This window comes from Kryptolebias marmoratus, linkage group LG21 (assembly GCF_001649575.2).
Source record: "Kryptolebias marmoratus isolate JLee-2015 linkage group LG21, ASM164957v2, whole genome shotgun sequence".
Taxonomy (NCBI): Eukaryota; Metazoa; Chordata; class Actinopteri; order Cyprinodontiformes; family Rivulidae; genus Kryptolebias; species Kryptolebias marmoratus.
In genome coordinates, this window is record NC_051450.1 from 20,461,752 (window position 1) to 20,605,930 (window position 144,179).

Sequence of the window (144,179 nt, forward strand, 5' to 3'; positions counted from 1 at the left end):
CAGAATCTCTCAGAGCTTCGTTTTCTTTTTTTTTCCGTGTTATGAATGAGTGCTTGGCTGGTAAAAAAAAAGAAAAAAATGTTTAAAGAGCATTAAAGTTAATCTTATTGAAAGGAACTAACAGAGTGATACATTCCTCTGAACAGGCCAAGTGACGGTGGATTTCAAACAGCTGATTGATGGGGTGTGACCTTCCTTCATTTGTATTTACAACAAAAATAGGAGACATTTTGATGAATTATTTTATTAGTTAAATATTGGCACAATAGTTTGTTATCATAAATTTGGCCCTCCAACTCTGACAGCAGCTGTGTTTAACTGAGGTGACTTCAGGACTCAGTGGGAACTGTGGAGCTCAAGTAACACTGAATAATGCAATAAATGAGAAAAATGTTAGCTTGTATCATTTTGTTTATGATCACTTTTATCATGAATGGTGGAGAACGAGATGAACCCAGAACACAGACTCAATATAAAACGAAAATTTCTTTTAAAAAATAAGAGAAACGAAAACAAAAGCTGATGTGGCAGCAAAAATACAAATAATAACAGAAATTCAGAGTCTGGTAATAAAAGGCAAGCAAGGAAATAAGCAGTGGGCATGAGCGACAAGCAACAATGAACCAGAGTGAGGAGAAAGTGAGCAGGTTTTAAAGCTGAGGGTAATTAGGGGAAGTGGACACAGGTGAGTGATTACAATTAGGAACAGGTGAAGATGCACGTAGTAGGAAGACGAGATAAACAGAGGAGAAGTGAATGATGACAAGAAACAAAGACACAAGGACCAAAATAAATAAATAACAAAATAAAATGAAACTCAAACAAAAACAAGAAAGCATAACCTTTGAAAACAGAAAACCAAAGAACCAAAGCCAAAACCAAACTCAAAAATATTTGAATTCATGACAACTTTCTCTCAGTTAGTTGACACACTGATAGTGAATGATGTATATTAGAGACATAAAGCTAAATTATTATGAAATTATTATCAAAATAATGCTCCTACTTCAATGCCGTATTAACCGCCTGCTGTCAAAAGGGTATGTTTGTTTGACTGTTCATTAGCAAAATATCTAATCAACCACTGGAGAGATTTTAATAAAACTTTCATAAAGAAATCTTTAGATGTACAGCTACAACAAGAGAAAGTTAGGCTTATATTTTAATGCTCTTAAAAAAAAATCCTATTTACTGTAATGATTCAAATAATCAGCCCAAGTGCATTAGTTCATTATAATTTTATAATTTTTTTATCTCTTTAGTGACATCTATGAGGTATTAAACTGGACATTTCTCAACAGAAGGTAACTCAGTTTCTGCTGCTCTCACTGATGCATGCAGTGTGTAGTCTGCTGCTGACATAATTTGAAAAAGAAATAAATGTACATAGACATAAACGTTGGAATATTCAACACCCACAGAATCCATTATGATGAAAACATTCATAAATACAGTTTCACCTCGTTAAACTTTTTTAATCTAAATGTGCCCTTGCTTTGCCTGTGTGTTAATCAGTGCATTGGCACAGTAGTAAACTGAGTGTTGAATCATTAACTGTAGGAAATAGATCATTAAAAGTTCAAAAGAGATCTAGGTTAAACTCACAGAGTGAACATTATACCCTTTAAAAACTTAAAAGGCAAGAAGCAGAGGACACAGAGTCTATGAATAGTCCAATGAGTTTGCTGCTGCCTTCAGGCTCGGTGTTGCATGTCCACCGAAGACAAGCTGAATGGAGTTGGTCAATGGACATTTACATTTCAAACATTCCCCAAGACATTTAAACTAAAGTATTGGTTAGCTAGTGACCTCAGAGATCAACAATCAGCTGCTGGTAAAACCAGGACTTTTTCCTGGTATGTTTACCCCGACAGGATTTATACTTGAAAGCCAACGTTTTAGCTACATTTATCTCTTTAATTATCTTTGCAAAGGTTTTTTAACTTAACTTCTTACTTTTTTCCCAATTACACAGAAACTTTAAATTTATTTTGTTACCAATCTATGACATTTGTTGAGACTTTGTTTACTAACTTTGTTTTTTTAGAAAAATAAACTCTTCCTATGTTTTTTATGCAAATTTCTGATTGCAGATAAAGTTTAGGTTTTTGATGTTGAGAACTCTACAACATGCAGGATATATTAATCCAATTCAGCAAAGATCTTTTGAAATATCTGCAGGTTTGACAAAACGTCATTTTTGGGAAGTCTCTGACTTTGCAGCTCAATAAAATATTTCTTGATTAATCAATTGTTGGTGTTTATTTGGCAGAAAACGTCAGTGAGCAAAGCTAAGAGAGAATTAAGCTGATCGGCAACTAAATTCAGTTGACTTTGTCACGTTGTCAAAGTTTTTTTTCAGACTCAAATACAAATGTGTGCACCTTATAAAACTTTAAACACCGTAAAAATCTGTCATACTGTTCTATATTTCTTCATCTAGTGTGTCATCACAGTGATCTTCCAGTTAACCCACTCTGTCCAGACTATAATCTGTATCATTAGATGTTCATACCTGACCTTTGAGCCACTGACACAGCGCTGCCTGTGGCCTCTTGCTCTTTAAAGCAGATCAGAAGACCTTCATTGCACAATGACATCACTGCGTCTCAGAATAAATGGCAAAGAAAGTAAATGTGTTCATAGCATAAAGTTTAATTCCAACAATTGTCTAATTTCCTGAAGCGTTTCATGCCTGAACTTTTAATCAGCGTGCTCATCGAGACGGACTCACTGTCTGTCAGAAAGCACGTAATAAAGCCTTGTCATGGGGAGGCAGTGGCATGTGAGACGTCTCTTGTTGGTCAGGAAGACGTTTCTCAAACACTTCTTCCTTTCTCTCAGTTTCTCTGAAATCATGTCCTAATGATGACCCTAGGCCCACTTTTAATCACTCTTTGCTTTGCCCTTTTTAACAATCATTCCACTTCTCTGCACAATTTTAACTGTAGAAGCACGAGATCCTTTGATGAGCTCCTTTCTGAACACAATCGTTTGGCGTGAGGACAGTTTCACTCCTCAAGATGTGACATTACTGAAAGGAACGTTGTGCAGAACGGTGATGTGCCGATCCACATCTTTTCTAAACTTTGAGATGAAAGAGAAAGTAAGACAAACAAACTCTAAAAACTGTATACATATAACACATACTCATTTTTGTGTTGGCTAAGGTCGATTACCTGTGGCGTCCATCTTAAATTAGATTGACTCCAAATGGTGTTAATGATTACTTTCTGAGAGTTTCACTGAATTCCATCCAACGGTTCATGAGAACGTTTGCTGACAGACAGTGTGGATTTTGACAGGTAATGTCAAAGTTTTAGGCAAAGATGTATGTGTGGCGCTAAGATTATGTGTCTGGGATGACTTCCAGCTACTACCACACCAAACATGACCTCAATATCTGTAAAATTGGCTGAGTTGCAGCTTTTTTTGTGTGTTTCATAAAATTACTTATTTTGAATTGTGTTGTGCCAACAGTCTATTTGCTGTGCATGTCAGGATTTGGGTTTTTGTTCTTAGTTTGTTGTCTTCATGTTTCAGTTGGAGTTTATTGTTTATTCTATTCAGTTATCTTGTTAGTTTGGTTCTTGTGCTTTCTGTCTTTGTCTCTCGTGTCTGTGTTTGTTCTCATCTACCTCTCCTCAGTTTTGTCATCTGTTTACCTGCCACGCCCATCTCCACCTGCCAGTAATTATGATCATTCACCTGCGCCCACTTACCCCATTATCCTCTGTGTTTAAAACCCGGTCTATTTTCCCACTACTCCGTTGGATCATTGTTCTTTTGTCCTCGTTCCGTGTTTCCTGATTTGTGTTTCTGGAGTCTTGTTTCGTCCGCTCCCTCCGTATATTTGGATTTAGTATATGTTTTGTTTTGCTGCCTCGTCAGCTTTTGTTTTTTGGATTAATAAAAATTTGGTTTCCTTTTAGTATTCGTTATGAGTCTGCTTTCTGGATTCGCCTCCGTCACCACCGACCTTGGCATTGCAAGATGTACACAAAACTGAAAATTTGACCTATCCTGTTTAAAAAAAAGATTTTCAAAATTTTAGCACAAACTAACAGAGTGAAACTGATAATGTGAGACTTCAGAGCTTACATCCAAGAAATAGGTTTCCAGTGCCATGGTGGAGCCATAGTGATGTTTGACTAATCTACATGTGAATAATAAAGTAGCCTTCAAGGCTTATGTATTCTTTCCTTTATGGGCGATGTTATTAATAGCCTCATCTTTCTTTTTGCCTTTAAATACAGGATGAAATATTTTGACAAGTCCATAAAAGAGAGGGAAGGAGGTCCAAGCCAAATAAACATTTGTTTTAATCAATCATTTGATAGTTAAATAAAAGTAGCTTTTCACCCTTTTAGACTGTCTGTAGCTTTGATATCAATCACTATGACTCAAAAAATGTGCATTTTCTGCTGTAAGTCACATCTATATCTATTTAGGGAAAATCTTTACAGTGATAAATTATGTTTGAGCAATGAAGAAAAAAATCTCTTGTGTTTTCTTTGACCTTGTGAGCAAACAACAAACAGCAGAGCAATCGATTGCTGCAGTCTGAAGAAGCCACAGTATTATATTTTGAAATGAGCAATGAAAAAAATAAAAAAGAAGTCAAGCCAGATGAACAGCTGTATTGAGATAAACTGTCACCCCATATGCTGAGGGAAAACAATCTGAGCACATTATGGAAGCTGAAGATGAAAAAAAATGCTTAATCGACTAACATTGATATTACTTCTGGCAATTAGGAGCATGCTGGTAATGATATGAGTTTTCAGCTGTAAATAATTATGCTGCCTGCGGGCCATGCTTTAATTCTCGGCTGTATCTATAAACAATAATCAAACCAACAGCAGCAGGCTAAAAGTTGCAGATTTGTGCTTTGTGGAGCAGAGGTTGAGGAGCAGCTTATTGGAGCCCTGTGGTGATGCCAGTAGTCAGGGTCACCTTTAGGTGCTCTCCCTCCCTTTTTCTTTCTGTCTCTCATCTGTATACTGGTACTCTACAGTTCTACTGATCAACATAGATGTGTCAAAACTGCAAGCATGTTGAATTTGGACTAACATAATAAAGCTTATAGCCTTTCTTCACATAGTCCGATCACTGAACTCTGCACACACACAAATCAAACTGCAGCAAGCCTCACAACAAGCAAATGTCAAATTTAAGAGGCACTTTTTTTTTATACAACCCCCAAATTTGTACTTTGTACTAAATTGAAGAAATTTCAAGTCTGTTTCATGAGTAACAGTCGTCAAATTTTATTGGAGAACAAATAGCCTTTTAAATATTATATAACAAATAAACAATGATAAGCATAAACATAAACAATATTAATGTTAGATGTTAGGTTGCCTCAAATGTTAGCCTAAGCTCAGTTTATGCTTGTCACTCTTAGGCTTTTGAATCTAGTTGGAGGCCCTTAATTACACATGAATTACCTCCAAGGACAACATTACTTTATGTGTTTTTTTTTTATGTTATCGCAAATCAGCATGATAGTCAGAATAACTAGAAAATCCCAGAAGAAACTCCAAAGGGCACCAACAAAGACACTGCACAAAACACCAAACACAACCAAGACCAAAAGAAATGCCAAAGCTGCCATCAGTGGCCCACCGTGGAAACCACACACCACACCCTGACCGCCAAGCCAACGAGAGGCAGATAAAAACGCAGACTGAAAGACAAGCCCCAAACATGCTGTGTGATTAAAAACTACAAGCCAGACCCCCAAAAAACCCAAACCACAAGTGGCAGATAGCCCCGACAATTACTCATGTGAATCTCTATAACTCCATATGCTACATATAGGAGACGTGACAAGCTAAAAAGATCCCCTCATCCCCAGTCCCAAAGACAACACACCACAACAAAACACAACCAATGTCCGCTGCAGACTGGTTGCACCACCTTCGAACCCTGGGGTTACCCGAGAGAAAACCTCAAACCCCATAGCAGTGAGAGATACACCAGGAGAAGAAAGACAAAAACACAACTCACATCAAAAAGAGCTGCGGGAGAAAGAAGAGTCTGCTCGAAAAAGATCTAAGAACTCCAGACGGCCCAAAGGTCAGAGTGCGGGACATCATCAACCTCCAGCCAAAAAATCCACAATGCTCAAACCAAATAGCTTGTTATTTTCTTAAAAACAAAGTAAAATAAATCAAAGCCAAATAGGGATGGCTCATGCATTTGCACATTTGCTATTATTTTGCAAGTTTTAAAGTGATCAGCTTTGTGGCAATTTACAGTCAAGCCATCTTGGTTTATCTTAAAAAAAATAAACAAAGGCACGATACTTGACAGCTAACTCCACGACAAAGTCAAACAGGAAGTACCAACTTGCTGATGTGTAGGGTCTATGATGAAGTGCATAATTAAAGAAATGTATGAAAGCCAGCACTGGGCCTGAGATTAATTAGGTGCATGTCAATACTCTCATCAATATCCGATTAACCAATGATGCATTGCCCAATGAAGGCTATTGATCTCCTTCAAGTATACAATGTTAATAGGTTGAAGCCAGCACTCAATCAGACAGCTGGTGAAAAAGTGTGAGGATCATTTCTCAGTGTGCAGGGGTCCTTTAGACATCAGAATGTCATCCCCAGTCATATACAGCTAAATCACATTTATGTAGCATGGAGTCATGGGAATCCAGTTATTGCTGTGACCACAACTGAACTTCCTCAGCTTTCGTAAATTCACATCTTTTTAGTGATAATTAAAAATGACCCCAAAGGATCCCTCTCCCCCAAAAAGAAAGGAAAAAAAAAAGATTCAATCTAGATTAATGGTGGTGGAATGGCCAACATCATAAGTTAGCTCCTTTATGATAATGATTATAATGATAATAATGAACACTTGGATGAAGGATGAACAATCCCCTGTCCTGGAGTTGAATCCCTATACAGGTTAATTAGGTAAGATAACATCATTAGCCACTCTCATGCCTGCACTGAAAATTAATTGGATAAGATGGAGATTTAGGTCTCTGTTTAATCGCATAAATGATCAACGACAGCTTTGGCAGAAAATGGGAGGTCTGAATCAGTGAAAATCTTATTTAGATTACATTTAACCAGCTTAATGAGAAAAAAATAGATCTCAGTGGTTTGTATTATAGGTGCTGTAAGGACCCATGGTTGCACTGAACAGATTAAAATGTGTAATAATGATGAATTGTTGTGGTTTATTAAATCTTGATTGTTTTCAGCTTTGTTTGATAATCTAAGAGAGATTGCAACAGTGAGGTCACCTGAATGCGAATAGTGGCTGTTCAAATTTTTAGATTGAATTTGTAATTCATTTATTAGTGTGAAATCATATACAGTGTTAAAAGGTCCATATTGCTATTTAAAAATACAAAAAAACACAACAAGACATAAACAAAATGTAAAATAATGTAGGCCCAAGAACAGACCCTTGAGGGACTTCACTACATGTTCTGTTTCCAAATACTAAGACATTTTTTCATTTAACAATTATTTTACCAACAATCCTGTTTCTTTAGTTTATATATTTAGCTGGTAAGAGGCACAGAATCAAATTAAAATAAAATATTATATTCCAGAGTCCCAAAATATTAGCACTATTCATCGCTGGTACGTATGAGCTATCTCTCTTACTCAGCTGAAAAGGCCACCAATGGCCTAATGGCTTTGCAGTCATAAATAAAGCAGTCTGGTTGGTTGTTGTGAAGGAACCATTAGCTTTAGCTCAAGAATTGTTTCAAGGGGATATTAGTGGTAATATGTGTTATGCCAAACATGAATGGGCAGACTGGCCCATTCTTCACAGCAGCTGTAAAGCTTGTTTGGCCGTGTTCAGCTGAGAAATAGGTTTGTTTGCAGCTTCCCATAAATTATGCATGTGGGTACTTTGGTTGGACGTGTCATATACCGTATAACAGATGTTAACAAAGCACCGTGAGTGGTTTACCTTCAGTTTGGGGAAGTTAATTGTAATCAAGACTGGAAGATGACAATGCAGTCAGTTCTCCCGGTAGCTGAAAAAAAATGGTAGCAGAACAGACACAGACACTTCAAGTGTCTGCTTTAGCTCAAGAATTGTTTCAAGGGGATATTAGTGGTAATATGTGTTATGCTTCAAGTGTCTGTTCTGGTGAAACTGTAAGTAAACATCTCACTTTGCAACAATCCCCATTGACAATTCACTGTCAATAAATAGGTAAAAACACAAACACTAAAATAGTAACACCATCTGGTAGACGAAATTATCATAAGTATGAGCCAAGTGAGCTGGTTCGCAGAAAAGAGCCATAAGTCCCAGCACTACATGATTCACTTTTTTATTTTATTATTAGCTGCTATAACAACTTTTTTTAAAAATTTTTTTTATAGACATAGCTTCCAAAGAGCTAGACTTTCTTATAATTGTTTAAAGTGGTCTCAGTCCAGCTTTGTGAAGGTTTTGCTAAGTTTTTCTTTAGTTTTGCTGCCTTACTACTTGCTTTCAGTCCATTACTTGTACTTGACCATGACAATGACATGTGCTTAAAAAATGTGCAAACAAACTGACAAGTGTCGGACCTCAATTAAGCCATTTCTAGCAGATAGACAATCTGAAAGTTGTGTTTTTAAAAAAACAGGACAAAATTTCCAAAGATCTGACAGGACCTGAGGAATGCATCATCCATCAAATCATCGTTTACCACATGCCAAAGTGTGTAGTGTTGTCATTTATATATTTAATAAAGTCTACTAAAGGAATTGGAACAAATAGTGCTTTTTGGGACAGGCTGTCAGTAAAAATGTTCCTGAAAATCCAATATAAATTTTGAGCTTTTTGCTAAACTTGTTGGTTAAATCTGTCTGTTTTGTCTAGATACAACAGTGTTGTACAGTGTGGACCCAAGGTTACAGGCAACAGGCAGCTGCAGGTAGGTAGGCTGCTCATGACCATTCTAAAAGTTTACAAAAACGTCTGGTTTCTTGGAAGCAATGTGGCTAGAAATAAGGGATGACTAAAGACTTTTGCACAGTACTGTACTTGTGTTTCAGCACAGTGAAAGTGAACATGAGGAGGTCACCTGACACCATCTGTGGAGTGTGTTGTAGGAGCCATGTCACTGTCACCCTGACGACTGAAGAGAAGCTGACCACGGAAAGGGAACTATCAGAAATTCACAAGGTAACATTCCTTTAAATCTTAAGAACTAGCAACATGTATAGTTATACAGGCACCAATTTAATGTGCTGATTTTTACTATAGATTGCAATAATAATGTAATGAATCCTGATGGTGAAAAACAGTCAGAGAAAGGCTTAACATTTTCCTGAGCAAGACTGCAATTTTTTTATAAAGTAAATGCAACAAACTTGAAAACTTAGCACAGTTACTGCATGTTACTCACTTTACTTTACACAGAAGAGAAGAGAAGATAAGAGTCTACTTAAAGCAAATATACATGTAAAATTCCTTAACTAGAAGGAAACTATACCCTTTTTCTATACAAGGTCGGATGTGAGAACTCTCCTTTCTGTGGAGAACTGGTTGTTGTCAAACAATAAGAAAAGGCCTCTGTCCGTCGTGCAGCAGAGAATATTTGCTGCACGATGCCCTGTCCCTCTGTGACTATTGAGTTACATCCCTGATCCGTGTGCATGTAAAAGAAAAAGAATGTCAGGTCGCACTATGCCATATAAAAGGGGAAGTGCCGTGTGTGGTGAACCACAGATCAAACTGTCAGTCTGGATTAAGGCTTGATTGAGTTCAGCTCATGAGATGACAGAAGAGATGGTCATTCTCAGGACAAAACAGTGAGATGGATCAAAAAACTACATGTGAAACTTTTTTTTATCTTTCTGTAGTTTTCTACATAAGCAACATTTCCTTTGTTTACTTTTAGCAGCCTTTAAATAAAAAAAATCTTCATGTGAACAATCATGTATACGGTGCAAAGTATGTCTTTTCAATGATAGAAAAGATTAAGAGTTTGTGGGTTAGGTTAGACAAATACAATAAAATAAATAAATAAATAAAGGCCAAGCATTCCTTTAGCAAATGTATATCAACTTCTGCCTTTCGTGCTAGAGATTTAAACTAAATCTCGTAGTTGTTTTAGTTAAAACTTGAAGATAACAATATGTGCCATCTCATTTGATTTTGCTAAATGTCACCAACAGACTGTAAATTGTGACAGCTACTATCAATTTTAGCACAATATCTGCAAAACTGACTGAATTACAGCCACCTTTGTATTTTCTAAGGTCAGTTGGCTGTAGCCATCTTGAGTTGCACTGACTCCAAAAGTTGATAAGTTGAAGATGCACATATAATGTTTGGTTTCTGAAAGTTTCATTTAAATCCCTCCAGTGATTCATGACATATTTTGCTAACAGACAGACAAAAACTTTGCATAATGAGTAGCATTTATCTGTAAAAACTGACTTAATTAAAACCATTTTTTGCGTTTTCAGTCAGTTAGCCATGTTCAGTTGTGTTGGACCTAAAAGTTAATCATTTGTAGAGGTACATCCAATGATTATTTTCTGAAGGTTTCAAAAAATATGTTGGGTTTCGGTATAATTCTACTACCACACCAAACTGTCGATCCATATTAGTGAAATTAACTGGATTTTATTGTGTTTTTTTCATGTCAGTTGGCTGTGGCAGCCATCTTTGATTGGGTTAACTCCAAAGGTTAATGCATTATAGTTGTACATTCAGTGATTATTTTATACACGTTTCATTAAAGATCGTCCAGTGCTTAATGAGGTACTTTGATAACAGTCACACAAAGACATAAGCAAAACCATTGCTGTCCAGCTTTGCCTTTTGGTGTCTAGAGATCATAGTTTGTGTAGACCAAATCAACCGGAGGTTGCTTTAAAAGCAGAAACATTTTAGCTCCAAAATTCAGAACAGCAGCAACTGAACAGTGCAGTCTTCTTAATATCTTGTCTCTGACATGTTGCCTTCATGTGAATTTTGTTTATTTTTTTTCATTCTGGTTGCTGTATCTGTTTGCATATGTGTTTTGTTCAAAAGCCACATTAAATTCTTCCACTCAGCGGTGAACTTGTGCATGTTTGTCTCATCCAATTGGGACTAACTCAAATCCAGTAAGCGCATTGCATTCTGATGGACTTCAGGGGGTTTTCTATCCGCATATGGCTTTTGACAGGAAGCACGAACCTCAAGCAGAAAAGGCAATCAGTCATTTATGCGGTTCACAATAGTTTTGGCAACCTTGCTGTTTAGTGAGTCCGTATTTGGCAGGAGGCGTGCAGCTTTAACAACTAATAGACTTCTCACAGCATCAGGATTTTACAACATGTGTAAAACACTCACACACACGCAAAGGCACACACACATTTCTTTAAGCAATAAAGAAAAATAGTTAGGCAAATTAAAAACAGGGATGTTAGGGCGTCTAATTTAATAAAACACACATGTAAAGAAAATGCTATAAAGTACCTCTAAAAGTATTATCCTTCCTCTGCTGATAAGTACCATTGGACACAAACAATGACAGCTGGAAGTAAAGAGTTTTAGTCTCCACAGTTGTTTACATATCACCTTTTTTTTTTTTGGAGTCCATGATAAGGTGCACGGATATCCTGTGGTCTTTGCCTGGTTAATGTAAACGGACCGCACACCGGCTCTGCTTTCACTGAGTTATTACGTCGGGTGTAATTTGAAACAATTACAAAAACACTGGCCCACTTGTTACAACACTCATTTTCCCTCACATATACAAAGCACAGATTCAATAGCTTTACATGTTTTTCAATCACACCCAGCGGAGCAGTGTTCAGTGTGAAAAAGTGTGGCATTTCACCCGAGCTCGCATGGTACGGGATAATCTTTCACATTTTGCCCGGGGTTTGTTTTGCTATTTCAGCAGAAACTTGTGCAAGCCATGTGAATTACCACAGGAAAAAGATGATAAAAAAACTACCAAATGATGCTGTATCAGATGAAAATGAATAAACTGTTTGAATAATCAGGGCAAATAATTTGTTATCTCTGAAAATAAATGTCGTTTGTTGTGGTTTATTATCTACGATGCATTGCAGAGATAACAATTTTTAAACATACAAGCAGGAAAGAAAAGAAGAAAATATAGCGAAATACTTGGAAACATTGCTGTGCAGCACTGTAAGTCATAATATTGCCTGCAAACTTGGATTTAGCAGTTTTTGATAATGTCAGTCAGTTTAGACAGAAGCATTGATTTGTATTATTTCTTTAGAAACATTATATTTTTTCCTATTTTTTTTTTCAGATTTTGCTGTTGCTGGAGGATCAGGCTCAGCTGATGATCTTTTATGAAGATGGACACATTCGGCAGTGTGAGTGCAGTTTCACTTCTGGTCCTCATAACAATGTAGCTGAAATCAAGGAGGACAAAAGTTGCACCTCAGTCTCTCCATCTCTCCAAAGGTGCTGGTACAGGATGACCGTTGACATTTAGCATTCCTCCACGCTGCCTCTGGGTTCTCAATAGGGGATTGCAGGGTGCAGAGGCCAGTGCCTGGTTCTCAAGGGTACAAACAAAAAGGCTCTTGAAAATCCCAAGGAATTCCCATGATCCCAGGAAAGACCTTGATCCGACCTGTGTTAGATTTCCATTCCATGGATTAGGACACACAAAAACTACATATTTGCCTGATTTACATTGTCTGTTTTTTACAGCCTTTACTCTGAAAAAGTTGGTACGTAAAATGTAAATAAAAACAGAATACAATTATTTGCAAACCTCATATTTTCCACACAATGGAATATAGTAAACATATCAAAAGTTTCATCTGAAAAATTATAGAATTTCTAAGAAAGAATAAAGTAATTTTGAACAAGACAGCAACGACAAATCTCAAAAAAGTTTGGACAGGGCAACAAAATGCTGTAAAAGTAAGTGATACAAATAAGAAACAGCTGGTGCAGCATTTTGCAACAAATTTGGTTAATTGGCAACAGGTCAGTAGGTGAACTGGGTGAAAAAAAGAGCATTTTGAAAAGGAATCTCTCAGAAGTAAAGACTGGCAGAGGTTCACCTAAAATTATTGGATCAATTGCACAATAATGTTCCACAATGGGAAACTGGGGAGACTTTGAATCTCCCATCATCTACAGTTAATATCATCAAATGATTTGAAGATTCTGGAGAAATCTCTGGACTGAAAGTCAATATTGGATGGTTTTGATCTTCGGGCCTTCAGGGCCACTGCATTAGAGACAGGACTGATTATATTCTGGACATCACTGCATGGACTCAGGAACACTTTAACAGATCATTGTCTGTAAACACAGTTCACCGTGCCTTCCACAAATGCTGCTTAAAGCTCTATCAGGCAAAGAAGAAGCCAGATGTGAACACCATCCAGAAACGCTGCCGTCTTCTCTGGACCAAAGAGGAGAACTGTTCTGAGGTCAGATGAATTGATATTTGAAATTGTTTTTGGAAACCACAGACATGTCCTCCATACTGATGTGTTGAAGGACCAACCAGTGTGTTATGGTAGAAGAGTCTGGGTGCTGAACTGGTCCGCCTGCAGTCTAGATCGTTCACCAACTGAAAACATTTGATGCACTGTGAAACAAAAAATCCAGCAAAGAAGGGACTGCTGAACAGCTAGTCCTCCATCAGACCAAAATGGGACAACACTTCTCTCCAAAAACCTCAGCAGCTGCTCTCCTCAGTTCCTACATGTTTACTGACTGATGTTCAAAGAAGAGGGGCCTGTAATGGCCCTGTCCCAACTTTTTAAAGATGGGTTGCTGCATATAGAAAACAAAACCAACTTGCTTTTGTTCCCCTAAAAATAATACAGTTACTTAGTTTCAGCATTTGATGTTTACTATGTTTCATTGTGAAAATAAATGGTTTTATAAAATTTGCAATTCATCGCATTTAGTTTTTATTTATATTTTACACAACGTCCCAACTTTTTCAGAATCGGGGTTGTATTTTAAGCACTGAAATGTCAATGTATTACTGACTGGAATTACAATATGTGGCATGGTGATTTTGTTAAAAAAAAAATCACAGGGGCTTTATATGCCCATAAAGCTGTCACGGCCTTCACTGAAACAAAGCCACAGCAAAAAGCTTGTAGTGACATTTTATGGTAGAAAGTTTTCAAAGTCATTTTTCAAGGATTTTTCCAGCAACATACATAATCTGTTAGCATCAAAGGAGCACACATGCATAAATAATTGACTCATTGACTTAAAGGGGGCCAGCATAGATTAATTAAGCTTGAATACTAATTATGTTTTCTGTCTGCACCCACTGACGCAGTTGTTGTTTGGAAGAAACTGTTTGGTGGCTTACAATTACCGTGCATATATAAGACTGCTCTATAAATTAAGAAGCTTTCACGTTTTAATGCTAGAACAGCCTTTGTAGGTCTTTGAAACTAAATGCTAACCTTATCTTTGGTCATTTAAATGAAGATGCTTTGAAGATGTCTTCATTATTATTATTATGACATTTCATTGATATAGCCACTTTTGTTATGTTATTTAATATCAGACTTCTTTAACTTTCAAATATAATTGCCTTTCATGAATTTATTATCACCCAGCTTTAATGGTGAACGAGGTAATTGTCTTTGTCTGTTAGCAAAATATCTCATGAACTACTGAAGGATTTTAATGGATCTTTTAGTAAGTAATCACTGAATGCAAATCTACAACTGAATAATTTTCTGTAGGTGACCCAATTCAAGATGGGTACCACAGCCAACTTATCTTAGTAAACATAAAGAAGGCTATAACTTTGTTATTTTACAAACAATGAGCCAACGGTTGGTGTGGTAGTAGCCGGGAGAACTTCTCAACACATACTCCAAGTGCGAACTGATTGCACAAGATCTGTTTTTGAAACAGATCATTAACTATTGGACTCTTCTAAGTCTGTCTGTTTGCAAAATATCTCATGAAATACTGGGCAAATCTTAATGAAACTCTCAGAACGTAACTGGGCGAACATCTAGGACTTTTGAAGTTAATCCAATTCAAGATGGCCATCACATCAAACTGACCTAAGGAAATTTAAAATGTCTTTAACACAACAAATTTTATTGATATTGAGCTAAAAGTTGTTGTGGTTGTTGTTGACAGTCATTTCCATCACATGTTTCAAGTGCAAACAAATCACACAACAATTTTATTGAAAACTTTGTCATGCAAGATAGTGACTGATATGCATTCCTTCAAGTAATGCTACTTTCAGTTTGCATAGTATTTAGTCTAATCTTCTTTTATGTTTTTGCATTATTTCATCTGTACAAACATAAATAAGAATTTTACATATGCTATGCATTTACATATATTTATATTTTGATACAAATATATATTTTTTTAACAATAGTTTAATGTTCAAGCTGTGCCGATTTTGATAGGAAACTTCAGCAAAGAACAAACACAAGCCAAAGACCAGACTTGTGCAGGGACATCTGTGTCAAGCCTGAGAAAACTTTTTGTCACTTCCAGAAAAACTCTCACCCCGTGCACCGGGTGCTTGTCTGGAAATGGTAGCTCAGAGTGTCTTGGTGAGGACGGGTTTCTGCTGTCTGCTCTCCCCTGGCAGGCGGCTCACACTGGGACAGAGGAAGACGGCTCTGAGCCGGGGCCTTGTTTACAGCTGTGTGGGGAGGAAAACAGGCAGACGTAAATGAGGGTTGACGGTTTCATGAAGCACAATTGGTTGATGGCAGATTCAATGTGACTGGGCTGAACTGGGCGATGATCCGTACAGTATGCAAAATTCACTTTCTAGCTGGTCTGTGCCCACCAGCCCCTAGCAGCAAGCGGTCTTCCCCAAGCCCTTCTAGCTATGCCTTTGAATGTAACAAGAACTGAACAAGGCATTGTGCTCTATTCCTTTTGACAACAATCACATTTAAAAGGAAAGAAAAGAAAATAAGTCATGAATTTCTTTTGGCACCACTTATAAATTGTTTCTTTTTCTCATATTGTCTGTAAAATACACATTGTGAGAAATGGGGAGTGCATTTAACATGTGTAGATGTCTTCAAATGACAGATGATCTCAGGGACTGATGTGTTACATCTCATGTCTTGTAAATTTTATATTAGACCCAAATATCTTGGCAACATGGTTATAACTCAGCGCCATGAATTCAGTATATTTCTGTATGGTATTATGGTAATACATAGGAAAATTTAAACTGCTCTGGGGAAAGTTACACTGCAGTCATCACAACTGTTGTGTTTGAGGAGTCATTTCTGCCTCCGAACATCCAGTTGATTTCACAAACCTTCGTGACACTTTTTTTCCTCAGGATTAAATCCTCGTTATCATTTTAGAAGTGCAACATCTGCATGTTCCATCCACTTATGGCATCTCAGGAAAAGGTCTTCACATGAACTGAGGATGTTGTCAATATCAGCGAGGGTCTGGAGAGCAAAATGAGAACCATATATTTTCTCTTAATGCTCAAGACAAAGAGGTTTACTTGGTGGTGTTTAGAGTCGATCTTTAGTGACAGTAACCAGAGGCATCAAGCCTGAGGTGTATGGACTGTACTTCTTATCAATTCTTTTCCTCTTATGGAAAATGTTCTTTCTTTCATTCTTTCTTTCTATTTTTTATTTTTACAAAACCTTTCAAACTTTAAAGTCCAGTTTGTCTCTGGGAGAACAATGCTAACTTGATGAATAAAAAAGGTATTTTAAATTTAAATAAATGCATACATGCATATAAATATACATACATGTACTTTTTTATTTTTATTGTTTTGGTCGATAGTGAATAACTTGCTTAGTTTACTAGAAAAATCTCTTTATGAGGAGGAAATGTGGCTTTTCTGAACTTGTGAGTTTTTCAGTTTAATGAAAATTGTTGAATTCACTATTTTAGTTTGCAATATTAGACTGTTTAAATGGTTCAATACTATTAATAGCAAACAGTAAATGTATTTATCTATTTTCAGATTATTAAACTGCATCTTTATTTTCCCATATTCTTGCAGAGAGTTTCCTAATTGGCATAAGGACACAAAGAATATTGGATTTTTGCTCAAAGTTGTGATCATCGGGAGAATTTTAAAAAAATGGAAAAAGACAGAGAAACACTCGCCACAAATGACAAATTTGTCTCTCATCTTTGGTACAACATTGCATGTACAAGTCACAGAAAATGATTGGTACCCAGTCGAAACGAAAATGGTTTTTAAATAAGTTACAATTAGATAAGCATTAATCTCAGTGGTATAAATGAATGTCTTGCTGTAGGGCTTGTTGAATGTAAAAACAGATTTACAAAAACCCTCTCACCAGATTGGTCTGGAAGGAGTCTTCTGCTATTTTAATTGCTCTGTCATTTAAAACAGAAATAAGCCCCCCCGCCCTGCCAAACATTCTGCCCCTTGATTTTGCCTTTGAAATTAAATATTGTATACAAATACATGCTGTTCATGGGCATGAGCACAGTTCATCACTGAAATCTGCATAAAATAATGCTTAAAAGGCTCCATACGCTTTGAGCAACAGAACTCTTTTATACAGCGCATTCATATGTAAACATATCAGTAACAATAAAAACAACTTCTTATGTTTTTTACGTCAGATTTTTTGTTGCATTGTTCTGCTCAGCTGCAGAAATTAGAGAAATGTGGGAACGCAGTTTGTTTCACATATTCCTCATTTCAAAGAAACTGATCTCTTATGTTCCTTCCTTCTTTTCTATTCATTTTCTGTCAGCAAAGACCACCTACAATGCCCCAAAAAATTAAAGCAAATTGCATTTATCATGCATGTGGATGTAATGAGTGAAGCAAAAGTTTTAGTCAATATGGTGTAAATAAAACAGAATCCTCATCTCTCCTTTAAGGGTTTTTTAAATTCATGTAAATGGATCACTTTTAAAAAGGTTGCTGTAAACTTTACAGTAACTTACTGGCAGCAGGATGCAAGCAGGGTACAGTGCCATACTTTCATTTACACTATCAGCGCCATATTTATCTTTATTTTTCATTATTTATTAACCTTTATTCAACCAGGCACCACTGAGATAACAGATCTCTTTTTCAAGGGTGGCCTGGACTATTTACAGCACTATTACTGTGTTTTATTTTACAGTACCCTTACTGTATTTTCATTTATTGTATTATGACTATATTTTGATTTATAGTGACATTACTGTATTGTTAACTCGTATCTACATGAAACTATGATAGAAACGTTGCTCAGTTTTGTAGGTAGTGGATAAATTTGTTCTTTTTTTACCACCTCTTTAGGAAAAAGAAAGAAAAGAAATCTTTCTTGCCATTGGCCAGTTTTTCACCGTCATCTTTGTTTTTGTGGACTGATTTACAAAAGAGAACGTACATTTTCCCACAATCCATTGTAGTTTCCAGTAATATACTATATACACATTTTACAGTAGCCTCGCTTCCTGCATTACAGTAAAATACTGTTCAGAACGCAAAAACAATCATTTATAGTGAAGTACTGAGAAGAACGCTCCAAGTCTGTCGTCTCGCACAATATGTGCAAAAATGCACATTATTCCAGGAGAAAGTGTTGTTGCCCATTCATTTTAGGAACACAGAGGAAGTATTTTAATATGACCTTCATTACACATTCACGTCAACTTTTCTTATCTATTTATGATTAAATTCTTTTCCACTCCTGTTGTTCAATTAGTGCTTGACCCCTTTAGCAGCGATGTAAATTAAATGACATTTCAGTGTCGTCCCATATTTAAAATACTGCGTTAGTTGCGGATCATAAATGATGATCTTCATTCTGCAGCTAATTTATTCATTTAACAATTTCCCTCCAGAAGTTACAGCAGAAGGCTCTGCAGCAACCTAAGCAGAAGAAATCCAAGTCGGCTGAATTTCTGATGGGTGAGTCCTGCTTGATGAGTTATTGCTCATAATTTGTGTAAGGATTAATTAACTAATTACAGACAAATGGCTTTGGGCTAAATTTTGCTCTTGCTTGTCAGGGCGCAATTTGTAATTATTTTAATCATTTCTTCTTCTCCTCTTTTTTTATCCTCCTCCTGCAAGATTCTGATTTAATTTTAACCTAATTGTATTTTAGTATCATTTGAGGAGGATGTGCTTGAACATTCAGAAGCAGGAGGAATCATCAGCAGAATTTTGTTGTTAATAAATATGGTTGTTTTTTATGACCTAGCTGTTTGTATTGGCCTACATGTCACTGTTTTTTTTCCCATTTATGTTTCTGCTTATTTTATCAGGAGGAGAAGAGGGAGCGACTGTAGTGGGCATAGAAAATCCAGCTTTCAGTGGAGGAGGAGGAAGCACTGAGCTTTCCGTTTCTCCGAGTTGGCTGGGGAGAAAAATGCGAGGTGACAGGCCAGATAGCACCCTTGCAGCTCACCAAAAAAAATTGGAGCTGCAAGCCCCTGCCAAGGAAAGAGGTGAAGCTTCATTCTTCATTAGGCTCAAATCTGTTGACAGTAGATGTGTTCCTGATCTAACCTTTCTCTCGCTTCCTCTTGCTTTCTCGTGTGCTCTCTCACCATCTGAGGAGCCCTTGGTCCTGGCATTCCAAAGCAAGTGTGTCCAAACGAGCAGCCCTCGAATAACTTCTTCCTCTTCCGCCGGAGAACGCTTACAGTAGTGGGTGTTCTATCTCTATCTAGAAGTACCCTCGACACAATCAGCCTTGACTCCCACTCTCGGCTACATGCCTTGTGGTGGGCTGGAGTCATAGGAGAGTGCATTTACATATGCTACTGCGTTACGGAGCCGATCCGCTGTCTGTGTGGTGTACTCACTCACAACACCCCCGAAACACGGCTCAAGGCCAATCAGGCATACGAATATGCCCCCTTATAATTCAGTATGTCAGGGAGAACTCTTGAGGAATGGGATGGTAAATTAGGATGCGTTCAAGGTTGCGAGCGTGCCAGTTTTCTCAGGAATGAGTCACATTTTAGATTCCTGATTTAATGTGGCTTAGTTTGCTTTAGCTCCTAATGGCTAGTAATTATTAACATTATTGTCAATGTAATTGTATGCACAGGAGAAATGAAATGAAATGAAAAATCTATAAAGATGTGTTGTCAATTAGTATTTTTTGTATTAGTACAAACAATAAGACTAAACTTATTACAAATATAAACATTTTCTTAGCAGGTTTGTTGGATATTTAATTGTGCCTTGATACGTTTCCTCTTATTACAGGAGAGAGTTTTTTTTACTTAAACTTTTATTTAAGTTTTTTAGTCAGTTGCTTTAAATTCTTTCCATATTTTTTCTATTGTTTTCCTATCATGGCTATAAAATTAAATATTATTCAGTCCCATGTTAGCTTTGATCAAATCAACAAGGAACTGCTGCAGAGGGACCAACTGTGGCTCCAGAGCCTCAGGTTGCAGACCCCAGGTCTATAAAATGTGCAAACATTTAATTTTCAATTTCATTTTATTCAATATGCACACTAAACATGAAATAATAAGAAAAACAAGGCAGATATTTCAATGATTTAATTCCTTTATTTAACATACAAAAAAGTGTTTATCAGCTTAACAAAACCTGTGTACTTAAACTGCTGTTTTTTTATCTTTTTATTGTGTTGTTGAAATGTCCAACAAGTCAAAATGTTAAAGAAATCATATGACATAAGAGGTAATAAGCAACATTAATAAAAGCACGTGTTTTATTTTATATGGTCACACAGTGGGATGTGTTTTCAGATGTGTAGACTTTTAGGGAAGCGTGTTTGTTTTAAAAGCATTACAGCAATATTCAATCCAATTTCTGTGAAAGATTAATATGTATAAATTAAAAAAAATATCTTGCACTTACATTTAAAACACCCATAGTATTTTTAATATAAGCTTTATTATCAGTTTTGTTATTTTTGAAGCAACATTGACACATCCCAAAGCTGCTCAGGTTGTTCCTCTTTTCTTTTTTTTTTTTTTGTAAAACTGACATTTCCAAGAATGTGTCATTATCTTTGAGTCTCAGTTAACTGTATCTCCGGCTGGCAAGAAATACTGATATTGTGCATGTAAGAACATATAATTGAAATTTTCATTAGAGGGATGAATTAGAGGGCAGCCAGACTATTTAGGTAAATCACAGCTATGACTCAAAAGGCGATTCACGAAGCTGCTACCATTATGCAAATTTGTATTTGAAAAAAGGGTTTCATAACCTCAGAGCTATTTGTGGAGAAATTGTTCAAACTCGCTGCTAACAGTGTAGAAGGATTTAACATGTGAATTTCACAGTCAATTTATGGTGCCATTGAAGAGTCATACGGCTGCCTCTCAGTTAATAACTATTTCAGCCAGAGTGTTTAACTTTCAGTGTGAACAGGGTGTGAAAACCTCGTGCAGATATTTCATATTTCATTTAAAAAAATAAATCCCGGTGAACTTTTTTGGGCAGCGGTGCTCCTATCCAAACACACTTTCTCAGATTTTCAAACATCCGAGCCCCGACACCCTCAGACTCGTATAAAGGCAGCCCTTGTGTGGAATATATAACATGATTTAATGCACCGTGCATTTTTTTAGCCTCACATCCTGAGAAATGCAAGTAAAGCAATTTAGATCGGAGTGAAATATTCAAGGCTTGTAATGAGAATGATTTGGGGTTAAGAAAGCTGCTTGGTGGTGTGTACTCTTAATAGAAAGGGCCCTGAAGTAATTTGATTCCCATAAACTGTGTGGAGCAGACTTGATACCCATAGGTCAGTGATTGCTAATAAGAAGTCAATGAGACATGAGCTAAGGGGTTATTTTTCCTTTGGATCTGCTCCTCCAAACTTGCCTGGTCCTTTAGGCTGCTGACCTCAGAGTATTTAGAAAGTATTGTCTTTGAAATTCCAGGTACTTCCAGGCTTGTAGACTTTCTCATTAGTTCCTTTTGAACATTGCAAACATATGGCAGTCGTATTTAAGAGATTGCCTGCCTTGACCTTTTGCGGCATGCTAATTAGGCCCCAGAGCACTGCAGGCCATAGAGAGGTGCTCTAAGAAGCCCAGCAGTCTTTTTTTTCCCCACTTCTCTCTCTCTCTTTCTGTCTCTGAACTCCTGTCTCATCTTGCCTTATCTGGTACCTGCCTCTGCCACTGCCCTTCGACAGTGTGAGTTTCAAAATTAAAATTGTGCTTCATGTGCTTCTAATAACCACTAACCTAAACCTGTACAATTCCCTCCTTCCCTTCCCAAACCCACCTCCTCCTCTCCATCACTCAACCCTTCGTTTTTTTCCCCCAATCACCCCCCTCTCTCACTTTCCAAAGGAAATGAACGTGCCCAAAATTACTTTGACCCATTGTCGGCAGAGCAGACAGACCCAAGGCAATGCGGGATGGCTGGGGTCAGCGCTGAAGATGAGCTGGAATTAAGTACGCCATTCTCTGTCATAATGGTTCTCCTCGGTTCATTAAAGAGGGGTGAGAGAGATCACCAGTAGCAGGCTGCCATTTGTGATGGCGGGACATTCTATGTAAATACACCAAGCGATGGCACTCCTAGATTGGCTACCCAACTCGTTGTCATTGATGAAGGTCATGTATCGTTGGTCAGTTTTCATTTTGCCGTAACATTTCCTCTCCCCAGTCAGAAGACACACTCAGAGCCATATCAATAGTTTGCAGACCCCTCCTAAAGTAGGCCCATTAAAAGCGAGCTCTTGGGAGCCAAGTAATATACATGTTATAATGAAACCTGGCTATTAATGGAGTAGCCATTTTCACCTGTATCTTTTGGATATCACTGCCTTGTAATATCAAAGGATTCACCAAATCAAATCTCATCACATGATGACAGGCCAGCTAACAGGCATGGTAATGCTTCTATTTCATTACTCCGTCTGCATCCACTCCATTTTCACCCTCCTCTGCTATAGCTATTATCTCAGGTTTGCATGCTAAGATGTGCTTCATATTGACTTGTCTGATAAGTTGAAAGTAATTTTAAAGTTCAGAAATGTTTAACTGTATGAGAGTTTCTAGCTCTGTTGAAAATATATAAAAAGTTAATTTGTTTACTTTTATTTCCAGGAATATTAAATGCAGATGAGAACAGACTTTTTGAAAAAATGGCTGCATTGCTGGATGAAGATGATACATTTGTAAACATACCTGGTATGTACTATTATTTTACTATTCAGTTATTAAAAAGCCAAGTCACTCTGCTCAGTTTTTTTGATTTTGATTGAAATATTTTGTTTTCTTGTTCATTCAAATAATTTCAAACTTCACTATATGCTGGTATATGTAGAAAAAATACAAAACATGAAAATTTCATTAAAATTCATCCACTGGTCCATGATATATCAAACAACTGACCGCTTTATAACCAAATCTTTTGCCAGCTGGTTGTGATGGTTATCTTGAATTGTTATTAACACAATTTAAACAAATCTGTTAGTACTCCTAATATGTTTCTGAGATCAGTCTCAACTACTATTTTAGCTCAATATCTGTAAAATTCACTGAATTATAGCTCTTTCAGTGTTTTTAAATTTAGATGGCTGTAGCAGCCATCTTAAATCAAGCTGACTCCGAATGTAAATCAGTTGTAGATGTACATCCAATGCTTACTTTCAAGTTTCATTCAAATTTGTCCAGTGGTTCATGAGATATTTTGGTAACAGACAGACACATGAACACACACAGGCACGGATAAAAATATATATATTTATATATATATATTGCCCGCCTTTGCTTTCAGCTGCAGGCTATAAATATGCTAAAACTAAACAAATTTGATACTACACTTAAAGTCAGACAAAGATGAGATGCTACACTGAAAGCAGTGCTGTCGTGGAACAAAGAATAAACTAGAAATGGACCCTCACTGGCGTTTTTCAAGCACAGCCATTGTCTGGCAGTAGGCGTGCCTTTTCTCATTAGCTCAGTTTCATTTCAACACATGGAGGCAACACTGGGATGGATAAAGCTCAGCATTGTTCTCGGTGAAGACAGTTGTACCAGATCCTGTTGACATGATGCACACCTCCGTTGTAATTCCGGAGCACAAGTGATGAGTTTAGGCCCGCTTCAACATGCTAGAACTGAGCAGGCTTGCATTATTCGCTATTGTTTTGGATTTAGCTGTACCACCGAGATTAGTGGCCCTATTCATTGTCTTGGAATGTTCATAAAATCCCACAGAGAATGTAAAGAGGATCTTGGATTAAAAATTCCACGCAATAGGCTGAGAGACAGTGAAGGCAAGTGTGACAGGAAAAGAGAGGGAGAGCGCCTGTACCCTCGTGCTGGAGTGCAACTGCCAGTTAGCACTTCACTAAGCTACAATAGACTTCAAAACAATTACCTTATGTAGTTGTACGGTTGCCTCCCATAGGTACAAGCTGCAAGTGTTCTTTACTGTGGCAGAGCAGGATTTCTGTTTGTCAGAGCTGATCCTGATGTTTAGCAACTGCTTCTCAGGCTTTGTTTTTTTATTCTACAGCCCACTGCAAAGATTCATATATTTCACAACCAGGAGGACAAATAAGATAAAGTTAAATTGAAAAGGACAATGACCAGTTCTGTAGATGTTTCTTTGTTTTGTTTTGTGTTTTTCTAGACAAAGAGTTTGGAGAAATCCCCTCTGTCTAAGATTATCAGCTGCTGATTTAATTTGCATAGACTCAGGGAACACAAAACTGGCACTATTTATTCAAGTTTTCTGCAAGGCGCTAGGCCTTGATATGAACTTCTACACAAAAAGCATTAAGCGGCGACAACAATTTTGGCTTTAAAGCATCCTGGACTGCACGTGTTGAATCCACACACTAAAAGAATACTTTCTACTAAAAAGGCAACACTAATACTTTAAAAAGGCAGCAAGCAGGATAGAGAAAATTCACAAGCTTTTTCTAGAGACATTTTATGGAAGGGGTGTAACAAGATCTCGTGGTATGAAATCTTGCAAGATTAAAACGTCACAGGAATTATCATCATGAACCAAGAGAAAAAAAATGACACTTAACATGTTCCCAGCACTTTAAATTGTTTGTGTGGCAGCAATTCAAACAAAGGACCTTGTTGTGGAAGCTGCTTCCCCCATTGTAGTCATGTAGCCTCTGCAGCTATGTGCTGAGAGGAAGAGTCTGTGTTGCACATTTATTTAAAACAGAACCCTTAGTGCTGAGTTCCCATGTTGACTTGTGTGCTTTGAAGCTAGAAAAATAAGGTTTGAACCCCTCGTTAATCTGTTTAATTCAAACTTTGATGTAAAGTATTGACGAAATCTGATCGTAGTGTTCACGTCAGCTGACCACGCAAGCCGTTTAATTATGTGTTCATCGGTGTGAGCAACATTTCTCTGTGGTGAAAGTATTATTAATAAATAAGAAAACACACAATTGAGTTTTACTTTAATGTTAACTTCAGTCACCCCGGAAAGTTACCACAACTCAGACTTTCAGACAAATTTATCAGAATTTATTTTTTCATATTATCTTTTTTTCTTAAAAATAATGTTAAACGTATCTCATCTCGTCTTGTTTAGTGAGATAAGACTTTTTACATCCCTATTCTATATAAAAACAAACACATTTTCTGTAATAGGCTTTCACTGCATCAAAAACAAACAAAAACACAAAGAAGTTTCACTCTAATGTCCTCTTTAGTCAGACCTGATTGTTTCTGTCACTCAGATTTAATTTTCCATTATTTGCTCTAAATTTTAGAGCTTATTCTATTGTCATACTAAAATATAAAATTCATGTTTGTGTAATTATAAACTTTTTATAACATTTTTTTGTTTGTTTTTTAAGAACTCCAGTTCTGCCTCGCTTAGGTTCATGAAAATGCCTTTTTGAATTTACCTTGTCTGTTTTTCTCAGTTGCTGTTTTAGTATATCTGTCTGTACAGAAATACACATCTCTGTGCATTTCTTTTAAGTATGCTCATCCATCAGCATGTGAATGCATGTGCTGATGTTTGTGAATGCACATTCATCTGTGTGTGTTTATAGGTTGGTGTGTGTGTGTGCACATACTCACTGATGCGTATCTTTCCAGGTACACTGCAAGCCTCCCGGGATGAGGAGGTGTTGGAGGTGAAGGCGGGTGATCTGGTGCTTCAGCGGCGACTGCTGCTCCACAGTGGTGGTGATGCCTCAGGCTCAGGGCCCTCCCAGACCCAAACCCTCGCCAAAACCCAGGCTGAGGGGAGTGTTTGCCTGGGAAGAGAGGCTGGACTCCAAGCAGGGAGGATGGTAATGGGCAGAGAGAACACTGTAAAAAGTAATTCTATCCTTTTATTTGGTTCATCGATTGATTTCTTGTGCAGGCATGCAGCCATTGCGTTAGTCTAGTTTTACCATTTAAATCTTTTTTATGTACAATAACATGTGCTGTGTTTATGATATAAAGTGTGTGCAATATTGTTTGCTATGTGATAACAATATTAGAGCTTTTATTGGGGGATATTTTTGCTTCACAAAGCTAATTTGACTCCACATCCTTTTTTTATCTAAAAGATCAAATAATGAATACACAATGTTATAGTAATATTTAAATTTAGTTAAATGTTACAAGGTTTTTGCTGCCATGAGCTATTTTTTGCAGCGGGGACAGCTGAGGAAGTGATCCCCTGCTACGCCCAGCAGCTGAGGGAGCGTGTGCGGCCTGACATGATCACGCTTGGCAGCCTTTCACTGCAGCAGGTCAGGGCTACAAAGAGGAATATCTGTGTCATCATCCCATATTCACCAGCACATCAGCCATGTCCATTATGCTGTGTATCAGTTCTCTGGCTAATGGACACAGAGTGTGTGCATGTACATTTGTCTGTTTTTGTCTGTTCAGATGTCGGCTTGTGTGACATACTTTTGTTCTTTCTTTTATTTCATGTTGGGCTTCAGTTCTCTCTCGTTCTATAAGCTCTAAAAAATGTTTGCACTCATTTACATGGAAGATGGTATAAATCTCAGCTGTGAAATTTCTTTTTGTTTAACACGGATTCAAGGTATTTCAGAGGTTAGATTACTCATTCATCCTCGGTTTAAAATTGGTGCATGGATTTCAACTCTCTTCTGTGCCACATTCAATATTCTCACACAATTAATTTATCTGCAGAGACTGCTTTATTCTGCCTTTTAACTTTGTTGTGTATTATTATGCATATTTGTCTCTGACAGAAGCTGAATTTCCTTGGTTCTTTACCACTCTTATGGTCTTTTCAGAGAAAAATAGAGCATGACAACATATTATTTTTTCAGCAGGGGAATAAGAATTTAGCAAACTAGCTTTAAGATGCTTTGCTGAAAGAAAAAGAAGTGTTTTATGTTTGTATTCTCCCAGTCTGAAGAGGAATGGGAGTGGATTGGAAACATTGAGTTGCCATTGTCTTGGGAAATCTAGATAGCAAGGAATCACAGACATTAATGCATATGTGAACAAGAAGCATTCACTGTATTTTTAGCTATAATCTGATTTGAAAAGACATGAATTACATGAATAGAAAGCACATGTAATTTGGAAAAAAATGCACAACAGTGTTTCAATGTTACTTGGAAGTCACTGCAACAGTTGACTCATCTTCTCAAAACTGGATAATCAGTAGAATCTACTTGGCTGTGCTGGGATCAGTGTTATGGTATTCTAATAGAATATATATGTGTTGTCTTTCCACACCCACCTCTGAATGAAAGTACATTATCCACCAGAGATTTCCCATCTATTTTAAAAATTATAGCTGTTTTTCTTCTTTCTCTATTCTGCCATACAAAGGCAGGAACACACTGTCACTTAGCAGCATCAATGCATCTGAATGGGGAAAGAAAATGTGCTGACTGAATGTAAAACTGGCAGGAATACCCATCAAACGCTACATGTCTTTAGGGTCTGGCTTGGTATCGATTGCCTGGAGATTGCATTACAGTTACTCCTCATGCCTAATTCTGCTATTATGGTTCACTGTACTGTCTCATGAAGTGGCATCCATAGAAAGTGTGCATTTGTATTTGCATGTATTTTTAGCAACTTGCTCAGAAGGGAACCCAGAAAAGGAGAGAGTGGGCAAGCAGGAAGGGAAGACTAATGGCCTTCTTCAGAGGCAACAGTGAGGTAAGGCCCAGCGTATTGTATTGATTTAAAGTTATTTAAATGGAAAAAAATATAAACATTTTACCATTGCAGGTTTATTTACATAGATTTCTATGGTATTTGGAAGTGCAAATAGCAGCGTCACCTACCTGTAACACTTCTGTACCTGTAACATTTGTTATGTCTACTTCCTACAAGCAACTCTGGGCAAGTTTTTCTGTAAATTTACTTTAAAATATTGATAGTCATGGGTTGCAGTTTTCTGGGCTTGTTTGGAAAGTTGCAAAAATATTGCAAACTAAATTGATTGCCCAATGGGTGAATGAATCAGTTTTGCCAGATCTAAAGAAGAAAATGTAAATTAAAAGTAGTCCCTAAAATGATTTGCATGACATACTAAACACATTAATTGATATGTATAAATTAGGGGGCCTCCTAATTTCAATTTTAAAATCCTCAATCTCTCTGTAAGAAAGATTCTGCAATAAGCAATAAGACAACAACCGAGGCTGAACACACTGTTTCAGGGGTAAATACAGCTCCTTTTCTATTTCTTTCCATTTGTAAAATTGATGTCACATGACTGTAATTATTAATTGTGTGAAAAACCATTTGTATTCCCACTGACATTCGAGATTCATATGTCCTCTGCAAAGGCTTCTCCTGTTGGCAGGCATTGCATTGTGGGTAATATGGCTCCAGGGCACATAAATCTGTCCGTGTCATTGAGCTCGGAGGTGCATCAATTCTTGCTCCATCCACTTTAGTCAGACATCACATCTTGTGGCGAGAACCCTGCGGGCAATCAGCTTAGCATGTTTAAGTTTTTAGTAATTATGGACTACCACGCTGGCTGATATGATAAAATCAAGAAACTACTGTATACATCAGCATTTTGTGTTGAGCCGGGCTGCGTTGTGGGTGGGTGGGAGTCGGACACCAGCCCTGTCAGATGAATGTGGTTTGGAGTTTAGCGAGATGACCTCCTCTGACAGCCTTGAACCCTGTAAATTCTTTCTGATATCAATAGTGGGTGGCTATTAGACATGGGAGACTTTCTTTGCATCACCCAGGGCTACATCTGCCTGAAATTGAATGAGAAATGATTTCACTTTTTGCTCCCCATGCCTATGAACAAAAAAATTTTAAAAAAATAAAAGAACAGACACAGAGCTGACTTGTAGTTTTGGTAACAAATGTGTAATTCATTTGTTTCCACTGTTTCTGATTTAATGGGGTTTGAGTAATTGCATTAGGAAGCACATTGTGCCTTGTTGTGAACTGATGAAGGCACGTGTAATACTTTTGATAGGCAAACAGAGAGGAGGGAGAGAAAAGAAAGAAAGATCCAGTGGCTGTCTTTGATGCGGTGCATTTATTTGCTGAATTATCCTTCCTTTAACAAGCATCTTATCCCCAGACCCAGGCAGGCCAGGGCCCCTGTGATATTGCTTTATTTTGAGGAATTAAGAGAGGTGGCGAGGAGACAGAGCGAAGCAACCGCTTATTACATTACCACTGATAAGATTGAAAGGCAGGAAGAGAAAGACACAGAGGAAAGGCACAGGGAGACACACTGAGAGAGAGAGAGAGAGAGAGAGAGAGAGAGAGAGACCCAGTGGAAAGTGTTTTGTTGTGGTGTTATTAGATTGAGCTGCTGTTGGCTACAGAGTGGAACAACAGAGGGTCCAAAATGCAGGTGGCAGTTAACAGAGTTAGCCTCTCACACTTGTGTGTGTGTCATATAAGTGTTTTGTATGGCAAGCCATTTGTGTATTTAATCCTCATCCTTGTTATAAACCATCATTTTCACCCACGACTTCGCTACTAGATTGCACTAGCTGGAAATTTGGTTTCACTAGTTCAACACTTTGGTGAACCAGTTCCACAAACAACCTTACCAGTTACATTTTGTTGCCAACTGGTAGCACTTTTGTATGACTGAAGTCAGCCATTTAGTCTCACTAGTAGCCCAAAAGTCCCAACTACTTGGCTTTTTAATGCACTCGTTGGTGACTGCACCAAACTAGTTTACATCATATAAGTTAACTTCTTCTTCTAGTAAGCACAGTTTATGCCTACTAGTCAATTAGTGACTGTCAAAGATGGGCACCAGTTGACTAGTGCAACTTAAAAGTTTAACGAGTCAACTACTAAACTCTAAAATGCTCACTATTCGATATGTTTGTCCTCATCAGTTAACTAGTGCAGCTACAAAATGTCAACTAGTTGACTGGTGCACCTAAAATGTTGATTAGTTAACTAGTAAGGACAAAACACTCACAAAATTTCAATATTTTTGCTGCACTAGATGACTAGTTGACATTTTGTAGCTGCACTAGTTATAGTACCTGATGAGGTCAAAAAGGTGTCGACTAGTGAGCATTTTAGTTTACTATTCAACTAGTTAAGTTTTTAGGTAGCACTAGTTGACTTGTGCCCATATTTGTCAATCACTAGTTAAATAGTAAGCATAATTTGTGTTGACTAATTAACATATAAGGATTTTTATGCTTACTGATTAACTTGTGTGACACAGTTGTTGACTAGTTTGGTACAGTGGTCTACTAGTGCATGAAAAAAATCAACTAGTGAGGACTCTTGTTCTGCTAATGCAAAAAAGGAGTCGCAAAAATAATATTTGATATCAAAGGAACTGCTTAAATATACAAACAGCTTGCCATACCTGTGTGCATTGCAGCAAAACCATGTAAAACCAGTCACTCAGAGTGTTTGGGGAAGGTCAACAGGAAGCAATGGCCAAATTAGGCCAGGTAACAGAGCTCCCAGAATGCTCCACTTCCGCATTATGGCCCTTAAACTGCAGTGACGGTATACTGAGAAACAAGGACAGAAAAAAGGAAATGTATAAACAGAATGTGACATGCTCTCTAAGAGTGTGGTTTCATGGGAGAAGATATTGATGCTGAGTTGTTTACAAATCATTAAAAAAGACAAGTTTTATTTTCTAAAAATATACAGCCAAATGATGTAATTAAGTGAAATCCTGTATTGAATGGGACTTGAGAGAGAATGGAAAATTAAAAGCTGCTATTTTCTTGTTTTTTAATTCATTTCTGTGTACGCATGTCTTCACAGAGGCACACGCTGGCACTAATAATTTCAAAGGCTTGAGTATACTAACTATGCAGCCACATTGTTTTCCTTTAGCGTGCAAAAATATGCTTTCCGACTGTGTATGAGGGGTGTCTTCAGCTGAAGGAGTATAAGTAGGTGGAAAATGAAGCCTTAAAAGATGGAAACAAGGCAAAAGAGAAAAAAGAACCAAGTGAGGAAAGCAGAAGTGCAGTTTTAGCAGTAGCATCACCAGCTGTGGGAGGAGTGTGCTGTTGTGCTGCATCTGGGGATGAGCCTGCCATGCCACCGTGCTGGCTTAAAGATGTAATGAATCTTCAGTCGGGGGCTTTCCTTCCAGGGTGACAACTGGCTTTGAGGAAGGTTGTAAATGCAGGGGAGATTGTGGTATAATTCCTCAGACTGGCGTTTGTGCCCCCCAGTCACCATTCGATTATCTCCCAAATTGCTGTGTTTCACTGAGATAAAGATTTTTTATGGCTTGCTGACTTGAAACAACTAGCACAGGCAGAATAGGGGGCAAAGCAGGGAGAGGGAAAAAGAAAAAGATAGAAAGAGAGAAGCAATGGCCAAACCTACCACGCATAGTAATTTCTTTTGGTAAATGACAAAATCTTTGTTTATATGACATTTCCTGAAAATTACTGCAGCGAGATGAATCTGAAATATAAAATGTCACATTTGGCATGCAAAACTATGAAAATATATTTCTGTGCAAAATTCATGGAGGCATTTAATTTAGAACGTGTTTAATAACTAAGGCAGCCTGCATCAGTAATCCTGCCCGGAGGTCCCAAAAAGATTGTCATATTTATTCTCTCCTTTCTTCACCCCCTCCTTCGTTCTGAAGCCAAAAAATTTTAAGGGTAAATGTTCATTGTTAATTAAGATTTACTAATTAAAATGAAAATAATTAACACGAAAGCTTAATCTCTGAATATTAGCCCGTACTTAGAAAGAAAGGAAGTTTTTGTATGTGGCATTTCCTGTCTCTATTAAGAGTGCATTTTGTGTGATCAGTCAATGTGTGGAAAGCCCTGAAAAGATGTTTCAGTGAAAGGACGGCCGCTTGCCAGCAAAACCACGGAGGATCCCTCACTGGAGTCTTTGATCTCATCTGTAGGAGTGCTGTAATGTTATGGCACTTTAGGCACAACTCAGGCTTGGGGCAAACAAACCACCTCTGATATGGAAAATTGGCTCACTTCACCTTTTACCTTTGCCTTGCTGTCTTCACTGTCTCTTATGATGCCTGTGCAGTCATATGGGCCAGATAATAACAATACTTCTTAAAGATATACACACTGCAAATTAGACACCGGTGAAATGTTTTTAATTCTTTGCTTCTTTGTTCTCCTTTCAACTCCTCCTCTTCTTTTCCAGTCTGCATGCAAGCATCTTTTTTCCAGTGTGGGAGCTTGGAGGCCTTCCTCACCTCCTCCTGAACGTGAGACATGTGGGCTAAACCGCTTTGCCACCAATTATACTAATTTCACTTCTACCTATAGTGTTTCAGTTGTTTCTGGTATCCAAAAGTGTTCACAGTAGGGAGGCTGAGGGGTGTTGCTGCAGGGTGCAGCACATCCCTCTTCACAGCCTTTGCAAGATGAATGTGTGTGTTGTGCATCTGTGTAACGGGTATGAATAGTCACAGGTGAAGACAATATTGGGCAATTCTAAAATGCATTGAAAAAAGTGTGTGCATGTGTGTGTAGTCACTGTGTTCTGTCACTGACTGAGACTGAGCGCTTTGAGGCCCCCTTCACACTGGATGACAACTCTGCAACATAAAAAATCAGCCAGAATGTGGATGGTCTCAGCAGGGTCTTGGTGAGGTCTTAAGATGTGTATTAGGAATGCAGTGGGCTCCCCATTATGTATAATAGAGCATGACAGGTCCATGATAGTTTTGAGTATACACATAACTTCCATAACAAATGCCGTGGTGGTTTATCATTGTAGAAACAGCATATCAGGTCCTGGGTAGAGAGTGAGTGAGCGATGTAGCAACAGTGACAACGCTTCATAAGAAAGATAAATCTTCAATCAGAGTTTACAGCTGTGTGATTATACAACTAATATTTCATTAGTAAATTGCAGCTAACACAAAAACAGGCGCAACATTTGTTCAGTACAGTATTATAAAATAACAGGCTGGGAATTTTATTGAATTCCTAATAAATGTACACACTTGACTGTAATTAAATTAGTGCCCAAGCCATTTAACTGCATGTATTTTCATGAAATTAGAAAAAAAGGAATATACTCTTAGAAAATGCAGGATTTTTAGCCTCTATGGAAATGACAAACAGGACTGATAACACACCAAACCTTCAATGCATTTTGTGTTTCACAGGAGAACCAGAAGAACCTCCCCCAGCCTGCAGAGGTGTGTGTATGCTGCCTGAGAGCCACAAGAGACAAACTTCCCAAGGGTCTCTATTCTGTCAGTGTGGCCCTTCACAGCCATCTGGGGGGTCCGGCTCTGGCCTGGTACAGTAAGAAAGAGCAGCAAACCTGGGTGGTGTCCACTGAGCCAGCGGAGCATCGAGGCCGCTTCTACGACAACGACCTGCACATTAACCAGAGCCTGTTCATGGTGCACAATGTTTCACTTTGACCTAATCATTTTTAGGGTTGTATATATTAAATGATGAAGCAGGAAAGTGAAGTACAATATTTTCTATGACATTTCTGCTTTTATTTATCCAGTCTAATCATGAAAAAATATTTTTATTTTAAAACAATGAACACATACCAGCATAAGTTTGATATTTCAAAACTTCCCCTCTAGTTATCCTCCGCCGCTGAAGGCAAAGGTGGATAATAATAGAAATAATAATTTTACCCATACCTGCGTGTGTTTGTGTATTTGTTTGTCTGAACTATTAGCGAAATGTCTAATGAACCACCAGATGGATTTTATTTAATCAAACTCTCAGAAACGAGTAAGTGCTTAAAGAGAGCCCTCTTGACATTGGGTCCATTTGACCCAAAGGCCACAGGAGGGTTAACTATCGAAGTCAACACAGGTCTAATTAACTTAGCTGCTTATCAGTCAGTGAATTTTACAGATATTGAGCTAAAATTTGGTGGTCATAGCTGACAATCATTTACAATGCTGGAGATACATGTACTCCTGTAAAACACCCTGTCAAACTCAACTTTCAAGCCAAGCATGTAAATTCAACCATATATCAGCTGTTGCTTTGAAAACCAAAGTGACTTACTTATTTATTTATTTTTGCACATTTTTAAATTAAGAGAAACATTATTTTTTTGCACTTTTCAGTTTCTGAGCTGAATAAAGTGGGGTAAAAGCAAAAGTAAAAAAGTTGCACCACATCACAAACTCTATATCTGAGGAGCGTTAAAACATCTCATCCTCCATTTTCTTTGCATAATAGAAGAATAAATACATTTTCCTGTTTTGGTTCTTTTTAAAGAAACAACCCAACGGATTATATTAGATAAAATCTGTCCACATTTCACAACAACAGTCCCTAAACCTCTCGATATGAAGGAAGCCATCCTCTGTATATAAGCAGCACTAATCTTAAACAACCCACAGATTTATTCTGGATGGTCCACATTGACCGGTGGATTAGGACTCTTTGGTTCTGTTTATTCACTGAATTCATGTATGCAGGACAAAAGATTCAAACCTTAAAAACAAGCCTCTAAATTCAGTGTCCTTCCTGATCCTATATAGGATGGCCTATCTGCAGCGTTTTGCACATGTGGACACTGTCGGCACGCTGGTGGGTGTATTCACTGAGCTCAAGCTTTCTCATAATATTGTCTCCAGCTTCTATCTAACAAAAAAAGGATGGGGGTAAAAGCTGGCTTGAACTGAATGCAGACCTGGGATCTGATTCTGAAAAAGGTTTAAGTAAGGAATAGTAAATGCCTCATGTCACTCTTCTTCCCTCCTCTCCTCCCTAAACTCTGAGCTGTGCTTTATAAACAAACCAGCTGTTGTTATTCTCATTGACAGCAGTGGAAAGGCTGATCAGATTTGTTTGAGACTACTTGTTTAGCTGTTTTCTCTCTCTCTCTCTCCTCTTGCCCACACTATAGCGTGCGATTTTAGAAGTACTTGCAGTTCCTTCTCAGAGGAAATGAGGAATTAGTGATGGTAGGAGGAGGCCAGGAGCTTATTTTCCTTTCCTTCCTCTCTATCTCTCTCCGCCACTTTTTTTCATTCACCATTCGCTTTGTCTGTCTGGGATGGATTAAGACAGAAACAGTGGAGTGTCTTACATGTGCAGGTTGGTGGGAACCCCTTAGAAGAGTTCAGGGACTGAATGACTGAATTTAACTATTAGACTGAAGTAAAAATGTGTGTGGTTTAATTAAAGACAGTTAGATCTTTTGAAGTCAACTTCTGAACAGTTTATATCTTACCTGGTGAAGGTAGCTCTTTGAACAATCTATAGATACTAGTCTGAGCAGAGCCAAGATTGCTGTTGTCTTAAAACACCTTCAACCTCAAAAGTTTCATAGAGGTGTATTTGAATTCTGGTTCATAAATCTTTACAGTGTTGTCACACATTACACAGTTATTCTGGCAGAAAATGTAATAGGCTCCACCCAGAACCCAGCCAGGCACAGGAAGTGCTACATCTGGCTGCTGGATATAAATATAAAATTATATGTCAATATCTACATAATACAAAATTAACAGGAATGTAAAAGGTGTTTTTTTTTTTTTAATAAAGCAGCTACAAGAGCCATTGTAAAAGGTTGGATTGTTTTAAATGTGACAAGGTTTGATTTTGATCTTTACATTGTTGCCTCTCATGACCACTGGATTGATTTTAATGAATGCATCTCTACAAGTGATTAATCTTTGAAGCCAACCCAGTTCAAGATGGCCTCCACAGCCAAATGCCTATATGACAGTCAATGTTTATACATATTGTGCTATTGCATGGTAGTAGCTGAGGGTCATCTTGCAATAATGCATCACTTTGCAGATAATGTTATTTGTAAGGTTTGACAAAAACAGTTACAGCTCTGTCTTTTCTCAACATACCATGATGTTAGTCTAAAACTCTGAAAGGCATGAAAGGTGACGGGCGATATGCATTCTTTCAAAGAATGCTAGTCATTTATTTTGTTCCTTGGTTTCATCTGTTGGAAGTTTAACTAACAATTTTGAGAAAAGACAGTGAACTGCTAGTTCATTCAAGGGTTGTTCTTGTTATTTCTCTCAAATATGTTCTCAGTTAATACCACAGCTGGTTTAAGAAAATCCTTAGTAAACAGAGGAAGTGAGAGAAAGCACATCATCCATTCTCACAAACCTGACAGTAACACGAGCCGTCCAACTCAAACATGAGCACATGTTCGCACTGAAGGCTCACACAGAAATCGTTATTTATGCAGGTCATATTTTCACCAGTAAATGAATTATACAAATATCTTCAATATCTGTAATCTGTGATATTATTCCATATATTTATGTCTTGAGTCACACACGACTAACCATCGTTTCACAGGTGCATGCAGGATATGCAGGGGGGAGGGTGGCTGTGAACGGGATACACATGATTTATGCATTAAAACAAGTCCTCTGCATTTTCCATTACAACTAATAAAGGGATAAAATATTTCCACCCAGTGATGGATGAACTGGTGCACACCTCACTGTCAGTTCATTTTTTAAGCAAACCCACTGTTCTCCGGGTAAATAAGGACGCATGTGTTCGCCATTGACTGCTAACCACCTACACTCTTTCTTTTTTTTTCTTCTCCACGCAAGACAATCGTAATATTATCAGTTTGATTTATGGTGGCCTTGCAAACAGCAGAATTCAGTATCTGTCAGTTCATACAACAACAGCAATCTGAAGCTCTCCTTCAGTATTTTTCGGTTTAATACAGCCTGTTTGGCAATTTGCAGAGTTAGATAAGTGAAATTTGTAGGTAAAATGAATGGCTTAGCATTCCTTTAAGGAATGCACCATATTTTATGTTAGAGTTTTAAACTAAGACCAATTTGTAAAGAGAAGGGCAGAGTTTTAGACATTTTGGTCAGACCTCGTTAATGACATTATGCACAATTCAGTGGTGGGAATGACTCTCAGCTACTAGCACACCGGACTTTAGCTCAAAATCTGTAAATTTGACTGATTTATAGCCAGTTCTGTGTTTTCTGAAATCATTTGGCTGTGGTGGTAATCTAGAATTTGATTGACTCCAGAAGTTAATCAGTTGTAGATGTACATCCAGGGGTTACTTCCTGAAAATTTCATTAAAATCCATTCATTGGTTCATGAGATATTTTGCTCAAAGACAGATAAATACACACACATACAGACACAGGTGAAAAGAAAGTCTCTGAGTAGTTTGTACAATAAGAGTCAAAGTCTATCTAAGGCATTGCCGTTCGCTTGAACTGTGGGATACTTTGTGTGTGTTTTTATGTCTAGAGCTTACCTGCTGCCTGCGACATCACCCCCTCTATGGTCTTAGTATTCCAGCTCATCAGCCAGCACAGCAGCCACATTAACTCTGCTCTAGCCTGGGGAGTATTTCCTTTGTGTGGGCCGAGCCTCAGCCCAGTGCAGGGCAGGTTAGTTTGTTAAATACCTTCAATGCAACGTTTTTTTTTTTTTTTTACTAAAATGGAAAAAAAGGAGACAAAGGCAAGGCAAAAGACTATACATTATCTTGACTTGTGACGTTACATCAAAACAACTGTTTCCAACAAACTGAGAGGGGAAAAAAAAGCTTTATTTACATTAACATGTACTTCAACCATCAAGTGTGTGGATGCACAGTGATCACTACCAGTCTGTCTCATCGACCCAGGTTCAGAACTCCGCTGCTCAGGGGGGAGCCCAGCACACGACTGGACCAGTTCAAAAAAATCGAAGCTCTCATCTCCTCCGATCTGGACCACTGGCTCTGCAACCTGTATTTTCAGGTGCGTGCTTCGTTATCGCTCCGAAAGTGAAGGAGCGATAATGTTTCTGTCCATGTCTGTGTATTTGTTTGTTTGTTTTTTTTAGGGAAAACATCTCATGAACCACTGACTTTATTTTAACAAATCTTTCAGTAAGAAATCATTAGGTTACTATCATGACTAAAGTCAATCCAATTTAGGATGGCTGCCACAGCAAAGCAATCTAAGCAAACACCAAAATGGTGGTAACTCTGTCAGTTTTACAGATATTAAATTTGATATGCCAGTAGCTGAGAGTCATTCACAACCCATACTCTAAGTGAGAGATCTTAAGAAAAAGGAGATGGCCAAAACGAATTCACCAAAATGGTTACAACTCCATCTTTTCTCAACATAAGAGGATTTTAGTCCAAAATTCCTGCATGAAAGCAGCCGGTGATATTTAGTGTTTCAATAAATGCTAGGCATTTAATTCTGCAACTAGGCAACATTTGTGTGTGTATGCTAATTTAGATTTACCTCCTGTTTATTTCTTCTAGAGTCTTTATTAATTCCAGATAGCTGTACATTTCTGTTATACACAAATTTATTTAGATGAAGTTGAAATAAATGCACAGCAGCATTTTTCCCCCTCTGTCTTTCTCACTCTTAATATTTAGGATGTTTGAAAGGCAGGATGAGGTTAGATATTTGGGTTTTCTCTGATAAAAAGCATTTACAGAGAAATTGAAAATTGTCCCCAGAGAGAAAACAAAAACCACATCTTTACCCAATAATTCCAGATGCTTCTGAGCTGATGCATTGATTAGATTAGTAAACATCTTAATTGAATTAAAATTCAGAACAATGCTCTCTGTCTTTTTCCTTTTGCCTCTCTGTCCCTCTGACTGGAACATGTTGTTTGCATTACGCTATCATTACAGTTGTCAGCAGTTGCTTTGATACTCAATTTTTTGTTTTGTTTTTGTCTTTGCTAACGCGCAGAACAATCTATGCAATGTACGTTCTTGTATAGATATGTATAGATTTATATGCATTTTATATGCTGTCTCTGAATTTTGATAACATATCTCTAAGTTAATTACACTCACATGTTGTTTTCTATCACAGTCCAGAGGTACGTCAATATAAACAAAAATACTAATCTCATTTGCTGTAGAAAAAACATGTTTATGTTTACTGGATTCATGCATAATTTTAAGAGGCAAATCTCCCTCTCCTCCCTGTGGTTCCTCGTGGTTTGTTGTGTTTCAGGTAAAACTGCTCCCACCTGGAACATCTTCAGGGCCAGAGCTCTTTGCTGCACCATCTGTATCCTCCTCTAACCCTCCTGTCATGACCAAACCTGAGGTTGCCCAGACGCCATCCCAGCCCTGGCTTCCATCCCTGCCTCAGCTCTGTCCTCGGCCTGTTCAGCTTCTGCACGCAGGCCCCGGCTGCAGAGCAGGAGAACCCGCCGCGGTGCACTCTCACCAGGGTTCGCCTGTTCACCTGTCAGCTGATTCCGCCTGCTCCTCTTCTTCTCTGCCAGGTAGGAGTTCAGCGTTTAAAACCTCCAGCTATGCCACAGTGGGGAGGAAATGTCACCCTAATGTCAGCAGCTGTGAGGAAAGAAGAACGACGGCCGTCTCTTACAGCTACGTGAGAATGAAAGCGCTCGAGGGTAAATTTAAATAAAGACAGAAAGGAAAGCTTGCCAGAGGAAACATTACATTAACAAAGAATGTTTTTTTTATTAGATTATGTGCCAACATCCAACAGGATTACTGTACAGTTAGTTTAAGCAATAAGACCAGCACTGTCAATGATAGCTCTGATGCATTCACATATAAACGGCCATGAGCTAAAGAAAACGTTTTAAATCAACCTAGCATACATATAAAACAATAAGCAAATAATTCCAATTCATAAAAGTTGTAAAAACAAGAACAAACATATCAGTTGGCATGTTTTTATTGTCATCTGTTTGTTTGGCTGATTTGCTCAACTGTTTTTTTCCAAACGAAAATGAAATTTTCTAGTAAAAATAGCCTTTAATCAAGGTATTTTGCTTGGAACCAGTTTATTATAGATATTGGCAGTGAAACCAAGTGTTAGTCCTGTGATGGGCAAATGTGCTTTTAATAGTGTGTGTGTGCTGTGATGAACTATAGACCACTCTGCAATGATGTGACATCCTGTGTGCGATTGGGCTAATCGCCATATTGGAAGACCAGTTCTTATAGAGAGAACGCAAAAACTTTTTAGCTGCTCACAGACATAAACTGCTCACAGTTTTAGAAATAATACTTCAGAATTTCTCCAGTCGTGACAAACCAAAAAGAGCAAACTGAAAATATTGTGTTATATGAGGTGAAAAAGATGAAAAAAGCTCAATTTATCTGGAGACAACCTGTTAATACAACATTTACACTGGATGTTATTATGTGGTAATCATTATTCACTACGATGTAAAAATAACAACTATTTTTAGTTTTCAGCTAATTTTCTAACTCAATTACCTTTGTCACAGAAATCAAATATGAGCTTAATTGGTATTCATATAAGACAAATATTACTGGCTAGTATCGTTGTTATTAATACTCTCCGTTTCCCCTTTTTCTTTCTTTCTTTCTTGCACAGCTCATCTTTATTTAACAGTTCTGAAAAGTTTCTGGGGTGCTCTGCTTTAAACATCACAAAGGCTTTTTAATTACAAATGAGTTGTGACAGGTCTGCTGGGTAGCACCCTGGCCCATTTTAAACGTGATGCCGGCTGACAGCTTGGCAGTGTTCTCCCAGCACTGAAACATGTGGAAGAAATTGGTCTTTTACATTTCACAGCTTGTCGCTTCCTCCGCTAGCTGACCTGTGACCCCCCACAGAGATCCTAACGCCCACAAGGGAAGTGTCCCCAACGAACCGACTGCCTTTCCAAAGACAGAGAAGGAGTGCAGGAGAGGGAGAAACACACTTTCTATGGGGGATTTATGCTCTACCTCATGAGGCGAAACGCACAAGCTCTCACACATGCACAAGCATGGATGAAAATGAACAACCAGGTGAGGAGGTTGCTTAGGAAGTGAACCTGATCCCTGAGTGAAATAACGGATCAAAAGGTGTCCAGAACAACACCTCATCTGCGCCATTCTCTAAGCCAACCTGACGTCTGCGCCTCATTTGCATACAGATCAGTTCATGTTGCATTACCTCTGGAGTGAATTATAGCATTCAGATGGAGCGATACGTCAAGGCTGAAGGGAGTGATTGGAAGGACAACTTTAACTTAGCCAAAAATGGAAATCCAATTCAGTAAAAAAAAAAAGAGGAACGAATTATCCTCCCTTCCTCAGTTCTTAGTCAAATCGTTGAGTTCTCAGACATTTCCTTCCTTTTTCATGTTCCCCTGTTTCTGATATGTGCTGTGTGCAGAGCACTTTCTCTGTAGATTTTACTCATTTGTCTCAGAGTCAGTATACGGAGACCTCCTGTCACTGATACTGCATACAAAGCAGAGTTTTGACAGTGAGACAGGAAGTTAGCATTCCTGAGGGCCTAAATTAATTAATCCTCGTTAGAAAAAAGTTTTACAGAACAATCAAAGATAATACCTCTGACAAGCTGTATTCAGAGATTTAAAGGATGACTGTAAATTATGTTGTGTAAATTTAAAAATCTGTGTTTAAGATAAATTATGATAATAATCTGATTTACCTCAGATGACTTGTCTAAGCATAATGAAGTGTATTTGGCTTCTGATTAGCTCGAGGCGCTGTGGGTTTAGTGACCTTTCACATTAACTGAATGATCCAGTTACACTGGGTTTGTTTGAACCCAAATGACTAATTAGATCAGTGTCTTGTTTCTTGATCGCCCGTAGTGGATGACTATGAGGGCGCAGATGAAATTGTATCACTATTTCATTATTTATTTATATATATTTTTTTGTTTTTCTTTTAACAAACTTATCTTTGCATTTATATCCTTAAGCACAAAAGAAAATGTCTTCTTTGGAGCGCTGCCCTGCACTTTCAGGATTTTCTCCCCTCAAGGAAGCACCCAATTATCTGAGATTCCAACTACAATGTTGCATCATACCTTCTCTATCACGTGTTTGACACAGACACAGGGAAAAGGAAAGGTAGAAATTAGAAAAGATATTTAATTTTAAATATTTTAAATTTTAAAAGCAATATTAGACTACATGAGGACTGTAAATGCTAGAAGTGAAATTATGGCATTGGGTCACAGAGTTGCAAAGCAAACCAAAAGTTTGCACCCCCACTTGCGAAAATGCAAAAAGGATTCTCTAATTTTGTTTCATAAGACAAATATAATCGCAAGCATATTAAAACAGTAACAAATAAGCACATATTATAAATCCGTGCATGTCTGTTACTGCCATTAAAATGCATCAGATTAAAAGAAAATGCTCTCTTGAGTGAAGCAACACTGAATCCTTACAGTATCATAGCAACCTTATGGACTCAGGGGCAATATGCGAGTTGCTAACCGTCAAATCTTCTGCAAATTTCGACCAGTCATTGGGCAATTAGGGGGCTAGGTGTGCAAGAACTGGCATCTCGCTCCAGTTCCATCACACTGCTAACGTGGTGATAGGAGCTCTGCAGAGGTGCCGCCTGTGGGCTTTTTTTCTTTACCCAACCTGACTTTGTTTGTAAGCAGCACACTCTCACATTTCTACCCTTGAAATTATTTGTGCATATATGCAAGTGTCCGCATTGATATCTTTGCCTTTTGGTGTGTGGGTGCATCGACGCAGCGCTGGATGAGCATGTGCGCTGATCTTAACATAGCTCAGAGCACATGGGGGATAACAAGGAGTTCGTTGTTGGCCTTGGGTGCCCGGAGAGGCTGGAGTTGTGGCAGCTCCAGCGGTCTGAGTTCACGGACGTAGCCCTTAGCTGTCAGAGCTGTCGATGCTGCCTCCGCACTGATTTTGGTTCCACAGCATCTGACCACCAGCAAGTGGGGCCTGCTGTAACGAGTGTGTGCATTCGGTGGTATGAAAGCATTTGAATTCATGGGGGGATCCGAGTCCATGCGTTTGGACAGTTGTTTTTGCTAATAGAGGCTGAGAGGTTTGTGTGTAGGTAGCAGTGTGTGTGTGTATGTGTGCATGTGTGTAAAAGATGGCAATGAGTTGCATTGCTCCATCTCAGGTTATCTGCACAAGGACACACACGTTGTTGTCTTTAATTGAGTATTTACTCAAAAGTAAACACAGAATTCTCTAATTACAATCAAGGAACTTTCTCACGGCATTGCTTCTGAAAGTCAGTTTACTAATTTAAAACTTCTAAAAGTGCAAAATTTCTATATCACACTAAAATCACACTAAAATATGTTTACACTGTGCACAGAGACATTTGATTGATGTCAAAGCTGACACATAATTGGAATTGCACTTATGTAACGCCAAGAATATTTTAGAGTAAACATTTTTATCCTAAGAATAGAGCAAATATAACTTTATTACCTTGCTACTGTGAAAGCTCTAAATGTTTACTAGCAAAGTGATGATAAATAAAAGCACCATTTGTGTGAAATCTGATTTTAGAGTCACTTTAAAACAGGGATGAGCCGACTCCTCTCCCCATTTGCATGTATGCATGTACTACACTTTAGCTGTCAGAAAGATGTTTTATATGCGGCCTATATTTAAGTTATTACTACTGATATATTTAATCCCGTGGCAAGAAAAAAATTTATATCTTTCCTGAGTTTTCCGTATGTATTATATAGATGTGATTGGTTCCATCGGGGGAAAAGTTTCACATAGTGAGATTTTTACACGTACCAAGCTAAGGTTTACTTAATTACAACCTCCAGGCAAAGCAGGAGCCCCTTTTTTTAAATTCTGTGAATGTTAATATGCTAAATAATGCAGATCCTCAACACTTCAAGCATGAGCCACACATCTGGCAGCTTACCATTTAAATTACAGCAAAAAAAAAGTGAGACAGATAGAGAGAAAAAGGGGGGAGAATGGAGGATGGAAAACACTTTAAATGTAATTTTTACAAAGAATGGGAGAAAGGGGAGATGTATTGCCACCCAACTTCATTTCTGTTTTGATTTTTCATAATATTCAATTGCATACACTAGAGTGTCAAAACACTCTAATGTATGGTTCAGCTCTGGAGGAGACGGAAATAACTGTGTAGTGACAGTTAATAATTGTTCCTCTCTGTACACAAAACAAAATAAAACTTCTATTGAAGTTTTGTTCTATTTGCATATTTCCTGGTAGCACTCAGGCTATCTTGATACTTTTGTTTGAATAGGAAAACAGGGCTAGATAATAAATGTTGGTCTAAAAACCCAAAGACAAATAAGTACAGATTTGTGCAACATAATTATTCCATTAAATCAACAACCTTTTTAAAATTTATGCTTTTTTGCACAACATTTGGTAAATTATTGTGGTATTTTCTTTTGCTTTAAGTAAATTTTAAGGCTCTTTTTTTAAATTTGTTAACTGATTGAATATATTTTGTACTTTTAATGACTTGTAACCAGCAATCTTTGAGCTTTGTTGCATAAACTTCACTGATTATAGAGTGGTTAATCTTCTATGAGAACCGTTTTTTTTTTTTTTTTGCATGGTTACTGCACATGACTTTTTTTTTTTTTTTTTCAGGAAAGCATTACTTCCAAGAAGCCTGTTCTGAAAACACTGGAGAGAAGAGCAATCCATGTGGGGAGAAAACAGAGGAGGCCGTTCACTTCAAGGTAATGCTGACTTTTACCGGGACGTGTTTTGACCCCTAAGAAGCACACTCTCTGCTTTCCTGTTTCCTTTCCTTCCTGCCCCTCTCTTTCTACACCCTACACACACACACACACATCCCCAGCTTATTATCTGAGATTTGTCAAAATACATTTCACACTAACAGGTAGTTTTCAGCCTTCAAAGCCAGTTTTGATCTGCTTGACAAGCCAAAGCAGCTCAGATTCTGTGAAATCAGCAATGCCAGTTAGGCCTCTTTTTTTTTTTTTTTTCTTCCAAACCATCTGAAACCTGCCTCTTCCTGTGCCACAGAAGACTTAAGCTAAATTAATCAAAGCTTGCATGTTACCTGCCACACTTTGAAGTGGTAATTGTAAAATGACTCTGTGTGCTGATCTGGCATTGCTGCCTCCCGGTCTGTCCCTGCCGCTGTGCCTCCGCCGAGGCCTTTTGTTGTTTTGATGTTATTGTTGAGGTAGTTGGAAGCCGGTGAACAACATCAAGCCAGCCTTTGTCTCACATTCTCCTCTTCTGCCTTCCTCCTCCATCCCAACAAGTTTTTCTTCCTTCTAACCTCCTTTTGTTGATGTACCAGAGGCTCTTCAGAGCACCATTAATCAGCAATGACCTGCTAAATAAATGAGTTTGTTGATATGAGGTTTTATTTCTCCGAAACCTCCACAGACCGTGTTTTCTCTTCCTCTTTCTGTCCCGTCTTTAAAACCTGTCAAACGTTGTGGTGTTGATCCCAGTTGTCTAATGATTAAGTGGAGTGATCTCCAACCTGCCCCAGCCTGGGAGCACAAGGGATCAGATTTCAGCCCTTCAACCTGCAGTGCAGGCCTAATTAAAATGAATTTTCTCCCGGCAACCACTTCGCCCACGGGGCAGGAATCCAACTATATACTGAATCCTCCTCTTAAGGTATTGCATTAAATTTATTGTGTGGAGACACCAGAGAACATTGTGGTTTATATATCTCCTGCATTTTTTTTCACTCTGCTTTCCTTCTTGCTTCTTTCTACCTTTTTATTGTGATCATCACTCTGGAATCCAAGCTTGCTTTGGCATAGATTGCCCTATGAAAACGGATAGAGCTTTTATGGGACTCTGCCCTTTTACAACTTCCTGGGCCCAGTTTATCTCGGAAGAAGAGACAAAAAGTGGAAGATGGAGGGCAGGAAAGGATGAGTAAAAAAAAAAAATTGGAACTGAGAAAGGTAGAATGAGGGAGGGTTATAAGAAAGAGAGAGGTGGCTTATTCCAACTGTGGATCTCATTAACATACATCAGTGTGTATGTCACAACTTCAAGCAGAAAGGCACTAAGCCCACCCAAGGGCAACACAGACGGGGCTGACAGGGCCAGGGAAAGCAAGCCGTTAACATGTTGGCGGCTTAACAAATACTATCTGCTCCCAAGTACCTTGGTGAAAAAATTTAAATCCCACTTCCTAACTCAGTTTGTGTTTATGACGATGACAGTAAACGACTTGTGTGAAAGAAAAAAAAAGCAGTGCCAGCTGCTCCGATATCACATATTTAACGCCACCGTCACTGTACACATGTTTCCCCAAATGAACTCAACTTGAAGGATGCCGTGCCGTATGCGATTTTGCCGTCATTCTTGTCTCGTGTCAATTGAGCCGAGGGTGAGATATAGGCGAAGCCCTGAAAATGCCACACACACTGTCGGTGTCGCTGCGTGCATCCCCCAAGATAAATTCAAAGGCCCCCGTTTCCTGCTTTGATTACAAATGACATCCGTATGTGTTCTCCCCAATTTCTGTTCCTCACAGAAGAAGCCAATCAAGAAGACAAATAGCTGCGGCCCCAGCATGAGCGGCAGAAGTGCACCGCCTCTGCAGGCAGACAAACAGAAGATGCGGGCTTCAGTGGAAAACCTCTCCATGGAGGAGATGCAGGGGTACACTTTTTTTTTACAGTAAGTCGATCTTTCCTGCATGCAAAAAAACAAAAAAAACAATGAAAATGGCAGCAACCAGACAGAAAATTATGACAAAATGTGCCCTGAACACTTTGTGAAGTAGTCAGATATATATATATATATTAAATTAAATAAATCCTATCTAAATCCCATTAAACTTGGTTCTTATTAAACATAAAATAATGATGAGAAGTAAATCCAGAGCTTCTTGGCTTCATCCTGTCTGATAATAAAGTTCACTATGAGAATTTAGATCTTGGCTTTTCTGATTTAATGTGGACTGAATTGTATTTTTCTGTTTAAAGTTATATGTGAGTGGGATTTGTAACAATTTTGCATATTGAGGCAAACATGGTATTGCTTTAATCATAGTGCCACTTTGCTGTTTCTCCTCTCTTGTGCATTACAAAAAATGTGTTTTCCTCCTCCTTTAGCATTACATTTTAATTTAAAAAACAGAATCATGAAAACACAAAGACAGCAAGAGGGGGAGAATTTCAAACCCAAACGATTAATTTGTCTAAAGCAACAAGGTGCCATCCTGTATGAAGCATCAAAACAGCATAAATAAAAAAATGAAACTGCTTATTTCAAGTGAAAAAGTCGCAGGTATTTGTTTTCATTTGAACGCCAACTAAATTAAGGGGAGGAGAATACCAGACGCACAGTTACACTTGAGGGTGAGAGAATTAGAGAGTTTTTGTATGTGCAACAGAAACATAAAGCAAATTCTCCCTGGAGATTTAAAAGTACCCTTGTTTCCTCATTTCTGGGAGTTTGTAATTTGTAGCTGCTGGTCACATATTAAACAAGATCAGAGACTACTCCCTGACATCTTCTGAACATACTTGGGGAATTCAAATGATTACCAGAGCATCCTGCCAACAAATGACGACACAGGGACTATCTTGGGGGGTGGGGGTTGGACACAAAAAGAACACAAAACAGACTGCTCACAAAGGGACACAATTAACTGGTTTTCACGATTATTCAGAGTGCAGCTTTTTACCTCTGAGCAGTAGCCGTTTCGGTTAGATGAGACGTTTCTGTCAGTTATAGGTACGAATTGTATTGAGCTGGAACTTCGGCTTTTCCCCGATGCCCTGTGAAGGTGCTGCTGCTATTGATTTCATCTTTACAAGCTCACACATTACAGTATCTCTGAGCTGAAGGCGTCTCTTCTGCCCTCTTCTCATCAGACTATTAGAAAGATACAGTGCCAGTGTTGACTTTGACAACAAAGGCAGAGAGACGGCAGTCTCCAACTCATACCCTCACCCATCTCTCCCACTGTGGTGTTTGAATTGCTCAGGGCCTCTCTACATCACCTGAAAACTCACAGAGATCAAGACAAAAGGGATTTCTTATGGATTTATCTTTTAATTTTATTTGCCATCGTGATTTTATCCCATCTCTTCTGGCCTTTTCAGAGCTCAGCATTTTCTCTCCCTGACTATATGTGCATTTGTGTTTATGTTTTAGAGTGTGCACACGCATATGTCTGCATATTCATGTGTTTTAAGTGCGAAGGGGATTCATACTGCAGTGATTGAGGGATATTACTGCCATCTATTGAGCCGCAAGAGGCTTCGCTCGTTGGGATTTTTATGGGGCATCCTGACACGAATGTGCAAATCAGAGGCTGATGCATAATTAAGCAAACACACAGAAACAGGGAGATTCAGTTCGGATAATAATGACACAAATACTGAAACACAATGCATTCAGATAAACGTCACAATAAAGGACATTTCATTCAGCTTGTAGGATAAATGCACAGGGGTGAAGTGGGTTAATATTTTACAAAGTTCTCCAATATGTACAATGCCTATAAATGACTGTAAATGTACATTCAATAGCAGCCTTGTTTGAAGTGTGTAAACAAATATACCAGAAGTACAAATAAGAACTTTAGGTTTACATGAACACAATAACTTGTAAAGATGTTATATGTAAAAATACACATAATTCACTTATTGAACATAATGCGTTTTTTACCCTCAGCAATGATTTATTTATAGCAGAAACATATTAAGGTAACATGTTTTATTTCTATGACTTTAATTTATATTTTTCTTGACCTTATCTGACATCATTTTTTTAGTAATAATTTGCTGTTGTTTACAGTTAACTTTTTGAATTTTTAGTTCCAGGTTTGCTCCTTTAAAAGTGCAACCATCAGCCTAAAAAGAGGTAGAGGAAGCCTGACACAAGGAACCATAAAACCCATAAATCACTGGTTACAGCTTTAGAGAAAACACAATGTACTTTTATTGCAGGTATTGACAGTTTGGAGTCAATTCTGGAAGATGAAAAGGAGTATGAAGATGAGCTACAAATGATCCTTCTTTTTTAGTGTTGCTGATATCAGTTTAAACATGCATGACTTTTGCAGGCCTTCCTATTTTCAATGTAGTGTGAATAGTTAAAACACTTTATTCAGCACAGCTGCTGTAAGTCAGTTCTGAGTGAATCTAAACATACTAAACTTCATTTTGCAAGTGGAGATTTTGGCAGAATCATAAAATGTCGTTTGTAGATAAAAAACAAAACAGAAATCTGTCCCTGCTACAGGCCTAATCTTTATGCATCAGTAGTTATTGTCAATTAGCTTTGTATTGTATCTCACCAATGTCACCCAACTACTTTTTTCTTCTCTCATTTGAGGAGAGAAACCTGTTTTAATCAAAGTCATTCTCACATAGCAATTAGATCTAATTAGTCCAATTATCAAGATTCTAATTACATTAAAATATACCCCCTAAATCTCATATCAATTATAGTATGTGTGACGTGTCCTGATCTGGAGACAGGAAAAGAGAATGAGTGAAGACAAAGCTCGGTGGAAGGTGCAAAAAGAGGAGCATCTTCACCCTCCAGAGGACAAATGACAGCAGACTCCATTAGTCCCAGAAGTGTGTATTATAAGACTGGAAGGCCAAATGGGGATAAATGTCACCTAACCTTTATTCAATTGTTTCATATTCCGAAGGATTTTGTCACTGATTATGATGCTATGATTAGTTACAACCTTGTTTTCTGTCTCAGTTGGATTAGTGGTGAATCACGAGTTTATCTGCATTTATCAAACATTAAGGCCTCAGAAGTTATTGTGTTGAAAGCAACTTTTATTAAAGTTTGGAAACATAATCATGTCTATGCTAAAAGATGGGAAACAGCGTGCACAAAAACACACACTCACACAATCAGACCTACAGGATCTGTTGCTATAGTGGTGCAGTATGACACTATAATGTAGGTGCACAAGCAACACACACACAATCACACACAGCTTGTTCTTGCTGTGGAGTCACAAGGAACACACTGACCTAATTTCCCCCTAGTTAGCTCGCCTCGTTGGGGACCAGCGTTCCTCTCCACCCGTTTCCCCCAACTGAGCCTATCAGAGCCCTCCCTCAGTCTGTGTCTCTGGGTCTGTGTCAGTCTGTGCCCTCCATCTGTTTGAGTCTATGCTCAAATAAAAGATTAGCAGGAAAGTGAGCAGTTATTCTGCTCAAAGTGTCTCATCTTCTCTATGTGTTGCTAATCACAAAGTAACGCATTAATTAGGGGAAAACACGAGAAAAGATTCTAAGCTCAATAGACGAGATGACATTTTAACAATGTTTTTTAAGAAAAAAAGCTTTTGCCTTGAACTCAACTGACTGGCATCTCTCCTGTCTGATTCTTCATTAGTCGTTTCAAACCTTAGAAGGAGGTCAAATTAATTTTCACAAGGAGCCAAAATTAAAAAACCTAATTAAGGGCCAATCGTTTAGTCATATTCTGAAAAATTGCCATCTTTTTTAAAATATGAAATTTACTTTTCTCAATATATCTTATTTGTCTTATTTGAAAATTGTTTGAAATTTAATTGTTTATTTATTTGTCTTTTATCACTGTTTTTGACTAATTAAATAGTAAATTACTAGTTAAATAGCTTGTGTGGAGAGCAGGGGGAGTGGACTCAGTAAAAGTTAAAGTTCAAATAAATTTTTACCTCATGGTTTAATTGACTTTTTTCCTCTTAACTCAAATGGATTATCGAGAGCTTCAAACTTTATTTTCTTAGCTTCAAAGTTGACACATCACCATTTGAACTTAACGTTAGGTCTGTGTTCTGTTCTGAACAAATGTACAACAAAGACTCTTCCTCTCATCACATAGCTGCAGAGGAAGCTGTCTCCACAACACAGCTTGAGGGATGTGCAGCATGGTCCTAGAGCCTGACATGTTTGTTTTTTTACCAGACAAGATCATGAGAGATGGTTTTTTTGTGTGTTTTATTATTATTATTATTTTTTTTTGTTTGTTTCACAACAAAAATCTGGTGACATGGTCGTGTCATGAGCTCTCATTAGCATTACCCATAAAAATAAAATGCACTCTGTAGTGCCATTCCTTTTTTTAAGTAGAACCAAGATCAGCCTGCAGTGAAATACAAAGAAGAGGAGAAATCCACCTGCACGTGCTTCTCTGAATCACAACTCTGTGCAAGGGTCAATCGATTCTGATATAACTCTGGGAGAAGATGGTCACCTCTGAGTCCCCCCTCTCCTTCCCAAGTCCAAGTCTGCTTTCCAAGCAGTGAAGCATCTGCCTGTGTGCATGCACGGCTATGCATGTGTGTGTGTGTGTGTGTGAAAGCAAGGCCCCTGGCTACCTTGGCTTGGGTGCATGTCAGTTTTTTTTTTTGTGTGGCCAGACTGGCCCTGGGTCACTTCAGGTCTCACAGACACATAAAATCAACATGCTATTTCCTTAAAGGGAAGTAAGGTTGTCAGCACCCTGACAGGCTCATGCTGCAATCTGATTGGTTAATCTGTTGTGACTCCGGTCCCATTTGTGGTGAAAATGAATGTGTTTTCCACTGACATGTAAAGACCATGAAGTGTCACATAGATAGAAGTGGCAGCAACTGTAAGAACAAATGAAGGATTGTATTTGTGTACGAGAGTTTGAGTGAAAAGAAAGTGAGCAAAACCCTGAGCTGACACATCTTTCCCACTCCATTTTTTATCTGTAATCAATGGTTCTCCAGTCTGATATAAACATTTCAAAGCAAAATGGCAAAAGTCAACAAATTAGATCCCAAGAATTCACAAAAATAGTTAATGTACTGTAGTAAAAACATGCACTAATGCATTCTGTCTTGTGCAAATAAACATGAACCTTTAGGAAAACATTTCTGACAGGCAGTGTTGAAGATGTAACTGACAGGTTTTAGATGTTTATGTGTTCAAAACTTGATGCACATTGAAACAATTGTGTAGATATGAACATGAGGTCATCGGCAACCATTTTAGCTCTTTAGCGTCTTTTGGATACAACTGACATGTATTGGAATGCTCCCACAACTTGCAAACTAACCTGTTGACCATTTTTCCCAGCCTTGTTAAAAAAAATCATGTTTCCATTAATTCCTCCTTCCATTCGAGCACACCAGTTTGTCTAACTCCAATAATTATCTCCTTTTCCCCTCTCACTCCCTCATGTTAATTCTGTCTTTATCTCACTTTCTCTGCCTCTAATTTTCTCCATCTTTCTCTCTCCGTCTTGTCTCTATCTCTCTGGTGACAATGTCCTGCAGTTATGAGGCAAGGTCAGAGGAATGAAATCCATTTAAATACTGATGCAACTCTCAGGAGGCCCATACTCAGCCTCTGCTGCACCTCTCCCTGTACGCCTCACCCAAATTGATGAATGGATGGATTTCTGTAGCACATTTGATATTTGTCCTGTATTAATCACTTATTGTAATACATACTCAAGTATATTGGCATTTATTTGTTTTATCTGTTCACCTCCAGAGGTTTATAGAAAAAAAACAAGACACTGTTCTTCATTTTTGACTGTGGTAGCTCATCATATAGTGAGTGATAGGTAGTGGCAACGCGTTTGTTGATCCCAGATGCATCTGCATTTGAAATGTTTCCACCCTTATTTATAGCACACCAAGGGACCTGCCATTTCCATGGTTTAATACCCTCTCATACTTGGTGAGGAGAGGCTCAATAAAAACACCACATGTTGCTTCATTGGACAGGTTCATTGTAAAGGTGTAAAAGAAAGTTAAAAAATGTGTCCCAAGAGTCACAAGTCTTACCGTTCATTCATCTAGACTATTTTATATTTCATACATAGTGACAATAAAGGAAAGATAAAAAAATGGACTGATAGGAGAACAATTACAGCATTTTCCCATGTCCCTTCTCTGAAAGAAAGAAGCTCCTTCACATTGGTAGTTTAAAAAAAAACTATATTTGATTAATTTTTTCATGCCTTTACTAAAGAGTCAGGTTGGAATGGAAAATAATGTCAATAAATTAACTAATAATTATCATTTATTGCCATTTCTTGGAGTAGTTTCTCTTTTATTTTCCCTACATTACACTTTCATTACTTCCTGTGTAATTGCTCTACCTCTACAAGTCCTGCCTGTTTGCCAACAATTGTCTGGAAACACGCTCTCGATGTCAAACATGTGTTTATTATTGCAGTGCATCTCTGTTTTCAGATTGTTTGGGGCGGTGTGAGGACTGCAAATAGAAATCAGTATTTCTAACTCTTTGAGGCAGAGGTACTATTTAGCCGTATTAATCCTCTGCTGCTCCATCTAGGTTTTCTATTCCATTTTAATAACAACGTATTCAGTGCTTTAGGTTTAGCGCTGCTATCGTTTGCAAACATAGATCATAGATCTGAAAATAAAAGACTAAAAGTGGGGAAGATTTACAATAAAAAAGGGCAACGAGATGAGCTTCCAGAATCACATTTATTAGGTATTAGTTACTAGAAGGGGGATACGCAAAAATGACTTGAGATCACCACTTAACCCTCCTGTGGCCTTCAGGTCAAATTGACCTGAAGTTACAAGTGCTTCTTTGCCTCTCTTTGTCTCTTTTTTTGAGGGCTTCAGGGTTAATTGCTTTGCAGTCTTGTTTAGATGGCTTTGCATAGAGAAACCACACATAAGAGCATGAGAACTGATTTCCATTCCTTGTCAGAAAACCAGCATGTTCTGGAGATTTAGGAGCACTCCTAATCCAAGTAAAAGGACTGAGCAACAAAAACTATTCAGTAGTAGTGAATGCTACTTTTTCCCCATACTTATGGCTTACTTCTTTGAATTAAACAAAAAAAATCAGTTAGTACCTAAGAATGTAATTAGTGTTGATTATTAAAAAGTCCTGCCTTAATTAAAGCTGTTCGTTTTATATTTGTTCTTTTCAGTTGTCACATTTTATTCATAAAACCTGAAACCTGAAGTAGTAAATATGGTAAAAATATTTTTTTGTATGGCATTAGTTTCTATATTTCTCTACCACCCTGAAAGTCTGAGTGATGCTTCAGAAAAGGAGCTGATTGTGTAACCACCACAGGACAGATCACAGATAAGCGAACAAACTCAATATCAGCCTGTTCAAAAAGTGAAATGTAAATAAAGATGTGGCTTTTTCATTCTTATCTGTTGACGATGGAGATAACTACAGTTCTGTAATCACCACAACACGTGCACCTGGGCTAATATGAAAACAATAACCCTTATCTGTCAATCTCTTAAGTCTGTTTTACACAGTTTCATTTTTGGTTTCTCAGTTTCCTGAACTGCAATAAATACTTCAGTTGGAGAGAAAAGATGATATCAACACGGCATTATGTCTACAAAACTGCTGTTCACTTGATAGTTTCTCTTTTTCAGACCATTTTCTGTAAACCCTAATCATGGTTATGTGTCAAGATCCGAGTAGATTTGCAGTTTCTAAAATACTTGGACCAACCTGTCTGGCACCTTCAAAGTCACTTAAACCTCGTTTCAAACTTCAGAAAATCATCTTCACCATGACCAGATGCCTAAGTGCATTGAGTTGCTGCCATGTGATTGGCTGATTAGCTATTTGTGGGTTTAAATGTTTAATACTTGTCAATTCTTGCCTTTCACTTTGGGCTATTTTTAAAAGCACAATTCTGCTTTGTTGTTGTATCAGTCAACATTAAGGAACTGAGAAAACCAGTTCAGGAGAGGCTTCTTTATTAGCTGACAGATATATACAAGTTAAATCTGACTGACAGGCCTTCGCAGATTCTGGGAAGCTCTGGAAAAGATGATAGGTCCTTTTGCGATGTGCTTTGATGACATGGGAATGGAGCGCAAACATAAAAAAAATAAGAAAATAAGAGAACAGCTTCTGGCCTCAATTTCACAGAAGCAACTACAATTAAAATATAGCATTATGCGCCACTATATGCTTGTTGAAGTGGTTGGTTCCATTCCTGGATCGTAATGCCACGTATCGTTCAAGGGACAAGCTGTTACATTGGAATGAAATAAAAACCCTATACCTCCAGCATCCATTCCTTTTTTTCTGTGTAGTACGTTTGCAATTGGAGCCATCATAATGAAGCAAATTCAGCGAAGATAACAGATTTCCCTTCATGTTATCAGCTTCCTTTGGAAGATGCCACCACACAAAGGTGTCTAAAAATATCGCTCTTTCATGCATCATCAATATCTTCATTATGAAAGACAGGCATCGGGTTGTATTTGCTGTTTTTGTTTAATGCCACTTGACAGGGCAGCATCTTGCCTGTGTCTGAGACGCACTGCTTTTTTGTCTGATCTGTAATTCCACTTTTGCAGATGTGCGGAGCAGTTTCACACCATGCATGGGGTATAGCAACCTGTGATGATGGTTGGAATAGAGCTGTCCTTGTTGAAATCATTATAAAGGGAATACACATTTAATCATGCATTATGTCCGTTCTCTCTGTGTTTAATGATTACATTTTTTCCAGTACATACAGAGAAAAACTTCTTGTTGCATCAAAGATATGTGCGCATTTATTAAAAAAAAACCTTGAACTGAAACAAAAATAAATGCAATCCTTGAAGGAGAGCATATAACCCCCTTTCATACCATAGTTTTAAACTTAGATCATATGTTAGGTGCAATCTTATGTAACTTTGTGAGATGTCAGGTTTAAAGTATGTGCTGTGAATGAATCTCAGGTATTACTTATTTGTAAAAGTGACAGAGTTTTATTCATTTTTTCTGCTGGCCAAGTTTGATTAGCTCTGGCAACCATCTTGAATTTGGATAACCCATAATGTAAATCAGTTATAGATGTATATTCAGTGATTACTTTCTGCACATTTCATTAAAATTTTGTACAGTGGTTCGTGAGATGCTTTAGTAACAAACACATGCAAAACCCAAACTTTCCACTTTCACATTTTAGCAGCAGGTGATAAAGATCAGTGTTGTGTTTACAATGTCATGCCATGAGAAAAGGAAAAAAAATGTTTATACTCCCAATTGAGCTGTGCCATAACAACCTTTATGAGACATCTTCATCGTCTCTGCTTTAGTTGACGTCAGCTCAGATCTGAATATTTATCAGCCCAAACTGTTGACTAAGCACTCTGTGAACAAATGTCGACTTTTCCCTCATGGACTGCGTGTTATGCTGCTGATCGCGTGAGCATGCTTGAAGGAACTTCAACTTCAAGTAATTTAACACTTCAGAAAGTATAGACACCTCACCGAAGAGCTGTTCTTTTAAAAAATAACCGAGCGAGCACTGAAGCAGTGATATGAGCAGGAAGTAAAATGCAACGCCTCATTTTGATAAAAGTCTAGCCTAATTATTTGGCAAAGCGGGTGTGGGAGCAACACAATTGATTCTGTTTTTCGTCTTCAGGCGGTGCATCATTTTCCCCAGACACACATACTACAAAGTGAATTCCAACTGTGCTCTGGGAGACAGTGGTGAGACACAGGGATGTCCACAGGCAAAAGGCCTGAAGTCACATTCTGCAATGCTAACCATATAGCTGCACTGTAAACAACCTTTTCTCGCCTTCTTCTAATTATTGTCAGCCAGATGATCGAGGAGTCATAGATATCTGGTTGACATGATCAATCTCTGTACAAACTGTGGCTCTACATGCTAATTTAATGTACACATTTTCTTTCCTTTCCTTTCCTTTTCTTGCTTCATTCTGCTCCATCTGTGCCCTCAGTATGAAAGGGAATAGTTGAGCAGGCCTAACAAAGGGCGGCACAGAGGAGGCAGAGGTGCTGAGGAAAGCTGAGCACTGCTGGAAGGGATTCCTATCTGATTGTGCGTGTGTTAGGTTTGTGTGTGTGTTTGTGCAAGTGTGTATAACAGGGAAAGAGTAACCTATTGTGCTATTGTGTACATGCATAAATGTGTGTCGATTTGAATATTATATTTCCCTACTTATAACACATCTCCCTAGTATTTGATGTATTGTAATGCAATAAAACAATGATGTGTTTGCGCTATTATTCAAAAATTCACGTCATTGAAACCAGCTGGGAACTTGATGAGATAAAAATGTAACATCTCAAACGCTAAATATCTGAAATAAACATGCATTTATACCAAGAAAAAAACCCCACAAAGAAGCAAAATCTGCAGTTTTTTTTTTCACATTAATAGTTAACATGTCCTTAAATTAAATTTGGTGAACAGCTACCAACTACTACGTGTGCTTGTTTCCCTACAAAAACAGCCGAAGTGACTAAAAATAGGTCGACAATTGTGACACTTATGAAAGAGTTGTTAGGGATGAAGAAGTCTGATAATTCTAATGCATTGGTACATATCATGGAGTAGAGATAAACTAAGATTTGAGTTATAAACATTCAGAGAGTTAGACTAGAGGTGCCAAAACAATGAAACGTTAAACTTACTGATCTACTAGAGGTTTTGCCAAAGACGCATGTTTGAGTTCTGTCTTTCTGGCACTCCACCACTCTGTGTGATCCCTGATATTTATTCTTGACAGCTGTCTTACTCATTCTTTTTCCTTTTTTTCATGTTTAGCATCAGATTCCCTCTTATTTATCTACTGAAACAACTTCTCCAAGATTCTGCACTTGTCAAATTCCAATATATTTGTTTACCTACACAGATTACGGCCAGATTAATGAAGGTCAGTCATGTGACTCAAGCTTCCACTTGCTTTTTGGCAGATTCAGCCGAGAGCTTTGTTTATATTAAGCGCATGCACACATTTCAGAATTGCACATCAATATATCTGGAAAACTGTTAGAGTAAACTCTTTCAAGCTGCAGCTCAAAATTACTTTTTTATGTTTGATTTTATAATTTTTAGGTTATCTTTTAAAGATACACTATTGTTTTGTTTCACACCACATCCAGAAATGAAGGTGTGAATAACTCTCAATCAATCAATCAATCAAATTTTATTTGTATAGCACATTTCAGCAGCAAGGCATTTCAAGGTGCTTTACATAATTAAAAAACAAAATNACCCTAATTTAGCCATAAGCAACTCTAAACAGGTGGGTTTTAAGTTGAGATTTAAAGGCACCCAGTGTTTCAGCTGTTTTACAGTTTTCTGGAAGTTTGTTCCAAATTTGTGGTGCATAGAAACTGAAAGCTGCTTCTCCTCGTTTGGTTATGGTTCTGGGGATGCAGAGCAGTCCAGAAGCAGAAGATCTGAGGGGTCTAGACGGTTGGTACAGCAATAACAGATCTTTAATGTATACTCTCCTCTGTTTGGAAACAGATCAAGTGAACCTGGTTCCTGTTCTCCACGACTATCTGATCGAGTCCGCCTGGCCCTCTACATGCTGCCGTCTGAGCTGGGCTTGCCGTTGCTGCGGCAACAGCAACAACTTCCTGGTAGCTGGCATGACTCCGTTCAGCGGCTCGGGCTCATTATGCTGCTACTTGCTTTGATGTGGTTTGTGAGGCTATACCTGCATTACTGCAGCCAGTGGCTCTACCTCCAGGCCATTGCAGTTCCTGTCAACAAGTGAGTTTCCTTCTTTTGATATGACCCTGTGCTACACGTGCATCCACACAAACACACACATGTGGAAAGAGAGTGCTTGGATGCAAATACAAACTCAAACTGAAATAATTTTGAGCCCTAGAATGTATATTATCTGCCACTTTTAATCACAGAGTTTTAAAACTAAGGTAATCTTATGTGGAGAAATGATGATGTAATCATTTTGATCAAACCTTGAATAAAACATTATGTACAATCTTAAACGATATTGAAATATGCCTCACTTGAAATATGTATATGTAAATATGTACACCTCAAACTTTGCCTCAATATGTGTAAAATTGAAACTTTAATGAGTTATACCTCTTTTTGTGTTGGCTAATTTTAAATAACTGTGGCAGCCAGCCAACTTAAACTGGTTTCACTTCAGTAAATATTCTATTCTAGATGTACTTTCAATGACCATTTCAAGGGGGTTTTGTGAAAATCCACTTTGTAGTTTATGAGATATTTTGTTAACAGAAAAACAGGGTTGACTTTAAATATAATGTTAATGATTTAAGTAAAAATCTTGCATAATAGATTGTGATTGAGATATGCATTGTGAATAACTTTCAGGTATAATCACACCATATTTTACAATAATATCTTTAAAACTGACTGAAATATAGCCATTTTGTGTTTTATAAGTCAGTTGGCTGTAATGGCCATCTTGAATTGGGTTGGCTTGGGTTGTAAATATACACCAAATGATTATTTCCTGAAAATTTCATTAAAATTTGTCCAATGGTTCATGAAATGTTTTGCTAACAAACTTAGTTTACTCCAACTAGTTCATGGCAACAATTTAAATGGAGATCCATGCAATCTGTTAGCACTCAGAATATGTGTCGGGGATCAATCTCAGCCACTACCACACCAAATTTTAGGGTCTATGTCTGTAAACATTTACTGAGCTTGTGTTTGTTAAGGTCAGCTGGCTGTGGCAGCCATCTTGAATCAGGTTGACTCCAAAGGTTAATCAGTTGTAGGTGTATCTAATGTATTTAATGATAACTTTCTGCAAATTTTATTCAAATTTGCAGTTTATGAGATATTTTGGTAACAGACACACACCCGAACATAGGCACTGACAAAAACAGTGACAAAGGGTGATGATTACAAAATGGAGGTGAGATACAGTACATACAGTCAGTTACTGTAGCATGTTGGCCAACTGGCACACAATCACACTTCGTATGGAAAAACAAAACAAACAAACAAACACAATAGAAAAACATGAATGGTAAAACAGGAGAGGATAACAAGCGGTGGAGAGAAGAAAATGTGTGAGTCTGAGGCTGTGTGTGTGTGTGTTGGCAAACATGCAGCTGAATACACCCAAATCATCTGTTTGGAATCCCCCCATTAACATTTTAACAAGACTCCCTCAATATTAACAAACCATTGCTGGGGGAGTTTGCTCAGTACTCAGCTTTAAGTCCCAAAAGGCATTATTTGGAAGGAATTTATTGTTATTATTTGGTACACAGCATTGATAATAAACAGCAATAAGACAGCGCAGAAGTTTAAATCACATTGCAATAGCATATGGTGCTGATTTAATTCATCACAATAAAAAAAAGGCTGGCTGCAAACAGGATTACAAGAAGGTTTTTATTACAATAACATGTTAGTGGAAACATCAAGTGTTAAATCATGGAAAGCGACTGTGTAAGCAGAGGGAGAGGAGAAAAAAAAATAGACTGAAGTGAAAGATAGGAGGTGAAAAAAAAGTGAAAACAGAGGGGGTCAACGCTGGTTGACAACTTCCACATGTCTGGATCTGTTGTTGCCCCTCCGAGCACATTTCTCTCCATGCAGTGTCCAGAGCTAGTGGTGCTCATTGCGAGGGAGAGAGGCCAAGTGACAGTCAGCATGGTTAGCATGATGACAGGCGCCCTCCCTTCACCCTTTTATCACACACTCAGTTTTTTGCTTATAACTCTGTCTTTAACTTAGCTTCCTCCACCAACACGTCCATGGACATCCCTTGGAACAGCATAGAGTCCCTTGCTGCAAGATTTTCTGTAGTCCCCCACTTTTTTTATCTTTTAGAATTTAACAAAAGTACAAATGAACAAGAAACACCTTTGATTATTAGGTATTCAAATGTTGCATTCTTGTGATTGGAACAGAAAGTTCCCATAGCCTTTTCCAAGGGTCTGTAAAAGTAGTCTCCACTGCTGGCAACTAGCTGAGGAAATGCGTTGGTGAAGGAGTTTCCGGAATGTCTCGCAACGTTTGTCGGTGTTCTCAATTTCCTCACTTGAGTTGCAAAGGCTTGCAGTCTGGTGGCTTGAATTTTGAACATTTTGAGAATGGGAGACTCAGACCAAAACATAAAGGACATCTTTAAGATTCTCTATGCTGCTTAGGTTTGAATTTGGTACCAGTTTTAATATTTAAATTTGATGGATTCTGATGTTTTCCACTAAAGTGATTTGTTTCTTTAAATAAAATATCCATCTTACAAATGTCACTCAGGATTAAATAAGATATTGCCATTCAAACGAATATTAAGCACAGTACTTTTCCAAAATAAAAGCTTTGATAAATTCTGGTGGTGGCTGTCCAAATCTGTATAAAGGTGCAGGAAAACAAATGAGTGTACATACCATAAATGCAAAATGTTCAAGCAAATAATCAGTACATTGGACTAAAGCAAGTTTATTCCATTAATATTGCAAACAAAATTACTTAAAAGTACTGAATTTTTTCACGTTATCTTTCTTCTGTCAGTGGTGCTAACAGAATAAATATAATTTTAAATATTAAATATCATTTTGATTCTGATATGTATTAAGATGTAAAGTTTTAAATCAAAATGATTACATCAAAATGAAACGTTTTTCTTGTGCTTCAGTTTATCTGGACAACAAAATGCTGGTCATCCTGTGAAGTATTCTCTGGCTCTAAAATGACTTTTTAAAATTTAAATCTGTCAGAGGATTTGCTTCAAGTAAAGCACCAATGGACCTTTGCAGTCAGATTAATGAACAGAATCTGAGAGATGCTTGACTCTTGGAGCAAATCAGATGGAAATTAATGAGAAAAACTCGACCTGTCCTCGGCCACCACTGCTCTGCCTCCTCCTGACTGATGGGAAGATTAAGAAACTCATGAGGCTTGCTGTAAATGGGGAGTCTGAGATACAACAAGGGAGTATGGAAAGCTCTTTTTTTTGTCACAGATGTGTCTGTAAAAGTCAGTTGTGAATAGGAAGTCCCTGGAAAGACAAACAGCAGCTAATTTTGATTCCAGTTGTTGGCTAATTAAATATGACTGAATGAACCACGAATGTTTAAACAGTGTGTGAATTGCCAGAACCAGCTGCTCCAGAGCTGCAAAGAATCGCAAACACAGTCATGATCCACTCATTTATTGACCCTTTTTCGTCTCCAGATTCCAGTTCCATGCACACACTGTGGACCTCGTCTACCAGAGCTCGTTGCTCCACACCAGAGAGGAGCTGGCAATGGTGGTGGTGGGTCCCCTGACCTTGAACGCAGTAACGTTCCTGCTGGTTCTGATCAGATGGGGCTGTCAACTGATATTTGGCTCACTCCCTTCCTTCATGTCAAATTTTATCACGGCTCAGGGAGTGTGGACAGTCCTCGACCCCCTGGCAGTCTTTGCTGTGGATGCCGTCCTCGGGGTAAGTCACTTAAAAATAACTTGGACACTTGTGCACTTTAAATAGGAGTTCACTTTATCTTGGCAAAGTGACTTTAAATTACAAAAAAAAGGGAGGGGTGGGAGTGGGTAGGGGTTGTGCTAGGTTAGAGGGGTGTCTTTTTTTGGCAGATGGCTGAATTTTCCCAGTTACTGCTATTTTTTTTTCTTTTTTTTCTTAGTAATATTTACAACAAATCATAAACAGTGTATATACAAATGACTCCCTATAATTTGCACTTATCACAAAGAAGAGTCTCAGCTTACACATAGGTTTTCTGGCTTTTAAGATGTACAATCTATGAAATATATCTGTGATCTCTTTTCTATATCCATATTGTTGATGTCCAGTCTAACCCTATGGATCTAAAGCTGCTTTAGGGTACAGATTTGTCCGTTTGGTCTCCTCAGCGTCTCGCCTACTCCCCCGACACACCAGTGGGTGACGCAGCCAAGCTTTACTGGCACTTCTATCGAGCCGACCAATCAGGTGCAGCAGGAGTCATCATCACTCTCTTCCTCTATGCGGTCCACTTCCTGCTTTCTGTTACTATACTGGCTGTCTACCTGCTCAGGTGAGACACAAAGCTGTTTTAAAATATTTAATGCTTGTTTTCACGTTGCTGACTATTTAAAATAAGCATTTGAGAAAATGATGTATTGAGTTTCCGAGGTCACCCTATTATTTTTGTCACAGTATTATGTGTTTGTGGAACTGCAGAGCAACTGACTCCAAGGCAGGCAAGATCCAAACCAAAGTCCTTCAGTCTGTTCCCGGGAAGTGATGCTGAGTAAACAGAAGCCCAACCTAAAGAAATCCAAATGATCCTGCTGGTAAAACTAACAAGGACAAGGCACTGGCTGTAAACTAGCAGGGAACAAAATAAATGAGGTAGAATTTATAATGGTGATACTAACAATGAACAGCTGAGTGAATGTTTGCCAAAATAAACCAGGTGTGTTGGAACAAAACCGAACAAAAGGATGTGATCTAACAAAATGAAATAGGAAGTAAAGCTGACAAAAAAGAGAACCATAAAACCAGGTCACACATGTACAGTCACAAAACAAAGAGAGATCAAACATAATGACCAAAACCCCAACTGTAGAAATAACAACTGCATGAGGCCCAAATCAAAACCCTACAGTCCACAAAAGTTTTTACATTTGATAACACTTTCATATAACCAAGTCACCAGAAACACATGTCTCAGCCATGGACAGTGTCTTATAAACACAAACACCTATTGTCTCTCCTAGTTGTCACATAGTAACATGTCAGCATCTGCAGGTTAAAAGTTGTTGCATTTTATTTTAATGCAGATGCTTTTGCCCCTCCCCCTCTGATGTGTGAGAACAAAAGCAGCGATTCTTCCTGTACAGTCACTGCAGTTCAGGGACTTTCTGTGGTGGTAAGAGCTGCTGCTTCACACTTTCTTCTGCTGACCTATATGTTGTTTTCCACCCACTTGTTGATGTTATGGATACCTTCAAACACAGTTAATACTAATTTCAACAGGAAAAAAAAAACAAATCAAAAAGGAGTCTGATCTGCCAGTCTGGGCATGCTGTATCAAGGACAAAGCAATCTCTATATCATTATTTTTGTATCACATCCTGCTCCTTTACCCTATAGACAGATATTGTTTTGCTCTCCTTTTATTTTTGACCTTGTGAGTGCATCTGCAGCAGAAAGCCTCCCTCTGTGAAGTATATACATGAATACCAACACCTGGAAAAGCCCAGACCAAGTCCACGCCTGAACATTTCCAGTATTCAAGAGTGAAATTGGTTATAAAGTGGTGTTTATCCCTGGCTCCTATTGTGTCCTGACTTTCAGCTTTGTTTATCACCTTTTGTGTGCTTACAGAATACCACATCAGAGCTCAATCTGTTATAGCAGCAAGTTTTCATTTTGGTTTATTTGAGGTAATGCAAACTGTTGCTGTAGGCTATGTTAAAGGATGACCCTTTTCAAAACACTCTGATCTCCACCGGCCTGCTGGTTTAGAAGTCTATTTGCCTTGTGCCAAATTTAAACCACCTCATTCATCTTTCATTTTCTTTCTCTGCACACAGACACACACAGACAACAGAAAATCTTAACAAATATTGATCTAATACATTTTAATTTTACTAGACCATACCATGCATCAACTTTATGCATCAAAACACACTCCTATAATGCACGGTTGTCTTCTTTAACACATCATCCACTGCAATTGGTTGGAAAATTTACCATTTCAAAACTCAGATGTGTTTTGGTAAAGCGTGAACATATAACCCCCTTACATTATGCGATTAGACTGAAAATTTTGCATGGTTGGGTTCACTGCACATTTCATACATACAGAAATTGACTGCACATATGGTAATGAGCATGCATACTCTAAATAAATACACTGTGTGCTCCTGATGTCTTGTAGATTGAGGTCAGCCACACTGAAGCATTTACTTGCAAGCTTTGCATTATGGTTGTGGCACCTCAGAATAAAAGGAAAATCTACTACATTTGTATGAAGTTTTGAGAGGACGAAGAAAGAGAACAAAAAAAGAACAAACAACAATAAATGTAGGAGTCTTGCTCTTCAAACACCTGACATAGGAAATATATCTGGAATTGTTGTAAATCCCATTAGTTTTATTTGGCACAAAGGACCTAAACAGTCTCTCACTAATCATGGACTTGACTGATCACTGATTGTTGGACTTAAAAGAAACTGAATAGAACTTCTGTAAAATAGAATTAGCAAAGAAAATGGACAGGTCATAAGATACTTGATAACATAATTTAGTATTTAACTGAAGTGTGTTCTCCTACAGTAAATCATATAAGATAAAACTCCAACTTAGACTGTAATGACATCATTATAGAATAAATCAGTTTGTAATTTTCTACTAAGGACTCACCTAATTACAGGAGGCAGGAACCTTATTGGGATCCAGCTAAATTAGCGGTCTGCAACTTTTACAATCAAAAGAGCCATTTCTCCCCCTTCTCTCCCTAAATATAACTAACCAGAGCTACAAAACATGTCTGGAGCCTTAAACACAAGTTATTAGGTGTTTTAAATGTACTACATAGTCAAACACTAAGCTATCCAAGCTCCTGTGAGTGATAGCTATATATTTGTTGAAAATTCATAATATAAACTTTAAATAACCACATGTTTGCATCCTAATTATCTGAATGAACAAAAACATTTGGCCAATTTGTTGGATATTTATTTGTGACAATTTCTTGTAATAAAGGCAGACCTTCAATTACTTCAACTTTTATGAAAAAGTCAGCCTTTCTTTCTTAATCCTTGTTAGCAAAATTATATATTTTTATATATTTTTTGTAGAACTAGTGATTGTGTGCAAAACTGCACTTTCTGTTATTTCCCCGCAGCAACATGCCTGAAATTAAAAATGTTTAAATTTCTGCTGAAATTTGCAGAGAAATCACTTTGTGTTGCTAGAAGCTGGATTTAATAAAGAGGCTAACAGATTAATGTGAGAACTGATCAATAGTTTTTTTTTTTTTTTTTTGTATTGTTAGCATCATTTTGTCACAAACATTTTATTCACATATTTGCATAAAATTTTGTTGAGAATGCAAAAGACAATGGAGCTGATAATTTTGGTTTCACAAAGAGTTTCTTATTGGTTCTAAAAAAACATGGATTTCTGACATGGAAACAAATAGCCTCAGGTGTATAGATAGAATAGACTTTTGGTTTTTACTTTTTTATTACATTTAAGGCAGCATCTATACGTGTCTTTCAATTAACACATGGTGCAATCTGTAAAGCTTCACAAACACCAGGATAAGTGATGCCAATACGCTGACATAAGTACAAAACTGTAGTTTATAACTTTTAGTGTCAAATGTATGGTATTTTCAAGAATTAATGTTTAAGTTTTGAAGGATAAGATCCATCCATTCCACCACAAAGTCTTCAAAAGACAGATATATTAAATATTACATCAAGATCATTTTATAGCAGATATCAATGAATGAAAATGTGTTTTATGTGGTGCTATTTTATTCCATTTGCATTCTCTTTCTTCCATTGTGACAGTGAAATGTATTCCATATGTTAACATATGGTGACCCCTACACTGGAAAAAGTACTGATATGAGCTTTATCATCCAGGTCAGACCCCACATATAAGAACAGGTTCGGGGCTCCTTCACAGCCACAGAATTAGTTTGTTTTGATGCGCAAAGATGCAAAGACTGTGAATTCCTCCAAGAGAAAGGCTGCATAAATGAATGGGAAGCAAAATTCAAGTGTAGGATGAAAATGATTGCATGCTATTCCTGTGTCTGAGGTCAAGATTCTACAAACATTCCTATCCCAAGAGCGATGGGGAATAATGCAGAGTTCAAAGCTCCGTAGCTGCTCCTTGTGTAAATCCTTGTCTTCTTGATGTTGTTTTTATTTGAGAGCTGATTACCCTCTGACTGACTAGAATCTCTGTGGAAGGGCACAAGGTCTGCTGGTTTTGATGGTCAGCCAAAGTATTTGTTTACAGACATGGTGTTTCTTTTTAGGGGTTGGCTGCATGCAACCCGTGTGTGGCAAAACAAAAATAACGCTTTGCTTATGTGCACTCATCTGGAGGTAGGAATCAATACGCCTTCTGCTCTGCAGAACACTTTCTTGTGACTCAAACCAAGCTCTCCAGACAGATGTGTGTTTGTTGCATCTTCAGTCTTTAAAGCTCGGCATTAACACTGAAGAACATCCCAGGATCTGACGCCCACACATGAGCAGATGGAAAACCACACAGACACCCAGCCAAACATGGACACTGCTACAGTCAGCCTGTGTTAACAAAAGTCCCTCCCACTCAAAGGCCAATTTGTTTGATTCCGTTTGCTATTTTATTTGATGTAATAGACTTTAAAGAGCATCACCCAGCAAATATGGGCTGTTCAATCAATAAAAGTTTGATTTTTCCAGCAAAAACCAAGCCAGTCAGTCTGTATTGCAAAGAGGAAGCTGCAGAAACTTATGTACAGCTATTACATTTGACACAAGGACTGCTATAATATTGACCGTCACTTATAGCATGTGATGTCTGAAGGATGCAGTCAATATTTTACTCGTTTTCCAGATTCCACAATGATGGTCGCATGTTGGACATCTTTCAGCGACTCACAGCCAAGGAGGGTGTGTACTTCCTGCCTCATGACCTGGAGCTGTCAAATCAGGAACTAAGCTACGTCGTCAAGAAAGCTGAGCAGTGGAGAGGTTTCAATGGGGAAAGGCGAAAGGTAAACTGTCACATTAGTCCCTCCTTTTTGCTCTTCTACTACAGCCCTTGCACATAAAAAACAGAATGATTTATAATTTCATTATTAATAGTCTGACTGATTAGTTTTGAGTTGTCTGTCACTTGGGATGGTATGGGCTTTTTGTGCAGAGCTGCTAGGACATGAGGGACTGTATTGGTCACTTTGCAAAACATTCAGTCCAGTAGGATGTATAGCATGGGCTCATTTTATATTATTATATTTTCATTAGTTACATGTGAGAAAGCTGAGAATTCATCTCAGAGGTCTTTAGCTTTGTTCTAATTAGTACAAGATAATTACCAAAAACAGAGAGTAGACTAGCAGGCTGCCTGATTAGTTTGTGAAAACTGATTTCTGAAGATTTTTCCATTAAGGAGAGACTGCTCAATCAACACACACAGAAAACTGCTACAACGGACATTTTCTTCATGTGGACATGACCTTATTAGAAAAAGGTTGGCTCGTGTTTAACATGCCAGCAGAGGTCAATGGGGATGTCATAGAAGAAGGCAGTGTGTGAACAACTGCCTTCAAACTAAAACAGGTATTAAACTGCAGCATCATGCAAGATCTCAGGAGTTGTGTTAGCCATCCCCAACAAATACTATAAACGTTAACAGATTGCACACAGTATTTGCGTTAAATTTTCATATGAACGGCTGGAGTCAACCCTGTCTGCTAGTTAGCAAAATATCCTATAACCCACTAGACAGATTTGTGATTAGCTTTTGCAGTTAATCCAGTTCAGGTTGGCCGCCACAGCTAGTTGACATAACCCAACACAAAAATGGCTGAAACTTAGTTTTACAGATATTGAAACAAAAGCTAAAAACATTATTATTCACCTTCAGCTCTTGGCAGTGGGTGATAATGATCATCAAGCCTCATTTTCAGTGGCAAATATGTTCTTCCAAAATGCTTTTATTTAAACCAATAAGCATTTTCCCTCTTAAATTCCTTGTATATCTCCCTCTGGTTCTAACAGGTGACTACAGTTTTGAAAACTGGATGGGGATTGACCTGTTTCCTCAAATCAAGTTGAATCTGTTAATATTTTAGTACACTAAAACAAACAAGGAAAAAAAAGAGTAAATGTGGGGGCTAATAAAATGCCCCATGTAGCAGCTGAAGGCCTCTTGCTGCAGTTCACTTCTTTATCATCCTTGCATTGCTGCAGATATCCCTCCAAAGCAACAATTACAGCATCCTTCATATTGGACCTAATTTGGTGTTATTACACTGATAAAATGCTAACACATTCCGTGGCATGATGAAAATTTAGGGTTATTGCGTTTTAACATTTTTACATTATTCAATGAGACAATTTTTCATCAAAATAAGATGGGCCTTGCCATTATTTCATAATTATTGTAACAGTTTCTTCTACGAAAAGGGTCACTTTCCTAACTCAGCAAAGACATATCCCTATTAGACTAATTTGCCTACATGCAAATTTTTGTCATTTTTTCCTCATTAACTATTTATCATAGACAGGGGAAGAAAATATTCATGAAGGCGAGGAAAGGAGCAGCCCGACAGAGCTGAAACTAATATTTTGCAACTCTAATGATTTTTTGCATTCTTAATTAGATAGAATAAGGTTGATATGATTAGGTCAGGATGTAGTGTTTTTCATTAAAAATACATTTCAGAAACTGTATTCCAAATGTGCCCTTGCAATTAAATAATGAATCCGATGCATTCCTTATTATGGAGCCAATTAATATCAGAGGCAAGTGCGTAATTTTAATAACAGTGGGCTACGAGGCCTTCATTAGCTGAGGGAGAGAAAGGAGGGATGAGGGGAAGGAAAACAAGGTATTCAGAGGAACAGCTGCAGATTTTTTTAACAAGTTATTGAGTGCTACAAAGAGCCTGCAATTGTCAACCAAAATAAAAACAATTCTGTTTGTTTGTTTTAGAATAACTTGATGTCAGCTGGAGATTAAAATAGAAATTAATCCAGTGAATAATTTTGGAACTCTTAAGGTTAATTTTTTAATATTTAAATATTCCTCCACACTGCCCTACAGATGTAATAAAGCTGCATTGATCATTAGGTACAATTTGTTGCTTCATCTGTCAGAAAATCTTCATTAGAAGTAAATTACAAACCCGTCTGCCTGATTGTTTTGTGCTTTCACAAGTTTTCCGCCTCTATTGTGCAATTACACCCAAACATAGTCCTCAGGTCAGGCTTTTTTATCTCTACTGCATTCTTATAAAGTCCCATGAGTACATTCTGAGCTGTGACATAATGTCAAAAATCTGTCATCTGCAAAGCATGCATAAAATCAAAACTGTTTCTGTAGTTATTCACGTTACAGACGACCTCTGCAGGGGGCTGTCTGGCCATAACAAGACTCACAGTAAAACAAATCCACAAGGTGAATAAAAGGCCTAGCATTCCTTGAAACAATGCATACTGACTGCTGCCTTTCATGTCAGAATTTTAAATTAAATTAAGAGTTAACAGTAAGTAAGTATGAGATGTAGCAGCAACAGATTCTGTGTTGTGAATGACTGTCAGCTACGACCACACCAGCTCAATATCTGTAAAACTGATTGAGATATAACCTTGCACGTGTTTGCTCAGGTTGCTTAGCTGTGGTTGCCATCTTGAAAGGGGTCAAGTCCGAAAGTTAATCAGTTGAAGATGAAAATCTAATTGTTACTTTCTGAAAGCTCCACTCATTTAGTGGTTCATGAGATGTTTGCTAATGTCACAAACAAACAAACAGACACGTGCAAAAATGTGATCGCCGTTTCTCTTCTGACGGAACAGGAAAACAGTTAAACTATTGAGCAACCTGTTGGGACTAATCTTACTTGTTTTTCTAAGATAGATGAGCACAATGCCACTCAACATAAATAGTTTGGGGGAAAAGTTTGGGCATTAACATGTCTCTAAATGACACAATATTATGTTAAAAGTAATACTGAACTGGCTTGCATGCAACACGTAGAATGGATGGCAGAGAGCTGATAACCCCACAGTGTCAGGAAAGAACTGCAAAAACTGTATGAAAAAGAACATAATCTAAAAGAAAACTTGTTATATGTGCATGTTACTTAGAAAACTGCAAGAATTACACCAACTACCAACTACTACAACACAGAGAAACATATATCTAGATAAAAACTACATAAACCACACAATAATCTATTTATAATGTGCATAACTTCATATGTTTGTCATATCACTTGTGTCACATCTAAATCTTTGCAACTGATAGCTCATAATTACACAAAATAAAACTGCCCAAGTGGTGATTGGAATCCGATTAAAACTAACTTCTTGGATGTGCTGCATTATAACTAAGAACTCAGCAGATCCTCTCTGATGCTGTTATCTCCCTCCAGCTCTGAAAGAATAAAAAGAAAAGAATCCACGTTCAATAATCAACCAACAAATGGGCAGTTATTATCAAACTTGTAATTTTCACAAGGCGATCATAAAACAGAATCTAATTTTTTTTTTCTTACCAATTAACTTTATGTCAGAGATTTCTCCACACCATATGATCCTCCGGGTTGCTTCGAGGTTCAGACATTACAGACGGGGTTAGATGTCGGCTTCGAAGCTTACTGACTGAGTAAACAGGAGGAATAAGTTAAGGACCTATCTACCTCTGAGCTTTTTGATAGGGTTTTAGAGAAGTCACAAAAAACGCTTTCAATATGTGGAAAAATAAGCTTTTTTCCACCTTATATAATTAAAAAACTTAAGAATTACCACGTCTTATTTAATATTAATGTTTGTATTTCTGATGACATCTTATTGATTTGGTTTCCTGGTATTGTTGTGAAAAAAAAATCATGATACCAGTTTCATTTTAGGCCAATCTGCCCTATAAGTGATTTGGGCTCCCAGTTACAATGAGGCTGGTGGCCTTATCTGTTTCTTACTCAGACACTTTGTTCAAATAGCCACAATTATTCTGCTGCTTGGATCTGTCTCAACCCTGGCATAGTTCGCTTGACATTTCTTTGTAATAGATTGTCTTCCTTATCATTTTGCCATGACAATTTGGTGGATTTCTTGTGCATTTCTTGCACTTGAACTGAGGTAAAAGTGTATGACCTTAGCATAGACATAGTGTAGATTCTCAGTCATCCAGGACATACATGGTAAATCCAAACTCCTCGGATGAGAAGCGAAACATATTCAACTACAGAATAGAAGTCCAGTTGATTTGTTTTTAACCCCTTTTTGGATTTATGGCCATAGCTTACATAAAATGGATGGAAGAATTTTGGTAATTTTTTATCGGTACCTTTCTTTCCTTCTCTGATCTTATTTTATAAACAAAGTTAACACGGTTTAGAAGTTTAACAGAACGAGACGAAGCTCTCCTAAGCGAGGGAGGAATGCCAGACCTCCCTAGAAGCGAATTTATTATAATATTAATAGTAATAATATGCAGCAAAATGTTTAAATCTCAGAAATTTCATAACAGTTCATGCAAACGCCTATGTATAAACTTTTACATTGCATGCAGTTTTGCAAAAAATTAGAATTTCAGCCAAAAATTTGTTACCTGTCAGTTTGGCAGTCTATTCAGATTTAAACCTGAATTCTTCAGAAGAATACAAACAACAGGTAAGACATAGAACTTCACTTCAAAATGACCTGATTATCCCTTTAAACACAGAGTAAGATTATCAAAAGTTTACAGATGTGACCTAAGTCAATATGGAGTTAAGTCAAGTTTTCAAAAACTGAAAAAGTAAAACAAAAATCGTCCCTTTCCCGGGGTTTTCCACTCATACACTGTCTCCTTGCTTGTAAATGGCTCAGTTCAGTAATGAGCCCCATTAATTATGTAAAGGCAGTGATGCAGATGGACCTAATTAATTGTCTCCCGTCACCCCGCTGATTACTCCACCTGAAGAGAGGTGTTCATTTTTGTAATATTTAAGCAGGTATGCAAACTGTTTTGACTGAGCCACCATGGTGACAATGACAGAGAGCGTACTGCAGATCTTTCTACCATCACCATAAGTTTCCCAGTGGTGGTGGTGGTACTGTTACAACGGAGGGAGGCAGACATTAAAAGAAGTGAGGAAGAAGGGAGAGAGGAGAGAGGTTGAGGGGCTGTATGGTAGCCCTGGAGATGTTTTCTCAACCTGATTGCATCAACATTTTGAGCACTTTTGCACCGTTTGTCACCGTATGTCTAGGTAATGGGGTACCAGCGGGCAAGTTTGGGAACACCCAAGGTGATTTGCGACTGCAGCGTGGTTGGTGGGGAGCGAACCTGTTGAGAGTCAAACAACACATGTTGGAGTGGTAATGATGAATTTGTGTTCGGTGAGGGTGGCTGTTAATCATATGGGATGTTTTCTAATCTAATCAGCGACTAATTGCTGCAAATGTGAAAGTTTCTTCAAATTTGACCCATTTTACTTTTATTCAAGATGGCCACCACAGCCAAATGAACTTAAAAAAAACAACACAAAATGGCTATAAATCAAAATGACTATAACTATTTTTAACCAAATAAACTACATTTGGCTAAAATTTGGTGATATTGATTCACAACACGTACTTCAAGTGCTACTCATAGATATAGACATATCTTTGGTTAATTTTGGCATTAACTGCTGAACCTGTTTGGCTGTTAACCAAATATTTCATGAACCACAAGATAGATTTTAATGAAACTCAGAAAATTATCAATGGTTTTATATCTATAACTGATTACTTTTAAAGCCATCTTAATACAAATTGGCTGCTGCAGCTCACCAACATCAGGAAATACAAAAATGACTCTAATTTTGCAGATGTTAAGCTAAAATTTGATGTATTAGTAGCTGAGGATATTTCACAACAGGGATAAAAGAGTGCTGTGGAATATCTTTTCTTATAAAGTTGGAATTAACTGTTGTCGACAACCTTGTTTGTCAGAAAAATAGCTTATGAATTATTATTTGGATTTAAATGAAACTCTCAGAAATTAACAATATTGCATGAAATTGTAAATAACATTTACAAGATTTGACTAGAATGGCTATAACGTCATCCCTTCTAAATATAAGATGATCTTAGTTTAATACTCCGGCACAAAAAGCAATATACTAATATTATACTATATATACACAGAAAGCACCTTAGTTGATCAGTCTTGTGCTGTCTAAATACAGTAGTACAGTTTACTGAATGGAAGTCACCTGAGAAGCAGAGCTAAACTGACGAAGCGAGATGTGAATGGTTTAAGAAACTTTTGGAAAATAAGGGAGACAGAGGAATTAGTTAGCCGTGACAGGACACACAGGAACCGCTGTCACATAACAAAAGAACCTTCAGCTCCTGAGCAGGAACCCATAACAGCAACACAGGAACACAGAGAGAAGAGAGGAGGAGATGAGTTTTCCAGAGTCAGAGGGCAACTAGGTCTATGGTCATTGTGTGTGTGTGTGTGTGCGGGGGTGTACGTCCGATTGTGGGGGGACTGCGTTAAAGCATGGGGGCAAGGGGGGAGCAGAGTCTTCCCAGCCCCCCTGGTAACCTCTACCAAAGACCAATGTTGTCAGGATGAATGTGTGTGCGTACATTTTTGTGCTTGGCTGCATGTGCACAGATGCAAACCTGTTCATGCACACATGGTGTGCGTTCACTCAGGCTGCCTGTGCACGTGTGTGTAGTCTACATGCACATTTGTATATGTGAGTATGAAAATGCAAACCTTTCTGCTTGAGTTGCTTCTTCAATTACAGTAAAGTTTTTTTTTTTTATCTTATTTTTCTTGCAGTGGACACTGCTGAGGGCCCCAACGGCCTGGGGCGATAGCAAGCAGGCAGGCAGGGACAGGAGCGACACAGCGGCGAGCACAGCAGCCACACTCAGAGCATTAGGGAGCTCAATATGAGATATGACTGCAAAGACTACATGCCTCTGTTCCTGAAAAGGTCATGGACTTTGCCAGGCAGTAATGTGTGAAAGTGGTGCACAGTGGTTAAAAAAGATGAGAGGGGAAAAAAACAGATAAAGATCAAACCCATTCACCTTAATTTTAATTCACACTGAAGATTCAGTAGACACAAATACGTCTGCAATGTATTGTGACTGCAAGAATTTAAACAGAATTATGGGAAACTAGAGAATAATTACTTTCTGCACAGTTGCTTTAGCTTTAGACTTATCTAAATGTTAAAGCAACACGATAAAAAGCAATAAAGTAAGTAGAAGACACATTGTCTGGGCTTCTATAGTCCTCTTTAACCTGAGTTAAGTTACAAAAAAAAGTAATTTCACTTCAAACAGTTAAGTTTAGTTAAGTTTCTTACTGTGAGGACCATGACACATAAAGGCTTATAAAGGATCAAACCAATATATTTCTCATTGAGTTTTAGTGTTAGGTGGTAGAAATTCACTAATGAGAGAACTTTGCCCTGAGCTGTAGCTGAGACTGACTCCTCCATGAGACTTTCTAGGAATGCTTTGATGGCTATCTACTACATGTAAGATACTGACTGCTCATCAGGATTTCATACAACAACGGATTAAAAATAACAACACAATAATAAACTGTTCTGAATCTTCAAACAGACCTACATTTAAAAACAGGACAGAGACAATGTTTTCATATGAACTCATAATGCGAATGGCCTAATTATTGGAAGCTTGATTGCTTAATTCATCCCTTACTATTAAACTAGATATCATTAGCTACCGATGCCTGGGACTGATAAAGCTTTTCTGTCAAAGGACATGACTGAGAAAATGGAAAAAGTTAGTTAGTTTAATGAAGGAATTGTGTTTGTTTGGCTGTCATTAAGAAACTTAAGCTCTGCGTCACAGAAAAGGATCCAGTTAAGGTGTGTGCTGTTGGGAAACTCCAAGTTTTGACTATTTTGAATGCTTATAAGTTCATTAGTGAAAAGGAGATTTTTTTTTACTTAAAATATAAAGCTTCGCCCCTCACCTGTAAAAACATTTGCAGCTGGACGAGGTAAACTGACACTAGGTTTTGGCCACTTTTTGTTACATTTCCAACCCTCTTTTTCTCATTTCTCCCATTCCATAATATGACACAGAATGAAACAAATTGAACTGCTGAATGATTTAGAAAAACTGCAAAACTGAAATAAAATAAGGGCGATGATTCTTAAATCATTTTCAGAGTTTTAACAACCAAATCACTTGGATCAGATTAGAGTTATCCAGTGTAAAATGAACATTCAAACAAATATTTTACTTATTTGGAGGGTGAAAAAAAAGTGTTGATTTTATCTGATGAAGAGCTGTTTCTGTGCATGCACAACACAAGTTTTTATACACTGCATACACACGGAGACGGTGCATGTTTGTAATGCACACACCAACGTACAAGTGACATGCATCCACAGCCTCTGGCCCCAAAGAGGTTTTATTGTTGAATTCAACAGATCTGATTCTTTGTGACCATTCGTTGTTAGTCAGTTCAGTTTTGCTCATTCCCCCTTTTTTTTTGTAAGAGTTTGACCTTGGCTGCTTCCTGTGGCCCCGAGGGGATGAAGAAGTCCTGGTGATTGTGACAGGTGTCGCGTCTTAACAGCCCCACATGACATCCCGAGTACAGATTTTTTTTTACACCAAAGGAGTTCTGCTTATAAACCTTAAAGAGGCAACCTAGGGTGTGTGTATGCACATGCACAAGTGATGCATCTGTGTAAGAAAGCACACCCACCCCTTACTCCCAGCCCTCATTCTGGTTATTGGCTGGGATACTTATCACCTCCAGCCTTCGAGGCTTGATTAGGTTGAAGCTGCTCCAAAGTCAAATTCTGGATATCAAAGGCAATACTCAACTTTGGCATCTGTCTGCAGCATCTTAATATGAAGCCTGGCCTTATAGCAGTTTGAGAATTGAACATGACATCTTGAGATTTGTGGTCCATGCAGTTAGAGTGAGAGAAATATGTTGCACCTCCAAAGGATTACCTAAATACTGGATGCCACAAATATTGAATTAGTTTAACAGTAAAAAATACTGGTAATGTGAATGCTTGCTAAACATTAGTTCCACAAATAAACGTGGTTCAATGCTCTTGTACACATGTTGTGCTTGTGTTAAACTGGTTTGCTGCACAAGCTTGCTGTGGCAGGTTTAAAGTTACAAATTTGCATTTGGATCGTGCTCAATATTCAAATCATCCCTCTGTCATTATTATTTTATTTTTTTTTTAACTATAAAAAAATGTGAAGCATTTACTGTAAATGCTGAAATGGCTCTTTTTCCTTTGGTTGTCAAAGTTGCCAGTAAACTTCAGTGTGCCCCGAAACAAACCTGGAAAAGTGATCTCCTCAGGGCCTATTGTGAGTCAGAAATGGCATGGAGGGAAAAGCTGAGCTGCTATCTGAGTTGTTTACTGTAGGTTGGGAGCAGGCTTTCTGCAAAGGAGATTAGTAACAGTGAATTATGCATATCTTATTTTCTGGATTATCTCAGGCACTGGGAGATGCTATCTCAATCTATAATCTCTTTAAAGTCGTCCAAAGTCTAAAGTCGTCTGGTCTATTCTGACTGTAAATAGTTATTTTTACTTGTTTATCTTTTCTCAAAGTCCAGTTTGCTGTGTGCTACTTTAGGATAAAGTTTATTATTGCATCTTAACTATGACAATTCAAGCTGAAATATTTATAGACAGAGATTGTCGCTTTAGAGGCGCAGCAGCGAGAAGAGGGTCAGGGGAAAGCTACTGTAGCATACTATCGTTTTCATCACTGTGTGTGTGTGTGTGTGCATGCATATACATGTGGTGTCCCCCCATGCAGATATGAATGGGTAGCCTGTCTTGTCCAGTGGTGCATTTTACCAGACACAGACCTTTGCTTCAGCCAAATCAGGCCCAACACAGACAGTGTGCATCCATGCCATTTTCAAGCTGCTCCAATTATATCTGCCGACCGGCCACATATTGGCCAATTTTACAATAATAGCATATCTATTTCTGTTCTAATGGCTGACATTGCTTGGCTTATCCATGCATGTATGTCAGCAGTCATTTATGCATTTGGGTTTGTTCTGTTTCGAGCCATGTGCAATGTGCTGTAGCACATCTTGGCTTTGCATGTGTATGTATTACGTAGAGTCAGTGTGTAACTATGTACAGTGGAAGGCAGTAGTGCATTAATTCATGTTATCCCAGTGTGTTCTTTCTGTAACAGGCAGTGAACAATATAGTTTATTTTTTATCAAAAAGGACATTACACTGGCAAAATTCAGTCCTTACTTATTTCAGCATTTATCCTCATTACTAACAGAGTGTTGTAAGCTTGGTATTTGTTCAGCAATTGCTGTCTTTTATTTTAGATTACTGAGGACTGTGTTAGAAGTTCACCTGAACCGAAAGACTACTTTTATTGAAGAAGCTTATCTGATTGTAAGGATACAAGATTAATGAATTGAGTACTACAGTTAACATATTTGGAATTCCTTCTGTAAATAAAAACGCAGGGATAAAAAATATTCTTACTTATGACCAACTGCTGCTAAAAGGTCAAAACAAATAAATAAATGTAGACGCTGGTTTTTGTCAGTGTGTGTTTGTTCAGGTTTCTAGCTGTTATCAAAATGAACCACTTGACAGATTTTAATGAAACTACCAGAAAGTAATCATTAGATATACAACTGAAAAACTTTTGGAGTCAACCCAATTCAAGATGGCCACCACACCCAAATGACTTTAAAGACACAGAAAGGCCTCTAACAGTCAATTTTACACATACTGAGCTAAAATTTGGTCTGGTTGTAGCTGATATTGATTCCCAAACATGTTTGTTTTAAATTTTGTCCAAATTTTGTTTCGATTGATAGCAAAATAAATGATAAACCACCAGATGGATTTTAATGAAGCTTTCAGGACATCTTAATTGAATGAGTTAGTGTTTATTCTCAGTCAGGCAGGACATGGCTAAAAAATAAAGTTTATCAACAAAGTAACTGGACTTCTATTCTATAACAACATGTAATAACCTATTGTTTTTATAGTTACTTGCATAATACTGGCTATTTACCTGCATCTAATGTAACATATACAATTTGAATAATAGCTATTTAATATATAATATAATATATGATTCATAAGGGGTTTGTCCATTAGTGCAGTTCAACCCATGACAAATGATGTTTGTGCATCTCTACTATATTTTACTTGCTGATTAATTCAAATTGTGGTGTGTAATCACATATTATGTTCTTGGTCCATGAACCCAAGCGGACATGTTTGTGTGTGCGTGTGTGTGTGCATCGTTTGTTTTTGTGCTGTGCACCCAAGGCTCAACAACCAGGCCTTAAACCCAGAAATGGTTTAACAAAAATGATAGTAGTGGTCATGGAGTCGATGGATTGACTTTCTGCAGAGCACCCTCTAATAACCCCCCCAACACACACCCATACACACACACAGACACTCTCCCATCACCCCACAACCCTCTACTCTCTCCCTCTCTCCCTCCTCCCCCACTCGATGCTCCACAGCTCTAAGCGCCCGCAGGCGTTGGAGATGCACGCATGCGTTGCCTCACTGTGTGGGGCTTTGTCTGTTTGTGAGCATAGATATATGTGTGCTAGCACGTGTTACTGTGTTACTGTGTTCCTGTGTGTGTGTGGACAAAAGAACCAACTATGTCTACCTCTTCTCATACTTGACAACTATCACTGATGCTCCTTTTTGCACTGTCTGTGGGTGTGCGTTAGCTGTATGTTCTTGCTCACACAACGGTTTTTTGTTATCAAATGTGCAAAATAAAAAAAGGCTTTATGACAGCACGCCGAAGCAGGTTTTTTTCTACTTCATAAGCCATCAAACTGACAGCTGCTCAGTTTGATGGCTTGTGTGCTACCAGATTTCCTTCATGAACCTTTAAATCTGTGAAGGCCCATCTTAATCTGATCCAGTAATACAGATGCATATTCCACCTGCAAATACAGAAAATACTTAAATATTTAAGGGCATGGGTTTTAGTGGGGATTGCAAGTATTGCACATTATTTTACAGAATCTTGCAATCCAAAAATAAATAAATATATATATATATATATAATTATTAAATCTCATACTGGAGAAATAAAAAAAACACAATAACAGCAATGTTCAGCCAACACAGAAAGTGGTGCAAAATGTGGAAAGAATGTTCAAAAAATAAAAAATATTAGCTCACAAGAAAATAAACATGCTAAACATAATTTTAAATGGTGTAAAAAAAAAAGGTTAAAACAATAGAATCTAAGTTATTAAAGCAGAAGCTATGAATAATAAATCTTGTTTTAAGGCACACTGGTTGTGTTCATTTAAAAGATTAATAACTGCATCATGAAAATGAGAGGAAAGAGAGCCAGAAACTGAAAGACAAAGGCTCTGATTATGCATCCCCAGACATTTTTTACCCCATTTGAAAAAAAGAAGAAAAAACTCCATCCAGACAAGAAGCAAAACTGCTAAAATATCCATGCTGCACCAGAAGGTGGCAATACTGTTGATATTAATGACACATTAAAATACAAAGAAGGAACTTTTTTGACTTGAATTTCTCCTTAAACAGCTACAGCTTCTTTTTTGACATTGTTTACCACTTAATCTTAGTCACTGACTTGTGTATCATAAAATCAAAGTTTATTAAGGACAACGTAAAGACAACAAAAACAGCTCCACTCACGAAGTGCACAAAGCAGTAGAGAAAAACAGGACGTCGGCTGCTACACTATCTTTTCTTACAACTTAAAATGAGGTATTATAAAAGCTTTACTTTGAAAAACACTGATAAAGAATATTGTTATTTTTGTAAAATACATTGTTTGCATGAGGGTAAAAGATGCACAACAGAAAAAATGTGTTTTTTTAATATTGATATTAGTGTGAACAGGGCTTTGATGTGTTTAGACACCATTGTTCTATTATTGACCTTAATCATAAAGGAACATTTTCTCAAAATGTTTAGATAAGTTGTGACATGATCATGGGATTTTTGTGGTTGTTGTGTACTTTGAGTTTATGTATTGTGTTTGTCCTTGCTTTATTTTTGAGGTTTTTCTTTGTTAGGAATGTTTTCTGTCCCATAGAACCCTAATCATCTTTGCCTTTAGTTTATTATCCACACCTGTGCTTCATCTGCTCATTAGCCCCAGCTGCACTAATCACCTCTCCCAGCATATTTATACTCCCAGTTAACATGCTGACCTCTGTTTACATGTTCTTTCTCTTTCCTGTGTACTACCTGTTAGATTTTGCTTTTCTGTTATGGTTTCGCTGCCTTGCCAGCATTTTTATTTTATTTTTGAACTCTAATTAATTTATTTTAGGCCTCCTTATGTTTGAGTCCTCTAAACACCACATCACAACAACAGATAAAATATAGTTTAGTCAGATTTCTTCATTCAACAGTGTTTGTTGCAAGATAAAAACTTTCATACAGCTGATGCATATTTTTGCATTGCCTAAACTCCTTTAAAGCCTTGGTAAGACTAAAGGCTAAGAAAAAAAGATTTTAAAGCATCAGCTGCTTTTTAAAATGGCTAGTTTACAATGGAAAGTGGCTTGCATTACTAGATATCTCTCTGCAAAAGTTAATATCTTTCTGTAGCACAAGCTCTACATCCAGCTGCATTCCCATTCTTGCCTTCTGTTCCCCTCTAAGCGCCAGCAGCAACAGCCCCGTTCTAACCTTCAACTTAAGAACCAGCAACATTCTAAGGGTTCTCCCAAGTCTAAACCCACTCGGCAGAGTCTCAGTCTCTTCGATAGTTTCGGTCCCAACTCCAGCTCCAGCCGGGGCTTTCATGTGCGACTGACACATAAATAACCAAGCCTGTCCGCCACCCAGGCAAATTCAAATGCACCTGTCAAAGTGATGAAGCACCCGCCCGCAGGGAAGCATTGTTTACATTTTCACTCCACTCTTTCCAAAAGTGAGATTCTAATTATTTTCCCACTGTAAATTAAAGCCAAGTGGGACAGAACTACAAACCAAAAGGATCATGTCAGTCGAGAAAACTCCTACCTTCTCACATGTATGGATTTGTGAGAGCTGGGAAAAAGCTAAAAATATGCGGGTGAAGGTTCCTGCGAAGGTCATAACTTTTTTCTATATGGTGGAGATGGCAAGAAAGACAAAGATGGAAGAAGAAAGAACTGTCTAGCAAGCAAGCTCTGTTGTATTATTACTTTCATGATCTAGAAAACACAAAACAACTGAAATGTTATTTTCTTTCATTTCAGTCTGTTTCAGACATTTCAGACAAGAATGTTCCAAACAATCCCTGGCTGAATTATTTCCAATGAACACACAAAGCAACTTTGACCATAAAACCTGCAACGTTCAAATGTTTGTCCTGTAGGCTGTTTATTATAATACTTGACCTCATACAGAAGGCTGGTTCTGGTAGAACTTTTAAATCCCGCCCTCTTCATGTAAACAAATGGGTCTTTGCCCTTATTTAAAAAATTAAACCCCAGATATTTTTTTCAAGAGTTGATTCTTGTTGATTTATGCAGTTCTTTTATGCTGTTATATAGTCAAACATTCATTTTTCTCACATGTTTAGCTGTAATTAGTTATTTATTGTTTAGAAGACAGATCATATGACATCATGATTGCGTTGGGGAGTAGGAGGGACTTAAAGCCCCACATCACTTCTGGGCAGACTCTGGTTCCAAAAATACAACATGGCAGATCTCATAACCAGGTCCTGTTGACTTTAACACCAAACAAAGAGACAAGGAGGAGACATTTGGTCTACTATTATATGTTGATGTCTTGTCCACATCTCATAGTATTACATAATGTCACAATCCAATATTAGCAATTGTGAAATGGCAACATATTAGTACACTTTTTTTTTTTTTTTGTATTTGGCGAGCCCACCACAAGATGCAACCCTCAGGTACAAATCCAGTGCTTGTAACCATGTCTAGCTTTCTCGCCCAACTCATGTAATTTTTTAACACTTAAATCAAAACATGCTCATTAAATTATCATGAAATTTCCTCCTATAACCATTTTTGGTCAAGTCTATTGTAATCCATTTACATTAAGACCAACCATCAACAAGACATTTGATGTCATTATGTACAAGGGCATAAACTGTTTAATAACAAAAATGTTGTCATTGTACAATCTTTGAGTTCTTTTTGTGAAAGTGCAACACATTATACTGTGAGGTGAGGTTGAAGAAAGAGAACTAAAGATATACAGTATAGAAAGTTACAGTAGGAGACACAGAAAGCCTTTAAGGAGTTTGTAGAAGCATGCAAATGAGAGGCAAAATCAGACAGAGGAAGGCAGAAAAGGGAAAAAGAGAGTGCATGAATGGTAATTATGACTATCTAGTTTGGATCAATCATTAAAAGATCAAGGGGACTGACAAGCCTATTGGTGTTGATGCCTTAGGCTTTTGTTCTGGACAGTAGCCAGCAAGCCTGTTCGTGCAGACTTCTTTTTTCTTTCTTTCAGTCTCTCATGGAGACACACTATGTATAACATGTATTAGAAGTACAAACAAGTGTCTTAAAATGTAAACCTATGGTTGACACACACATGTCCACTCTTTTCTCGTGACAATCTTAATATTTATTTCTTAAAATTAGCTCGGGACTACAGCCGAACTGGTTTGTGTTTATTAGTTAGTGATTGGTCCCCTTATATGCCACGATTCCAAAAAGTGGATTAACAGTCACATTACTCGGTGGTGAGAGTTTTCTAATAACCCTCAGGCCCTGTTCCTTGTTTGACACGGTGTTTTGATCACTGGAGAAAAGCAAAGTTTACTACAAGGTCCTGAGGTTAAGTTTGGGAACTGTTTTGGTTGTCAGCAGGACAAGCCAGATGGGATGGAGTTGCCATATAAAAAAAGAAACTTGTTTTTAATCATAATCAACACTAGACACTATTTATATTGGTCAGGACAAGAAACGAAAATATATGCAACAATCAATGAAATGTAAGGCGATTAGACAACAAATACTGTCTTATTACAAGTTCAGTGTGTCATCAAGTGAAAAATTATTTTTAAATTTCTCTGAACCTCCTGAATGTTTCACTCTTTATATATTACAAAAAAATAAAATTGTGGAATACATTGAACGTATCTGTTTGTGGAGGGCAGGACTTAAAAATACATCTTAAATAAATTTGCCCTCACAAAAATGACTGACAGGCCAACAAAATTGTGTTACAAGTCACAAAATCACTTAAAAAAATCATTTACAATGGCACTCCTCTTACAAATTCACTGCTTTACCCTGCCTTCATTTTTGTTATGGTAAGATTTGTGTGAAATTGCATCTTTTTCCAGAAAGAAAGGCTATATTGGTAAACCACAGAGCCATGTTGGCAGATGTGTCATCCCCACTTCTTGAGCACATGTCCTTCCCTCCCAATGTGCATTTGTGGTAATGTCTACAATTTTTTAAATTTATGTCCCTGCTGGAAAACATGGTTTGCTGTTTATAGCCCTCCACTAAAAGAAATAAGACCTGTCTTCCCTGATACAAGTCAAAGGACTGATGCGGACTCTATCAGATTTCTAAATACAGACCTCAACAATAAATCCTGACTTGATTGGGTTTGAATTGGGTTAACTCACTTGAATGCTATCTGCTTAACCCACAGCTGGCCTGTCTGCTCTGTGCAGCCATTGAACCTAAATCAGTCATTTACTGCTATCAAATGGAACAATGGTGGAGTGGAGAGAGCACTCAAGCTATAGGGCTAGAAGCCAGGCTAGCGCCATAACGCAACACAACAGACCAGAACAGAGTACTGCCGAGCAGACAGGCCCTCTAATGCTCTTTCCTTTTTGTGTCTCAGCAGTGATGCTTCCTGAGAGCCATGGTGCATTGCATGAAATGGCATCATCCAAACCGAACGCACAAACACCTTTTCAAGCTTTTGTCTTGTGTTGTCAGCTTGATTTCACGTGCTAATTGGTGTAGGATGGTAGCATGGCTAACCTAAGAAAACCTATTTTCATGCCAGCCAAAATACATACTCACACATACCACGTCAGAGAATTTAAGCAGGTGTGCTTAACCAAAGTGACGTATTGTATAGAGCCAGAATCCATTGTGTTTCTATCATCACTGTACAGCTTGGTTTAAAAATTCTGGTGAGGGGCCATAATTGGGTCATATGCACACTTCCTGTGGCTACTACAGGAGAAAACAATGTTCCCTACTTGTTTTTTTCACAATAGTGGTTTAAAATAATAAATTACTGCATACTCACAAAAACCCAATATACACTCATCCATTCATTTATTCTTCAGTTCTGTTTCATCCTGCTCAGGGTTGTGAGAAGCTGGTGCTTATTCCCAGCAGCTAGTAGACAAAAGGAGAGGTATACCCTTGATGGGTTGCTAGTTCATTGCAGAAAACTAATATACAGTTGTGGTAAAACAGTAACTGCACAATTAAAATCATTTACATTTTGCATTTTGTTCCTGATTATGGCGAGGGAGAAACTTTTTTCTTAAATGGATGGAAAAGTGTTGCCTTAACTCAAGGACCCAAGTTTACTGTCGCTAACACCTGATAACAAAAATATGCAACAAAAAATATAAAAAATACTGGAGATTATTTGCTGGTTAAGCAGAAACTGCAATTCATCATACTCACCAGATACATTTACTTTATTCATTATATTTGGACCTTAGTTATGCATTTCTGCTGCCACACTCATGCAGTCAGAAAGTAAGATAAAACTTTACACTTCTAAGATCATGTTATATTGAAAGATATGCTTATTGTACAAACTAACGCAAAAATACTTATTTTATTTAGTAGGACTTACCCAGTTTTAACTGTAAAGAAGAAATTGCTGATAAAAAGATGTTCAATTACCATTAATTTGTGAAGGCAGTAAGGGTGCAGTCGGATTTCACTGACTTCATTTGTATTTCGATTTTGGTTTTGTTGAATAGATTCTACTGTACTGTATTTTCTCAATCTAACTTTTTTGACAATAGCAAGGATCACTATTGAAAATAGTACAATTGCACTGTTCATTTGGCCTAATACATAATGCCAGCTGGAAAAGGGCGTAATAGTGTTTACTATGACTGTATATATAGAAAGAGGTCAGAGTATTTCACACTCAGTTGGGTTTCCTCCTACAGAAAAAAAGAAGGGAGGAAATCAACGTACACATGCTATCCAGACAGACTGATTGCTGCCTTGCAGAGGTGCTGATTACTTAAAAAACTCAGGTAATCAGTTAACCCCAGTGTGGGCCGAGGCCCAGCCAGAGGCAAAGCACAGCTGAGGCGATTTCACTAATGAGAGTCTAAATTAGCGTTGAAGAGATGCATCCCAGCATCCCTTTCTAACCCTACCCACACATACACACACTTGCTTTCCTGACTCCCTGACACTTTAACAATGAGGGCCTTTCTACTTACAGGGCTGTCTGCTTTGCACTTTATGCTATGTCTCTAATTACAAGTGTGGTAATGGCTCCACTGTTTTCTCAGTGAAGTGCCTAGAGTTGTGTTTGGCTAACCGTTTAAAAGTGTAGGGGTGACACCTATACACCTCTCCTTCAGCTTGACCCTGCCACTCATAGCCCGCTCAATGAGTTTGCCTTTTTTTCTTTTTCAGTATTTTTAGACGAATCCTAATTACATGGCCAATTAGGGGGTCACCTTGAAAAACTTCCTTCTCTTTATGACTCTGATAGAATGTGTGTGTGTGAGTTTGTGTAGTGTTCACTGGTGTGAGTCAGCTGCTCTGTTAAAATTGAAATCATGGCCTTTACTGTAAGTATAAGCATGGGGATATCCAACACCATTAGGTTCTGCAGTACTGTCCTAAAGAAATGTTTAAACGATTGAAAATATAGGCTTTGTGTGAATTTAGATTTTTAAGTCGGGTCAAATAAGTACATACGTCTGTAATATCGCCTGCTGACGAAAAGCCAAACATTTTCGCCTGTGTCTTTTGTGTGTTATGTGCATTTGTTTGTCTGTTACCAAACTATCCCTTGAACCACTGGACTTTAACGAAATTCTCAGAAAGTAAGCATCACCTAGACCAATGATTCCCAAAGTTGGGGTCCGAACCCCAGTGTGGGTCACTCAACACCAAGTAGGGGTCCTTAGATAATCTCCAGATGTCAACTTACAATAAAAACCTTAGTTTTTATGTCATGTTTGCACCATAATCACCATAAAACTTGAAGTACAAGTCCATACATTGATTAAAACAATAGTTTTATGGATGTTTAGACTGTTTGTGTTGTCATTATGTCCTTATTTCATAGAGTCATTAGGATTTTTGGATGTTTAAACAGCCAATAGATGGGGTCACACACCTTTGTCACTGTTATTTTATGAGTCAGAAGCTGAAAAGTTTGGGAACCACTGACCTAGACTACATTAATTAACTTTTGAAACTTACTTTGAAACAACTTAATTTTAAATGGCTGCCACAGCTAAATGTACTTAGCAAACACAAACGTGGCTGTAACTCAGTCAGTTTTACACATATTGAAATGAAACTCATTTCCAACACATACTCTGACTGCTAACATATCATCTTAGATCTTCGTTTAAAACGTTGTTATTACATGTTAGAATCAACCCTATCTGTTAGCAAATGAACCACTGAACAGATTTCAAAGAAATTCTTATTGGATGCGCATTTCCAGCTGATTAACTTTTGAATTAAAACCATTTCAAGATGGCCACCACAGCTAATTGACATTTGCCAACACAAAAATGGGTATGATTAAGTCTGATTCACACACTTTGAGCAGTAATAAATCTCATGAGGTTTGGTCAAGTTTTGATCAAAACAGTTATATATATATTTTTTTTTACATAAATTAATTTTAGCCTAAAACCCTGGCATGAAAAGCAATGGATGATATGAAATCTTTTAAGGAATGTGAGGCCTTTAATTTTCCCTCTTTTTTGTTAATATGATATATAAGATTAGACACGGTTAGACGTTCCAGCCTTCACCAGTAAACCCTCTCAGGGAGGGAAAGAGCTTCCATGATCTTCACACATGGATGACTTCGAGTTAGATGACCTATATAACATGTTACACGCCCCACTAGTTGCCATGTCTCACCCTGATACAGAAGAGCAGCACATTACAGGTGTGTCAGCCTCCAACACATGCACACAGACACGCAGAGAGGGAGTCATAAACAAGGCATCCATCTGGATTATACAGCTCATATGATCCCAAACACAACCTGCCTCTTTACCTGCTACAGTTCAGGTCTCATAGGACTCATACTTTACTCCAGTGGAGCTCATATAATGACTGCAGTTTCATAAAAGCTTTCCCCCTCTTTTTAAGTTTTCTTTCTTCTAAAGCATGGCTAAACTAATCTGTGATTAAAACTAATTGGATGATATTTCTCCTGTTATATGTCTGATTGAGTAGGTGGCTGTTTATGACTACATGTGGACATCAGAGGAGTCCCCATCAGACTCTGAAGCCCCTGGTGATGAGCCCCACAGTGAGGGCGCACCTCCACCTGAGGGTGAAACCCACGTCATAATCTACACCCTGTACCTGAGCGGGCTGAAGCAAAAATACAGGCACTTCCTCCGACAGCCTGATGGGGCTATCATTGAGGTGAGATATCAGTATAAAAAGGAAAAAAAAAGTTAAGTTTTTATTGATTCTGCGATTTAATTGTGTTTGTGCTGAGTCAGCATTCACACTCTTAGTTTCCTGTTTATAATTCCTGGAACAATTCAGCATACTTTCAGCTATTTTACCAATTCATATTTCAAAATGTTCAGCTCATTCAGGACATCAGAAACTATGAATTTAGATTATTTAAAATGTCATACTTTTTGAAATATTTAACTTCATTTACATTTTTTCTCATTGAAATAAATGGCAAACTCTTCAAATCCTTGAAAACCTTTTTGTTGTTCAGCTAATTTCAGATTTTAGCTTTGTTTATTTTAACTTTTAATTACTGTTAATTCAAACATTTAACTACTGTCTTCTTGTTAAAATTTTAGCTCCTGTTTTACTGGTCTTAGCTTTTTAACTACTCTTTAGCTAATTTAGCTTTTAGCATTTGTTCTGACTGCTTTAACTTTAACAAGTCAGTTTTAGCTTCTCCAACAAATTTCACCAAAGTCAGCTGTCATTATTCACAAAAGGGCAATTTCCTTAGCTGTTTTTTCCAACACATTCTCATAGTAAAAATCCTACTTTGTTGTTATTTTTGTAAGATTTCTTTAACTCATGACACTGTTTGATTGTGATTATTTTTTTCTGTGTTGAGAGTAAGAAGCTCAGGTGTTTCTCTTTGCTTGGGACTGCATTTGTCACAAATTAAAACAATAATTTTACTAAATAAAACCAACAGTGCTGTACAAACGTATCCTAAAATTTGACTCATATCAATTGGTTGCTTGGGAAGCAATGGAGGCTCTCATCATGGATTCTGTGCACTGTGTACATCTGGGTCAAGTGAAGGTAGACTTCATCTATCCTGCCTATCTGTGTGCAGTGAAGAAAAGATGGATAAATCATAAAAGTACTTCCAATTCACATTAATGAACATGGATTTACCTTGTAAATGTCACATATTTAGCCACAAAGGCTAATTTTCATCTGCAGTCCCAGGCAGAATGATGGAAAACACACAAAAAAAGGATTAATAAATTGATCTTTATTGATGCTGAAAATAGGAAAACAAAATCAAAAGGAATGAGAGGAAAAGGAGTGGTTTGGAAGTCCTTAAAGGGTTTCCACCTTTAGTTTTCCTTCTCTGGCAGAAATGAATGCAGTAACTACTTTGCCTTTTTGCTTTCAGTGATATGAAAGGTTCTGCAGTCTGTCAGGTGAATAACCGTGAGGAAATTTTATTTCCCCTTTGGGCAAAACTATATTTAAAACTCATTTTTCTTTGCAAACAGGAAATGAATGCTTTTTCCATACTAATAAGCTCATGACTCAGTTTAACATTTATGTGTAAAATCATCAGCTCATAATGTTGCCGAGCAAAGTCCAGGACAGCATTTTGGTAAAAACTGAATCATGAGTTTTGATAACAACTAAAAGAGGACTGAGTGTGTGTTTATTTTTCTGTAACCTCACCTTGCCACCCAATCTAAATATTGATTGTGATCCATGTGCAGAAGAGGGAGGTCAGACTTTCTGCCAGATCGCGGACTAATTAAAACTAGTTCTTTGTGACAACTGCTGCAGCAGCAAGAACGTATTCTGTCCTCAATCATTCTGTCACACCCCAAGCAACCTGGATCATCTTGCCAAAATTAATAATTTGAAGTTTGAATGTCAAAGAAGTGAGGAGGGAGGATGTTTAATGCACTAACAATTAGCTCTGAGGCTCTCTCGTAATGGTTCTCCATCATAATGTGACTGATGATGAGCTTATGTGAGTAAACGCTGCGCTGGTGTCACATCATCTGTGTGTGTGTGTGTAGCCTAGACTCCTGTAAAACAGATGAGGCATCGAGGGGTGTGTGTGTTTGTTGTGGAGCATCAGAAACATGCACACAAATCTGTATTTTTCAGTAAGAGAAAGTAATAGTAAATACATTTAAGAAACACCATAACTGTAAACACACGTGTAGATGTAATTTTTATTTTTTTCAAGTTTTGTTCTCTGAGATTTTTCCTTACATTTTGTTTTGAAAATTCCATTTTTAAACTATGAAGGAAATTTCAGAGAAAGCCACCCGCAGTGAAAGAAAGATGTCACCGTCCTTGGAAAATCCTCACACACACACACACTTCATAAACTTTCTCTTGCATCTCTGTTCTCACACTCTGCGTCTCTTGGGTGTCGGTTCCCTGCGACTTCACAAAGACTTTTGGTAGTGAGAGATGCCGATGGCGTCCTCCTTCACCCGCTGGTAGCGAGGAGCGAAAACACCGACGTGCAGCTCTGCCGACAGAGCACAATGTCGATCCCCTTCGCCTTGCAGCTCAGACCCTCACTTTACATTTTCAGAAGTAATCCTCCCCTGAATATATAGTACTGGTTTTATGTATAGATCTAGGAATCACCAAAGGCCATCACTTGCACTTGGAAGAGCACTTGAGCTGTTTTTATTAGCGTTTCATATAGTTCTGGTGGTAATATACACACCGAGACAGGGTAGTGAATACAAACTGGTCTCAAGATGTGAAATGAAAGCTCCCAGGAGGAAAAAAAAGCAACAAAAGAATTACCTGAACAATAATAATCTAATACAAAACCAGAATGAAAAAGAGGACAGCTTCATGAAATGATGCAATAAACACAAGAGATCATCCATTCATATATTTTTCCCCCTGCTTGTTTGTGTTCAGGGCTGAGGGAGCTGGTGCCTGTCTCTATCGGTCACTGTGTGAGAGGCTTCACGGGTTTCACTAACCCTCCCCACCTGCAGAGAGCAGGGCCACAAAATGTGTCCAGGTCTAAAGACAACATTGGTGATAAACAATAATTACAATAAAATAAATGGTCCAATTCTGCCTGGCTTCATTTCAAAAATGTGCTCCATAAATGTAGGGGTGGCTGCCCAGGGAGGTACATAGCAACTGCAACTGAAAATTTGATATAATTTGCTTAAAGTATCTACAGTGTATAATTTCTTAACTTTTATTTGTCTTGACATCTTTTCTCAGTTAGTTAAAAGACTGAACTTGCTACCCAAGAAGCCTGCTTCAATTTATAAAGAAAACGTTAAAGAATGGTTCATTTCTTTGACAGAACTGTGGTTTTGCACCTTGAATACCTTCACCCCCCACCACCACCTTTAGACTAACATGACCATACCCAAGCAGCTTTACATAATAAGCACATTGACACCCAATAGTTGTCTAAATAAACACATTAAAAAGGAAGTTTTACAAGTGCTGCATTCTATGGAAACTATATGTGAGCCATTGTATTGCAGGAACACAACTTTTGGGTGTGTCCCATTTGATGTGAGAGTGAGAAACAGAGCAATAATCACAAGATATTACGTATTTGTATAATCACTTTCTTGCAGAATCGTCTAAATTAGGGGTTTTCACCTCAGTGTGGGTCACAAAACGACATGTGGGGGTCCTTAGATAATCTCCAGATATCAACTTTCATTTAAAATAATGATTGATTGTGAGATATATTCACAAAAATTGCTGCAGAATAAACAAATGATAGTCTTAAATTCATAAAATATATTAGTGTGGAGATTAAGACTGTTTATATATCATTATGCTTTTGTTTAATTGGGTTATTAGCAGTTTTGTATATTTAAACCAGTAGCAGTTGGGGTCACAACCTTTGTCACAATCATTTGGTGGGTCAGAAGCTAAAAAAGTTTGGGAACCACTGATAAAAGTTGTTTCTCTTATCAGACACTAAAAATCGGATAAAATAGAGCTGTGAACTTGTAGTAAAATCTACAATCATAATGAAGTCTTTATTGACTTGCATATTGGATTTTGTTAAAAAAAAAGTTAATATTAATGATCCATCATGTGTTTTCATTCAGACTGTTGCCCAAGGCAGGCGAGTGTACCATGTTGAAAGAATCTTCTCGCTGAATCACAACAATACAAAAAGTTAAAGCTTCTTTCCCATCAGTGTGTTCCAATAAAAGCCATTAAAGGTAAAGTGAGGTGTAGCTTTTCAAACACTCATTACCTATAAACAGATGTTCCACAGCTGCCTGCTCACAAAATGCACTGCTGACAACAACTGTTAGGGCCAAAATTATGCAGGGAAATGCGTCTATATACGCCAGGACCTTCAGAAAAGGACTCATAACCACTCTGTCTGTAGCAACAAGATGGCTGATGAAGAAATTAATGCAGGCAAAGTCATTATCTTCCCTCCTAAAACCACAGTGGGTTTATGTCCCCCTGTGCCGCTTTTTCTCCGAGGCTAGCATTTAAGTGTCGTTGGACTTATAAAAAGATAGGACAAGCCAACTGTGCTCCTTTTGTCTCCGCTCCTCCATATGGGTGACAGCAGCATATGCAAGAACTGGCTCAGCTTCTGTAAAACTTCCATTAAAGATGCACAACTAAGGCTCTGCCAGCTTGAATATTACCTCTCTCTGCAAATTATTTATGGCTCGGAAAAAACGCTGATGATGAGCATCTCCAGCGACTTGTATAAATAAAAGCACTTTTCTTTGCAATTTCACACTTGCTGTTTTTTTGTTTTGTTTTTTTTTCTTCCACCTCTCCTTCTTTGGGGATGCACTTCACAGCAGAAACAAAAGGTGTGCAGTTTATTTAACAGTGAGGTTTTACCAGCTTGACTTGTAATTATCTTAGCTGCAGCAGGGGTGAATGTGTTGCCGTATAATTAGCAGGGGTTATCGCCTTTCTAGGTTGCAGATTTTCAAAGCTGCAGCCAGAAAAGAAAAAAAAAATGCTAATGATGAATTTGCAGCAGTGACGACTTGAAAAAGTAGCAATACCATCATCTTTATCAATTTTTTCATTAGGAAATATTGTTTTCACGACTCCACCTGATGTCTTTGTCTAAATGATGACAAATCTTCACCGGACCAAAACTGACCTAATTTAACCTGCTGAAAATATGAGGACCTTAATCTTTCAAGAAAAAAGAAAAACCTTGCAGCAACATTAATTGACAAACCGCATCAATTTCCCCTCCTACCCCTCTTTTTTGTAATTACTCTGCCGTGTGTTTGATTGCCACCGAGGACCTATGCTTCATTTGCCGTGAGGTCATCAGCAGCCGTCAGAAATATGAATTTGATTTGTACAGGAAGTGAGCGTGCCCCGTCTCGCTCCTGCATGTGGTGTGTGTGGCACTGAGAGTCCCAGAGAAGGCGAGCGATGAGTAGATGTCCTTGGCTACCTGCTGTATGTTACATGAGGAGATTAATACCTCCCTGGCAGCCATATCTGCTTAGCAAGAGACCACCATGCATTATTATCAGGCACTTAATTTAAATTTTAGATAAAGAAGTACAAAGTGGAAAATTTTCTTCTTTTTATTTCCTTTTTTGCTACCTTTTCATTTCCATATTAAAGCTATAGAGAACCATTAGACTATTAATCTGACATGTTTTGAATAGGGCAGTAAATATCAATGGTGATTATGAACATTTTTTGTGATTAAACAAAAGGATTTTATTGTTTCTGTATTATGTTCTCATGGTAACAGTGTATTACCATTCTTGAGTTTTTGTGTACAGTAGACGGCAAACCTTTGGAAACCTTTGTCATAATTTTACCTATGACCCCAGGGCATCCTCTTTTTGTTGTTTAATTTCTGAACCAGTGAGCAAGCTTTATGCACATGCTCTACATCTTCTTTCCATCTTTGTTTTTTTGATTTGATCATGTGCCGGACTTTTTCCGAAGGTGACCGGCGAAACAGAGGAAGTGAACAATGGGATCAAGGAGATGCCCCGCCCGGGTCAGAGCTCGGCCAATCAGAGAGAGGACAGGGAGGATGAGAGTACTTCACTCCAGCTACGGAAACGGAAGAAACGATTTGGCCGTAAGTCTAATTTTGATTTTTAATTCTGTGTTTCTTTGTTTTTCTCAGAGAGATATAAGTTAAAGAGGACACAACGGCTCAGTCAAACTTAAGTCACACATCATACTTTTATTCATCAGATGTTTTCTTTCTTTCAGGGACCCACCGCGTTGAGCCTCTTGTAGGAAGTGGGTGTGGCTCTAGTTTTGTACTGCAAGACCTGAATCAATAATAGCATTAATTGTCTGAAAATCAAAATTTTTACCATGTATATATATTCAGTATTCTTATTTTTAGGTGTTGATAACCTGTATTAATGTAGTATATTATATATTTACATAAAGAAATATCTGCAAGCTTGACTGATCAGACAGTAAAGAATTTTAGTTGTGCTGTATGTTATAATGTTCTATGCCAGAAAACATAAATAGTGCTTGTGAACTGACAAGACATTTGTGACGTAATAAACTCAATAAACACTTTTGTAACTCCCTATTGAATGTAGGTTGTCAGATGTCCCACACCGCCTGAGCACAATGAAATATGGAGAATCTTAAAGTCACTAATCAGAAGACGAGTGATAAAATATCAATTTTGGGCTCACATTAAACAGGATAATTTTCAGGCCAGCTTGATTTGTATTGAATATGTGTCTTCTGGCCTGTGCTTAGTGTAATGAACTGGCTCACAAATCAGGCTGTAATGGCCGCCTACTTACACATATTGCTTAATTAAAGGTTGTGAGCTTATTAGCATGTGTCTCTGGCACAGGGTGCGGGAAGATGGGGAGCAGAAATGATGTCGTTCAGAGCTTGGCTTTAAAGGTTTTATAGATGGCTAACCTATCATACTAAAGCCATTGCCCCTCTAAAATCTGATCTTAATAACCTGTCATTTTCATTGATGATGATTTCCCTTTATGAGCAGCCATTACAGATCAAGTTCTGGCCCTTGCTGAACGGCCATAGCGGCCATTCATGCCCATCATAATTGAAACACACCTTACTTTGGCCTTGAAGTTGCTCCTTTCCACCATGTTTAAACCATCACAGTCACGGCCATGGAGTGGGCTAAATGTAACGGAAATAGATGCACACACACACCTGATATACAATTAGGACCTTCTAGCTTTAAAGTCCAAATAAAATGAGACAAATTATGTCCATTTAATGACCTGGCTGAATTTAGTTACCCTTTAACATTAGCAGGACATGTCAAAGGGAAAGTTCAGATTTTCTAAATTGTAGATAAGCAACATCTTACCTGTGTTAGATGGATCATTGAGCAACCTAAATTTGGAGAAACGGCTTTAATTCTGACTGGACTGATCAACTAAAGACTAATCCAAGCAGGTCACAGAATAATGTAGATTTCTCTCAATTAAATAAAAATATTGTGTCTCATGTAAACAGTAAATTATAAACTTTTACATAGTCATAAATTTTTCATTACACAGGCCCTAAATTTAAACGTGTGCCTTCCAAATAAAAATAATTTTATTTACCAGTAAAGTAAGAAATGCTGCTTTTAGGAAAGAAAATAAACTTGTGTTTTCCCCAAATGTATCACTGAATCCATCTTGTCTTATTTGAAACTTACTATATATTTTATTTAATGTAAAGGCAACTTGATCTAAAAGGACTTTTCTACGCTAAATAAGAACTTTGACTATTTCTAAAACTATAATATTCAATGATTTTTTCCCTCCTGCTTTTACTCTTATTTGATGTTGTAGAATATTTTTTTCTTTCTTTATAATCATGAAAACAAAAGCCTGTGAGATACGTTCAAACTAAGAGAAAAGCAGACACAGAAGAGGGCAAAGGTATTTCACTGGTTCAAATATTTGATTGTTAATGACAAACACCATTTCACCGCAATTTAAATTTCAAATTGATCCCTGAGAGGAATTATTTCTAAGGGAGAAAACATGCCGCTAGGTCTGCGCTCCACACATTTGCTGATTTAAGTTAAAAGAAAACCTTTTTGCAGAGCTATCATAAGGGAGCTGCAACTTTTTGAAGTAGGTGCCTGCATCTGCTCGGAGCCAGCCCAACCTGGGGATGTTGCAAAAGGAGGAGAGAAAAGAGGGGAAAATAAAATATAAAAAGAAAAAATAACACTTTGTCTAATTCTATATTTATGTAGCCCTCAGCTTGAGGTGTTCACATGAAACAGTTTGCATCCAGAAGTGCTGCGGTGATCGTTATGCTGCTTATTGAGATCGGCAACTCTGCAGGCGCTGTTGGCGGCTGCAGCTCAGACTGATTCAGTTGAATTAAAGTTGCTCAACTAAATGAAAGGGATTCAAATTGCTACTTTTTGTCCTGATTTACATTGTCCTTATTATTCTTTTTAAACCTTTTGTATTTGTTTTTTTAAAGGACTACCACTAAGGCAAAAAAAAAAGTGTTTTTGATTCGAGTCTGTTTTCTTTGTATTTACACACCCTCATTTATTGCATTTTTTTAGTTTGAAGTCAAAATTAAACTCTGTAGTGTGAGTTGAGAAGTTCAGTTATGAGCACTGATCAAATGGTGGTTCAGGACCAAAAGTAATAATTTCACATACAAAGTGTTTATTTATTTTTTTCATTTAATCTTCATTTAACCTTCTTTTTCTAAAAGACCTGAGGGATCAGGAGGGCTTATAGAGTAAAAGCAGGTCTGATAAATACTGTAGGTGAGAATAGGACCATAAACAGGCTTAAAAACAAAAAAAAAACTTACAATCAATTCTAAAACACACAGGAATCCAGTACAAAGACTTGACGTGAGCTCTCTTTCTGCTCTTCGTCAACATCATTGCAGTATTAGCACTAACTGAGACATATACTCAGAGTTATAAAGTTCTATACTCAAATATATACTCGTCTGGGAAGACCTAAAGCAAAGCAGTACAGTAATTAAAGGCAGGGACTAAAGTATCTGCATCGGACTGAGAGAGGAAAGGTGGCTGCCACATTTTTATGGTGTGAAACTTAAATTAGTCTAAAAATAAGACCAAGGTTTATATCTTGTTTTGAATGATTTATTGCCACAGCTCTGATTTTTTCTTCTCTTTTGTCCTGATTGAGCTGGAGAAAATTTACTGCAATCCATGACTTAATCTAAAATACAGATAAAAATGTTATCTGTACTTACAAATCTATCTCTGAGGCATGGGTAAACCATTTTAAGTCAACATTTATACTAAAAGAAACACTTCCAAATGTTGCCATTTTTACTGGGCAGCAATTTACTTAATGTAACTATAACAATGATCTACTCTTTTTACCAGGATATAAACTTATTTTCTTGCTGTAGAACCAGCAACACCAGTATTCACAGTATCAAAATACTATTCAAAACAGATATAAACTCCAGCCCTTTCAGATTTTCCTGCCAAACCTGTATTTGTCTCCACTGACCCCAAACGTGATTTCCTGGTGCTTAAGCTGCAGAAAACACACACAACCGGGGTGTGTGACGACATCAACAATGTGCCATATTTCTGTGGCATCTGGAAAGATCATGTGCCGCATATTTATTTATTTTTCCTCTTCCAGAGCAATGTCAGGGAGGCAGATGTCCTGCTCACAGGAAAAAAAATAAATTCCAGTGAAAAAAAACATTAAAAAAAGGAGGAGGAGGAGAAGAGGCGAAGGGAAAAATATATGAATATGCAAATCTTGTCACAGTGTGGAACCTTGTAATGAGTGGGAAATGTTGTCGCCATCTTTCATTATGCAGAGGTCATTGCTTAATGCCAGGCAGCTGGGCCCAGCTTCGTCTCTTTGAGACTCCACACACACACACACACACACACACCACCTCACCCACAAACTCTCCTGCTAATGCACAACAACTTGAACCAAATATTCAGGAGCACTCTGAATGTACTTTGCAAATGAAAACTGGCTAATTCTTTCTGCTGTTTCACGTTTTTTTTTTTTTTTTAACTAGTTTAATGTTGCTCACATTAGCTTTCAAAACTACTGAATAAATAAAATGTCTAAAAAGTACACATTGGGTTTTTGTTTTATGTCCATGCTGGTCTTAAAAATTGTGTATCTTTCACAAAATGTTTGTTTTATTGTCACTTCAAGACCTTTTTGCACACTTTAATGCGAACAGAATTATATTTATATTGTCCTTTTACCAAAGACTGGAGGCAATCATTTTTTTGCCTATGTGAGCATGAGTTCGTTTGTTTGCAGCGTTACCAAAATATCTCATGAATCCGTGGTAGATTTAAATGAAAGTCTAAAAAAGACATAACTTTTGCAGTCACCCAAATTAAAGATGGTCACGATAGCTAATTAACATTAGCCAACATAAAAATGGTTATAAATCATTTAATTGTACAGATATCGGGCTAAAATTTGGTGTGGTAGCAGCAGAGAGTTATTCTGAACACAAACTCTCAACACTAACACATCACATGAGAAATTGCAATATTGCATCACATACATATTATGGTATTTTTGAAATTTGACCAAAATGGCTATAACTCATGTCAGTATGTCATTTCTCAAAGCAAAGTGATTTTAGTTTAAAGTTCTGGTATAAAACATGGTGGGAAATATTCATTCCATCAATGAATTAAATTAGTCAAAATTTTTCTAACCACCCAAAATTTGAAAATCTAAAGTTACAGAGCAACCTGAGCTCAAATCCAACAGATTTTTGGAAAACATGCACAGACATATGAACAAATCTGTTTGCCCCATTAGATGTGCCAAAAGCAATTATGCTCCACTTGTCTAAAACTTTTATTTTTTGCAAATCCATTAAGAAAATACAAACGTGACATGCAAATCTAGTTGTTTAATTGAATCTAACTCTTCTAAGTAAAAACTTGATCAAGCCTTTGAGTGTTTCAGATTGCTCAAACAGTTTCCTGTTTCCTCCTGCAACAGCTTTCTTTAAACTTCTGCTGGCATCTGCCTGACATTGAACTATTGTTGTGATCATTAGGTAAACCCATCTTCCTCACTCTCATGCAGCCTTCAAATAATCCTGGGTCTGAAAGCTAAAAATGTAATGAACTTCACGGTTCATTGTGTCTGACATTGCTTAATTAATGGGTGCATTTAAAGTACATAGGGCCTCTGTAATTGATTTATATGCATGATTTGCACATACAGCTGTTGTTTCCTGTAGGAGACTCATCACTCAAAAAGCGGCTGGGCTGATGATAGACTGAGTAGGTGATATCAGGTTTTCTGTTGGCCTATCCAGCCTCAGGAGACCTGTTCACTTGTTAGCATGTGTTGCTTTAAGATGATAAAGAACTACTTTACATTCTGCTTAAGATCCTCAGTAGTCTGAATTAAATTTTAAGTAAGAAAAAGAAAATAACCAACAAAATCCAAAAAACCTGTTCATGGATTTGTGAGCTGTAGGTAAATATCCCATTAAACATTTTATGTTTCTCTCTAAATTGTGTGATATACTTTCACATATTTTTTTTTTCTTTTGCACAAAATAGCAATTCTTAGTGCTACAAGTCATACAGAACAGGGGTCTGCACTGTGAGGCTCTGGGGCCACGCATTGGTCCCTCTACAGTGACTCTTTGTAGCTTTTAACAAAATTAAGACTGAGATAAATAATGATAATATTCCTAATCACAACGGAAAAGGCTAGTTTTAGCATTTTTCTTGTCAGACTGATGCAAAAGTTAAACACTTTAAAATCTGATCTGCTTCAATAATTAATTATAGAAAACAATTAGTTCTAAAATCCAGTCATTGCCTTTAATAATTAGCTTTCACGTTTTGTTGTTAATATTTCTACAAGAAAAACTTGATTTTGAGGGGAATTATGATCCTAGAGAACAATAAGATATGACTTACAAAGTACAGACATAAATGAAAATGGTTAGTTAAAGATTCACTTTTGATGATGCTAAATGTGGGTAAGGTGGTTTTAGTCAAACAGGAGTTTTCTAAAATATTTTAAATCGTTGGATGAGCAGAAAAAATGTAAAATTAAATCAAAACCTTGAGGTGACAGCTTTTAGCATGTGTGAACTTAATGACTGTGGAAAGCTCCAGGTTTTTTTTTTTTCTTTCATGCTGAAACACAACCTTTGCAACGTTAGCATTTAGCCTTCATTGACTCTGGCCTTTATGCTTAGTGCGGGCATCTACAGGGTGGCTATAATTATTGTTTTCAGTGGAGATCTGCAGGTCGCTGGCCCTTAACCATTATTTGGTTTTTGGACAGATTCTCTGTGGAGCTCAGATCAATGTCTCACTGAGAGAACATTCAAGCATATTTCTATCACCATCATATTGATTTTTCCGTGAGCAGGGCCTTGTTGTGTGTTTGTGTGAAGAGGTTTTTATTCTGGTGTTGCTGCCCACAGAACGCATGCACACACACACACTGTATTTGTTCTTTTATTCATTTCTGTAGACACCCTTTGGCATTTCTGTGAGTAAAATGCACACATTGGCATATTCAGTGGCGTTAGATCTCACTCACAAATACACACACACGCATACAAATGTGTTCCTTGTTAAAGCAGACACCAAGAGAACCATGCCCTCTCTGGGGCCAGGTGTCTTGCTTTCTTTATGACACACACTAATCAATACGAACTGGCCTGATGTTGAGGCCAGCCGTCTTTCCATCTTACCTCTGTGGCCCACTTCACCCTACCTCCTCCTCCTCCTTCCCCTCTTCCTCCACCATCCATCATTCATCTATCCCCTGCCTGCTTTCTGTCCCTCTCCACACCTGAATTCCATCCATCTGCCCATGCATCCATTATCCCTTATCCCCGTCGTCACACAATCCCAACCATCATTCCATCTACACTTTCATTTTTTTTTTTTTTTTCCGCGGCTCATGTCAACCTTTAGATGTGGAGGGAAAACAGCAGTAAAAGGGGCGAGAAAGTGCACGTGAGGTGAGGAAGAGGAAATGCATGCATGTGTGTACGTAAGAGAGTGGTGGGGGGGCGGCATTACTGTCATCTATAACACAGCTGGACAGGGGAGGGTGATTTAGATTTAAATAATGTATTAGTTTTTCAAGGCAACCATCCACAATGGCTCACGACACAATGAAACATAATAATGTATGTGTGTGTGCATGCATATCAAATTGTGTATTAAGATGAAACAAAAGTGAAGGAATAGCAAAGGATACATGCAAACTGAGCAAACTAAAATGGTTTGTTGCAGACTGATTGACTCAAACTGTTTCCTCAGTTGTTTTGCAATGAGGACAAGAGTCTTAGCATCTGAGTGTCACAAAGACATGAGAAAATGGAGGTGAGGCTTTTGCTGTAGAGCTTCAAGACAAAAGAGGTGGCTTGGCAAAGAGGGAGGGTGAAATAAAATATTGTGATGGAATTTGTCAAAAGCCAATAATCATTCTGGTGCACGAGAGGAGTACTATATCAGAGTGCCGAATCAATATCACATTACTTTGAGTATGGGAGTATATACAAGACTCATCAAATTGATTATTTTTGATGCAACAATGGCAGTTTCATTTGCTGGGGCCCTCAACAACAACTACTGTTCAATTACCAGGGCTAAGAGTGAATTTGTGCAGGAAAAAAAAATAGTGCAAGAAAAATGGATATTTATTTTGACTAAAATAAAGCCCTCCGTGGAATGAAAATGAGGGATGGCATGTCACAGTCAAGCTCGAGTTAAAAGATGACTTGTTTCATCGGACATTGAAATTTCATGAATATATTTCCAGCGGCCTGGAAAAAAACAGAATTCATCATGAAGTTTTTCACAAGCCATAATGTCACAACAAAGATTAGTCAATTTTCTAATATATCGTGGCATTGTTAAGCATGTGCCTCGCCTGACTTACAGGATGTGATGCTTGCAGGCAGTATGCAAAGGTTTCTGTTGTTTTGCAGAAGTTTTTTTTTTAAAACACAAGCCTAAAACTACAAGGTTATTCTAACTTTATATTTACATATTGCAAACTATCCAAATCATGCAAATAATTACAAAATGTTGCCCAAACGTTCAAACTGTTGCTAAGACTTGCACCCTTCAACGAAGTTCTTTTCCTGTTGAGTCGAAGTCTTCAATATGGTGCCATCAGGAGAGACAAGGCGCAGAGGCTCCTTGGATGATTAAAAAGTCATTTCCTTAACTGTCCTCCCAGGATTTGTGGGCTTTTTTTTTGTAAGAAAACATTAAATTGCTCCAATCAAGCATAAACGTCTCCTGCTTGTGTTGTAATTTGTACTGCTGTTCGCTTGGTGGGTGCTTATTTGTCATCCTTTTCCTTTGGCGCTTTTCCCAACCGTCTTGATCAACAATTAATGGTTGAAATTGCTTCCCTGTTACTTATGGCTGTGGAGACAGATGCAGCAATGGGGGGAAAAAAGGGGAAAAAAAAGAAAGTTCAACAAAAATAAGAATCATTAAAGTTATTGAACAAGATTAAAATTATTCCTGTTTATAGCTTTAGGATTTTTTTTTGTTTTTCTGCATGCATATAACTATATGTCTGTTTGTTTATAGGAGAACAATGGTCAACTCTTTCCTGTCCAGATATTTTCCTCCCTATACCTCTCTGCTCTTCTGTCTCTCTCCCCCATTCTATTTTTTACACAATGACCTTTAGTGCTCTTTTCTTCATTGCAGGGACAGGCCGGGGCCTGGCATCTGATAGAATCAATATTCTATTATGATAGTGCGTGGAGCGTGTGGGGCTTTACAACTCTGCTGTAATAGTCTCTCTATTTCATCCCGTGGCAGCCATGGCCTGAGGGATCATCCAGGCTTCTCCAGGCTCTATGCTCCCAGCATAGCCCCATTTCCATTAACGTCACAGGCCTCTTGCCTACCGGGGGACAATCTGTGTGACCGATGGACGGCGTTGAAAGGGAGTCCAGCCAGGGTGCAGTGTGTGTCAATAGACTGTGTAATAGCCAGGCCTGGGTGAAATGTTAGTTAAATGGCTTTCCAGTTTTCATCTTGTTGCTTTTCACCATTAAATCTGTCTTGAGTTGTAATCAAAGTAAATCATTATATGTGAAAAGATTACATGACTGGGGAATATCTAGTCATTAAAAAGATGGTATAAAAGTGAGATTCAGTTGTCCAAACTAAAACATCAATTGTAGCGAGGGTCCATCAGCCTAATAACCATACCATTGCAGGTCCCCTCAATTAAGGCCTTGTCCATCCAGTAATGTGTTTTTCCCAAAACAATCTTTATTTGTTGTTTCTGAAAATATCATTGCAGGTTAGGTTAGAAGTGGGTCAAAAGAAGTGACATCAAAAGATTGTGTCACTTAAAGACTTTCTCACTCTGGAACCCATTTTTGAAAAAGAAATGCAAGTCAGGGTTTCCTTAAAAACTGTTTCCATGTGGGCACAAGGCTGAAACAACCAACTATGTTTAAAAAAACAACAACATTCCTGTATGGAGGGACCACATCTCTTACTCCACCACAGTCCAGCATGTAAAACAGTTGTTGATACCAGTTCTGGGTTTCTGTGCTCTAAGAAGGAGAGTGCTAAAATGAAATGTTAAGCTATTAGAGATCACGACACCAGGCAGACCCCCATAAAATATTCATTCCATCCCCAGCTGCCCCTTCGAATGATTAACTAATGTGAGTGTTTTACCCATCCAAACGCAGTTACAGTTTAAAAAGATCCTTGCATATAAATGTCATTTGAGTGTGGAGTTTTGATGTGAATTTTTAATCCCAAGCAATAAACATTATGAGGTTGACAGGGCATTTGGTGAGAGACTTCTATCAAACCTACGCTATGATCCATTTGGTTTGAAATGTCAAGATTTGCTGTAAAATACATAACAGTTTCATCTTGTGTAAATTGTTAAAATGCATATTTGTGAAGAAAAAGAGAAAAAAAATAGGAGCTGACTTTTGGTATGGTCTGGAGAAAACTTGTAGTTTGTGTCCTTAAACTCCATCAGTCCCATTACCTTCTGATATATGCCTTTCTTTCCTGGGGAAGAGTCGTTCCTGACAGCATACGTGTTCCTCATTCCCCCAAACTCCGCCCCCTCCACCTCTCACTTTGATTGAGTTGGGTGACTCGAGGTACGTGATGAGCCCCTACTCGTCTCATATTCATCATGATGTAACCGTGAGCAACCCGGATCTAAATTACCTTCATCTGGCATCATTCCAGCACATGCTATAAATGAGGTAATCGTCCTTGACTATAAAATTTGCATTTTCAAGACTTAATTGCTATCATTACATTTTTTGCGTAATTCTATTAATTTAACAGAATGGGGGATCAGAGGCTTTTTTATGGTTATAATTTGCAGTTAAACAATGCATTCTGAAAGTAGGAAAAAAAAAGTCCTGAGTAGAAGAAAAATGGGAGAAGAATCAGGGCTACTCCGGCCTTTTGTAAAATTACACTTTTTCTCAGCATTAAAAAAGGGATTTTTACAAGAACAAATACCCCCTCCCAAAAAAAAATGCACTATTACACCATTAGACACATGTATGGATGTTTATAAAAAGCTCTTTTAGGTTGAAAACAGAAAATGCATCAATATTCCATCATCACATTGTGTGTGCTAACTGAAGCTTGTGTCTGGGCTTTATTTTTTGCCATGCTTAACATCGCCTGCCTCCTTTGTGCATATATGTACATGATGTCAGCTGCACTCAGTGATAGTACGGCGGAGAGCACGGCGGATGACACGGAACAACGGAGCCATCATCTCCCATTTATGCTTCCTGCGGTGACCTTGCCACAGACGTCTGCGAGGTTCAGAAGTGTGGCGAGCTAAGTGCCAGCAACATTCTGCAACCCCCTGCACTTCCTCGCACTCTGCTGACCTTAAAAGTGTGGCCTCAATTTGTGAAAAGGATAAAAACACACACAAGCATTCTGGTCCTCTTTGTCTTTTGCACTTCTGTCACCATGTTCAACTTTTTTAGTCTGGACTAAATCTTTAAATAATCTTTAAAGAAGATTCTGATGATCAGTATTGGTGATTTGCGAAACTAGAGTCATTATTAGTTTATGCCATAATATTACATAGATGTCTTATATTTAGTCTATAATATTTTACTCTTTAGGAAGTCCAGTTTGATATCTTGCATAGTCAACTTTATATTAAATCACCTGTTTGTTTTGTATTTTTTCTCTATTGCTGATACAGAATGAGTGCTTGTGGTACAACATTAGCAATCAATACTTTTAGGTATGCAACCTTTCTTAAATTCACCATTTAAAAGCTCTCTATGCTCGGTGTAGTCAAAAAAGCAGGGAATTATGAATTCATGGAATGTTTTATCTCCTAAAATCAGATGGCTTGATCTCAAATTTACCCAGAAATCCTTAGTGATTTACAATACATACAAATGTTATTTAAATATCTAACTTAATGTGTGATGTAAATCTTAAGATCATTGTTTTCTACAGTAGAACTTTCTCAAAATATACAGCATCCTTGAGCAAATTTGGTGTTTGTGAAAATCATCAGCAGCTTCTTAAAGCAATACTGTTGGAGGACCGGGTGCTTCTTTGTTCCAGGTCTCCCTCTTTCTACATTTCCACAGTACCACTCACGCTGACTTCTGCTGACACCAACCAGGTGGCGTCGTCACTGTGGGTTTCCATGGAGCCTGCCAACAGGAAGCAGGTAAGGCCTGACACGCCAACCTTGATGCCTAACGTAGCGGTGAAGAAACACTGAGCTTTGTTTTGACCGTGTCAAGCAACATCAGCTCAAGCTTCAGTGTAAGACACACAAAGCTGCTTCCTGCTTTGGGTCTCCGTATCAGCATCTGGAGTGCAAGTGTGTGCTGTGTCTGCCTTGCCGACGTGGTTGGAAGAAGCTGTCAGGTGTGCACGTGCTGGTGGTCATCAAAGCACTACTGACAGGAGTACTTTGGTTGCATGTGTGTGCATGAAAGTGAGGAGGGCTGACTCATCTCTGCACAAAGCCTTTTGACTTTGTACTGTATCAGTCATAGTGAGCTGCTTATTCTTTCACTCTTTCCATTAAGAATCACAGAATGTAAACAAATCTTAATAAAGATAGAGGTATTAAAAGACTAGTCGGAACACACTGTCTGAATCAACACTGTTAAACCCAAAGCTAAATGGGGATTTTGTTTGACTTTGGATTGCAAAACCTCAGTGTAGTGTTGAGAGGTGCAATACCTCCTGACCACTGGTTATCTCCATCTATCAACACACTAAGCTCGCTGTATTTAAAATGTTTTCTCTTCGCTGCTTTTCAGAAAAGCGCAGTGATCCACAAAGAGGAAACACATTTCCATGGAAGATTCAAGCTCAGAAATCCCTTACCACATAACAGATAAAAGGCAAATAAAGTAGGATGATTGTTAGAAAAAAGAATGTATAGCTTTTTTTTTAGCAAAACATTTAGTTTGTTAGAATGTGAAACTTTGAAAAGCTTAAAAAGTGATTTGTTCATATACCGTCAAAATCAAGAGCTCATATGCCTCGGTGAAAGCCCAGCTCTTTGCATGCTGAAACAAAGGGCATTTTGTTGATAAAGCACCATACTTGACATTCATCTGTTGTGCAAATTAACGTTTAATAGCCACGCACATTTGAATATGGTCTTTCTTGACACAGTAAGAAACCCACAACGTCAACGACACACACAACAACAGGAGAACGAGAGATGGCCGCGAGCACTTTTGCCCACCACAAGCAACATTAATTGTTTCACAAAAGCTAACTGTGGTGCCCATTTGTCAGTGTTGTTTCTTGTTTTTGCTCCTCCTGTAAACAACTTCTGCTACACAGTTTGTTCATCATAACCCGATTCTGGATGGAAGAAAGATTTTTTTTTCGTCTGTGCCCGGGAGTAAAGACCTTGAAAAAAACAGACCAGTGGGAGGAATGATGAAGGCAAGCAATGGCTCTGCTTTTGTCAGATTTCTGAATTAAAAAGATGCTTGCTGAGGTATTGTTTGCACAGATGACCAACAGAGATTGCCAACGTGTGTCTCTTTTATATACAAGAGTGTTTTTTTCTTCATCCAAGCAGCTGAGTCTATTTGAAAATTGACAGCCACACAAGCATGAACGAGACTCACAGCTAATAAATTCTAAACGCACAAATCTTTACACACACTTTCTTCGGAGGCTGATACACCACAACTGGCAACCCCTGTTATTTGGCAGCGCTTCCCCCATGCTTCAGCTCAACAGTGTGACACCATCTGTCCACTGGGCGCTGTTTATTTGGTGCTGCTTGACTTCAGCTTGAGAGGAATTCACTTTAGCACTCCTCAGGTGGCATACACAGTGTTTTAAAAGACTTCTCATGAATTGTGGCAGTAAGCCAGAACAATACTATCAAGAGAGAAAGAGGGGGAAAAAAGAGTGAGAGAAAAGGTCCTGAGCATTGTATCAGAGTATTTCTCCAGAGCTGGTAGCTGTCTTCCTCAGGTGTGACAGACGTGACAGCAGAGTCAGAACAGTACTTAGCACCTGCAGGTCAGGTGGAGTTAGACTCAGAAAACCCTTCCTCTGGGTCAGGATCAGGTGCTTTCCTTGGGGATAAGCGATGTGGAAACCCTGATACCTACCTTGACCTTGTGGAAAGTGTTTGTGTGTGTATGGCCACCAGAAAAGAGGCATCTTCTTCTGAGTGAGACTGATGCATGCCGATTGATGCTTAGCGGCAGCACAGCAGTGTCAGGTAAATTCCTTCAGACTGAGGGAATTCATTACGGGAAGTGCCTGCCATTCAAACACACTTACACCCACAAACACTCCTACGTAGTATAACCACTACTAACCACCCTTCTTGTTGGATTCAAAAGGTGACACCAAACTAAAAGTCCCACATAGTCAAAGAATATGTTTATGTGCTGGCTTACTCTTGCCCTTCCTGCGTAAATGTGTGATGCTTCAGGGTTATTCAGCAATCGCCACAGAAGCTACAAGATATCATTCACACCGGTGTTGTCTTCTGCTATCCTACAAACAAAATGCAGCTCAAAGCAAAACTATTTACAATGGTGATTGGAAAGAATGATTTTCCTTTCTAATCTTCTCAACCATATGAGTTGTTTGTTCATAGCCTTAAAAATAACTTGCAGGGAAATCCTTTAAATCCGAGGTCCACAACCAGACTGGTTTCATACAAGACAACTTTCCCACGAGCTAGTGAGGAAAAAGAAGTTCTCAGGCAAAGCTTGTTTTCTACTCATCTTTGCTAAGGTTGGCTTGTAGGTTTGCTAACATGTAAAAATAATAACTGCGGGAAAGAGGTGCAAACGAACGGTTAATTTTCAAATTAAAATACACTGCAGACCAATCTACTGTATATAAACATATTTATATAGATCTTTAAAGAACATTTTTAGTTATTCTGAGTGGCCCAGTGCCAAATGATCCATAGACCAGTGGTTGGGGACCCATGCTTTGAATTATTGCCCTTACAAAAACTAAAGAAGCAATGAACCTTTTGAACTGAACTTCAAAAGGCCTTTACACATCAGAGAAATTATTGCATTCAGGTTTTTGGGATCGTTATAAAAGCCAGTTTTGGCAATGACATTGCTTAATAAATGCTCAAAGCAGTTATCACTACAGCTTCAGATAAATCAGTGCAGCTTCTATTTGCTTGGTTGACTTGGTGTCACATCGGTATTAGAGACAGAAACAGTAATGTCACTTTGATTTTTTAACTGATGGCTACTAGAATATAAACCCAATATAAAAATGTTAGACAATAAATGTTGCAGTCCTGCCTGATTTCAGATCCAGGGCATTTTTAGAAGTTGTTATAGTTTAGATGTTTACAGTAGTGAAGCTGAGAGGTAACTCCAGGGAATGATTTACAAAACACACAACCAATGGAGGGCTTTCACCTACAAATCTTATGAGTTAGTTTAATGGGGTTGAACCTTTAGACAGATAAAACTACTGGTAAAATGCAATCTCACCTTTTTTCTTAGGAAAAAGATAAAATCAACATTTTTCTTTTATCTATCCATTAAACAATACTAGCTGTAGCAGGTGGTTAGCCTGTTTGAATAGCTGTTCTAGCTTTGGTCACAATGGGTCATAAATCCCCAGCAAGAAGAGTAACTGATGGGATCCTGTTTGGAAGAAGAAGAGTCTAATTTCATCACATAATGCTAAACATTCTAATACAGAAGCTTTTCAAACACTTGTATTTTTGTAGCAAACAACAAGGATGATGAATCGACCGTTTTCTAGGAAACACTGATAAATGATCAAAGTAATGTAGCCTACTTAAATGTTACATAATTTAATAATAAGAAAGCGTGAGTGTGTGTTTATCTGCTCATCTAAAGCCCATCAGTAGAATACTTTGATAAAGGCTTTTGTGTCAGGGTGTTTGAACCAGGGTCCATTTCCCCTCATGAGAACTCTCCTAATCCAGCGCTTCCCAGTTTAGGAGCTGCAACACAGAAGCCCTGCTCATTAAAGACATTAGTTACAACCAAAGGAACTCTATTTCACGCACATCTCCCCGACCGGCTAAATGAAGCCTTGCAAATCCTCCACAGCTTTTAATAGCTGCCGCTAATATTACAGGTCACAAATGATTGCACCCTCAGAACTTAGATTTGGCTGATCAAACACAGCCCAAGATTATCAGTGTTATTTATGCTTGTGTATCCCTCTGACAGAAAGATGCATTTATGGAAATGCATTCCTCCATGGTAATACACTTTATAATGATTTATGGTAAAACGATTCATGAAAAATGTGAAAACATTAGCAGCATGCACACACAATTCAAAGATGCAGCCTTTTTTCTCTCTGTTTGCTACAGGATAATTTTACTTTTAAATGTATCTATCCATATACATAAAGTCATAAAGACTCAATTGTGTTTTTAAAACACAAAGGATCTGCACTGAAGCACAATAGTCCCACTTTCAGAAATTAGTTATAACATATGAGGTGACTTATGTGATGCTTGACTAATTAGTCAAATATTCAGAAGGTTTTGGGAGTCTTGCCAAGGAAAAACTGAGTTAAAACTCAAAGACACCAACATATGCACAGACCCAACGCCACACAACTTAAAAAAACATTAAGTCACAGGTACTCAATGTATCAACCAATTAAAATAAGGGATTATTATGTTGCTGCATGTTGGCCTCTGAGTACAAATGTGTGTCTGTGATGTGTGCATGTGAGTGTGTGTGTGTGTGTGTGTGGGCACTGCTGCCATGCACCCAGGCAAGCAGGCAGGCCTCACATTGCCCACAGCTACTCGGTAAGGATTCCCGATAAGGAGAATTAGTCAAAACTTGGGAGCTGCCAGTCAGCGCCAATTAAACTTTAATCTTGGGCTGAAACAGGCACAAATAAATTAAACCCTTGTGAGCGGCAATGTGCGCTCTCCTGATAATAGGGGATTGAAGTCGTCTTGGAGCGAGGCTGCGTGTTCCCCGGCTCAGCCGTGGCAGGCAGTGGAGCAGAGGGAACAGGGGGTGAGGCTAGTGACAGAGAGAACTGAAAGAAACTCTCAAAGTTAACTGAAACAGACATGGATACACAAAAGAGCACACAAATTACAAGAGTAATTGATGCTGGACTGCAGAAGAAAAGAAAATGCAGCTGTGTTGTGTATTTTTTTATTATTATTATCTAGCTTTGTGTTTTAATTTGCCAAAACTCTTCCAGGTGTTTTATTTGCTGTTGTTGGAGTCACAAATAAAAGTATATTCCACAAGAAAATGTATTTTTACAATTTAAAAACAATAGATTTTCTCTTCAATATTCTTATTCAAAACTTTGACCTGGAAGTGAGCATACATTGCAGATGGATCTATGCAAATATGAACAAAGATCCATACACTTTCTTTCTTTTTTCACGGTCCATGCCTAAATGTATCATGTTATTATAAATGCCAACCAGGCATACAGTTGACCTCCATAGGTCCAACACTCTGCATAAAGCCAGGGCATTTTCCTGCAAATGTCTTTGGACAGGCTCGGGGTGGAATTATATCGGGCTTTGCAGTGTGTGTTGGAATTTAATAACAAAACCAAGCGTGACGCTTCCAGTACCAAATGGAAATGATATTTTCAATCATGCTCAAGCATGGAAAACAGAGTAAAAGTATCAACCAGTATAATATTATTAATAAAGAAAAATCTACCCTTCATATCAGCCAGAGGAAAGGCTTTTAATGTTGCAATATTCAAAAGTATGGTTGTCTCCATGTGCACTGCGTTGAAGGGGATATTTCATTAATATTTTTTAATGAATTAGCGCCCTTATCTCTACTTCCTGTGCCCGACCTGTGCTAGCCTGGTGTTTAATTTCAGAGTAATTTTCCTGCTATATGAGCATGCCGTTTGTGTATTAATGTCATGGGCCTTGTCAGCCGCTGCCATGATTTATTCCAGAGTAGCGGTCACATACATCCTAATATCTTCAAAATAAAGCCCCAGAGAAATGCTGTAATGAGAAAACAATAACATTAACAATATTAGCAACAATAATGAAAATAATTGCCAGTGAAGCAACAATAGTAATCACACATAGAGAAATACCTCTGTGTTTGACCGAATCATACACAATTATCATGCATGTGTATATAATATAATTAATTCTATGTCTGAGCCTTTTAGCCTGAGGCAATCAGCATAGAATCAGTTTTGTATGTATAATAGATCAGAGCGCAGTTCATGAATAAAACAAACGTGGGGACTGTGCAGTAGTGACTGTGAATGTTTGTCTTTGGACAGCAGAATCAAAGTGAACATGTAATATTGTGATAATCCATACTTGATGAATTCAAGGGGCTGACTTGCCTTAGCTAAGTTCAGCTAATTTCCAGACATGGCTTGCCTCTATAATTGAGTTTCCAATAACATTATGATTATTCCAGCCCACGAGATAATTGAATTCAAGGTATTTTTTTCTTAACGCCGCAATATTGTAGATGTGTGATTATTATGCATTTGCATGTAGATTTCAGTGCCTTCCTAAAACTCATCACTTTTCTTCTAACTGGATTTTCTATATTGTAGCATACATTTGGCTCATAACAAATGATGGGGTCCCCTCTCCTTATGAGCACGGAGTCAATTATTCCAAAAAGTTCATTTTTATATCAATTTTACCCCTCATATAATGATATTGCATAAAAAGATTTTCCCAGTAAAAAAGTCAACTCAAAAAGTCTACCCTGCGCCAACCTGTTTGTCATTCTCATTATACGTGAAAAGGGAATATTTTTACTGTTGAACTCATTAAATTCACATCACTGCCAGCGATGTTCCCCTGCTTCCAGTTTGATCCTGCTTAAGAAAAGCTACCAAACTTTGACACCATGGCCCCAATGCTCATCTGTTGCATTATGTAGCTTGTATAGCCAGATAGGCAAGAACTGTGCGGGTGAAGATGTAATTTTCATTAGGCGTATAGAACCCCCACAGTTGGGCACAAAGCAGAGCTGGAGTCAGCTGCTGAATATGGGAGCATGGCATTATTCTTTTACAGAGACACGATGCAAAAAGGGATTTCTCCCTTGCACCTCTAGGTGAACTAGTCGAAATCTTGTGTGCCCTTGCATGAAATAAATTTTTGACAGCACAACACTGACAAGCTGAAACATTCATATATGCATACAGCAGCAGCATAAAGTGAGCAGATGCCCATACGAGCTCCAAAATGTGGAAAATTATTAACCATATCACCCCCTGTCTAAGTCAGCCTCACACTCACCCTGGAAAGCAGTATGGTGCATAGCATTAGCAGCTTGTTCTGAGTTGTGCTAACTGTCACATGAGAGGATCAGTGGGCAACTAGTTGCTGCTTTAAGCTACTGGGCACACATGGATGGCTGTGAATGGAAGCTCTATCCATTCTCATCATTCAGAGTAGCCACGGGGCCCGTATACAGTGAGGATGGCACCAGCCAAGACATTATGCCAGAGTTTAGCTGTTGTTTTGCATAAATGTTGAATCATGCCAGCGTCCTTTTTAGAGTGTAACAACAGCCTGCAATGATATTGATTTAATGCTCACTAATATTTAAACTGCCCTGGGGGATCAATGCTGTTGAACATGATTTAACATGGCCTACTAGAACAGATATAAAAGCAGTCACAACACAGAAATCATTATTTGGCGTCTGATTTAACTTTTTCTTTGCAGACGTTAAAGCATAGAGATAATATTTGAAACATTACCATAACATTATTAATGTTTTCAGGTATTTTTATGGTATATTTACTAAGTAAAACTCAGAGGCTAAATGGTAAATTAAATAATTTACATGTTTATTATTTTAGAAGTGGGTAGAATCTGTAGCGATGAGGAAGAACGAGGAAAGGAAAGCAAGAAATAAAGAGCAAAGAAAGGTTGCAACAACTTTTAACAAAACATGACATGCGAATGAGCACTGAGTCCTCATTTACATATGCTGACATTTTGCAGAGAATATTTCAACGTTGGGCTGAGCTGTAATGAACTCCTGCCAGGGAGCAGTCAAGGAATAATGTTTCCATAAAGGTAACCTGTCCACATCTCCTCTAAGAGAAAGATGTGGAGGAGGAAAAGAGACATTTTTCTCTCCTTCTCTCTCTCTTCTTCTACGCTGGGTGTTTGGCAACAAAGGGGTATTTTTCTTTCAGCGTGCTTCATCCATCTTAGCCGGTACTGATTTAGTGTATTTTTCCAGCCTTTTTACAGGCTAATTGCACACGGCAACGGTGAATTTGTTAGTGGTGACACCTTGCCTACCCATTGGGAATGCATCTCATTACCAGACACAATGTCCAGGAACATCAGATATTATTAGCTGTCATTAATCTGCCATACATTGTCGGGGGGGAGAAGGGCGATAAAGGACACAGAGTTAAAACATATGATGGCTGGAGAGGGTAAGGTGGTGAGGTCAAAGTTTACGAAGGTTAGACAGAATGAAGATGGGATGAAAGTGGTGAAAATAATGAAAAATGACATTTGCACTGGCCCTAAACCAAGAATAGATAATTTTATCAGCATTAATATGATTTCTGAAAAAGTACTTGTTTAAAAAAATGGGGTTAAAAACAAATGATCAAAAAAAATATTTAAAAACATAGGAAACATTGGTGTGACTGCGTCATAAAGTAACTGTTTAAAAACATTCATCAGTAACACATAAAGAAAAAAAATTAACATTTTATCATTTTACTTTAGGAGTTATTAAATTATTTCTTGTGTCAAAATGATTTTTATATATTTTCCTCTACTTCTGTTTTATTTTAATGACTTATATCGACAAAAATATAATTTATTTCCACTAAGTGTGGTTCATTGTATTACAGTGTTTCCTTTAAGCTGCTAAGGACTTGCTTTGAATAAAGTGTTCATAGCAAATCTGAGTGTTTTTTGTAAACAGATCAACTATTGGGTCTGTTTTTGTCGTGTTTCAAACTGTGTTTTGTTCTCAAATCCCATTTGACTAAAACGAATATGACAGCCCTTAACTAGATTTTTTTTTTAACAGTCTCTTTCAATGCCATACGATTGTTGCCCCAAAGAGGGCATTTTTTCACACATATGTTTGATTTGATACAGCATCTTTGGCTGTTTTTCCTGCACAGTCCTGCCTGAAGACTGCTACATGCATACTAGATAGGATTACACCTTCTAAGCAGATTTTGTTGTGGAAGGGTTAACACGGATTCCCCTGCTCTGCTGAACAAACAGGACACCATCTGAAGACTCGCTGGGCTCTCATTAGGAGATTTTTTTTTTTTCTCTCTGCAGTTTTTTGTAGAAGAAGCACATTGCGGCCTCCTACCGTGTCACTGGACTCTTTGAGCGAGATGGAGTATATGGCCTAATGACTAAAAGTTCCTCTATAAAAAGTATACAGCACAGCTCCCTGCAAATTGAGTTTCCTCTTTGTGCCAATTGAGGGTGGTTTATGTAGGCTGCGGGGAGCTCCTTTGAACTCTCATTCTAAAAAAACTCCAGATTCTTTGGTCAAGCCCCCACCTCCCCCTATTCTGCTCCCACTACTGGCTCAGATAGAGAAAAAGGTGGCTGCTAAGACGCCTAAATTCATGCCACATTGCACAGACGGGCTCCCCAAACAAGATGTGTGGGAGAAAATTCTCTGAAAATCAAGTTAAGGTGGTGAAATGCAGGTGATTCTCCTCTTTGTTGGTAGCAAATGTAGTTTTATTAGTCAAAATGGTATACCTTTTTTTATAAGACCAAGCCAGAATACTGCCTTTATTTAATTCAGATTCCACCACTGAAGATCAATCAGGACCTCAGTTTGTTCCCCAAACTCTCCAAAACAGATCAATGCTTATTTTACCTAAATTTTGCTTTGAATAAAGTTTGTTTTACCTGTTATTTGTCATAATTTAAAGAAAAAAGTTTAGATTAAGAGCCCGTGTCTGCAAATACAAATTTGCCAAGAGGTACTTGCTGTCTGTCTTTTGTCCTCAGCTATCTTTATTGCCAAAAGCGAATGTTGGCGGCGTCCCATGTGGAAGCAATGGGGGCCTGGATGCCCAGGACTCAGCCAAGTGGCAGCGATTGTTTTCCATGTCAGGGGCATGAAAGCTGGGCTCGTTCTACAATAATCAAAACCCCCGAAAGTCTGTGTATAATTCCTGAGACCTCTTCTTCTTTCCCCCCCCCCCACAACCCCACCATTTTCACAATTATGCACACGCATTGCCATAAATCTAATGCGCTTTCATGATCTGTGGGAGCGAAGTACATAAAGCGTGCTTGGCGGATTTGCATACAAACATACTTATTCTAAATCCCCCTCAGAAGTTGTAAATGATTGTCTTTTCCTGAAATACATCTCAGCAAATTGTATTTGGGCATGTTTATGAATCCTATTATGGCATGGGTTTTATCATATTTTGTGGACAGTGATGGCTTCTCAGCATAGCTGTTAAGAAGAAGAAGAGAGGGGCCTTGGGCAATAGACTTTGTCATTTGTTTCAGACGGGCTCTGGATTCCCCTCCATTGCTCTATGACAGGTTCACGGTACCAAGATGAATCTGTGCTCCCTGCTAGATGAGTAATTCAGTAACTACTGTCTACTGACTGAAAAGAGCTGTTCATTTGGCTTTTTGATGCAACACTTTCCAGTGCTTTATTTGGATCCTAACAGGATGCAGTTAAATTGATAAAATCAAACTCTGATCGTTGCAATTTCACTTCCTAATAAATATATATTTTTACACCAAGTAAAGTTAGTGGCATAATCACGAGAAATGTTGCACAATATAATCGGGATTGATTAAAAGCTGGAAAGCTGCTATAGACAGCAGAGAGGAGGAAGACTTGGTCAGAGGCCTGGACTGCCAAAGAGATTATAAAATCCTGATGTGCTGAGCCTCCCTTTAGCAAATAAAGAGCCAGGACTAAATACGGAAGGCATCTACTGAAGGTATTGCCACCTAGGTTAAAAGGGGGAATGATTTTGTTTTCTGGTAATAACATGTATACATTTTACTAGTTTATTTATATTTTCTTGTATTATAGATTTGCCTTATTTAGCCTCGCAGGACCGGCTGGGATCACGAGTTCTTGTCAGAATCAGCCATTAATTGGTACAACAAGCTGCTGAGTGAGAAGGTCATAAACATTTCAAGAGTTATAAAACTTTCATTAAGTTCTCACGATATTGCGCCAGTGAATGACCCTCTTGCTCTCTCCCTCTCCTTTTTTTGTCTGGCTGGTGCTGAAGAGGGGAATGATTGCGAACAAGCGGCCTCTTTGTGGCGGAGGGAGCCTTTTTCAAACTGTCTCGGCCTCTTGACTCGTCCTAAGCCAGAGATCAGAGCTTGGAAAGTGGCAAAACAAAGGGCCGATTTAATGAGATTGTAAAACAGGCCCAGGAAAAGGAGGGGGTTACCAAATAGCCAGACTGCCAGCTCTGGTCCATTTCAAAAGGTCTTTTCAGGATCTTCCCTAAGCCGTCTCAGTATGAGCAAGAAAAAAAAATTTAAAAAGAAAAAAAAAATCAAAGGAATCCAAATGCTTCAACAGATTTTGACATGAGGAACATGTGGATATTTGTCTGCTGTTTTCCACAAGAAGAGGTTGCATTCCTGCATGTTCCACATTTCACATGTCAGAAAAGTATTTTTAGCCCTTGGGAGCAAAAGTCTTTTGACTGCAGTCATCAAATAGGAGATGTCAGTTCGCAATTTTCATCTGACAAGATTCTGAAATCAGGGTGATTGAAAACATTTAAATCAATACAAAGGTTTTCTTAAAACTACCTTAAAGGCTTAGATAAGTCCATTTGTCAAATGAAGAATTGGATGGTAAGAAGAAAAATACTCAGATCTGGTTTGTGATCTGAAAAAAAAAAAAAGCAACCAATTATGAGGCGGGGCTTCTTGCCGTTTATAGATAGTACTGGCACACATCACAAAAACATTTCCATTCATTCATGCTGCTTCTGTGTTGCTCTTTCTAAGTAACGACAGCATCATGTTTATCGCAATACATCTGTCACGTATCTTCTCCCCCTACAAAAAAAAAAAAAAAAAACCTCTGTGGAATTAGACCATTTAACCCCTCCTCAGTTGTCATTAGAGGGGGGTGTGGAGAGGACGAAAAGGAGGAAGGAGGGGCAGAGGAGGAGAGGAATGAAAACAAGCCAGAGTTGAGGAGATAACCATCAGGGTCCTAAACCCATTATCTGGCCCCTGTCCACTGTTGAGTGTCAGGAGTCACACCCAGGCCCAAGTTAGCCTGGAGCTGTTGACCTGATGGTCCCTGCTGACATTTCCATTCAGATGAATGGCTCTTTGCTGCATGCTAGGAAGTGTCCAGTTTGACCCTTACCTGCCCTGAGATTCCCTCCCTTATTAACTGGGCAGTGGCCTTCTGTCTAACCTGTATTCTGTTTCTATCGTCCCCCTCCTCAGCTCTGAGGCTCTAAAGGCTGAGCCCGTCCTCGGTAATAATGGAGGACAAATGAAGCCAGCCAGCCCTAATGGTGGTGGGTTTTAATGGCACCAAGCTTCTTTCATTTAGACAAGAAGTGAGGGATGAGGGAGCCAAGCTGCCCCAGCCCTGCAACAGTAAAACTGCAGCGACTGGCATTCTCTCATTTTAAGGTTATAGGACGCCGTTAAGCTCTTTCAGGGAAGACGTGATAGTAATAGGCTCGTCAGGGCACCGCGTTGCACACAGCTGTTTCTTTTATGTTCTTTAATTTGCTCGGAGGAGAAAATAAAGCATGTGAGGGAGTCTTTTAGGAGGCCCGTGGACTTGGGAGACCAAATACCAAAAGGACCATCATAGGTGCACTGTAGTTAACAAATGTGATTAGCGAGAACACAAGTAATCAGTCCAGGGAAGTGTGTCATTAAATTGCACTCCTCGTGCACACCCCGCCTCCCCCGCATGATTAATTTGCTGCTCATAATGACGGAATGAACCTTCTCTGTGTCCTTAATGACCCTGGTTAATCTTTTAAAGAAGCAGGGAGGAGAGCAGACAGTGAGAGAGAGATAGGCCGAGAGAAACTGATGGGGAGGAGAGAGGGACCAGATATTGACTGCCCGCATCAAAAGAGGAGTTTGCAGTAATATAAGACGTCAGCCAAGGCCAAGCCGGACTACAGCAATGTTGCTCTGAGAGGCTTTGGAGAGTGGTTAAGTAGCAACAGACACTTAACAGATAAAACACACAGTAATCTGTTTTGTGGGATAAATCCCCTTTTAGAGAGAACAGAGGCAACACATGGTGCCCAGCATCTGACACTATGCTTTCTAAACTGGAGGTGGCTCAGAGATTAGTGTTGGAAGGAAAAAAAGGATCTCTTATTATGCACCCTGTTGCATAATTAAACACACTTCCACATAATTCGTTCGTCAGTGGAGTACATATTTGTCTTGGTTATTTTTCTTAAGCCATGATAAGGCAGAATTACTCATTTGAATTAATCATGGGAATTAATGCTTTGATACCAGGCTGAGTGTCTCGCATCCGGCCAGCTGCACTGGCCGGGGACCGCCTGCTTAACACCAGAATTGCCAAGCATATGCTAGTTGGAAAGAGGAGGGCGGATAGGGAGGCCTGTGTGGGCAGGGAGGAGGTCCCTGTGGAGCCCTTCACAATGAAACACAATATCCTCCTCCTCAGACGCGTGCAATGACTTAAACACTCCATTGTATTAAATATGAATGAGGTTCCCCATTGTCCAGGCGCAGGCAAGCGGGGAGACAGTGTTGTCGATTAGCCACATGATTAAGCAGATGACACGGTAGGGGCCACAGAGGTAAATAAAAGGCCGCCTTCTGTCATTTCCTCATCCCCAAGGGGGCCCCTGCCAATGCCTTCTCAGAAAACTTAGCACTGCTAAAGCCAATTGACGGAAAAAAGTGATAATGTATGAGTGTGAAAACAGCTGAGAGATGGGAGGGAGGGGAGATTAACGGGACGGAGAAGGAGTTAGAAAAAAGTGGAAGTTAAAAAAAAAATATGTAAAATGAAAAAGAATAGAGAGGGGAAGAAGAGATGATGAAATCTTACAGTTGAATATAAAAGTAATTCAAAACAAAAACAGAACAAAAGGCTGGGAGCTACAGTTCACTCTTTGATTAAACAGGCAGGATAATTCAGTCATGCTCCATGTCAGGTGTTTATTATCACAGTGTAGCATTTGCATGTGAAAAAGACGCTAGCGCTTGCATCGCCCAGGCCTTTTCCCTGCCTCCTGATTGGCCGACGGGGCATCTGCGCTACATTGTTGCAAGGCCCCCCCTGTTAGGAGAGCACGGACCCGGTCACGGGTATTTGCAGTGGGCCCAATGCGTCAAACGGTTATTATTGGCAGTGTTAGCCAGGAAAACAAATAGAGGCAAAGAGGCTCATAATAAAGGGGAATAAATTGTTTTAATAAATTCTCCTCATTAATCAGTGTGAAGTAATATGTCAAAGGCACAATTCCAGTTGGTACTTCTGATGAACCACATGGAACATTAATCTGAAAAGTCTTCAATCACATAGAAGTCTATTTATAATCATTTATATTTAAATTAATATAGCTGCTCTATGTTTGTCATCTGGACTACAAACTACAAAACAAAACTTAAAATGTTAGCTTATTTTTATTCAAAATTAATGCAAGTGTCAGAATTTAGACATAGACCTTGTCCCAAGTTTATTTGTGAACTTCCTGGCACTGCCATATATTTAATTTCTCCCGTTTTATTGATTTCAAGCAGCTAACCTCAACACTCTCCTGTTTGAGTGTCACCCTGCCCATATGCACAAACACACCCTCTCCACCCCACCCCACTTCACCCCCCTACTCCGATTCCACACCGGGACATTCAGGTAACTAATCTGCCTTTAAATATGTCTCGAAGGAAGCTTGGCTAATTAGTATCGGAATTTACTGCCTTCACTTTTATTGACTTGTCCTACTTCTCCGATAATTAACTAATGTGTAAAGTAATGAGCTATGTCGTTCGGGCTTGCTGTTCAATTAGAGTGCAGAATCAATTATTGAAAATAGTTTCTTATGCCAACGCCTGGCATGGTGACGGAGAGCGCAGGCGGAGAGCGGACAGCACTGGCCGGGTCGAAACGGTGAAACTTTCAAATGTTTTATAATTTAGAGAACAGCCCCAGCACAGAGTTTTTCAAGGATTTGAAGAGTTTTAGTTGGAAAAATTGTAAATAAAGTTGAATATGAAAGTTGCAAAACCCCAAAGTCATCATCATATTGCCTTGAATGTGCTACAATAAAGTATTTATAATCCAAAAAGAAACTATAGAAGAAACTATAAACAGGTAAACAATAGTGTGAGTGCACACACAGCAGAAAACTATGAGGCATATCGTCAATTAATCTGAATTTGTGCATAAAATCTTTCTGTGCAGATTATCACAAAGGTATTTCTGACTTCATGCAAATGTTAAATTCATTAATGAAAAAAAGTAAATATGATAACACGTTGAAAAGTGTTTTACTTGATGATGAACTCGCTCACATGCCTAGCCGAGTCAGTCTGATGCTTGTTGATAATTATGTTTACATCAAAATCAATGTGCCTTGTGATGACATAAACTAAAATTGATTATGTGGTTTATATGAGCGCAATAACATAAAATTGTAATCTTGTTGTAAAGACTTTATGGTATCTGTGTTAGAAAATTTACATTCAACAGATATGAACAGATCTTTTCCCCAGCCACATAGTTATGAGTAAAACACAATGATGGTTGACATTTCTTCTATTTTATTTATTTATTTTTTTAGTTAGAAAGCTCAATTAGACATTTACCTTCAGATTGTTGTTGCACAAAAAGAAGCTTTCAAAGAAAATATGATGACACCAATTAAAACTCTAATAAATGTATTTTTCAAATGATAATTTGATGTTTAGTAGCAAAACACTATACATAATAAAGGAGCATACCCTGTAAGTACCAGATACTTATCTAGTATGCAACATTTAAGTACCAGAGTACATACTGGATACTTACCAGGTATGTACCTGGTAAGTACAGGGCTGTATTATGTATTGTCATCCCTAATTATGCTCAGAAAATAGAATATTGCAAAACTAAACATACAGTATGAGGCTCATTTTTAGCTCTCAGCAAAATAAATATGAATTTGCATTTTCAGCATATGGTGATTAAACTCTGCTCCACTAAACTGCCACTTTATGGGATCAAAAACAAGCCTGGGAAAGAAAAACAGCACCAGTTAATATTATGAGAAAATTTAAAGCACTGGTGTGGTCATGCCAGTACTGGTCGATGTAATCGTGGTGGAAACATGAATAATGATAGTTGGATGAGCTCCCAGTTTTTCTCAAAGATGAATCATTGCTTTTAAGTCCACATGAAGGCACATGCACTGCGCCTTATGTAACAGCCATAACAGAGGTGTTAATTTCAATTTGTTTATTTGTGAATTTCTGTGTGGGTAGCTGTAAAGAAATCCTGCTAATAATTAAAGCATGGAACACACCTGCATTTTTTATGGCTGTTAGCTAATTTAGAAGTTTCATGTTTGAGCAGGTTTGCAGATACATTGAGGCTGGAAAGTATAAGAAAGAGCTGAGTTAAGGTCCTGCATTAAAAGAAGGGGGAAGCATCCCACCACTGTGCTTTAGCAGTATCAATATTCTATTATTATTCACAATGCCAGAGGTCCTGGCTGGTATGCCAGTCAGTGCTGAGCCGATGTGACAGGCTCTCAGAAAGATGCTAAAGCCAAGGACATTAAATTCCCCCTGACAGCAACCTTGGAGACTGTCCCAGGCACGCGTCGCTCTGACTGCGGTAAATCAGAGAAATAAACTCAAAAGAACATAATGGAGTCGGCTCTCATCATTATTATGACAAGCAGGTTTATTTAGTGTACAGTTGGCTCTTCCTCGTCTCCTGTTGTGTGTGTTTGTGCTTGCCTTGCTGAGCTCTGACAAGCCAACCAGGAGTGACTGTCAACTGTCAAAAATTCCTGTGAGCCAAAGCTGCCGTTGGACTTTGTATGATGTAAAGCCAGGAGATTAGAAGGAAAAGAGCTCTAATTGTATGAGAAAACCACACTTAAATCCAACAAATACACAAACCTGGGTAAACTTTACAAAGAGAGTGCACTTTTGGTATTAACTCCCAGATCAAGGGAACATGTGGTGCACAAAAATCACACACAGTGCCATGCAAAAGTATTCATCCCTCTTGGTAATCCTTCTATATTATTCCCTCACAACAATTAAATTTATGTTCTACATTCTAGTGATATATTTGCTCAATCCAACAGACTCTCACTGGCCTTGACGCCAACTAGTTTTGATGATAGTAATGATAGAAGAGAAAGTGAGGCAAGAGGTAATGGAGGTTTTTTGCAACTGATATCCTCATAGCAATATTAAACAATATTTTTTTTGCACATTGCAAGTTTTTCTAAAATTGTGCAGCCACGCTGTTGGTGACTTTTGGAGGGAGACTCAAAATGTTTGTAGGAGTTCTCGGTTTTCTCATGTGGATTGTAAAGCCTTACAATGTTCTCACTTCAGTTTTGAACATGTTAAAAAAAATGTGCAATCATTTTTTGTATAAAAAATAGTTGCAGAGTTGTGTATATCTCCAACCTGTCTCAAAAGCACTCAAGCTATTTTGACACCTGCACCTTTTCTTTGACAAAAAAGATATTCAGGACCAGTGTCTGGGTCTTAAAACTACATCAGTGATGAATAATAATTATTAGAAAACTGATCCAAATCTCATTATCTTCATTTCTAAAGTGCATATAACAATAAGACATGATTTTAAAATATCGGCCGGTCAACACATGGTTTTCCAGCTCACTGGTGGCTTGGTGTAATGTATCAATGTTCTATCAGTTCCCTGGCAATTTTGATTTGTTAACTAGTTCCCAACAGCTGGAACCAGTGAGATCCTACTTCACCACACATAATAAAAAAGACGCTTAGAGTAATGCAAACAACATTATGTCAGCTATCAATTAGCTCCCATTGTCTGACCTGTACAGAAGCTTTGCACAAACCTTTATTTAACATTGTTGTAGACACTCAGGAATGGAGGATGAAAATTTAAACTTGCTTGCTTGCTGCATTAATTTCACCACTTAAATTTGCATTACCAGTTTTTAAAGCAGCTTTTGTAGAGTAAGTTTTTTTTTTCCTTTTAACATGTCGTGACAGATTACTATGATTTTTTTTGTTTTGTTTTGCCAGCATGACTGATCCTTCTGCATCTTATCAGGCCTCTCAGAGAAAGGGTTTTGGATTTGAAATGGCTTCAGGAGTCCCATGGCTGACCCTTTGATCCTGACTAAGAACTACATCATAAATACTGAATTTGTTTGCGTTCATTTGATAGCATGTGGGATTTAAAAATACACATATGCTTGACGACACACTCCTACACATTGTTGATTTTTCATGTGGATACAATTTGTTGACTTGGACATAAGCACATTTCCTCAGCTGTATTTGTGTACGAAAGGTGGTCGGCTCTGTATTGACACATTCACACCATCGTGAGACAGCATCAATGTCCAGACGCTTAGGCGGACGACTCTATACCTGCTGGTCCGTCCCAACTTCTTGTCTTCAGCTGCTGAGAACAGGTGACAGGTTTTGTGGAGGTGTGAGCACAGCTTTGTTTACCTTTAACTCTGTAGTCCCACACTGTCTGTCAGGTGTCAGTCACAGGGATCAAATGAAAACTGAACTGCAGGGAAAATCTGGATCAGTCTGTGTATCTAAAGAGGAGCTATTTTTGAAGTTGTGTATTATTTAATCATCAGTCAAATTATCATATCGGAAGTCCTCTCTATACAGAAGCTACCGATTCTCTGGTTTCTCCAGGGAAAGCTGGAAAATGTTGATTTTATTATGTATTGTGTGACATTGCTTTAATTTAACAGGCAGAACTTGAAGCACAAGAAACAGATTCCCACAATGTGTACAAAGGAAGCGTTCTCCCTTTGCATCCCCTCGTAAATGAAACTGGGCACAAAGTCGTGACACAAAGAGGCACCAAAGTCAGCACAAAAAAAATCGAAAGGGGTCAGCATATGTCCAGTCAGCGTACAACACCTCGCAAGACAACTGTCCCAACCAAGCAGATTGGGCCTCTCCCACAGCTCAAGCATAGAGTAGTGTGTTGCTGTACAGCAGTGTGTGTGTGTGTGTGTGTGTACCCACCCGTGTCATGTACAATATAGCACAAGTGAAGATGGGGCAGAACAGCAGGAAAGCTGCATGGGCAGAACTGGGTGTTGCCCTCAGGGTGTGTGCTGTAGTCTGTAGTAAGTACTGTCATAAACACATATCTTTTTGTCTTGATTATACTGTACGCTGCAGGATCAGGTGATGAGGTTACAGCAACAGTCCTGAATTTCTTCTCCCGCTTGGAGTTTTTTAAATATATTAAGGGAGCTACGGAGGTCCTGACTTATTTAGAGCTTTGGGAGAGAAGGTAAAGAGTTATTGGCATTAATGGTCCAATAAATACTGACCACATGCTGCAGATTTCAACTTTCCTGTTTTAATTTTGACAAAACTCAAAAGATGAAAATCTGGATATTAATTTATTTGCTCCTTCCAAAACCACTAAATCACTTATCCTCCTAGAAGCTGTGAGATTTGTCACATGTAACCCAAATAACTTTCAATAATGGTAATTATGATTACATAAACAAAATCCAGTATTAGTTCCATATTTTAAATTTGAATAATGACAAGTGAAACTGATACTAAACCGTTCTGGCTTCAATGGCACAAAAACAAAAACAAGGAAAAACCTTTATTATGAATATTTGATAAAAGGTTGGGTTTAACAAGGTTTAAAAAATAAACATTATTTAAAAAGTGAAAATGTAAAACAATATGTTTATTATACATAATATCACCTTGAGCATATGTTAAGTTGATGTAAAATATGTTTATTTCACTATCAAACAAAAAGAAAGGGGGATTTCTTCTACTTTTCATGTTATAATTCATTGATCTGCATTTATGCACTGAAGAGAAGTGTTTAATGTTGTGTACAGAAAGAAACCAACAGACTGAGAGGACAGCCGTCAGTGGAAACAGTTTAATTCTCCATGGACTAAACACAACAACGTAAACTCAGTTTGTAGCATTAATGTTTTTAAAATTGTTTGTGGTCCACACAAAGGGCAATGAACAGAAAATTAGTCATGCAAAGATCTTTTGAAGAATTTTTGCATAACAATATTTATTAATATGCATGTGAAATTAGTTCAAAAATTAGAATTAACAATTTAACTGTCCTAATATTCATGTAAAACTATTTCTAATACTACTGTAAGCAGCTTACAGATGTTATAGGATGACTAAAAAGAAAAAACAAATTAAAGAGCGTATTTCTTGAGTTAAATGCTTATTGAAGACGTGACATAAGTATCAGGAAAACACTGAAATTATAGATATGGGTCCCTATTTGTTGTTTATGTTCAGCCTCCCACCCTAGTCACTGATCCATTTAATGTTAATCACTCAAAACAACGCTGCAATTAGTGCAGTTTGGAGTCAAACATCAATCTCCTGCTCTATCTATCACTGTTTTTTTTCCTCTATGTGGTAATATTCCCCAATTAAAGCATTATTGTAGCCTACTTCATCAAGGGCTAAAGTAATCAAGATTAATCTCAGTGAGCTGACACGCACTGTTTGCTAAGGAACACACAGAACAATTGCTCTGGGCGAGCATCATTAGGAAATGCAATAAAATTAGGCAAACTGATTATATTTCAAAACTGGGGAGCAAAATAAAAACACCGTTTGGGGAGGGCTTCAATTATGCCGGCTGCGCTTGCTTGTTATAATGTCAACTATTAAACCATGTTACAGTTGTGGGCACAAGTTTTCTGAAGCTTACATCAACCGGCCATAAAATTAGGACCTCTGACGGTTAAAGAGAGGGAGGCGCCTCATACTGTCACTCTGCTGAGAAGATTTCTGTCATGACTTTAACATGGATGCTAATTTGACATTTGCCACCAATCTAAAGTTTTCTGCAACAGATTCTCAGGAGCTTCCCTTATGAAGACAACAAGCCCTGAAAAAAAGTCTTAGAGATTGTACGAAGAAAGGGCCTTCTGCTTTGGTTAGAAGGTCGGGGTTCTTATCAGTGCTTCACAAACGTTAGCTAACAACACCAACTTGGTGTTTGTAGTTGCTGCAGCAGCTATTTTAGCTCCTGTTGTCAGTCACTATCTAATCAGGGTTAAGTGCTTTGAATTCTGTCTTTTGAGAAAAAAACAAAATCCACCTGAAGGCATGTTTTCATTTAATTATAGCTCAGATTAAAGATGGAATATGTCTGTTTTTTTTCCTGTTTATAGCTTATGTGAGAACCATTTTGCGTGTGTGTGTGTGAAGTTGTATAAGTAAAGCACATGTGTTCAGTTTTTTATTTGTTCCTGCAGTCGCTGACTTGCAGCTGAGGTATACAATCTATTTATGCCATTCATGGCCACTCAGTAGTGAACAATACTCTGAAACACACACTATGATTTGCCGGTTAGCAGTGAAACCGTTTTAAATGCTTATTAATCTTGCCTAAGGCTAAACTCTTCCTACTACTTCCCCAAAATGGGAAAATGAATGAAAATACATGGAAATATGAAATATAGCTTATCTTATCACTGTGTGGAGGTAATATTATGTGATCCCTTGCTGAAATAGCTCAGAACATTCCATGAATATATTTTGAATATTCCCGTTGCCAGTGAGTGAATTGATGTACAGCAGGGTGTGTATGCATTCATGTCGCCTGTCCCCTGTCACGCATCGCCCATATCTCAACGTTCTCCCAATCAACGCTGACACAAAGGGCCACTTTAATTTAAATTGGCTGGAGAAAGAAAATGGCCTTTTTGTTTTTCATCATATACGGGTCTCTCTTCCATCCTTCAGATTACAATATGTTTCAACAGACAGAAGATAAACTGAAGTGAGTGACAGAAGTGATGCATGTTTTCCTTCAGGTGTGGTCTTTTCTATGTTTGCTCGTGTTAATGCACGATTGTGACAGGTCTGATATCCAAAACGGCTTGCTATAAATAACATGGAACACGGAATTGTGTTTAAATGTAAATTTTGGTGTGACAATCGGAGTCTTTTTTTAATTATCCCCTGCATTTTCTGCAGAAAAAAACAATGCAATGTATGAAACAAGACTTAAATACATTTTGTTCAGTATATGCTGTGCTCACATTTTTAAGACCTATTATGAATGACATAATTAATTTGCTTTTTGCATATAAGACTTAGGGTTGCAGACTCTCATGAGCCCCACTGGAGCTTAACACTCTCACAGGTGCACTAGCATAACTGTCCTGCATTAGGTTTTATGTTTAATGACATGGTATGCATGTAAAAGGGAGAATTTGAAAACGAATGAGGAATAAATTCAGTTCAAGACGTAAAGAGAATAAAATAGGACAAGATAGGAAACAAGCTCTGCTGATATTGAAAAACTATACCAAGATTTATGATAAAATATTAAATGACAAGTTGTAAATAGAGTATGTCAAGACACTAGCTTTATCATTTCAACATGACAGAAAGGACATTAGATTTTAAACTAGAGAAATCGTATTTTCTATGTAAATGCAATGGGAATGCTAAATGCTGAATGACTTTGCTACTAACACAGAAACTAAAAGCAGTGAAACAGTAGCTAAAAGTTAGAATTAGTAATACCATAGTTAAAAGTAGCCCTGTGATGGACTGGACCCCACCTGCCATACAAAGACTGCTGGAGATACACTCCAACTCCCCACAATCTGGAAAGAAGAAAGCGGGGAAAGAAGATGGATGGATGGCAAAAGCTAAATTTAGCAAAACTGTAACTAAAAGTTAAAATTCACAAGACAGTAGCTAAAAACTCAAAGGACCATCAGACAAGAGTAGAGAAAAAAGTAGATTTCAAAGAGGAAAATGTTTTTGAAGGAATCGAAAAGATCTTAATGCATTTCATAATATGCAATGTAATAATGTTATAATAATTCAAAAAGTAAAAAAGTTACCAATAGTGAATGTAACAAAGCACTATTCCCAAATGAAGCCTTTAGTGTGCATCAGCATTCACACAAATATTTTCTGACTGTACTGAATAAATGTTCGAGTCCTGGGTAAAACCTTGGGCCATGGTTTGATCCAGATCTCCTCCTGCACCTGCTGCTGTGTGGCCACCTGTGAGCCTCAAGAAAGTTCAGATTTTCAGTTTATTGTTGAAAAGTTGGAATGTTAGATTTATTTATTTTTTAAACTCATCAGTGGCTGTGATTGGCTGAGTCGGTTTGGTCCAATTAATGATTTTCTCAAATATTCTAAGAGTTCATTTATTTGAGGTCAACCATATATTTCACAGGCCACATAAGGATAAGAATCCATCAAATCAATATAATAAAATGCACATATGCCACTAGGTGATAGTCATTGTTCTGAAAACATAATCAATATGTTCATAAACAATCACCTTTTGACCTTTTGGCACTGCCTGACCTTGCTGCTTATAATTAACCTTGCTCACATGGCACCGCTGACCTGTGTACCTATAGACTTTATGAATTATGAATTCACCTCATTATCATAGTTTGGTCGTTACGAGATACCATAACCTACACCTAGGTTTGTTCTTTTTGACCCCAGTCAGAGGACTTTCCTGATGATTTGTTCGGGGTTATCATATGCAGTTTGTTCCCTCGACTCTTCGTTTCTCTCCCCCTCCTCTTTGCATATCGCCAGACCTCTGAGGAAAGATGGAAACAGAAGAAGGAGGCGATAAGGAGAGAAATAGTTAACAAATTCCGCAAGTGATTGATGGGCTAATTTCAAGCTCTGAATAAAGCAGTTTCCTAAGTCTGTTGATTCTCCATTTATTAGGGAAGAGAAACATTTATCAAAAAAGTCACACTTTTTGCTTAAGCAATAATTGCATTTTTAAGCCCTCATTAGGTCCTCCATGCATACATAATCCAATCGAATAAATACAGAGTTGGAGAAAAGAATTAATACCCTTCTTATGGTAAACTGAAAGTTGAAGATTCAGAAACCTAACTCCAGTTTGCAAACTGTTTCCAGTTGAAAGCATCACCTTTTGCTAAACCCTTCAAGTGGCTTACTTTAATTTTTGCTTGTTGTTCTGATCAGAGCATTTAGCTTTAGCCAGTTTTGCTAACAATAAAAACTTTTGAATAAATTATTCAACCAGTTAACAATAGCATGATGGCGTTACAGAAACAGTTAAATATTCTAGTTTTAGTGAAAATTAAGTTTGTCTTTCAAGGTGTAAAAATAAAAAAACTATATAAGTACATAGTTTATATATATAATTTGCACATTTTATGTCTATTATTGGTAATATGTGTATTAATACCAGTATCAGGTATTGGTTTTACTACTGTGCGCATCTTTCCGTTCACCTCTAGGTTAAGCAGTCAGGTGATGCCATGTCAGTCTTTTGAATTATTTTTAATTATAGCCTTTTTAATTATTTATTTGTCCTGATCCACAGTCCTCATCAGGTGGTGGCAGTGAAACACCATAAAGTTGTTTGCTAATAACAAAAACCACCAAGAAGAAGAAGAAGAAGCCATGTGAAGGTATTTAAAGTGAATGACTGAGCAGAAAAGTTTCTTGGGAATATACAAATCCGAGCCCGAGCTTCCCGACAAGCTCACTGCTCAGTACCTGGCAAGATTATAAAGGCCTCCATTATCATCATCACTGAGGTGAAAAGGAACATTATTGAAAATATGTATCAAACACTGACTCAGGAGGAAGGTACTAAGCTAATGCTAAACTAGAGCTTCAAAAAGTGACTTTTTTGCTGTCTCCATTCGTGCTGCTGTGAGGTAATGTCTTCTTTAAATTGTTTAGATTTCAGCTTTTAGGGATATTTTTGGATAGGAATAGTCCCTCTGTTGTGCTGAAAATGACTGTGATGATTACCATTAAATTGATTGACTGTTTAGTTTATTTTTTCTTGATGATGAATGTTTTATTTTGATGTTATGTTTTTTTATAAACTTATTAATGAAAAAATGTGTTCAGAATACAACATAGAAATCACCTGTATGAATCGATTCAATTCAATATTAGAGGTTCTAAAATTGTAAAAGCATTTATTAGTATTTGTAACTATATTTGTATTGGCAAGTACTCAAATGTAAGTACTTGTACCTGTACTCAGTTTAAAATAATGTGGTATCAAAGATGAATGATTAAAGTGCAACTGAGAGATTCACCTTCTCGGCTGCTGAACATCCAGGGACTGAAGTTTCCCAACCTGGCTGGGGCCAAAGTTTCCCCACTTTATCTCTTAGCAGTCTACTGTAGCTTCAGCTATTTGCGTATGTAATAACTTCAAAACACCAGTCATGTCTTGTTACCTGGCAACGGTCTCACTGGCGAGCGAAGGCTCTTGTTTTCGCAGGGAGAGCCAGTTTTAATCACCTAGCAAATTTCCAGCACTGAAAACAGACAGGGCCTCAGCGTAATCTTGTTAGCACGATGAGGCCGTTTTCGGATATCATTGCTAATCAAATCATCCCAATAGCTTTGAGCCTGTTTTTTTTTCTTCTTTTTTTGGTGGGGTGAAGGTTGAAGTCATTGTAGTTGGAGCAGATGTGTTTAACTGTGAGTGTTTTATGTGTGTTAGCATGAATGGGAGGAGGTGATGAAGCTGGTGTCTCTATGTGTTTGTGTTAACTCATGTTTGTGAGCTTACATGGGGTTGGCACTGGTTCATGACTTTGGAAAAACCTACAGAGATGAGAACACAGCAAACAGTGTGAAAAGATGGCATGATTTTAATAACTGTGCATCATTCATTGGTGTGCTTAATTCATTATACAAAGCACAATTCTGTTTTTTTCTTGCTTGACATGAAGACATTCATATATACTCATCAATGTAACGAGCCATCTTTGCTGTGTTTCCCTACAAGTTCTGAATCTGGTCGTATAAGCTCTCAATTCAATTTGAAAAACTCCTCCACGTCTCCCAGTAGATACCCTGCATTTTTTCTTTTTTTTTTTTTTTTTTAATAGCCCAAAGCCACTTGCCAACACCTAGAGATACTCCCCAACCAAGGGCCCAGGAGAGCCCACACAACAGAGAGAAAAGGAGAACAAAGCCAACCTGCAAAGTCTTAAAAAGTTAAAACATGTACTTTGATAGCCTCGGCCTACCTATTGCAGCAAACTGATCCGACCCCTGGGAGGCTGACAGCACCGCAGAGGAAGAGGGAATACAGAGGAGAAGGAGAAGGAGAAGGAGAAGTGGGCCACAGCAGCCTCAAACTCTTCACTCCTTCTATTTTCCATATCTACATACACACTTGCAGACATAGTGATTTGATATATGCCAAGCTGATGGTTTTGCTACTGTTTTCTATCACATCAAGCGCATTGGAATAGTACCACTCTACTCAACTACTTTCTGCATTAGCATATCTATCTTTGAACAGTGCAGTGAGTGAGAGAATGGAGCTGAAATTCTGTATGCTGAGCATTTTAATGTAGTGAAGGCACCCAGGGATTTCCACTTGCTCTCATAGCTTAAATTTTCTTTTACAAACCTCCCAGAGCACAGTGATATAGTTTAGTGACTTTACCTCATGCCGTAATGGTGCAAATCCTTGCATTAATCTATGTGTGTAAAAGACAGTGAAATCTTGAGGTCCTGGATAAGGATTTTGTGATAAAATGTTGTCTTACATTTTAGTATATAGGGCCCTTTCAGCCAATGTCAAAGAATTACATGACCTATGTTCAACTGAGACCTTGGATGGGAAAACATCCTTTGTTGGTAGTTTATCGCCTTGAGTGGTTCCTGTTGAAAGCAAGTGATTTGTCACTAAAATCAACAAAATAGTTGTATCATGCTCAGTAATAGCCTGAGCTTCTTAAAACGAGCCATTACTCTTCCATCACATAAAGTACAGTCTAAGGGTCACAGCTAAAAAAAAAAGATTGACTCACCAACGCTCTGCCAAGTTTCTGTCACAAACACAAAATCCAAAGAATGGACAGCAAAGATGGACAGCTTTAAAAAAGCCCATCCTGGCTGGAGCTAGATCTCTTCCTGACAACTGCACCAACAAACTCAGCATTTCTAAGTTCTGGAGGTTTAACCACTAATTCTCTGTCCAGTCCAGCACCTGACCATGACAGCACATTGTGCAGTGTGCTTAAAAAATGAGGAAGGACAAGGAGAAATGGTGTTAGGCCTAAAGAACATATTATGCTACAATAACATTATCTAAAAATCACGTCTTTAGGAAGCAGAAGAAATTCAGAAAAAAAACAAGAACTGAGACAAGCATCCTTCATTTGGTCGTTTACTGTATGAAAATTTCAGCTAAGAGCTCTTTGGGAATCTGCTTGTTGATGCTAAATTGTTATTTTATTTGTCAAACAGTGTAATCTTTGGTTATTTCCATACATTAAACTAAATAAATTGGGATAAAAGGTGTCCATGTGGCAGGATGCTGGTAGACAACGGCTTAAAGAGCAATTTAAAACTGATTTTTGCTAAGTTGTCTGTTATGTATCAAAACGATACTGGTTTAATCCTTTGGGTTTAGGAGCCATTTTATGTGTGAATAAGTCATAGGTCATAGCTTGTTTAAAAATAAATAAAATTTCAAAAAAATCTTATAAAAATGTTCAAGCAAAGTTCAGAGAAAACGTTTAAAAGTATAAGTTTTTATTTCTTTTCCTCCCAAAAACAACTAATTTTTATAATATGAGATGGAAAAAACTCTGGTTACAAAACAAATAAATAAATAATAAAGCTTGTATGCTAATTTGCAAAAAGAAAACCTTACTTGTTTTTGTTTTGTTTAGTTTTTTTGTGTTGACTTGATGTTTCCGCTGCTGCAGGTTGTGTTTGTTGCTGCTCTTTAGATAAGTGCTTATTTGTCCATTTTAATTATTCTATTAAACTAATCATAATTCTGTTATTGTTTTTTTAAAATACTAAGTATTAACAATAAATAAAGATGCCTTTAAATGGAGGGGTAGATGTGGTATAATAGAAATAGAATGTCACGTTTTAATGAAGCCTTTTTTAATGTCATCAAATTCCATGTGGAGAATAACCCTTTACGGTTTGTCACAAATCACCAATTAAAGAAACTGTAACACTAAGGTCTCATAATTGCTATGGAATGGTTTAGCATTAAATGTGACAATTTATTGCCCAAAGTGTTGTAATTCATTGCCCGCACTAAACCTGTTGTTGGGTTCTAAATCATTGACCTTAAGTGTCAGAAAGCCTTGTTAGATGAGTGTCCATGGTGACAATAAGCTTGAAGCATTTCTCTTTTGCAGTAGCAGGGGGTGGATAACACCGCTGCGTATGGATGCAATCCCTCATACACATATACACACACACACACCCTCCTCCTCCTTCCTGTTATTAAATTTGCCTGTTAATTTTCTCTAAGGGTTTTATGTAATTAATGGACCAGTTTAGAATGGCCAGCGAGACCCAAGCCGCCGTCACTGTCCTCATCCCCGCGGTCACTCGTGAAGGGCCACTCCAGAGGCCCGATTGGATCCCTCCAGTGCAGGCGCCAGGCCCTGTCAGTCACATGCCCACCCTGGGACTCGATCACGTCTATCAGGAGCAGAATAATGGAAAAACTGGACTGTGTAGTTGGTTATGGCAGATTTCCCCTCAAGTGGCTTTGATTGTGCTCATTACTGCCCATTTACATTTCATCACTAAGTTAGCTAGCCCCGCACCGTTAGCACCAGTGATTCATCAGTACAAAGAAGGGGGTGAGGGTGGGGGTCTGAGGCCCGCAAAGGCCTCAGGCACCCAAGTTCTAAAATATACCAGAGGGAAAATTTGAAAAAAAAACAACAGAAACACGTGGGAGAGAGAAAAACATTGAGTTTTTGTCTGATCAGATGAAACAAAGAAGAAAGGAGGAGGGGTTTGAATCAATATGTAATAATGTCCACTGCTGTCTGTTGCCCTGCCCTTTCCTGGATGAGTGAGCACATGGAAGCCTCCGTCAGCCAGCGGTTGGATGCATTTGCACACCAACAATCTCTTAACTGTATGTGGAGCACTCTTCATTTCCCCATTACTACAGTATCTCTAATAACAATGTAACCTCTGCAATGAAATACATGTGTCATCATCGTTCTTTGTAAGGAAGCTTAAGCTTTTTATGCTCAGCAAAAACCTTAAATATATATATATATATATATTAAATTTTTGAAAAGAAAAGTCTAAGTTAAGTAGAAAATTCATTTTTAATGTCGTGCTTGCACACGCCCATATAAACACACTACAGCAACAATACAAAGTACAGCAGCGAAGAATACCTGCTTGTTTAGTTGGCAGAGATGTTGACAAAAATAGTAACAAAGAATGGTATATATTTTATTTAGATGTGGAGATAATAAAGTGGTCTGACACTTTTATGTGAGCCAGCCTGCAGCTGTAAACAGGCTCCCATGCAACAACGTGTTTCTGTTACCAGACCGATCTACCAACTTTGAGATTAAATTACGACATTAAATTATGACCGCTCTGATAATGGTCTCTTTCCAAAATCACAAACAAAATTCCTCCTACCACTTCTACACCACCTCATAAACCTACTGTTGCTGCAGGTTTTTAGAAATGTCATGAAAGAAATAATAATAATATAATAATGTAATATAATGTATAATAATAATACATTAAGTGCATATCTGCATTTCAGAATTGTATATCTGGAAAACTACTGAATTAAACTCTTTCAAACTGCACCATTAGATCAGTTCAAGATAACCTTTTTAATGTTTTATCGTATAGTTTGCAATGAGTAACTTCAAAAAGGACTGGTGAAACAGAAATAAACATTATATTGGTAACAAAGACAGAAGATGAACACAGTTTCTTGTCAAACGTGAGGCATGTATACCCCTTAGGTCATCAACTAAAACCTGAAAACCTGAGATGTGCATCAACTATAGTTTGTTTCTTTTTTGATCAAAACTGAACACATTACTGTTTAATTAATTTGTAGTATCTGTTTCTTTTAAACTGTATTTTATTTAGTTTCTTTTCCTGTAATGCCTTAATGTGAATGTAATTCTTTTCATGTGTTTCTTTCTTTTCATTTTCATTTTTACCTCCATCAAGGAGGTTATGTTTCCAGTTGACTTGTTTGTCTGTTTGCAAGATTACTTAAAAGTTAACGAACAGATTTTGGTGAAGTTTTCAGGAAATATTGAGGTTATGACAATGATTAAATTTTGGTGATGATCTGTATCATTTTAATTGACCCTACAGCCTTGGTGGAGGTTTGCTCTCTCCCCGAGTGCTTCTTGTTCTTTTAATGCACTTTCCAGTCTCTGTAAACCACTTTCACATACCTTATGTACAAATGGTGCTATACAAATAAACTTGTCTTGCCTTGTACAATGATTTAAAAGCATTTCTGATGTGTTCTTTACGTTTTCATGCTGAAGACACACGCTCCAGTTCAAAGAGCTGGCTGACGTGCCGAACTGAGCAGCGCTCCAAGACTCTTCTTCACTGTTCAAATTCAGACACCACAAAGGAAGAAACGGTAAAAAAACCAAAAAGGACAGGTAGGTAGAGATGGGTGGGTGGGGAGAAAGAATATAGGTGATAAGATCTGAGATTAAATATAGTATGTCTGCCCTCTTCTGGTCACCACCACCATCATCCACACTGACAGTCCACCCTGCAGGGAGGAGGTGGGGGGTAGGGGGGGTAACCAGGTTAGGAGGCTGAAAGGACTCAGAGGACAGATAGCGGTCTTCTAAAACAGACTTCTTTCTTGTTACTTTGTGAAATTCTTTCGATGATAATTGTTTGTGCATTTTTTGTTATTCTATTCCCTCGGCGTATCCATGAAGAAATTATATTTTCATATTGTGTACCACACGTGTTTGTAATATCAGTCCAATGTCACATGAAATGACATTTCTGAAGGTCTGAAAATGCCAGGATATTTAAAATGTAATTAAATAGCGCTGCCATGTCCTGCTATTTTCATGATTATTAAACCTGCAGCTTGATTAGGAAGAAAAAGGAAATAAGAAAATGAAAATGGTTTTCCTCTGTCTCTTGACTGACAGCATTGTTTTTTTTAAATCTCATTAGCGACAGAAAATTGACTGCAAATGATGAGAGCACATTCCTAATATTACTAATTTACCTCAGCGCGCTGGGTGTTTCTTTAGCACCTGGCATTTATTTGTAAGCCATAATTGCCACGGCACTGGCAAACAGACAGTCAGTGAGTGACAAATAGGCAAGGTGTGCATGTGGGTGACTGTGTGTGTACAGAGGTTTGTGTGCATGTGTGAGTGTGCAGGAGGGACTTATTAGTCTGTGTACTTGTGAGATGAATACACATACTTAAGTTAAAGCATACGTTTGTGTGTGTGTGTGTGTGTGTGTTTAAAGCACAGCTATCAGACTGTATGGAATCAGTATTTATACTGTAAAACAGGGTGATTGTTGAATTGTTTACTTGATCCACCTGTTGAAAAACCCATATATGTTACTGACAAGTGATTTTAAAATGTTTGTACTTTAGTGCTTGAGTTGCAGACTTTAGTTTCAGCTGCTTAAGTAGTGCTTTTTAGTTTCCTGTTAAATTACTTATGAGCTGATGTATAAAATGCTGCAGATAAAATAAGCATCAGTGGGACCTGTCTCTTTACAGAAACAGGTTAACATCCAACCATCAGTACCTGTTTATTATAACAGGTCTATGTTCTTGTTTGAAGCCGGCAATTTGGATTTTTTTTTCTTACTAAGTCAAGAAATTTTTGTTTGTTTTTGTTTCCCAACTTTGGTCTGTGACGATTGCAACATTTCTTGATGTGGAAGTCTAAATCTGTGGTGATGTAATGTCTTCTTTAATCTCTGTGGTAAAAAAAAACACTGATAAACAATGAACAAAATTATTGTAAGAAAGACTTGTAGGTTTGCAGAAAAACACTCACTACTTGGTCCTCTATGTGCTTCAGATTGAATGCTTATCAATCACTGGCAAAATGGCCCAAAGTAAAAACCAGATGCCTGTAGTTTGCATGGATTCTGTCAATCACCAAATATGCTTTTCAATTAATTTTCCTTTTAAGCTTTTAAAACTTATATGCACAACTCTGTTGATTTTTGAATGTTGTACATTTATTTAAGTTAAATACAGGAATAACACAACTCCACCCTGAGTGCCAATGAGTAGTTTAGATGAGGAGAGTAAATAAACAATTATCAATGCATTCTTTGCATGCATAATCCAGAATTAATCTCCTTCTATAACTGCGGATCATAGAAAGACGTGAGGCCAAGTGAAGCAAATCCATTTCAAATGAAGACATCAGTCTCTGCATGAGCTCATCATCTAAAGATCCCCTCTCACCAAACGGGAAGACAACAGGCTTTCTGCTTCATCTTGAACAAAAGACATCTATAGTTACAGAAACATGACACACTGTTTTTACTCCAACACTTTCGATGGTCTCCAGATTGTTCTCCTCAGGGGCTTCAGTGTAATTTGGTAATTTGTCTGCAGCTACCTTTCAGGATTTTTACAACTTCTCTGAAGGAATGCACTCAAACAAAAGGCCCAGTGTGGCATCACTGCACAGTACAATAAGTTTCTGGAAGTTAATTCATGCCCATGGTGCGTCAGTGTGCAGTTACAGTAATACTGAGGAGGTTGTGTTACATAGATAACAATAACAGCCGATGCTCTTTTGGTTGTCCTAATGTACAAGGAATTCCCCTGTTTTCTGGCTTTTTGTTAAAATGTCTCATAATTGGTGTCACCTTTAGGTATCGTAAGAAAATACTGTACTGAAATTTATGGAAATCACCTAGAAATTTATAGGAGAACATAAAAAAAAATTCTACTAAAATTTCTTGGCTTGATGCTAACAAGTAAATCAATAACTGCAAAATCTGGAGGAGATATAAAATCAAACATTGCAACTAATTTAGTTTAAATTTTGGCCTTTTTTTCCTTGATGAAACCACATAGACCACACCGACAAGCATTGCTCTCCCTATTACTGACCATGAGATATGCCTTGGCTGATCCATCCTGTCACCCTTCTATACCAATCTCTGTGATATCCTCTCTTCTCGTGCTTACATTCAGAGGCAGGCGGGGGCTTGAACTTGCTCTGTCACTCTGCAATACCCAGATTCCTACAGAGGAAAGAGGGGGCCCCCACGGGGACCCAAATCGCTAAAGCAAAGGGTCATCCATCAAGCTAGGCTCAGTGGGGACATTAGGGGAAAAGGCAGGAAAGGGATGAACAACATACGGGAGGGAGAAGTAACAGGGAGCGACAGAAACAAGCAGTGGGAGGGGGAGACTGAGAAAGAAGCAGATTGAAATACAATGAAGAGCAAGAAAGAGGCAGAGCTGGACTTGCTGTTTGTTTAGGGTTGTCTCTGTTATTGTGTCACCGTGGTAGAGGGGTCACCGGGGTGCCTCTCGGACACCGGGGGCTGCCGTGCTCCGCTGATGACCCTGCGACTGAGCATATGTCACAAGTCTAGCGCGAACAAGGGCACTGCCTCTGCTGAGGCACACGTCATTAGCACCATCTGTGACTGTACCCACCCATGAGGCCTTGGTGCGTGCAAATACGCCGGGTTTGTTTTACATGACTATGGTTGGAAAATGAAGTAAGAAAGGGGCATTGCTTGTGTACATGTAGGTTTACTTTTATTAAATAAATTGAAATAAAGACAAAAAACACTTACAGAGGTGGATAAATTTGTTGGTACCCTTCCAAAAAAACAAATAAAAAGAGAAACTTATGAGACTGAAGCCAAAAAGCTCCAGTTTTGTCTCATCAGTCCCACAAACTTTGGGGCTTGTGCATTTTGATGAACTCCTGACTGGTATATTTTCTGTGTTTTTCTGCCAGTAGTGGATCCTCCTAGGTCTTCTTCTTCCATGGAGCCTTTTATGAATCAAAATGGTACAATCAGAACGTGACATATCTTGACCTTGGAGTTAAAACTTGAATGGTTTTGGATGATTACCTTGGCTGTTTTTGTACCATCTACACTGTCCGTCGGATCAACCTGGGTTTGCATTTCGTCTTGTGTCCAAGTCCTGGGAGGTTCCATGAACAGTGTACTTTTTAATAATATTGGCACCTGTGGTCAGTGAAACTGAGCTGCTTGGAGATGGTCTTGTAGCCTTTAGCTTTAACATGAATATCTAGACTATAATCTTCATTCTGAGCTCCTCAGACAGCTCTCACCTTTGCTTTCTCTGCTTTTTGTTCATCGTGGTGCACACAACGATACCAAACTACCCAGTAGCATGTTTGTTCCCTTTAAGTAGGTTGAAAAGCTTGAAGGCACCTGAGATACTAATTAAGGTCAAACATTTAGTTTCAAATATGACTAAAATATAAGGATTAATAAGCCTTTTTTAATTATACCAACAAATCTTCCCATACTATTTTAGTATAAACAACAATTAATTTTTTCATTTTTTTATCAAATACTAAATGCATACAGATATACATTAGACAGTTACTCTAAACTGAATTTTTCACTAGAATAAAGCATTGTTTTAATGAGCTGTAAGGGCACTAACACATTTATCTGACTGTAAGAGGTGTGCAGAAGAGTGTAAAAGTAAGGGTACAGATTGATTATGGATGCGTATTTGCCTCTATGTGTGTGTGACTTTGAGTCTTGCACACATCCCAGTAGGTCCAAGGTATCAGTATGGCAATGATTACAGCCCTTTGGGAGGGCGGGTAAGACAGGACGACGGTCCGCTTGCTTCAGTTGTGTTGAGTCCAGATAGAGGAAATACTGGAATAATAAGAACAGGAAGGGTAAATGGCCTATCAAACACACCCCTCTCTGACCTCCCCTGAGCCTGGCTGACCAGGATGAAAGATCCAGCCACTTTCTTCTACTTAATGGTTTCCTCGGTAATCAGTGCAGCGGAAGTGCTCCAGTCCAGGGTGATTAGCCAGGGCTAGGATTCCTTAATCGTTGCAGCCCCGTTCTCATGCTTTGAAAAAAAAAAAGGAGGGAGTAGGAAAGAGGGAAGAGGAAGCAAGGGTGATAACGGGGCTGTGTGTTCAAAGAGAAAGAGTGGGGCTAGAGATGTTTGGATACAGGAGAGATTTTGAGACATCTTCAAGCTGAGAAGTCAGAGTTGAGAGAGACTTTGTTGCAGAATTCATCAGGAGAGATCATGCAGGTTTCATTAAATCTGTAAAGTTAAGAACCACATTAGTTCATCTCTGGGAAAGCAGACATTTATACAGTGATTACAAATCTGAATGAAATGTAGTAATCCCTTAAAGAATGATGACTCATGGAACAGCAAACTTACCATGTTTATCATTGGTGTTTTATTTGTACTACTTTGTGTAGTCCATTAACAAACTTTTGAGTAAAACAAACAAAAAAAAAAAAAATAGAAAGAGATTTGAGCAATGCCAAGGAATATTCACTTTAACTCTTTAAAGTACTTTACTAAAGACATATTGGTGTTTTTGGATGATTTGGGTTCCTGCAGTATTGTCTTTCAGCAGCTTTAGCACTGAATAAAGTTGTATATTTGTCAGACAGTAAAATGAGAGCCTATCTGTGGGCCGGCTGTAACTGATGATGGGGTCAGAGTATTTAGCTGAACCACAGAAATGGCAGACTGCATGAGTCACTCTTCCAGGCAGCTCTTGCTTTGTTCCCACAGGTTTGTGTTTAAAGCAAAGTGGTAGGCCTTAGCAGTTTTTTTCCTATATTTGTTCACAGCAGACATCTCTAACCAACTCACAGCTTATTTTTCTTGGATTGATGGATAACAACATATTCACTATTGTAATGAAAACAAAACAAAACATGCATTTGTATTGCCCACTGCCTTGAAAGGCAGACAATTATGTCGCTGTCCGCAAAATATCTCATGAACCAGTGAACGGAATATAATTAATCCCTAAGAGGGTAATAATTGTATGTACATCTACATCTGATTAACCTTTGGAATAAACCCAATTCAAAATGGCCACCACAGCTACTTAACCCTAGTAAACACAAAAAATGCTGTAACTCTATCAGTTTTACAGATGTTGGGCTAAAATTTGGTCAGAGTCATTAACAACAAAAGAAATGTGACCACAAACAGATTGTACAGGATCTTTGTTTGAAACTTTGGCATTAGCTGTTGGAGTAAACCCTGTCTGTTAGCAAAATATCTCATGAACAACTGTATGGATTATAATGAAACCATATAAAATAAAATTCACTGAATGTACATCTAAAACTGATTATCTTTGGAGTCCACTGTAGTCTAGATAGATGCTACTGCTAATTGATCTTTGCAAACACAAAATGTCTATAGCTTCTGTCAAACTTATAGAAAGTGAGCCAAAATTTGGTGTGGTAGTTGCTAAGAGTCTTTACAATACTTAATTAAAGCTCTAACAAATTACACGAGACCTTGGTTTAAAATGTTGGCATGAAAGGTGGATGGTGATTTCCATTTCTTCAGGAAAAGCTAGTTTTATTTTATTTGTACATTTTCTGCAAACATGAAAGTAAAAATTAGAAATCTAATGCTAATGTCAATATTGCCAAAAAATATAATCTTTTTTATCTTTAAGCTTTAAAATTTTTTTTTCAATTGAATCTTACTAATTCCAATAGTAAAGAAGGGTAGTAAATTTTAAACTAACAGATAATACTGCCAATTTTTTAAAGAAATTCGAAAGACTTGTTATTCTGAAACATCCTAAAAAAGATGGATTGATAAGTGTTGTTTTCTAAATGGTGCCAGAGTAAGAAAACACAAGAAAAGAAATAAAAGTAGCATGTAGACAAACAGGCAACTCCCAAAGCTGATTTTTTGACACAGCGTCATAAATTGAAAAGCTGAACTGACAGCTGTAGTATCAGTTATGCTCTCTTGGTTTTTATGATCCACCGTTTAGTTTTTCTCCTCAACAATGACTTTATACAGTGGCAGCATTCTTCAAACATGCCTCTTTACACAAACACCCAAGCCTGTTTGACAATGTAGGGATTTTTTTCCTCGTCCTGGAATTTCCCCCAAACACTCACACTACTTTCAAGGTTCCCACCAAGTCAAACATTCTTGTGCCTCGTATTGTCTTCCACTACTATGTTTCAGGGATCACTTTACATCAGTTGGCTTACAGAATGTCTTTAGTGATGTGCACACGCTCACAAACAGGTATCACATATGTCAACTCAATAGGTGATCCCCAACTGAGCTTTTTTCCTGGCTGCTGAAGAGGTTTGGCATCTCGCAGTGCATCTTCTCATGTCTTGACCGAACAATAACACATACTTCTGCAGAAATACGCAAGTACACAGGCACAACATAAATAGTCCCTATACACACCATTTCCCGTATGCAAAGACAGACTGTTGACTGTGGAGCATTTGAAATATGCTCAAAGAATTGGTTTTACTCTGGTCTGTTTTATGTTTTAGTCCTGGGGGCTGAGCAGGTGTGTGTCTCTAATTCCATTACTCTCATACCTGCACACGCCCCTCTGTCCTTACCTCAACCTACACACTCCTTACTTTAGCCATTCTTGTGCACATTTCGCTAACAATGGCCAAATTGCTTGTGTGCACATGTCATGTTAAATCATCCTAATCTCATATTGCAAAACATCAAACAACACCCTGGAGCTGACAGGCAGGCAGGCAGAGGATGAGAAAGGTGAAGGTGGAAAAATGAAAACCTATCAGTCCGTTTGCATATTTTTGGGAGCGTGCGTAACAGAGCCTGATAGTCTTCTCACTGTTACATTCCAGGTACTTTCCTGGTACATATTAGTCATGTACCAGGTACATATGGGTACCATGTACATTCCGGGTACCTATTAGGTGTGTACCTGATGCTTACCTGGCATGTACCAGTTAATTAACAGGTATATATGGGTACTTAAGTGGTACATACCATGTACTTATCAAAGAAATCAACTTTCTTTTCTACCTGTACCTGATACTTAGTATGCTAATCCATTTATTTAAGGGTGTGTACCAAATATTTACTTACTGTGTACCTAATACTTATTTGGTATGTACTGGACAGTTACCTGTTACTTACCAAGATAATCCTTTTTTATAAAGGTACATACCTGATACTTACCTGATAGCAACCTGCTACATACTACCAAGTACGTATTATGTATTTTCCAGGTATGTACCAGACTATATTACGTATTTCTACCAAATGTTTTTGCTAAACAGTTTCAGCATCCCTTACACTCAGTAGGCATCAACAGTTTGAGCTTTAAAAGTTTCATGTTTCTACAACCTTTTGCCTTTTCAATAGATAAAAAAAAGATGCATAGAAAGCAAACATGGGCAAAACATGACAGACGCTGAAGACTGTACAGAACAGATAAGATAGAACAAAAGCTGGTAGACACAGGGATAAGAAGGGAGAGCTCAACAGACAGACAGATGCAGCGAACGTTTCTGTCTCACCATCCTGTAGTCAGTGAGCTGTCAGCGATCCTCCTTGCCTGCTCTATGGGTGCAGCCCCGCGAGCGATAGCATTTCAAATAGCCTTATAAATCAAGAGTTGTGTTATGTCACCCTGCCACTGCCATTAACAAAGAGAAGAGAAAACCGCCAGTCTTTTTTTCTTCTTCTTCTTCTTCTTCTTTTGCAGCCCATAGGGTTTATATTACTGTGTGCATCCCCTACAGAACCATTATTACTCTTCATTAGTCTTGTTCTCATGAAGTAACTGAAATTTAAGAAATGTGTCTTTATCATCGATCCAAC

At 38.0% G+C, this 144,179-nt stretch overlaps 1 protein-coding gene across 1 annotated transcript; it reads left to right on the forward strand.

Moving 5' to 3' along the window:
• Positions 1 to 8,858: 8,858 nt before the first annotated feature.
• ofcc1 (orofacial cleft 1 candidate 1) lies at positions 8,859 to 95,382 on the forward strand. The gene is made up of 23 exons (XM_037973332.1): positions 8,859 to 8,914; positions 9,036 to 9,165; positions 12,266 to 12,332; positions 18,793 to 18,859; positions 19,219 to 19,401; positions 22,246 to 22,350; positions 23,008 to 23,091; positions 25,984 to 26,208; positions 26,533 to 26,630; positions 27,946 to 28,032; positions 33,464 to 33,706; positions 37,545 to 37,687; positions 37,927 to 38,041; positions 39,275 to 39,551; positions 44,664 to 44,755; positions 46,552 to 46,697; positions 58,263 to 58,511; positions 61,935 to 62,187; positions 62,616 to 62,779; positions 67,314 to 67,473; positions 87,870 to 88,064; positions 93,795 to 93,933; positions 94,071 to 95,382. The coding sequence occupies exons 3-23, from the start codon at positions 12,309 to 12,311 to the stop codon at positions 94,142 to 94,144; spliced, it is 3,123 nt and encodes a 1,040-aa protein (XP_037829260.1). The 5' UTR covers positions 8,859 to 8,914; positions 9,036 to 9,165; positions 12,266 to 12,308; the 3' UTR covers positions 94,145 to 95,382.
• Positions 95,383 to 144,179: the final 48,797 nt, after the last annotated feature.

Bases quoted from the DNA above. Each gene is read 5' to 3' on its own strand.
- ofcc1 (XM_037973332.1), top strand. From the start codon at position 12,309: ATGAAGATGGACACATTCGGCAGT. The intron at 12,333-18,792 runs GTGAGTGCAGTT...ATTTCCCTCCAG, and splicing joins AGATGGACACATTCGGCAGT to AAGTTACAGCAGAAGGCTCT. The intron at 26,631-27,945 runs GTCAGGGCTACA...ATGTATTTTTAG, and splicing joins GCAGCCTTTCACTGCAGCAG to CAACTTGCTCAGAAGGGAAC.